The 125,934-nt window shown below is 35.9% G+C and overlaps 12 protein-coding genes across 19 annotated transcripts; 8 read left to right on the top strand and 4 right to left on the bottom strand.

The window, feature by feature from the left end:
- The first annotated feature begins 4,322 nt into the window (after positions 1 to 4,322).
- On the top strand, positions 4,323 to 5,584 carry Pop4 (ribonuclease P/MRP subunit POP4). Its single transcript, XM_076375814.1, has 4 exons — positions 4,323 to 4,573; positions 4,656 to 4,795; positions 4,883 to 5,270; positions 5,348 to 5,584. Exons 1-4 carry the CDS (start codon positions 4,552 to 4,554, stop codon positions 5,482 to 5,484), a joined length of 687 nt encoding a protein of 228 aa, XP_076231929.1. The 5' UTR covers positions 4,323 to 4,551; the 3' UTR covers positions 5,485 to 5,584.
- Positions 5,522 to 15,758, bottom strand: Chc (clathrin heavy chain). The gene is made up of 15 exons (XM_076375813.1): positions 15,289 to 15,758; positions 13,928 to 14,135; positions 12,883 to 13,841; positions 12,373 to 12,807; positions 11,845 to 12,298; positions 11,451 to 11,770; positions 11,104 to 11,369; positions 10,797 to 11,031; positions 10,313 to 10,695; positions 9,925 to 10,222; positions 9,402 to 9,842; positions 8,767 to 9,329; positions 8,465 to 8,687; positions 8,306 to 8,381; positions 5,522 to 8,226 (listed from the first exon to the last, which is right to left on the bottom strand). The coding sequence occupies exons 1-15, from the start codon at positions 15,328 to 15,330 to the stop codon at positions 8,084 to 8,086; spliced, it is 5,046 nt and encodes a 1,681-aa protein (XP_076231928.1). The 5' UTR covers positions 15,331 to 15,758; the 3' UTR covers positions 5,522 to 8,083.
- Positions 15,759 to 16,470: 712 nt separating this feature from the next.
- On the bottom strand, positions 16,471 to 18,136 carry Rplp2 (ribosomal protein LP2). Its single transcript, XM_076393198.1, has 4 exons — positions 17,996 to 18,136; positions 17,129 to 17,301; positions 16,741 to 16,842; positions 16,471 to 16,624 (listed from the first exon to the last, which is right to left on the bottom strand). Exons 2-4 carry the CDS (start codon positions 17,298 to 17,300, stop codon positions 16,554 to 16,556), a joined length of 345 nt encoding a protein of 114 aa, XP_076249313.1. The 5' UTR covers position 17,301; positions 17,996 to 18,136; the 3' UTR covers positions 16,471 to 16,553.
- A 1,003-nt stretch (positions 18,137 to 19,139) lies between these two features.
- On the top strand, positions 19,140 to 21,717 carry Egh (beta-1,4-mannosyltransferase egh). Its single transcript, XM_076393604.1, has 3 exons — positions 19,140 to 19,438; positions 19,977 to 20,782; positions 20,839 to 21,717. The coding sequence occupies exons 2-3, from the start codon at positions 19,982 to 19,984 to the stop codon at positions 21,403 to 21,405; spliced, it is 1,368 nt and encodes a 455-aa protein (XP_076249719.1). The 5' UTR covers positions 19,140 to 19,438; positions 19,977 to 19,981; the 3' UTR covers positions 21,406 to 21,717.
- A 3,293-nt stretch (positions 21,718 to 25,010) lies between these two features.
- On the top strand, positions 25,011 to 28,046 carry Fkbp59 (FK506-binding protein 59kD). 5 transcript variants are annotated; one of them, XM_076393365.1, is made up of 6 exons: positions 25,011 to 25,147; positions 25,746 to 26,082; positions 26,159 to 26,279; positions 26,354 to 26,601; positions 26,676 to 27,185; positions 27,440 to 28,046. In XM_076393365.1, the coding sequence occupies exons 2-6, from the start codon at positions 25,747 to 25,749 to the stop codon at positions 27,602 to 27,604; spliced, it is 1,380 nt and encodes a 459-aa protein (XP_076249480.1). In that variant the 5' UTR covers positions 25,011 to 25,147; position 25,746; the 3' UTR covers positions 27,605 to 28,046. The 5 variants fall into 5 exon arrangements, with proteins under 5 accessions (XP_076249480.1, XP_076249485.1, XP_076249484.1 ...); XM_076393370.1 differs by having other exon boundaries at positions 27,429 to 27,651; XM_076393369.1 differs by lacking the exon at positions 27,440 to 28,046 and adding an exon at positions 27,290 to 27,438.
- Positions 28,047 to 28,244: 198 nt separating this feature from the next.
- On the top strand, positions 28,245 to 30,953 carry LOC143188873 (GMP reductase 1). Its single transcript, XM_076393371.1, has 7 exons — positions 28,245 to 28,428; positions 28,724 to 28,962; positions 29,344 to 29,463; positions 29,623 to 29,880; positions 29,999 to 30,187; positions 30,262 to 30,464; positions 30,546 to 30,953. Exons 2-7 carry the CDS (start codon positions 28,876 to 28,878, stop codon positions 30,739 to 30,741), a joined length of 1,053 nt encoding a protein of 350 aa, XP_076249486.1. The 5' UTR covers positions 28,245 to 28,428; positions 28,724 to 28,875; the 3' UTR covers positions 30,742 to 30,953.
- A 2,056-nt stretch (positions 30,954 to 33,009) lies between these two features.
- Positions 33,010 to 40,295, bottom strand: Psi (P-element somatic inhibitor). 3 transcript variants are annotated; one of them, XM_076375023.1, is made up of 14 exons: positions 40,048 to 40,295; positions 39,505 to 39,583; positions 38,988 to 39,188; positions 38,475 to 38,604; positions 37,103 to 37,357; positions 36,848 to 37,019; positions 36,527 to 36,733; positions 36,261 to 36,444; positions 36,021 to 36,178; positions 35,828 to 35,942; positions 35,573 to 35,734; positions 35,213 to 35,421; positions 34,838 to 35,120; positions 33,010 to 33,146 (listed from the first exon to the last, which is right to left on the bottom strand). In XM_076375023.1, exons 1-13 carry the CDS (start codon positions 40,129 to 40,131, stop codon positions 34,860 to 34,862), a joined length of 2,217 nt encoding a protein of 738 aa, XP_076231138.1. In that variant the 5' UTR covers positions 40,132 to 40,295; the 3' UTR covers positions 33,010 to 33,146; positions 34,838 to 34,859. The 3 variants fall into 3 exon arrangements, with proteins under 3 accessions (XP_076231138.1, XP_076231135.1, XP_076231134.1); XM_076375020.1 differs by lacking the exon at positions 33,010 to 33,146 and adding an exon at positions 33,189 to 33,907; XM_076375019.1 differs by lacking the exon at positions 33,010 to 33,146 and adding an exon at positions 33,189 to 33,911 and having other exon boundaries at positions 40,048 to 40,294.
- A 1,356-nt stretch (positions 40,296 to 41,651) lies between these two features.
- LOC143188976 (glutathione synthetase) lies at positions 41,652 to 44,349 on the top strand. 2 transcript variants are annotated; one of them, XM_076393550.1, is made up of 11 exons: positions 41,652 to 41,983; positions 42,110 to 42,293; positions 42,362 to 42,437; positions 42,518 to 42,642; positions 42,719 to 42,761; positions 42,834 to 42,907; positions 42,977 to 43,141; positions 43,251 to 43,404; positions 43,480 to 43,587; positions 43,705 to 43,988; positions 44,076 to 44,349. In XM_076393550.1, the coding sequence occupies exons 1-11, from the start codon at positions 41,884 to 41,886 to the stop codon at positions 44,200 to 44,202; spliced, it is 1,440 nt and encodes a 479-aa protein (XP_076249665.1). In that variant the 5' UTR covers positions 41,652 to 41,883; the 3' UTR covers positions 44,203 to 44,349. The 2 variants fall into 2 exon arrangements, with proteins under 2 accessions (XP_076249665.1, XP_076249666.1); XM_076393551.1 differs by having other exon boundaries at positions 41,846 to 42,019.
- A 275-nt stretch (positions 44,350 to 44,624) lies between these two features.
- Yl (Putative vitellogenin receptor yl) lies at positions 44,625 to 54,032 on the bottom strand. Its single transcript, XM_076375225.1, has 31 exons — positions 54,003 to 54,032; positions 53,759 to 53,968; positions 53,256 to 53,393; positions 52,854 to 52,959; positions 52,613 to 52,762; positions 52,394 to 52,510; positions 52,184 to 52,309; positions 51,892 to 52,107; positions 51,644 to 51,815; positions 51,238 to 51,439; positions 50,959 to 51,150; positions 50,758 to 50,878; positions 50,535 to 50,675; positions 50,175 to 50,427; positions 49,873 to 50,075; positions 49,648 to 49,800; positions 49,432 to 49,559; positions 49,125 to 49,249; positions 48,663 to 48,865; positions 47,848 to 48,023; positions 47,490 to 47,734; positions 47,057 to 47,364; positions 46,611 to 46,850; positions 46,332 to 46,484; positions 46,107 to 46,252; positions 45,942 to 46,033; positions 45,632 to 45,869; positions 45,391 to 45,568; positions 45,000 to 45,297; positions 44,799 to 44,919; positions 44,625 to 44,735 (listed from the first exon to the last, which is right to left on the bottom strand). The coding sequence occupies exons 1-31, from the start codon at positions 54,030 to 54,032 to the stop codon at positions 44,625 to 44,627; spliced, it is 5,292 nt and encodes a 1,763-aa protein (XP_076231340.1).
- Positions 54,033 to 55,679: 1,647 nt separating this feature from the next.
- Positions 55,680 to 58,139, top strand: LOC143188657 (uncharacterized). Its single transcript, XM_076393043.1, has 3 exons — positions 55,680 to 55,740; positions 56,642 to 57,299; positions 57,974 to 58,139. Exons 1-3 carry the CDS (start codon positions 55,680 to 55,682, stop codon positions 58,137 to 58,139), a joined length of 885 nt encoding a protein of 294 aa, XP_076249158.1.
- A 657-nt stretch (positions 58,140 to 58,796) lies between these two features.
- Positions 58,797 to 62,066, top strand: Me31b (ATP-dependent RNA helicase me31b). The gene is made up of 8 exons (XM_076393558.1): positions 58,797 to 59,034; positions 60,151 to 60,319; positions 60,421 to 60,627; positions 60,713 to 60,884; positions 60,970 to 61,120; positions 61,206 to 61,401; positions 61,500 to 61,670; positions 61,767 to 62,066. The coding sequence occupies exons 2-8, from the start codon at positions 60,179 to 60,181 to the stop codon at positions 62,061 to 62,063; spliced, it is 1,335 nt and encodes a 444-aa protein (XP_076249673.1). The 5' UTR covers positions 58,797 to 59,034; positions 60,151 to 60,178; the 3' UTR covers positions 62,064 to 62,066.
- Positions 62,067 to 72,206: 10,140 nt separating this feature from the next.
- LOC143177087 (uncharacterized) lies at positions 72,207 to 74,442 on the top strand. Its single transcript, XM_076374866.1, has one exon. The coding sequence runs from the start codon at positions 72,263 to 72,265 to the stop codon at positions 74,228 to 74,230; it is 1,968 nt and encodes a 655-aa protein (XP_076230981.1). The 5' UTR covers positions 72,207 to 72,262; the 3' UTR covers positions 74,231 to 74,442.
- Positions 74,443 to 125,934: the final 51,492 nt, after the last annotated feature.

Here is a 125,934-nt window from a genome sequence, read left to right as displayed (position 1 = left end):
AAAATTGAGGAAAATAATTTTCTTTTAAATTTCCCCCTAAAATTGAACAGCTTTTGCAGAGACGATTTCTTCATCCTCTGAAGAGTTAAAAAAATAATTGAGAGTATACCTACATTTAGACTGGAGATACTGTACACGAGTATGACACTTTTCTGTGGAGAAGAAAAGACGTCCCACAGAGGGTGAAGAATAAAACTGTTCCGTCTGGAGTTCTCTTGTGTCATGTGAATTGAATGCTACAGTCAACTCAGTTCACCTTGGAAAAGTTTGATCAACCGCCCCCATCGGCATTCTTTGTTCATGGTAGACTATCTCGAACGCTACAGGCGGAATAAAATCAAGTGGCCCACTATAAATCGTGCTCCCTGTACTTCACTATCGTTTCACACTTCTTAATTTTGCAAATGGCTGTGCTGCGCAGAAAACGAGGGTTTTCGTTAAGTCACCCCTTCGTGCACAAACTGCTGGATGAAATTTAGGTTCCATTACTGTTTTATATAGAAAAACTATTTTTTTAATAAGAGAAACATTTTTTCTTCTCACAAAAAAATAGTCAAGCTCAGAAATATTGATTCTTGCAAAGTTTTGTGTAAAGATTACACCAGAGGACAATAAAAATAATTTCCCTCTTTGAGGGGGAATTATTCTAAAAGGATGATATGAACCATCAAGGAAACTAAAAGATTAATCTTTTACTCATTGACAGATTGTATTTCCACTCAAAAAGAGAAATATATTTCTATACCTCATACTCTAGATTTATCTACACAAGATTGGATAAGAATTAGAGTATTCAGATTCAGCAACTTTCTTCCTTGATGCCGCTTGATTTTAGTCCAACAGTATTCGAACAGATTTATCGATCATCAAAGCATATGGATCAACAAAAGGATAATGAGCCTCATAGCATGTTTCAAATCACAAAGAGAATTGTAATTTTATCGCATCCAGCAAAGATGATGATTCATTCACACGCATCAAACTGAAAAATCAAAATGACGAATGATCCATCCACGACAAGAAGCCACAGTTGAACGCTAATCGCTAAACAAACGTTAATCCCTGGATCACGGGACTGCCTATGAACTAGGGCTTGAAACGGTTCCAAAAATAACTGTTTCAGACTGTTATAATGAAGATTCTTATCAGTAAAACAATGATGAAGATTTTAGTTTGAAGAACTGTTAAGAGGAACCGAAATTTTAGAGTGCAGCTGTTTCGGTTGAGGTTTCTAATTTGGGCTCCATATCTGTTTCGAAATGGTCCTAGATTTTAAAGCAAGGAAAATCACCAGATATAACTACAACATACTACAGTACTATAATATACGTAGTGACCACGATTTCGCCATCCATGAGAAATCCATGAACTAATAATTAAAATCACCCTAAGACCTTTATGAGACATTTGATAATTTCACTAAATATTACAAAACCACTTAATAAAAGAAAAAAATAGAAATAGAACCCTATAAACCCAAAATAGAAACCCTCAGAAATCGGATACCTATAGCCTAAAATTTCAATTCCACGGAAGAGTTCCTTAGAACAAATATTCTTCAAGCTAACTTCAAGAACCAAAATCGCTATCATAACAGTTCCCAAGTCCTGCAAAACTTTAAACTACCCAGCTGGAACACCTTCGCTCGTAAACACATTCCAAACCGATACGATTGCCCCCTTGGTCCTCCCCGTTTAATTGACTAGCCGCGCGTGAGCCACGTAAACGAATAGAATAACTCGTTAGGAATCCCCGTGTTGTTCAGCGTTGATGTTCTCCGATCGTAGGGTATCGTGTCTGATAAGAATGGTTGTACCCAAGCCTGAAGGGGTTCAGGCGGTCGTGTTATCGCGCCCGATCTTTTTATCGGCGCCGATAGATTCACGAGTGGAAGAACAAAGAAGAAGTGTACAAAGCGAACTATAATTTTATACGCAAATCGGAATGTATAATTTACTTGGAATCCGCGAACGTAACGCTATCCTCCCTTTTTCTCGCGTAGAAAAGCCGAAACCAGATCGTTGTATAAAATTCTAATCACCTCTGTCCTCGAGCAATCTCCGGGTCCCCTCTTTGTTTCAGCCAAACGCGTTCGTTTGAAATTCAAAATGACTTCAATGCAAAGGCACGCCACTTTCCCCGTCGACTGTAATTTGCTCCTCGAGGAAACGGTATCGAGTTAAAAGCGACGTCTTTGGGATCCCCCGACGATAAGGGAGGGATTATGTAAAAAGTTTCTTCAACTGGCCGTCCTACATAGAATATGGCGAATGTTAAAAAAAGAATCGTTCGGAAGCTACCATACTTATTGCCCCCGATCTGGACGATCACGGGTGAAATTGTAACGATCCAAACGTGAGTTAACAAAATGCGACGATGTAACGGAATGTAACGCGCAATAAGTTTTGTAGAGCCTTGTGTTAATAAAATCGATGTATATTGAATTTCTTCCATATTTGATTGGACATATGTAAAATAGAACACGTTCGCTGCCGATCACGCGATGACGCTTGACGAGACATGTTTTCGTAAGGTGCCGCTCACGCGACATCGCGTGACGTATCTGCGTTAAGTCAACGAGGAGCTGCGCAGCTGGCAGTTTAAACAGGGTGCAGCGCTTTCGAGCGGCAGCGAAGGTGTTGATGGGAAACGATAGGAGTCGAGGTGGCGAATCTGGCGAAGAATGTTGTAGCTAGATTGTTCTGGATTATTTTTCTGAGTGGTAATTGAAGAGGTCTGCGTGTTGGTTCAGCCGAATGTGATTGGGGTTGAAATTTGAAACAGTGGCGAGCAACACTAGTCGAACGTCTCATGGATCCCCCCAACCCTCCCGCTTTTGCGTTCCCTGTTCGCCATACGGAATTTTACTTTCTGCCAAAACGTGTCTATGTGAAACCGTATCGTTTTAAACGCAACCACGTATCTTATCGTACATGTAACATAGAAAATAAGGAGCGTATCATGCCATAAGAGCGACAATGGTTAAACGTTTCTAAACGAGAATCATATAGCGATAACCACCCATGTTCATACATACGAGGGGAGTATCTCTTTATCATATTAACTGTGTACATGACAACGTTCGTTTCTCATTTTTCTCTTAACAATCATCCCGCCGTTCGATTACAAGAATGTATTTAAACGAAATCCTTTTTCTCTGCTTTCTCTGAGACTCATAAACGTTTCATTTTTAAGGGTCTATTACATCGTAATTAATTCTAAATAGAATAGACGGTTATATATTTTATCGCTACTTTTAGGTAAAAATGAACAAAAAAAAAATGAAGGAGAACCATTCACATTGTAAATAGTGTGACGGACAATTAAAATCGAGTAAACAATGGTCTTAGCGTTTTTTCAAGGGTTTCTTGAACAGATAACATATAATTTTGTTATTCATTGCGCAGAGGACAAACCCAATTTCTTACAATAGGGCACAGCATTTAACAGTGTTGCAGCGTGGCAGGGATATTTCTATAAACAAGTGAAAAGTGATTTCTACGATATAGAGTTGGTGCGCGCTGAGAGGAGCCGTCTCGTAATTGTTGATAATTTTTAATGAGTGGACGTAAGGTGTATCCGCATACTGTGCCGTCTTGTAATGAACTTGTCGATATATATATCAAACTTTTGAGAACTTATTGTTAAGCTTGCGTTACACGCCTCATTTGTAAATATTAGATCATATTTTTGTCTGTAGCATAATGAGGATTTTAACTGCAATTTATTTAGTTCATAGTATAAAATAATAAAGCTGGAAAATATAATGGGATTAAAAAACGTGTCGTTCCTACCTCTTTATTATTATTTAGGGTCCAACTCTGTTTATTATTATTTAGGGTTTCATTATACGTACAATTAATTGAAGATAATTGAAACGAATGAGGTCACATTAAGTTCACACTGTAACAAATTATTCATCGTAAATATAAGTTGTACATTTAAATTTGATTTGATTTTGAGTAAAAATCATTTGTTGGAAATAATAAGGACATTATTCTATTAACTCGTCTTAAATTTAAAGAATTTAGAGCCTCGTCCAAGAACATCTTTAGAAAATAGTCATAAGTATTAAAATTGGCTCAGACTTCAAATATGCGAATTACACCTTGTCTACAATTTGAACCACACTACACCTTGTTCAAATTTTCCCGGAAATATTTAATTTTAATTCTTTCCTCTCGTGGCGCTGTAACCTGCTTCCAGACTGAGTCGGTAAGATAGAGCGTGACAAGAAAATGGTAAGAAGATTTACGTAACAAAAGTATACATCGGATACCTGATCTATTTTATATTTCGTCAACGATGTAATTTATGGTGCAAATCAAACACGTGTTTAGACACTGCTCTGCCGGTAATTATTTAACAAAACAAAATATGACACTTTGAGGTTGATTATTTTGATACGTTAAAAAATGGACATATACGAGGCGTGAGAATCAAAACACAAGCAGCTAATAGAAAATACTAGTAATAGAAATATTAATAATAAAAGTAAATACCAATAATAAATCTCATTACCATTTTTTACCCTTTTTATTATAACTATCTATGGCAATGGCAGCATCGAACCGTACGTATTAACAAAATAGTATAAATTATTAACCACGACAAATCTATACTCTCATTTAAATAAATACTTAATTAACTTTTAGGAAACATATGCATACCATTACCTGGACATATAACAAAACAAATTAATACATGTAAAAATAGTCAACAGTATATTACAAATTTTTTACAAAATACATTGCCAACTACTGACACTGATTCTATAGGAAATGAATTACGAAAGGTATGAAAAAATTGAATTATAGCAAAAAATAATAATGTACTTCATTTCTATAATAATATAAAATTTTAATGTATTTCTATTTTATAGTCATTCATACTGAGTAAACACAAAAGTAAATGGAACAGAAAAAAGAGATGTAGGGGGAAATTATTAACTAGTAAAAAACGAATGCAACTTGGTTTACGTAAAATTGGTTGTAAGGATATGAAATACATTGACTTGTTACCGCTAAATCAATTGTGGCTAGATTATATGCAACAAATGCTTGGTAGCACATTTTTTACTGATACACCAACAGATCCAACAAATACAAATTGGGAAACTGTTAATCAACAGTTAATTAAAGCTGATTTTCATGGTGCTGAAATTTCAATTATTGGCTCTAAATGTCCTAGCTTAGTTGGCCTAAATGGAATAGTCATTCAAGATACTAAAAATACTTTCAGAATTTGTGGAAAGGATAACACTATCCGAAGTATTCATCATTTTATACTTTTTCCTATTTTATATAAATGCTACCTACTGTATTTTAATATTTTTATTTATTTCCAGCAATACCTAAAGATGTTGTTGTCATAAACATTTACTTAAAGGACATAGAATTGAAATTATTTGGTAAAGATATCTCCATAAAACCTACTGAAAGAACTATAAAAAAATTCAAGGGTGGACGTGTATATGAATTGTAATACAACACTGTCTGATAAAATATGAAATGTACATAGATTGAAGTTATCAATTGATAAGTATATATTTTATAAATACAATGAACATATTGTACAGCATCAATTATAAGCTCCTCATTAGTCATTGTTCCACTTCCTAATCACATATGTTTCGGTTCTAATTAACAGCTTGTATGTGTATCAAATGTCAAGCTGATATAAGAGAACGTAATCAAAATAAAGAATACTATCTTACTACAGTGAATGTATTTCTAATTTCATTGTAGAATGAAACATAGAAAATCAATATGAAAGAATGTATATGGAAATCATGTCATTGTTTATTGAAATAAAATTTAACAATGACAATGACAAAATTCAACATTCTAGAAATGTGACTTTAATCCATATAATATGCATGTTTGTATAGTCAACAACCAATCTGAATATGTTTATCTCCAAATTTACTAATATTTTATTATAATTCATAATATCCAAACAACGATACAATTACATTACTATTTGTTTCCAAAACAGCATTAGATACACTTTTCGATCTACAATTTTATTCATTATATAATTTCAATGAAAGTGATGCGATTATTAGGAATGTTACAGAATCTTGTTTGTATCATCTAATTTTAATACTTTAATTCAATATTGTGCAGTTATTAAAATAACTGCGATTATTAAGTACCAAACGAAAGTCACGTGTAATAGGCAATATCGTTGTGACACTAAACATTATTCAAAGGTAATTAAAAATGTTTAGCCTCATGAATATTGTCATATAACAATTTTTTAAACTTTCGTTTCATACTTATGAATAATGGAAACAATTTATAATTGTGTTTGCCTCGTTCCGAAACTTGACACAAATAAATGTCACTCAATATGTCTTATGTGATAAGATAGCTCTTTTAGGAACATTGTGTGTAAGATGTGTCAAAAAAATGTTGCATTTTTCCGACATATCTTGTACATTGATCCTGATCTGTTAATAGAGCATTCTATACAGATAATGTAAGTCGTTTAACGAGCAGAAACGTCAACAACACGATTCTGTCATTTTTCTACATTTGCACTGGAATCTGACCACTCAACTTGCATTAATACTTGTATTATAGATCCATTATACATTAATACAATGATGCAACGAACAATACATCCGAATAGGATACTATACATACATTGTATAAACCAAATATGATATGTAAAAAAAGAGAGAACTCCAAATTACATTTCTGGAGACTAAAACACGTTAATGAAGTAAATAAAATTACAGTTAGTTTATATACCTTAACACGAATGAATATTTTTACAGGTGTTACATGCTTCAATTTAATTTAATGTGTACAAAAAAAAGAATATAATATTATAAACCAACATAAACAAATTTTGTACATATATCCATACATCAATATGACGAAATAGTTAATGTATTGTATTTCTTGATGGATTAAATACGTTTCTCTGTCTAATGAGAGTATATTAGAGAGCTACCTTCATTATGAATTTGTTTTTAGTAGAGCGTATAAGTTACTATTCTATATTTCACATTTTGGCTGCCAAATCGAATGCTAAATCTTTATTTATCCATGCCACAGCAACAACACACACAGATACTAAATTGCTACACTGATAGACATACAAACGTATTTTGCATGTTACTATATTTAAATCTCTAAATACATTACATACAATTTAGACTTCGTAACTTCGCTTTTTTTTTCTTTATCGTGTTATACTGATGTACTGATATATGCCGCTTTTCCTTTTTAAATTTATTTTGCTAAGTATTTTGAGGCTCGTACATTTGTCTGCGACAACAACATTGTAATGAATATAAATAAATAGATTTTTTACTACTATAAATCATATATCAATATTTTCATCGTTCTCCATTTTCCATAAATAGATAAAAATGAATGCCAAGCTCGAGTACTTGTATTCTTTTGATAATCCATTTACATACAATTAGCCGAATCTTTTTCTCTTTCACCAAAAAGGAAGCACTTTATAATTTCGTGACATATTTATTAAAATGAAACTTACAACAATTTTCTTTTTAAAATTATTAATTTTATGTTTATCTTAAATTAAACAATTTTCTTCAATACTTAAACAAAGGCACATACGTACACAATGCATTGATATATCTGTAAATCTATACCATAGTTACTTTGCAAAGTAACATGAAAGAATGAAATTCAATTCGAAAATGTTTCAATACAATTATGACTTACTAAAATTAACTACAGCATACTTGCTTAAAGATCCGTACATGATGTGTATTTTCAAAATATTTAAGTATATTTTAATATTGTTTCGCTTTTGCAGCAAATAATGATCCGTGTGTACTTCGATCAGATTAACAGTAAATCAATCGTTTTATAAACATTACTGATAAACTAGAAATTCACGCTTAAATATTTTGTAATTCACTTTGAATTCATTATCTTTATTATATATTACAACTGTTTCGCGGCAATGCTTTTCTCTTTATTGATATTGTTTCAGCATTTAATAATTAAGGACTATTGAAATAATCTTGTTCTACCTAAATATTATAGAAAAGTAGATTCTGTTGATCACTATTGTTTAAAGTGTTGCACATTGTATTTCACATACCATAACCTTGGTATGCTGCTGCTGCAGCAGCAGGAGGTGCATAAACACCTTGTGGAGGTGCACCGTACACTCCTTGGGGTGCATAACCAGGTGCCATCATACCTGGTCCTGCTGTCAGCATCAACTGAGGTTCAGCTGCGAATATATCATACATATAATGTAATAAAATGTTCATTCGAAACATTTCTAGTGTATAAGTTACAGAAATACTTACGCATAATCATAGGCTTGTGTTCTTGATGATCTGTTTCCTCAATGCGCCGACTTTCAGCTTCCTCCAGTTTATCAACCTATAAAAATAGAAAGGAAGTTTATAAAAATATTGCTATAACCCTGCACAATCACTATTAAACTGTATTCTATGGATTTTTACCTTAGTAATATATTCTCGGGCAACTTGTATAAGATATGGCATAGCAAAGTGCAATATACGATTCCTCCATGCAAGTTCCAGAATAACATCTGGATGAAGAAGATCATAACAATGGAACAAACATGCTGCGAAACAATCCTTCGATCCCCTTTCCAAGAACCATTCCAGCAATTCTTCGGCAACTTCGGGGTTTCGAGATTCTGCTGCATATTCCATAGCATCCCTATTTGCAACATTAATAATTATTTAAAAAAATGGTACTACAATTACACAATAGTTTTAAATATAGTTATGTAATTTACCTAAATAATCGGTCTTTCTTACAGAGTTCTACCGATTGTTTCCATCTATTATTTCCTTTATACAAATATGCAGCGATTCTTCTGAATTCAATTAGCTCATGTTTCTCCAATTGTTGTGCTAGTGCAATATTATCAAAATTATCGAACGCATCAATCGATGTTCTGAGACCTTGATAATCTTCCTCATCGATGAGTAGACTGTTTAATGCTTCATTAATTGCTTTATTGTTTAAAGCTTGAACTGATCTCAAGTACGGTTTGACAAGCTGTAAATGTCCTGTTCTTTTGAAATACGCGACTCCTCTTGTGTGATCCATTCGTGGAGCCAGTACGAGTAATATATCGTTTAGAAGTAGGGGTTTGTATTCAACATAAAACTGTATAGCTTTATAATAAAGCTCAACATTTGCCACTTTAGTAATCACATCTTTGAAGTGGCCTTCTCGCCATGCTTCAGTGGGATGCTGCATCATTGCAAGTACTGCGTTATCATACTCTTCATATTTATCATATAAAAATACAAGCTCTGCCCATAAATGTGCTTGTTCTGCTGCTCGAAGTACCTATATGACATCATTTTAAGTAAATAACATATTCAGTTCAACAGATCCTGATCGGCATAATTAACGACGTACCTTTGGTATATTCACGCGAGACCAGAAGAGTTCTAAATGTTCCCTCATTCGCTGAGGCTTATACTTGCTGTAAAGTATAGCTAATTCAGTGAACATTCCCATGTGTGCCCTTTCAAGTCCCAATGCAGCTTCTAAGAGATTAATCAGTTCTTCGAAATGACCTCGATCCTGATAATAATTAATTAGGTCCTCGAGTTCGTCGGCATGTACAACTATGTGTAAGCCACACATTTGTGCTAATCTAAACTCTCCACTATCCACACATGCGAAACAAACTTCTTTCCAAGTGCGAGTCGAGTTCGCTTTGCGAGCACTGTCGACGGCGCCTTGGAATTCTTTCAAGTGAACGAGAGTAATCGCTAATCGTGCAAAGTTCGATACGTTGTTGTACAAAAGTTTAGCAGCATCGTACATCTTGTCGTCGAAACATCTATCACCGATCTAAAACAAATAAAACACTTTTAGTCATATTTGAACAGACAATACTGTGTACTTAAATAATATAAGCGAAAGAATATATAACCTTTTGTATATCGGCATGATTAGGGCCAGAAATGAATTCCTCAAGATCTGCAAGTCTGTTGGTCCTTGCATACGCATATATTAATTCACTTTCGATGAAAGATTCGCGTGCTTTCTTACGAGCCATTTGCAAATAACGGACCAAGTCCTCCCAGTGAGAAGTTCGATGAGCAGTTTCTACAACGTCTACGTATGCTGAAGGATCATCTGCTTTGATAAAGCTATCAATAGCTTCTTTCACTAATCCTTGCTGCAACTGCGCTCTTGCTAATTGAGACCATACTGGTGGTTCATTACACCTACAATGAGCATACATTCATTTTTAGAATAGAACTTAATTGAAACAAAAAGAAACAGTAATACTATGTCTATTATGGATTATAACTCACCTTTCAGCAAATTCATAAGCTCTGTCCAAGTTGTTAACTTGTTCAATTAAAACTTGAATAGCTGATGTGTTCACATCGAATTTCTTAAAGATTGCGAAAGCTTCTTCGTATAACTCATTGTTAATTGCTATGTTAGCAATGTCAGGAGCATCGTAATTATCCAATCGGTTGATATATTCCATGACGCGTGTGCGATCAGCTTTTATCGCCGTTAGAATTAAGAGATTTTGTAAATTACGGTGATCACTAAATACACTGCTGTCGAGTACAATTTTTTCAAGAAGCTCGATTAGTTCGTTGGGCAAATCAGCGGTCATGAACGCTTTCACGGTGACAGATATATCCTCAGGATCTTGAGTTTCTGATAAAGCTGTTTGTACAACCTACGAACACGTATTTCAATAACAGTATATTACTCATATATTAATTGTTAATTAATTGTTAATCAATTCTGCTTTTGTTATTTATTTCCTTGAAAACTAACCTGATCAATTAACTGTCTTTTGTACGGATTGCTTTCAAGAAGGACTTCAGCCCACAAATCAGGATCTCTGCGTCGTACCAAATATCTTGCTTCGCTTTTGAAAAGGCTGTTTTCGTTGCATACGCTTATCAATTCCCGATCACACTGGCCACGCTCATATGCAATACATGCTAAATGTGGATCACGTTTCTCGCAATACTTTCCTACTACTCTACTATCGTAAAACTGATTCTCTCTGAAAAAGAAGGTTGATTAAAAAATAGTTCTAATACATATATATAACTGCGCTTATATTTCATCTACTTACTTAAGAAATCTTTCAGGATTATTGTTGCTGTCAATATATATTTTGGCCAATGCATTATGTGTCGCAGGTTCGACACAACCCTCATGAACACGAGACTCTAACCACGGAAGTAGAAGCTTTAAACGATTTCTTTTCTCGACTTCTTCTACAAGTTCATCAGTAGAAAATTGTCCACGTACCACCAAAATTAAATTCTTTATTATATCCTCTGAACAATCAACATCCAACAAACCGCCTACTACAACCGGCAATCGCGATGGATTTACCTAAACAGAAATTCAGAGTTAAAGTAATAGATGTTTTTTTAAACCTATTAAAATACAATTACGATTTCATTTAATACTTACTTTTTGCACATATATTTCAATGTACTTTTGTAAATTATTTCGGTAAAGATACAATACGAGGTCATGTACAAAATCAAATCGATCGCAAACAATTATCAAAGGTAGCTGATCAGACAATTTTGCTTCCTTGAGGAAGTTTTTAACTCGTTCTGGATTATAACAATTGCTTTCTCTACAAATTCGTTCAACTTCTTTAATTTGTCCAATTTTACAGGCTGCTTGAATGTATTTGAAGTGCACTTCTTGATCTTGACTAAAATTAACAATTGATCCCAAGAAGTAAAATAATCCTTCGTATGATTTGAAGCTTTCAAATAAATCTGAAAATAACAGCATTAATTAATTACTAAGTGTGCATTAAATACATGTAACATTACGTTGATTAGATAAGTACCTATCAATGCTTTTGTGGTCAGTTGTTCGTGATACTTTGTTGCAATCTGAATGCAAATTTGTAAGTTCTGTCTTATATTAGCAGTTAACATTGCTTTTAAGCATTCTAGAGAATCTTCAACAGATAACGTTCCAAAAAATCCAACAAGCCATTCGGGGGATAATAAATGTGTATGAACGACAGCTCTTTTTATATCATACAAATCAGTATAATGTTCTAAAGCCCGTTGTAATAATCCTGCTTTCTCGCATAATTGCGCAATATGAGCCCTGTCGTAATGGGTGAACATTTGGTTTCCTAGAATTGCATCTGCAACTTGTGGAGCAGACATCAAATTCATTTCTAACAAACGTGTTTGTAAAGCTCCTTCACTTGGTCGATTATTTTTTAAAGCATCCAACAAGAATGCTGTACACTGTTGCACCATATTTTGTTCCATGAATATGTCCACGATCTACGAAAATAAGGGCACGTTTGTATTAAAAAATACTCCAAATCGATTTCAATAAACAATACTGCAATGCTTACTTGGTTAATGTCAGCTAATGGCTCATCATCTTGGACTAACATTTGGGCAAATGCTACACCTTGATCAGGATTAATTCTCATGACATTTCTTAACAAAAATATGTAATCAGGGGTATAAGAAACCTTTTTTGCATACAATACAATTTTCTGAAATTGACCAGTTTCTGCAAAACACTGTATGACTTTATTGGGAACATTAGCCCTTAAGTAAACGCTAAGTGCTAAGGTTGGATCAGCTTGTTTCACCAAATCACCCAGTTCTTCACTGCACTCTAACTTATCTTCCTTTAACCATTTTTCAACAAGTTGTTTACGTCCTTGTACCAGCACTGGACGACACAATTCCAAAGATTCATATTTGTTCAATTGCCCCTGATCTAACAGTATTCCAAAATATTGCAATAAAGGTGATGTTTGACCTTGCGTGGTTGGTACCTGACAAACAAATTTATACAATTACTATCTCTGTTCCCAAATAAAAAATAACAGATTAATGGCTATTAAACATACTTGTTGAAATCTCTGAATGGTTGTTGGAGTTCGAAGTATTCCTTTTGGAGCATTTGCTGCAACTTTTGCTGCTTCTGCATACTGACCATTTTGGAAAAGCATGTTAAATTTCCTTACAAACAAATCTTCGGCTCCTGACAAATTATTCCTTACAGCCATTCGCAATGCAAGTTCAGGATTTTGTAATACTCCATTTATGTATGGAATTATGTTTTCTTCGTCAACAGACACGGACAATACTTGACCTTTTCGATTTACACCTATTATGCCTCCAGAAGCTTCGTGTGGAGCAGTGACAAAAATAGTTTCTCCAGATATACGATTCATAAATATACATGTTGCAGATTCAATATCATACATATGTATATAACCATATTTAGTTATTAAATATATAACATCATATTTAGAGCTAACTTGCATTGCAACAGGAAAATCATTTCCAGCTTCAGGTGGGAAAAATACATCTACTGCTTTCTTTGGGAAAGGGTGATTACCAGCAGGTGGTTGACCCACTTCAATAATGTGAAGTTTAGCACCTTGTACTGTTCTAACAGCAAAACAGAACAAGTTACTCGGTTCTGCATTTCCCTCCATTTTAAATTGGGCAAAAGAAGCAGCATGTCCTTCGATAGGTTGAGAACATTTTCTTTCAACAGAATAAAGTTGCATTGCTCCAACCACTCTGTTATGCTGAGCTGAAATACCAATTAATAAGAGCCATGTTTGCTTTGGATCAGTTCTATAATTAATTATTTGACAGCCGTTTAACGAAGAATGTCTGTCAAACATTTTGTTTGGTGTTGACTCTCCTTCCATGGACCAATGATAAACTGCAGTTTCAGTTACTAATGCCAATGTATTTAAAGATATCCACTTCCAAAACACTACATCTTCTGTCATTGTATGAGCTTTCATTTTCGATTTCATCTCGATATTAAAGATTTGAAGGGTCTTCAATGCTGATATAATAAATATTAAATATATATTATTAGAATTTTAATATACTGTCTTGTGACTATTTACACATATATGAAGTGTCTATTACCTTTCAGAGCAATAACTTTACTCGCAGGATTCATTATTGCAGAATCTGCAGAAATTGGTCTTCTGATAGGATTAGCAGAATCATTCATATCAATAATGACTACCTGGGCGGTATCACCAACTTTCTCTCTGACGCAAATAAACTTATCAGATTCCATAGTGAGTGTGTTAAAGCTAACATTGTTAGCATTAATCCCAACAGCTGTGAGCTATAATAATAAAATTCAATTTTGCAAAAACTATATCTTGAACACATAAAACATACCATTATTTTTTAAATACTTGTCTCATTTATTACATTATTGATTGAAACATCTTTAACGTTTGACATTTAACTGTTGACAAATTTTAAACATTCTATTTCTTATTATTCTAATTTTATTAATTTTTTTCAATTCACTATGATTAAATATTACAAATAAAAAATTTATGTTTCATAATCCACAGATAACTGTAACTAGTTACATGAAATACTTCAAGATCAATAAATTATCTTGAAAACAATAAAAAAGTGCAATAACTGATTACTTTAATTGCTGCATACATTGTAATAATATAAATCACAAAATTTCAACCAAGACATCACTAATTACTTCTGTTAAAAGTAAAATCATTGAATCATTACTCACTACCTATAAGTTAATCCAATAAAAGAATATTTATACATTGTATCAATCCAATGAAAAAATATTCACGTATATTCACTCTGCTCTTACCACATTAAGTCTATAAAAATCAATAAAGCCGACATAATATACAGAAAAATGCCTAAATTACATGTATTATCCTCTAAATTTCCAAACAATCAATAAACGATCATTCATCATCGCACGCAACAAACGATCATTCGCGTATGAGAAAAGAAATTTAACGAATCCATCATTCGACTAACAAGATTATTCCATATTGCATAGGGAGCATAGAAAAGCGAGCATTTCAATTAGAAAATTCGTGACACATAAAGACGGAAATAAGGGGCGTATATGCCGAGTAGACGTGGCCCTCGTTGATAAAAAAAATCAATTTATTTTTCTCATCAATTCTCCGATATAGAAGAACCGTCTACGATCGGTTAACCTCTAAATATTCTACGACGAGGGTACTTCAAAAGCAATCTAAATGTACGCGTTCGAAAGAGGCATGGGATCGTATTATATACCTGTCAAAGTAACGTCAATTCGGAGGATTTTAACGGAACTTCCGTTCTACGATCGAGTGTGGCGAGCGACGGTCAGAGAAGCTGAATGGCAGAGCGTTAAAGGCACCGTACGAACATGTAAATATAGGGTGCAAAAACGTAGATCTTTGACGACGTGTCGAAACAATTAAAGGATGAACCGGGCACGAAAGCGGGTCACCTACCTGGAGATGTTCTTGAAACCTTATGGGCAGTAGCTGCGTCATTTTTTCGATGTTTTCCAAAACTTTCCGAGGTTTTCCAGCCGCTGTTCCTCAATCGAAATAATATCGCGGCTGCCTATCGTTCCTATATACAAGCAGTTTCAGCCTAATGGGGCGCTTCACAACCAGAAAACCTCAGTTCGACCATCAGCGCACAAAACCAACTGACGCAAAGCGAATGCCGTCACTACTTGCCGCTGACACCCATCATGGCCGCCAACGACCGCCCCTCTGTCTAAAAATAGTTCCTCCTCGAGTGCGAAAGTTGTTCCTTAATCGATCCTATATACCGATACTGTCGAACGTTTTTAAACGCATCAAAACAATAACGGAACGGGGATTCGCGTGACCAAACGCCGAACGATTACCACCGACGTCACGTCGATCGCGTTCATTTGAATATTGGTTCAGCGTAAGGATACATGCCACTCGATTTTATGGTAAATCTCGAACACCACCCCTTCCTTTCATCAATCCTCACCCCCCACTACCTGCTGTGAATGAAGCCGCAACGGCGCACAAGTGTATACGTGGATCGTCTTCTCGTACTCTCTCGTTTTTCATGCATGCGTACACCTTCAACGTGACTGAGAATCCCCCTAAGAGTTGGAGTTTGTACTATTCGAACGATTTTATTCGAGGACTTATTTAAGAGAAAAACGAAATTTCATGCATATCCAAGGACCGTTATTTTAGAAAATTTTCGTATTTTAAATTACATATGAACGTCATTGGGATTATCGGCAACTTTCATTCAGAAGAGGCATTTAAAAATTTGTATCATATCGATAACTCGATGTGAGATAATTTCGCTCCATTTATGATATACAAAAAAATTGATAGTTTGTAAGGGGTGTGTAGATATCAGAGCTTCGGTTTAAGATTACGGAAATTTGTGACCACATAATGTAATGCTTCTGTAATGTGATCAAATGTAAAAGTTCATAAATGAAGAAAACCTTCATCTATATACGACATTAGAAAAGTATCATATTTATGAGGTTATAAACTTCCGGATCTCGACTGAATTTAACTAATGTCCGACTGGAATTCAGTTCTCGACACCTGAACACTGCAATTTTTTGGAATCCTTACCCGAACCTTTAGCTTGGATACTCATATACCCCTAATAATTAGGTACCATAAAGTAAAAATACAATTTATTTAAAAATCATTTTGTCACAACTGTATAATACATGTGTTTCACTGTATTGGTGTTGTACAATTTAATCGAAGAGACCGAAGCCCATATCGTCGTCATCTGATTCAGATTCTTCCTTTGCTGGCTTCTTCTCTTCTGTAAATGAAAATTTGGTTTAATAACAAATAGTTTTCTTGAGTTTTTCTTCTTTAAAATAATCATAACTACAAAGTAAAACAGTTCAGAAACAGCAATTCAGATAGAAAACTTACCTTTCTTCTCTTCAGCTGCAGGTGCAGCAGCTCCAGCTGGTGCTGCAGCTGCACTGGCAGCCACAGCACCACCAACTGGCATGGATGACAATTTCTCACGTCCTGTAATAATTAAAATGTTTACAAAATATGAATAAATATTTTCAAAGAATGAATTTATATTTTTCTTGTTCTTAATAGTATAGGGTAAACTAATAAGAATTGATTTCAAGTAGAAAATGATTTGGTATAAAAGAAACCCATTGTATGATTAAAAATGATTTTTTTATAGATGATGTTAATTGAAAGATATTAAGATACTTGGCTTCAAAGCAATAATTCTTACTAGCCCACCCTGTATATTTCAAATATCAAACATGTATGATTAAAAATAATTAAGGAAATATACCTTGCGCTATGAGTTCATCAATTGACTTTCCATTCAGTTCAGATATAACTTTCTTGAGTTTTTCACCATCTGCTTCAATTCCAACAGAGGATAAGATTTTTTCAATATCATTTTGACTAGGAGAAGCTTTGCCTCCTAGGGCAGCCAAAAGATAAGCGGCCACGTAACGCATTCTGAAAAATAAACAATATATTGTCAATTTCTATTCTATTCAATGAACTAGGTTTCCATGTTAATAAATTATTTTCAGTACAAAAGGTACCATCACAGGTATCAGTCGAAAGATGGTGAATGTTAAAGTACTCATCATGTGTACAGATCAATTTTTAATATGTAACTTTAGCTATTAAAAGAAACACAAAAGCTATATACTTTATTATATCGAGTACCATTATTACTACTTTGCACAGTACTAACCTCTACCACGTATAAGCTAATGAATAGTGTATTAACATGATATTATGCGGAAAAGTAAAATATAATTTAGTATTAACATTTTTTGTAATACAGAACACTTCTAGGAAAATATTTTATATTAAAAACTACAGCACTTAATACATATGCTAAATATTTGAGAACATAACTAAAGTGGAATCTCCCCGAGTATCAAAAAAATTAAATACAAAAATGTTTCAAACATATATGAATTTACAGTTCCTTTTTTCAATATTGATTCTTTTTTCAATAAAATGTTTTCGTGCACATGAAAAATGTTTAAGGTTCAAACTATACACCGCATCCAAAATCATCCTTTAATACAATACATAACTTTATAAATAAATCATGCAGTTCAATTTCTCAGCGTATGAAATAATAATAACGTGCAATATTATGCGATAAAGATTACGACTTAACAAATATTTTTACCTTTAAGTCTTACGACACGAAACGTGGATCACGCTCAAAGACAAAAGTAAGACCGTTCCGATGCGTTGGTAAACGGTAAAGAACGAATGAACACGAAATAGAAAGAGGGGAAACGTGTTTCTGTGATCTACTACAGCGCCATCTGATGAACTGACTAAACGTAATTGAAAACTTCGCCTTAATATTCAAATCATGTTTATATGAATAACATACTTATTCGTGATGTAAGAAGTATATATGTATGTAATTATTTTTTTAATTAATCAATGCGTTAAGCTTACTCCTATATATTTTTAATCATATTAAAAGACCGACAGGCCACAAAATAAAACTTTATATTTTTATATAGTTCATGCGCTATCCGCTATTTTTAATTTATTCTTTGTTGCGTGTCGTTTGTATTTTGCATTAGCCGATTAATTTAGCGCTCAGCAATTGAATACATTTTTTATGTCTACACATCATACATTATTGATTTATTGTAAGCTGCAAATGTAATCCATTTATGAGAAATATCAATGTGTAAAATAATAGAAAAAACAGTATAATATGCAAGAATATACGAAATACCTAAAGCATACGTTATATAATGATATTCGTAAACATCCGCAGTCTACTGACTTGTAGTAATTGTTTACGTACAGATATGTCAGGTTTACATGCCTCCTGAACTTTAAAACATTTCATTTGGATAAGAATATCAAGATACCCTTATTTTTATAGCGGCACTCGAACAGGAGTCACGATTCTTGCCCGATTAGTAGTCGACTAATCGTACTATTTTTCCCAGTTTTTAAAATCTCTTTCAAAATAATAAAAATAGACGTTCTATAATAGTTTTTTCAAATGCCTCTTATGTGTATTACATACAATATAACTTTAGATTCATGATGTAGTTTCCAGCTGTATGTAAAACTACTTAAAACGCGATATATGTATATACGCGCAGAAATATATGATATAATATTTATCAATAATTAAGTCACTTAAACAAGGTCTATACATTATAATGTTATTTAAAGTAGACGTGCTGACCAATCAGGTATACTGATTTCAGACGCGTTGGTGCATTAAAAAAGTGATTTTTATCAGTTATCAGTTGTATGATTCATTAGGCGGCCAAACTGGGCCAAATTACCGGCACAGAGTGCACGGAGCAGAGTGATCACTGAGAATTCTGAAATCGATTGTGTTCCCTTATCTCAAGTGAACGTTAATCATCGCTTTTGTGAAATGGGATCGAAGTTTATTGGAAAATAAGTCATCTGAGTCAATAAGAATCAAGGGGAGTGAAGTACTGTTGAAGTCATGAGAGTAATTTCAGTCCGTCCCAGACTTTAAACTATTTTCTAGTGTTCACCTGTTGCCACAGGCAATGGGCTGAGAAAAGTATATCGTTAAGTGATATATTTCATTGAGATTTGGCTACATAAAATATTTGAGGTATCTAAGACTATGATAAGACTAATCTAACTTTCTTTGACTTAAAACAAATAATGAATATTTCCTGGAAACCCCAGTATTATTGAATTTTATTAATTAAACATTGCAGTAATATTACAGTAGTAACTCGAACTTATTTAGTGTATTAAATGCATGCTATTATATGATCCGTTATATAAGATTTTGAATAGATATCTTAGATAGGTGTATAAACTAATAAGGTTATGTTAACTCTAGTGTTTTTATTCTTATTAAATGTATAAGTTATTTTATAAAAATTAGTTATCGTTTTGTTATTTATACAATTATGCAAAATATAATGCTACAATGATTTCATTTTTTTTAACATTACCTTGCCAATAATCTCGTAAAATAATGTTTCAATAGTTGTATTATTTTCTTATTGATATTCAATCAGTTGATAGTTCTAGCATTGCTTTATTAATATTTGTTTCATTAAAGAAAAAGAAATCTTATTAGAGTAATCTGTTTAGTCTTATTTATTATGTAATGATTTATTTAATTTTGTATTTTTCAGGAATAATGCTGAGCAGTATAACAAAACACGTTTTGCACTGTTGCCTATTGTTTATTATAATAATTTGTTTCGAATTGATCTGTGGTGGAATTAGATGGAACAGCAAGAAAAAAGAATTAGATCCATGGGTTCAATATGGATTTATTGGCACACTTGCATTATATTTTTTAAGATCATTGACATTTCTGTCTTTTCCTCAAGTGCTATTTAATTTCGTTGGGTTGATAATATATAATGCGTTCCCAGACAAAGTTATTTTGAAAGGTTCACCATTACTTGCACCATTCATTTGTATTAGAGTAGTAACACGTGGAGATTACCCACTGCTCGTAAAGGAGAATGTAAAGAGAAATCTGAGCAAATGTATAGAAACAGGTTTAGAGAATTTTCAAATTGAAGTAGTAAGTGATAAGCCTATTGGATTATCTTCTCACAGAAGAGTTAGAGAAGTTGTTGTACCAGCAAATTATCGAACAAGTAGTGGTGCTTTGTTTAAAGCACGTGCATTGCAATATTGTTTAGAAAATTCAGTAAATGAATTAGATGATCATGATTGGGTTGTGCATCTTGATGAAGAGACTTTATTGACTGAAAATTCTGTTCGTGGAATATTGAATTTTGTATTGGATGGAAAACATACATTTGGACAAGGGCTAATAACATATGCAAATGAAGATGTTATTAACTGGATTACTACTCTGGCTGACAGTTTTAGAGTAGCGGATGATATGGGGAAACTAAGACTACAATTTACTATGTTTCATAAGCCATTTTTTAGTATGAAAGGTTCTTATGTAGTTACTCAGGTAAATATCTGCATATTTAATTATGTTCCAAAGTTACAAAGTGTCTATTATTACAGATGGGTGCAGAAAGAGAAGTATCTTTCAACAATGGATTGGATGGGTCTGTGGCTGAAGATTGTTTCTTTGCAATGAAAGCATTTACCCAAGGGTACACCTTTAATTTTATAGAAGGTGAGATGTGGGAAAAATCACCATTTACATTGTGGGATTTCATACAACAAAGGAAGAGATGGCTGCAAGGTATATTACTTGTCGTACATTCCAAAGCTATTCCATTAAATAAAAAATTGCTATTAGGTATATCTTGTTACTCATGGGTAACAATGCCTCTTTCTACTTCAAATATTGTATTAGCTGGAATTTTTCCTATTACTTGTCCACCAGTGATAGATTTTCTGTGTGCTTTCATTGGTGCAGTAAATATTTATATGTACGTTTTTGGAATAATCAAATCAGTTTCGTTATATCGATTTGGTATTGCACGATTTATTTTGTGCATATGTGGGGCATTATCAACAATTCCATTTAATTTAATCATTGAAAATATTGCTGTCATATGGGGTTTACTTGGGAAAAAACATAAATTTTATGTTGTTAAAAAAGAGTACAAATTAGTAGTGTAATTAAACATTGGGTATCCTTTCCACTTGACAATGTGAACTTACAAAAGAGTGCTGGTACACTACTAGTACCTGTAAGTCTAACGGACAGATTATCTTTATGTCAAGAAAAGATCTAGTTGTAATGTGATTTGCATACAAATCAGTTATTAGGCATTCAAAAAGTACAATATGCATTTGTAGTATTCAAAATTATTTTATTAAATTATTTGCTTAAAATTGGAGTTAGAAAAACAGAAAATAATTTTTCTAAATGTCACAAATTTGTTTTTGTATTATAAGTAAGATAAAAATTGGTATGGTATTCAATAATTGCAATTGTGTTAATTGATACCTTTGTGTATTGTTATATAGGAATATTCTGAGGATATTATGTCAAAAAAGGTAACAGTTCTGTACAAAACATTTCTTAATGATTTCAAGTATGTATTGACCTGAATAATACTTACTTTAAGTATTTGAACATCTTAAATCACAGTTCTGCGTTTGAAAACTATATTATTATTTTTATGCCATATTTTAGATATTTATTAATGTTTGTGCAATTTTGTAGAACAAAAATAAGCAATATAGAAGAAAGTCAAATCTTTTTATTTTGAAATGTAACATCTCATAATTTATAAATTTTACTCAATTTGACACAAATCTTTTAATTATTCTGTTATAGAAATTTTAAGCTAACAGAACTGCCTCAATTTTAAATTATTACTTTTATGCAAATAACGATTTAAAATATTAACATTGCATTTTATGTATACATGAAAAGATCAATATATTTATATAATGATTCTTCAAAACATTGAATGAGCTTTTGAATATTTAATGACAACATAATTATTAGTTATTACATTTGTATAACACATTGCATATAGTTTATTTATATAAATAATTCTTAGAATCTGCCTACTTTTTGGTGTATAAAGATCGGTACACATATTCTTTTATTAGAAATTGTTATAATATAATATAAAACTGAACAATTTGACTGAATTACTAACAAAATAGCAGTATTATAGCAATTAAAAATAATTAAAGTGCAATGCAGAAAGAAGATATTTTATGACCTATACGCAATGTGTTAATAACAATGTTTCTAATTGAATAAAGGATAGTAGTCTTTACCATATCAGTAATGTAGAAATTAGTATTAGTAATTCGTTTACATTTTTCGTAAATTAAACAAATTGTCATTTTTACATTATATAGCTTGCAAAATTTGTTCTTAAAAATTTTCTAAAGTTATGAGTCATAAATTTCATTACATGTACATGCTATTTATCTTGAAATACGTTTCTTACATTTTAATTTGTAAAAAAAAATTTTGATCAGAACATGTATACTAAAACACATACATTAACTATGCTATAATAGCATAATTTTACAAATATTAATAGACATAAATAATATCTTCTTTGAATAATTACTGAGATAGAGTTTACTTAATTTGATATGAAATTCGATGTTGTTAAAGTAAACACAGTAAAGTTTAAATCTCTATTCTCTGTAGTTTTAAAAATTTTGAAACATATTTTTAATTCTACATATTGCATATGAGAATCTGTATGTTACGAGAGTAAAACTTACTGTGATATAAGTCTTTTTTCCATATAGTTATACGTCTGAATAAAATTATAAAATTTTTATTTTGTAATTCTTTGATGATGTAGAGAATACATCGCTAATAATGCATGAGTGCTATATGAATAATACTTTAGCTTTAAGTTATAAAGATTTTAATCTAAAATTCCAAATTAACTGTTTAAATCTAAAAGGCTGTTAAAAATAGAACAAATTTATATTTGAGTTTCTAAATTATCTAATATATGAATTTTTTATAATTCAATAAAAGGAACAATATGCACTACAAAAATAGAATGTATTACGCACAATATTGGCATAGACAGTAGAAACATGTATAACATATATTCATCCATTTAAATATTTTATCTGTAAAACGAATATTTATTAGCGAAAAAGATACTTCAACAAATTCATAGTTTAATAAATTTTGTTCATTTCATAAAACTAATAAACAAATTATATATTCTTTTGAAATATTTATCTCTTCATAAGAGTATTTAGAAATAAATTAAAATTATAATTTTATAATTTGTAACAATACATGATACATGGAATTTATAAGTGCACATAATAAAATAGAAAACATGAACAAGGATTTACATTCTAATATTTATTAAATTGAAGCTACATTTTGGTTTAATTATATATGGCAATAGATTAACAGAAAATTTAATATATGATCAGATTGATTATATAAATGTAACTTGAACAAAACTAAGCAATATGTTAAATAAGATTTATCTTGTCTAGTCAGAAATATGGAAAATATTTTGTGTTTTCAATAAAGTTATTATGTACACAAAAACTTTGTTATATTATTTAATATTAAATTTAACGAATGTAATACATATGTATTTTATATTCGTAAATTTACGTTTAGTATATTTTTATCAACTTTGTGCACAAGCTAAAATATAATAAGGTTTCAAAATAATATAAATAAAAAATGAAAATTACATTGTGTAATTGGTAAATCACTATCAAAGTGACGGTAATTACCCAGATACAATATGCATTCTGTTTAACTAGAAATTGTGGTATTTTTTATATGTACATTATCTATGTTATATTTACAAGTGTCTAGTTCAATGAATAAAACATCAGAACTAGTATATTTGCCAATGCATATCATGTTTTCTTTATAATATATTGGTATCTTTTTAGATAAACTGTAATTTATTAAATATAATATTTTTGTATGTACTTATACGAGCAACAGTATCTGTAATTTTACAGATTAAAATATAGTATGAATTCTACAAACCACCCATTGTCTTCAATTAAGACTTCAATTTTTCCTTCTATAGAAACAATCTTTTATTTGTGTGAAAATGTGTATTTAAAATCTCTTTTGTTAGTATTAAATTATACATATACGTTGGTTTTCAAAGTATATTTAATTAAGAAACAATTTAGTTATTAATATCTCAATATTGTTATTATTGTACACACTGTTGTATGATTTTTTTATTAAAAATATGTAATTGAAAATTATGTATATGTACCTTCATCCAGACCAAAGCAATAAACAGAATTAAAATAAATAATTCGACTAAGAATTAATTCATTTTGCGTAATATACGTTCCTTCTGTTGAAGTACTTGAAGAAACTCAAAAATCGTGTCACAATGAGACTTACAGAGCCATCTATAAGTAATTTTAAATATATCGTACTACAGATAAACAGTTTTCAATTCAATATACAATAAATCTTAATGGTGACAAATAATACAAGGTAAACAAAATACTTACATTAATCTTAGTATCTTGTCTTAATTGCTATGACCGATAATACTATTAAAAATTAATAATTGTATAGTGAAGATACGTATAAAAATGATTTACATAAACTCGTCGAAAGATTTACACTTAAATAAGTAGGTAGTTTCACTTTGAAACCGAACTAATTTTTTTAAATAAATAAAAACATGCGAACGTCGTAAAGTACGGTATCGATATCTACAATCGAGGTATAAAATTAAAAGTCGATAATCGATACGGAAGCGAAGCTTTAGAATTTCTGGTAAGTTCTATTGATTACTTTAAATGTGCTTGGAGGCCAGTGAGTTTCTGGAATAGTCTCTCTAGGTTTGAACCTGTCTTCACGATTCACGCATTAATCACTATTTCATTACTAGAACATTATACATAAAACATAACAAAAGTAAGTACTTCATGATTACGTTTCACTCTGAAAAAGTATACATGTATGTAAATAACATTTGTTTCGATTTTTCGTTGATGATCACATAAATGTTGTTTGTTTGTTTAGTGTATACCGTAAATCACATATTACAGTACTGCTCGCTTAAGCGTCTGCAGTTCAAGATCATATCTGGACGTTTGTCTGACCGGGTAGATGTCCCGAAAATTCGAGTGAGCGAAGGAGAAACAATGAATGTGAGTGTGATTCTGATACCGGATACAAACAGCACTGACTCGGGTCAGTATGACGAGAACGAACATGATTCATGAATTTTTGAAAGATAGTTTAGGATTGTAACATTTTCAAATATATTTCAAGTACTAGATTATTTCTTAGATGTATAAAAAATGGGAATGACGACAAACGATAAAGCGGGCAGTACTGTATGATAACTCTTTTCTTTCATTATCATATCTATGTATCACAAAATATTTTGTATCGTAGCATAATAATTAATTTTCATTTATCTTTTATCTCTTTTGAATTCACTGTTTGAAATGAATGAAAATACAGTGTAAATGCAAAAAATATTTATTTTAATATTTTTTTCATTTAGAATGGCTGCAATAGATATTTCTCCCGAAAAGGATGGAGGCGTCTTGAAAGAAATTATCAAAGAGGGTGTTGGAGATGAAACTCCAGCACCAGGAAGCAATGTAATAGTGCATTACACGGGCACTTTGTTGGATGGAACAAAGTTTGATTCCAGCAGGGATCGCAATGAGCCATTTAAATTTGAGCTTATGAAAGGAAGTGTTATTAAAGCTTGGGACATTGGTGTAGCTACTATGAAAAAAGGTGAAGTTGCAGTATTGACCTGTGCTTCGAAATATGCATATGGGAAAACTGGTAGTCCACCTAAGATTCCTCCAGATGCAACACTTAAGTTTGAAGTAAGCACATAAGTAGAGAATTAAACATTTAGTACATATTAAATTTATTTATGCATTTAACATAATTTCATTTCAGATTGAAATGATCGACTGGAAAGGAGAAGACTTGAGTCCTGACAATGATGGAAGTATTGAGAAGTATCGGATCACTGAAGGAAAAGGCTATACTTTTCCACAAGAAAGTGCCTTAGTAAATAGTAAGTATACATGTGCGAGATTTCAGTTTTTGTTGTTAATAATATACTTAATTTAAAATTTTTCTTTTTCTCAGTACACATAACGGGAATATATGATGGAAAAGAATTCGAAGATAGAGATGTTCAATTTTGTCTTGGTGAAGGAGAAGACTGCGATATTGTAGAGGGTGTAGAAAAAGCTTTAGAAAGCTTTAAAGCTGGAGAGAAATCAAAACTGAAAATTAACAGCAAGTATGCATATAAAAATATAGGAAAACCAGAGTTTAATATACCACCAAACGCCACTGTTGAATACATAGTAGAACTGAAAAGCTTTGAAAAGGTAATTATTTTTTATTAAATATCCCCTAATGTAATTAAATATACTTTATTAATACTAATTCCTCTTTATTTCAGTCTGTTGTGACTTGGAGCTTAAAGGCTCCTGAAAAAATAGAACAGGCTAAGATTTTCAAAGAAAAAGGAACCAATTACTTCAAAGCAAATAAGTACAGTTTAGCTATTAAAATGTATAAAACAGTTGTTTCACTATTGGACTATGCAGAAGACTTCAAAGACGATCTTAAAAAGGAAAGAGACGATCTTATTTTGTCGGCGCATTTAAATCTTGGCTTGTGTTACTTGAAAACAGATCAGAATGTCGAAGCAAAGGATTCGTGTAACAAAGCTCTTGAATTAAGCCCACAAAACGTGAAAGCACTATTTAGAAGAGGACAAGCTTATCTCGGGCTAGCGTCTCCTGAAATTGCGATCAAAGATTTCCAAGAGGTTCTGAAGATAGAACCAAAGAATGCAGCAGCTATAAAACAGCAGGCAGTTTGTTGTAGTATTATGAAGAAGCAATTGGCGAAAGAGAAAAAAGTGTTTGCGAATATGTTTGACAAATTTGCCCAGGAGGATAAACAGGTTTGTGAAAAGTAACAATAAGATTACACGATATGGGCTACATATATTTAAGTTTTTATTATTACACTACTGTTCAATGCTAATTTAATGTGTATTATTAGCAGGTTTTCAGTTTATAATTTATATGACGAATAAATTATGTAGTACACGATATTGTTGATTAAACTTGTGTTTGACTAGTATGTAATTAAAATCAATTTTTTACTCCATATACGTATGATACGTTTCATCATACACTATTAGTAATGTCACAGAAAGAGGAGGAAGAAAAGCGGGATCAACCAGACGTGATGAACGTGACCCTTGGTGAATGGGGGCAAGATGAACGACCCGGCGGCAGGGATGCGACAGAGTTTGAGAAGGAGAATCCTAACATACTGATGCTCAACAATGGTACTGACGAGTTCAAGGATATGTGAAAAATAGACCGTTCTATCTCTAATACAGTTCTACTCTTAACTGCGGACTATCGAAAATTTCGTTAACTCTTGTTTTCCGATGACTTCCAAGCAAGACTATTTTTACGTCCATCGTTAAACTCATTAATATTTTGACGTATGATGCTGCCTAGTCAACAAATTTCATATCTCGTTCAAGTCAAGAATTGTTTCATAAATCAAATTTCATTAGTCATCATTTTGCTCATATTACGCATTAAGTCGATGCCATTTATAATAGCGAAATTATAATAAGGTTCATCTTTACTGTAAGCTTATTTTGTAACTGTGGTTCGTATGATAGGGACAAATTTACGTGCATACATTTATAATGTTTGCATTAGTAATATTACATGTGATCCATTCCATATAATTGTAAATGCTGTGTGATGGAATACAATACATGATTCTTGAACAATTAATATCTTTTATATTCATTCACCTTTGTACATATATTATAACCAGTATTGAATATCAAGAAATAAAATAATCTATTAAATATAATTAGAAATTGTGTATATTTCATTACTCCATATTTCAGGGAACGTTATTTCAGAAAATTTTAATTTTATGTTTTTTCCACGTAATTTTTAAAAATATCTTTTTGTGTTGTGTACGTACTCTACGTACACATATTTACGACTAACGATAAAACAGAAAATGTACATATACAAGATAAATGATGCAAATAGTCAACCGTTTCCTAAACGATTTATCCAACTTGCTTAGTAACATTATGTTGATTCAGCAACTCAGTAGTTTCAACTAGAAAACTGTGCATTTATATCTATTAAAAAGCATAAATCGTAAGTTAAATGCGCTATAAATATATTAATAAATGAATTAAAGTCTTACAATTTTATAAGAGCATTCAATTGAATTCGCCTAATACGAAATATAAAAGCTTATAATTAGACATCTAATCTATCGGATTATATAAAGTAATTTTGATACATCGTTACAATTATTTTATATACATTTCTACAATTGGTTAAGAATCGAGCTATTCAACGGTTACTGAATTTATCTTTCAATCTTATTGGTAATTTTGATGGGATTGAGCTCAATGTGTCGTTTCAATGTGTCTGTATTAACGTATAGATTGCTGACTATTAAGCGCCTTTAAGTAGGAAGTTCGCCGCGAAACTACAAGTCTCAGCTTCAGCTCAGGCAGCCTTCATTCGTCGACAGGATTTGTTCGAAACTGTTTGGTAACGGAGTATTAATTTAAGAGGAAATAACTGCCTGCTAAAATGCCTAATATCATCAACGACATTAAATTAGATTTTAAGGATGTTTTATTACGGCCGAAAAGAAGTACACTGAAAAGCAGGTCTGATGTAAGTAACATTTGAAATATTTAGAATGATTTATCATCATATTTTTTTCTATTACATTTTTTCTCACAAACTTCCTTCAATCTTCATATATAGCCATCGTAATCTAAAATTCTAATAACGATACACACCTATGTTTTTTTGTAAAATCTGATGGAAAGTTTTTCTGAGACGTTTTTCTAGATGGAAATATTCTTAGAAACTGTTCTTTCAAATATAAGATGATATACTTTTTTGTCCCTTAAAAATTGTATTACAACATAAATGACTTACAATGAATATCTTGTATATTGTGTATATATCTTTATATATTACTTTAATTGAAAGATTCAGTGTAGCAATTGGTTATAGTTTTCATGATTCTACTGTTTATTACAATTTTAGGTTGATCTCTATAGAGAAATCACGTTTCGTAATTCGAAAAAAACTTATAAGGGAATACCAGTTATGGCTTCGAACATGGATACTGTAGGAACATTTGAAATGGCAAAAGCATTATCAAAGGTATATTACAATTACTTATATTTATTACTTTGTTTCAGTAAAATTATGAAATGCGTACAAGATATCATTTTATCTCTATTTAATGAAAACATGTGTAACAGTGGTATATCTATTGATAGCAATTATAAAATTGTTATTATCAGTTCTGTTTTATTTTAGCACGGTCTTTTTACCACTGTCCATAAGTATTACACAGCTGAAGACTGGAAAGAGTTTGCCATTCAGAACCATGATTGCCTTAAAAATGTAGCTGCTAGTTCTGGTACAGGGAAAGAGGACTATGAAAGGTTGTCAAGTGTTCTATCTGCTGTGCCAGAGTTATCATTCATTTGTTTAGATGTTGCCAATGGATATTCGCAACATTTTGTTGAGTATGTTAGGAAAGTTAGGTCAGAATATCCCAACCATACAATAATTGTAAGTATAATAATTGCACAGCTTTTGTCATAATTCTTTAGGGATAGTGAAAAAAATATTCAATCCATTTAGTACTAATTCATATTTTACATTTGAAAATAATGATTAATTATTGCAGGCAGGAAATGTGGTAACTGGAGAAATGGTAGAAGAACTAATACTATCTGGAGCTGATGTGATAAAAGTTGGAATTGGTCCTGGCTCTGTATGCACTACAAGAATGAAGACTGGTGTAGGATATCCACAATTAAGTGCTGTAATTGAATGTGCAGACGCTGCTCATGGTTTGAAAGGACATATAATTTCGGTAAATATTTCATATAACGGGTATTTTATTACTTTATTCTATTACATGTATTTTGCTCACACATTTTATTTTAGGACGGAGGTTGTACTTGTCCAGGCGATTTAGCAAAAGCTTTTGGTGCAGGTGCAGATTTTGTAATGGCAGGTGGTATGTTTGCTGGGCATGATGAATGCGGAGGAGATATCATAGAAAAAAATGGGAAGAAATTCAAATTATTCTATGGTATGGCTTCTAGCACAGCAATGAAAAAACATGCTGGAGGTGTTGCTGAATACAGGTTTGTACAGGTGTCATACTATACATGGAAGAGTACTTTATATCTTCAATTTTTAATTTATATATTTTTTTTTTGTTTTAGATCGTCAGAAGGTAAAACGGTAGAAGTGCCTTATAAAGGTCTAGTGGAAAATACTATATTAGACATGCTGGGTGGTCTACGTTCTGCGTGCACGTATACAGGAGCTGCACGATTGCGCGAATTGCCACGTCGTGCTACATTTATACGTTGTACGCAACAATTAAATCCAATGTACGGTCCACCACCAGAAATGTGAAGTTCTAATTACTTAATCAATTGTAGTACATATTTAGAGAAAAGATTTACTTATTTGGTTAATTAATATGTGTTATTTGCTGGCAAATAATATTTATATAAAAATCTGGAGGCTTCTGTTAACATAGGTGTACATACGGTTGAATAGTAGTTTCGAGTAGATCGAATTTAATGAGTTCAAAGAAAAAAATGACTGCTAAATGCACAAACTTACATTTTGTTACTGCATTTATATTTTTTCTACAAATACTGCACGCTTAACTGTACATACATATATACATGTGTATCCTTATAGTACGTATTTAACAAAGTGGACTTATATTAATTAAGCTTTTCAATGTATTCGAAAGTAAATATTTGGATATTATTCTGCAAAATTTAGAAAGGTATACAATATACAGAGCACGCATAATTTTATAACTTGAGTACATATGTACATATGTATAAAGCAAGTTTACATATAAACGTAGTACAAATCGTTTTAAGCATAACAATAGAAAAAATAAATAGGTCATGCAAAATATTAATCTCTGAAAGAAACAAAAAAGTTTAAAACTGTAAAATGATTAATTAATCAGTATTTTACATCTAATAAACATGATGTTATCCAATGTAATTTACAAATCAGTTTTTACATTCTCCTCTTACAAAGAAATAATTTTACAAGTACTTGTTTTTTATACCTACTAATTAACTTCCTTGATTAGAAGTAACAATGAGTTTGTCTCCCTTGTACCTGAAACATTTTCATTATTTTTTATTGTATATCATAATTTCAAATATATAGTAGATATTATTTTGGAAAATATGCTGTACAGAACTCAGTTTGTATTATTCTTTTTAGATTTCTTTATTCAAATGATATAATAATCATTAAAAAAAAATGCAGTATTCAGCTTTACTTACGTTAGTTAAGAATTATAATCAATACATAAAGGAAAACAACTATTAATTTACATACATATTGTATTATATTTATGCTGCAGTGCAGAATAAATAGAAACAACAACTTCTTAACTTAAACATTTAATACCATGTATACGATATTCGTGTTATAAACTTCATAATTATTTTTATTTCAGTTTAAAAAATAATACGTACGAATTTAAATACAGAATAAAACGTTCTTTCAATAAACAAGTATTGTTAACATACGTATAACATAAAATTATATCAAATCATTGCTGTTTTAATTCATGACTGAAACAAAAAAGATAAATGAAAACTTTAATATTTTACGTATTATAATATAATGTTAGATTTAGAAATGGAGCTTTCACTCTTATCGCTCATATATAATTCTGCTAAAAAATATAAAACAACAATACTATTGTAATTTTATTATAAAACGTATGCGTATTAGGTACATATAAGAAAGACTACAATCTGATAAGACAATATTTGCACAAATTTTCGACGAGGGCTTACTACTAATCCTGTATCAAATATATATCTACATTCAAATACTCAAATAAGAAATTATATTTACACATCATACTGTAAGTTATGTAAGTAAAACAAATATTACCTAATATAATAATTAATTAAGCAAAAATTAATTGTATTATATTGAATAACTTGGTATTCAATAACACTCCAAAGATCACTATTATTTATTTAACATTCCTTTATCTTGAGATTGCACACCTTAATACGTTTCCTAAATTTAGTTAACAACACAAAAAATATTCACCTTTCGTTTTTTCTGTTCACTTTATGTCGAATGTATGACATTCAAATTTGAAATAAATTGCTACAGAAAAAGTAATGTTACACAAAAATGCAATATCTTTTTTTTACTTACATTACTCATTCAAATTTCACTTATATATAGAAAATCAGGTTTGTCTTATTTATCGTCAAGAGAAAAACTGTATAAGAACAAATAACAAAAATGCAACAGAAAAACGTTGAATTACTTTCGCAAATGTAGCTTTCCTTAAGAATATAATGTAAATACATAAAAAATATATAAACGTTATAAATGATAAGGATTTATGAATTATATTCCCTAAAATTGAATAGATTGAACATTATAAACGATGCTTTTAATTTTTGTTCTTTGATCTTATAATTTCGATTGATAAGCTAGCAATTTTGTTAGAACTCAGGTATTTTGAAAATCGAAGATTTACATGTGACTAGTAAAATCTAACTATAATTAATACATTCATGTGAAAAACCATTTGGTAAAATGAATAAAGAATATATATATATATATATATTTATAGTTATATGTAACGAACAGTGATTTGATATGCCATCCATAACTCCAGTATTGCAGGTCCTGATTCCTTTGGATATAAACGCACAGTATCCTGAATGAAAGTCTTAAAATAGTAGATCCCCTTGACGAAATATCGAAGAACGGGTAAACACATCTCTACAATTGGCAGCTCCAAAAATCTAAAAATAGTAGTGGTATTTGACAAGAAAAAGCAAAGGAACCAAGGTAAAATTGTATTTAGTATTGTTATAATAGTATATACGTGTATGTAGACCATCATACGTGTGTATCATAATTCTCTTGCATACATAATAGATAAAACAATTGATTGACAATAGAAACAAATCCTAGCTGTTTGTTACAGCTATTTTCATACTATAAAGATTTCCTAATACGCTAAAGACAAAACGTTCCATGAATGAGACAGTGAAACATAAATAATGACATATCGAAATAAGTATCTAAGACGATGTCCTTATCAATACATATTTTTAAGTATAATAATTTTTAGTATTTTTAATGATAAATGGGAAGCATAGTATGGATAATTTGTTGCAGATTCCTCGTTCCTGTTTCTGACCTGCTGCTTCACCTGCCAGTTTCAATTTATATTACAATCAGGCGTTATGGAACAAAAATACATACAATTGTATATAAGTAAAACACAAGTAGACATCATGTTGACATTATATTATAATGTTAAATTTCTGGCATTTTCTCGTTACTTAAAATTAAAACCATGAGTATCCTACAATATGTATATATCTATGTATATAAAAGACATAAAATATTATAGTATAAATAGAACATAATCGGTTCTAGTGGCATTTTTTCAATTTCATGGATTTTGCGAAGCGATCAACTATCGTAATTTATTGTAAAGAGTGTATGAAGTTACAGCAGGCATTTAACCGCATCCCGATGGGAAACTATCTGAAAACTATCTGAAATAAACAAACAATTATAATAAAAGACATGGAGCGTATACAAATATAAATATACTTTCAAAGGTGTAAAATATATCATTGCAATAATCAGATAAAACATTAAAATATCATGATTTTATCATTTTCGTGAATATTTAACTCCCTGAAAGTATCAACATTTATCAGTGCACACATGGCATTCCCTTCTTACACCATTGATTTTCAAAACAAGTAATAAATATCAAGCCAATATAAATATAAGTGATTAAACATAATGGTATATAGTTAATTACATGGTCAATAAATATAAATATTGTGAATATATGTATGAACAAGATCACATAAATTACTTCACATATGATATACTGCAAAAAATTGTGTTATGGTAGAGAATATTCAAAACTATGAAATACAAAATTTCTTGACTTACAAGTCATCCTTAAACTGTAAGAAAAATTAATTAAAATACGATATATTTGTAAATTAAACGATTGATTTTAATTTTCATTATAATAATTATAACTACAATTAATTTTTTATTAATTATTAAATAATTCATCTTGATTTCATAAATATTTCAATATAAAACAAAATTTTTCAATGGTGTTGCACACTCGTATACAACAGTTATTTAGTTAGAAATAATAATGCATTAAGAAACTCTCCTCAGAAATTTCAATGAGAAAATGCATGTTTTTACTGCACTCAATTTTACATTGACTTAATATAAAAAGTAAAAATTTAACAAAATTGTATGATATAAAAAAAAAAAATCGATAAACGCATCTTACCATTACTACCAGACTATTTCATGTATATAATCATAAAGTGGAATTAAAGACGGACTTAAGTTCAATCAAATCATTAAATGAAAATTTACATATCATACAATTTTCTAAGAGTTCATGCACGTACGTTCATAATATATAGAAACGAATACTTACAATTTGTTTCTCCGATGGAAGTTTAACTTTCTGTATTCGTTTGCGTATAAGGATAATTCTGATAGCCTGTTGGGAACGACGGATTCTGTTGACCAGCTTGTGGTTGTGTCGTGGATCCTGCTCCTGCTGCATAATAGCCTGTTGGAGTTGAACCAGGATTAATAGTTGGATAACTGCCATAAGCTTGTGGAAATGCGTTGGGTGCTCCAGCTGCTGGACCCGATTGACCTTGCATGCTCTGTTGCATTTGTTGTTGAGCCATTTGATTGTTTTGCATTCCCAACTGAAAGATTGAACATCTTTATACCGACAATCTCTAAATCATAATTCGCTTTACTATAATAAAGCTAATTTATAATCAGTAATTGATCATACCTTTCCTGCTTTCATTTGAGCCTCTATTGCTTCTGCTTCTTTTATTTTACCAATACTTCTATAATATTCTGCCCATTGTGCACTGTAGTCAGCTTGACCGCCATTTTGGGTGGCACCTGGTTGTTGCTGCTGCTGTTGGGTTTGTTGTTGCTGTTGTTGAGCTGGTCCAGTACCTGCTCCTGCATTGTTAGACTGATTTTGTGCATTTCCTAGAGAAAGGAATGTTTAGAAATAAAAAATTAATACATATCTAATAACACATTTAAAAATTTAGTTTGGAAGGTTGAAGAACTGGTTAGCAAAGGATTAAGAAAAAGGAAACAAGATTTGTAATATTTATATGCAATGCTAATATTTTACCTGACTGTGGATTGTGATCCTGTTTTCCCTGTTTCGCTTGCTGTTCGATCATGTCTGCTTCTCTATGCATACCAAGTGACCTATAGTATTCTGCCCATTGTGCACTGTAATCTGGTTGTCCTGTTTGAGGATTCACTTGAACAGGTGCTTGATTGGCATTATCTATAATAACGCATAGTTATAAGTATAATATATGCTTGATTTTTAAATACTTGTACAACTGTGAAGAACATTTAGAAATTACTATACACATACTTGTGTCAGTAGTTTGGGGTTGACTTGGCCAGGCTTGATAGGCTGTTCCAGCATTCCAAGTTGGATTGTATCCAATTGCTCCTTGTGTACCAGTAAACGATGTGTTAGCTGGAGCCTTTAATTCAATCCAAGGTTAATTAGTGATTTAATGATTAAAAACACTACTTTTATACAAATATTGTTAGTTATTTACCATGCCCAATTTTTCACTAAATATTCTTTTTGCATGCTCCACCTGTTCTGGATTGCCCCGAATGATGAAAATCTTTTCATTTTCATTACTTTGGTTTCTTCTATCTAATTCACAGTGTGCTCCAGTTTGTTGATTTATTTGTTTAATAGTCTCACCGCCTACAATAATTAAATAAATAATGAAACTATATTTATTTCAAATTTTCAATATTGACTTCATATTGATGAATTAGTATCCTACCTTTTCCAATAATAATGCCACATTTTGACGATGGTACAGTAAAGGTTGTTTCTATCTTATCTTGCATGGGTCCTGCTTGGCGTCTGTCCCATCCTCCATATTCATTTGGATTACGATTACCACCAAATCCATTACCTCGTGGACCAGTTCTTGCTCCCATAGTACTTCTACCATCGTCTCTTCTCTATAAAAAAGATTTTTATAAGTACGAAAACTCTCATATTTACAAAACATATTTTAGATGAATTATAATTTACACTGTTTACCATCACACTGTCAATAAGTTCTTGGATACGTTGACGAACTTGTTCCACAGCTTGATGTTTCCCGGATACTATGCATTTTCTATCTCCAGGACCATCTTCCCTTCCTTGCTGGAACTGAACCCTTGCGCCAGTTTCTGCCTGTATTTTCTTTATCATATCTCCTCCTTTACCAATAACAACACCTACTGCTGCTCTTGGTACAAGTACCTAAAAAAGAAATATGTGATTTATTAGTATAACTAGAGATTTGCAAAAGTTATTTTCGAAATATCATCCTATATGAACGTATCACTGATTCATTGCTTAAATAGCATATTATACCTCTACTCCATCAGTGGTTCCAGAACCATGATTAAAACTATTATCATTGGAATAATTTCCACTCCTATCACTACCTCTTGCACCTCTATGAAACATTTGCATTTCTTTCTCAGCTATTAATTCATATACTAATTGCTTGGCATATTCTACTTTTTGTGGATCACCAGTTATCCTATGTGAAAAGAAACATAGCTTTTATTGCTATCTATATTTTTTTAGGCTTTAGATACATATACATATTACTATTATGATTACCTCAAAGGTTTTTCCTGTTCTTGGGAAGGTCCCTCTTGGATAACAACCATCTTTGCTCCAGACTTTTCTTGAAGCTGCTTTATAGTTTCGCCTCCCTTTCCAATAATTAAACCAACTTTAGGTCCAGGAATCATTATTTCAACGAATCCTGGATGCCCCATCATTCCACCACTACCTCCACTCATATTCATATCACCAATTCCTTCGGTTCTGCTTCTTTGATTTACAATTGACAGTACCAATTCTTTAGCCCGACTGAAACACACATAATTTAAATGTGCAATGTAATTTCGAACAAATTCAGTCGAAATATAGTCTATCAATATACAATAATATAATATGTTTGCAACAAATAATGTGATGTCTACTGTGTGCCAAAATACAATAAGTTACGAATATCACATTATCTTTTCGTACAACAGAGTTATTTCATATGTGTATAATAAAATGAAACGTCATGTTAAAAGGTCATAGGCTTAATTATAAGCAGATTTAAATAAATAAAAATTCAATTTTCTTCCAGGTGCGAATAACACGTCCCCATGCATATCCTATCCTCCTTCCTTCCTTCTTTCTCCATATCCTATTGAAAGCAAAAAACTATTAGTAAGTATAAAATTATTAAATTAAAAGCCACAACTTATTGATGGATTCTCAATGAGAAAATATTCTTTGAAGCATATGTAATAGTCAAGTATGAGCCCGCTATTCACATCCAGGAGCTAAATAAAGATTCTGTAAAACATTTGACAAGTTCAATACGCGAAAGCATGTAACCTACATTTAAGAAATGCATGTTAACATGAAGTGATAGCATATGGAGTATACTAGACACACACAAACTATATTTCACCGGTACTATACGTGCTTGAAACACATTTTTCTAATGGATACACTTAGTGTACACGAAGCACTGTAATCATATATTACAACACCATAATGTGATTTTTAAAACCATTTTGTTGAAATAAATAGTTGATACTTTCAGGTGTTTCTAGAAGATTTAAGAGTGAAACTAGGTGGAACAGTTTGTTACTTAAATAAATTAGAACCTAATGAATTTCCTATTATACCAAGTATGAGGAGGATAGCAAGTTTGTTTCCCTGTACATGTGTTTATAAGTGAGCGTATGTACACACATATATGTAATGGCATATTTATATGTGTACAATATGTAAATATATATATTGTACATAAGTATGTATACAGATGTATAACATATATATCAAATTATGTAGTGTAATTAGTAAGTGCCACATGATGTAACACCATAAAATAATCCTTTCTCCTAGGAGAAAGTTTGTAAAATGGAAATTGCATTGCATACAAAATAGTTAAAATTAACAAAATAAAGAGGGAAAAACAAGTTACTTGACAGCTTCTCGTGAGCCAGTTAATGTGCAAACACGTTCAGGTAGCCCACCACTTTCTGGTGCCATCTGTATTTTACATCCTGTTTCACTTTGCAATCTTGTTATTTGTTCCCCGCCTCTGCCAATTACTGTAAACATATCACCATTAATTAATGATGCACAGAACAATATTATAGAAAACTATAATTTAAATGATAATTTACATCAATTACACCAATATCATAATTATGATTATTGATATAATAAATGTAGTTAATTTTCCTTTCAAGCACAAGACAAAATTATTAAGAATCAATGGTCATTTAAGTGAAAAAATGAAGGCATCAATAACACAGATTACTTTTATATAGAAATTTATAGGTAAAATCTTTATATCTGTTTATTATTTCAGATTTATATATAACTAAAAATTTCTGTATTAGAAACATTTAAAACTGTATAAACATATGAGTCTGCATTTAATAATTCAATATTATTTTACAGTAATATATGTAATCTTATTTTTACTTACTTAGACCGACCATTTTATCTGGTACTCTGATATCCTCATTACAAATACCTCCCACATTTCCAATTGGTCCTGATGAAGATCCTGCTTGCCCTCCCCTTCCACTCTGATTACTTGAATCTCCTAGTGAATTACTTCCTGGTGGACCACGAAGTGCTAATAGTGGGTCTGTTACCAATGATGCCATCTTCTTTGCTTCTGGCTCTAAAAGAATGATGAAAACAAAATGAGGTGCGTACAGATTTTTCTAATTATGACAAATATCACTGTGAAATATATTTAAACTTTATAAAATAATTCTATTATGGAATAAAAATGATTAAAGTTAGAGTCATTAAAATACTACTATTATACACATATTTAATATTATACATATATTACTAGAATTACATTATAATAGTAAAAAGTTATAGCATAGATATAATATGCAAAAATATACAAAAAACTAGAAATGAAGCATTTGCACAAAAATCTATAGTTTAATTATCATAATTCACTGAAAAATGATATATTTCTTTACCTGAACCATCCTCAAGAGGACGTTTCAATTTAGCGTCTGGATTACTTTGAGCACCAGCAGGATTGATCTTCGCAGCTATCTGAAAAACAATTAATACACAATTAGTAATCAACCTCAATTTAGTGTCACCAAAAAGTAGTGTTAAAAGTAAATAATTAAAACAACACAATTATTATTTATATTGCTACGTTTATAATGTATTTTTTCACTTATTCTTTTTGCATTTCCTGCATGAAAAATAAGTAATACTATCTATATATACAATTCCTTGAACATTAATAAAGTAAGTAACACAGTACATATTGCAATATTACAATAAAAATTAAAGTGAGGATGAATAAGAACTGAAGAGAAAGTAAACGATAAACCATAATATCATAATTTTTAATATATGAAATTAACAATGCGATTACGACTTGTTTGTTTAATAACAAAATTGCAGCAATACACGGCTTCACGAAGGTATGGAACAGTACATGACTCATCTATATGATACTAATCCAATCATAACCTAAATTATATTACTTTCAGGTGTTCACTTACTTGTTTTGCACGTTGCAAAGCCGCCGCAAATGCGGAGCTTTGGCTAAAATTTTGAGGCGGAGCAACCGCTGAATAGTCACTCATGATGGAACATGAAGCAACAATACGAATTAAAACTATTCCAATATATCCCCTCCCAGATTACAATTAACTATCAATCCCGTCGAATACACTCCACTATGTTACGTTTGAAACGTATTTCACACAAAATATAAAATTTTCGGTACAATGCTTTCAAAGTACACAATGGTACAAAGCAAAGGTTTACGAGTGAAAGAACTGTGCTTTCACGGAAAGAACGGTACAGCGCAAGCGTCGGTCATAGACTGTCGCTTTGAAGAGTGGCGAATATTAGAGAAATAAATAACGCTTAAAATATTTCTGGAACGATTTAAACCAAAATATGGAAAATTTGGAGGTTTTAAAAGCATTTAAAAGAGATTGGGTAAAAAAATATAACATGAAATTGAAACTATGTTATCAAGATTTTACTTTGATGTCCACATTGCACTTTTTGATTGTAACTGTGCGAAATAATAAATGGAATTTAAAAATCACATATGTTTGATAATATTGTCATTAAATTTTCTTAACGTATTTTAATAGTTCACAGAGCAAACATTAAAGAAGATATACGAAATAATTTCATTTACATGTATACGATGATTCATAAATTTCAGTCACCAGAGGGCGTAAAATAACAATGTGTATTACCATTTTTGTTTAACTCTATATTTGGTACCGTATGACTTTTTAAAATTTATATACAACATGCACGGATATAATTTTATTTAACTGCAATATGTGATATTTTTATTTCTTTTACGAGAATTTTTAAACGAGTAAAATTCTTGTAAATCTTCATTTGTTCATTTGGGACAAAATTAAAATTTTTAGTTTTGTTAAAGGTTAGTTTTCAATGAAACATACAAATCTACAGGGTGAACAAAAATGAAGCGAATGTCCAGAAATGTCGAGCTTTAGTTATGCCATTTTATTACTTTCTTTAAAAAAATAGATATTTCTTTTTTTAACTCAAATACATAACAAATTTTTTGAATTTAAAATGTTTATAATGTTCGGTTTATTTTTATCACCTTATATTAAAAAACAGTATTATTGACTCCATCCAGGTGGCGCATTGGTTCATTTACAAAGATGGCGCAACTGAAGTAGTCACAAGAAGTGGATCATGCCGTATCTAGTATATGCAAATCAATGACAGCTTATGAAAAGCCAACTTCTTTTCCAATTATTAATATTTACATGTTGTATTATTATTACATATATTTATTTTACACTATTTACATCCTTTCATTCACTAATACAGCAAAAAAATACAATTATTTGCCAGAATTAAGTATTTACCTATTCCTAACATAGAACAAAAATAAATATGAAAAAGTATATTAAAGTCAATGAATAGTTCTGCTGCAAACATAAATGCAATGAACTGAGTTAATAGCTGAAAAATGAACTGTTTTATTCTATTCTAATGTGGTTGTATAATAGTATATTCAAATTTATTGATTCATAATTCATGCTTAAATGAAATATGTTTCGAAATGAATTTTAAATTTCAACTTGTAATAGGAGTTTTTAAAAATAGATGAATGAAGTTTGTAAAGATTAAATCTACTTTGGTGTGCATAGACACGTGCACATATATATACATGTGGTTTTATTTATGTATGTGATAATTATCGCAGGCATCACAAGATAAAGTAATGACTTGTCAGTATTACGTTAAAATTGCCTTAACAATTGATAGTTGATACCAGTTGATACGTGAGGTAAATTCATTTCTTATCCCGTGGAAAATCGGTACATGCAATCATGGAAATATCGTATTTACAACCTTGCATTCAACTACAACTTTCAAATGAAGAATTACAAAATGTTATAGAGAAAGCTAAGGATTGGGCGCTCATGCATGGTATTAATTTATAAAAATATTTTAAATCGTGCGAATGTTAGTGATTCATAGATTTGGCATGTTAAGAACAAATAACAACAATTTACATAATATATGTCAGTGTAATATTATTTTTTTTCTTTATAGGTATTAGTATGCGTCCAAAAGATCATTTTAATAAAAATCAAATGCAAGTTTTACCATTCACGTTATTACCATCGAGTTTCCCCAAGAAATATTTTCAGAAAGTGAAAAGCATTCAAGTATTGTTAAATGAGCTTATGCACAAAACAGCACATAATAATAGCTTTATCACAAAGAGTTTAAAAAGGTATGTAAAATTTCAAGAAATTTTTCATTTTCATATTTATTTTATAGAATTGTTTTTCTTATTTTTAGTACAATTGATGTGGATCCGTTTACAGGAAAATTATTTGAAATATATGAAACAGTATATAAGGAGGGATTTACTCAAGTAAAATAATAAATAATAATTCATAAATATATTATATATATAAATACTTGAGATGTAATAGAAATTCTTTTTTTTAACAGACTTTGAGTCTTGGTTTGCTCCGATCAGATTACATGTTACACGAGAATGAGATTAAACAAGTAGAATTAAATACTATTGCAAGCAGCTTTGGAGGAATAGCTACAATGACATCTCAATATCATAAGTAAATTTTTAACATGGATATTTTGTTGAAGTTTAAAAATATTCAAATATCTTCTAAATTGTCAAGAATTTTTTAGGTATATCTTATCAGAGTTGAATCATGGGGACAAAATACAGAATGTAGGTTTGTTTTACTCACTTGTGTTTACATTCCATTAAAGACCAAATTTTTATTAATTTGATATTGCTTAGATACCAGAAAATAATCCTATTACGGGTCTTAGTAAAGGATTAGTTTATGCATGGGAATTATATGATGATAAAGAGTAAGTAATTTCTATCGTATATTGAAAAATAATCATTAATTGTTGTTTAATCAGCATTTTAAATTGTAGAGCTGTGATATTGTTTGTTGTTGAAAGTATTACTTATAATATATGTGATCAGAGATTTCATGAATTTGAAATTCGTAAATTAAATTCTGACATTAAAGTAATCAGAAGGAGCTTAAGACAATTAGTATCCGAAGCAAAACTGGGGCCCAATAAGGAATTAATAGTGTATGTATTTCTTCTCCTTTTCTTGATTAATCCAAATTTAGCATTTTAGAATTCTATTAGTTATATTTAGATAAGAAACTTCTTAGTAATTGTATAACATATTTCAAAGTGGAAATCAAGTGGTCTCTGTAGTCTACTTTCGATCTGGTTATGAAGTTGAAGCTTATCCTACAGAACAAGAATGGGCAGTGAGATTGTTGATAGAACGTTCCCGAGCCATAAAATGTCCATCAATACACTATCACTTAGCTGGTACTAAAAAGGTACGTCTATAAATTATGTATCACTGTTAATGTTTTTCTGTTCAATAATAAGATAGAAACATTATTTCTTATCAGGTGCAACAATCTTTGGCATACCCTAATGCGTTAAATACTCTGTTAGAAGATGATGGTACAGTGAAACAAATTCAAGATGTATTTGCTGGGCTTTATTCTCTGGAATTTGTAAGTAGAAAAAATAATAGATTTTACGATAGAAACAGAATGAGTTTACTGATATATTTTATGTGCATTCTTGAAGAATGGTATTTAATGATTTAAAAATATTATTTGGAAAAACAGAATAATGAGGGAGAGACAATAATTGAAAAGGCAATGTCTGAACCAAAAAAATATGTTCTGAAGCCACAAAGGGAAGGAGGTGGAAATAATGTTTACAACGAGGATGTAAAACAGCACTTAGAATCCATGAGAAATTCTAATGATCGAACAGCTTGGATATTAATGGATCGTCTCTATCCTCCTGTACAAAAAAATTACATCATACGCGCACAAAATGAGCCATTTGAAAATCTCTGTTTCTCTGATGTTGTATCAGAGCTTGGTATTTATGGCGTTGTGATCGGGTAATTAATCTAATATCTGAATTCTCGTCTTCTAAACTTCACTTGTTAAAATCTGTTGTCTAACAATAAATTTCCTTTCTTTCACAGAGATCATGAGAAAATTTTATACAATAAAGAAGTGGGCCATGTTTTGCGAACTAAACTATCAAATGAAGACGAAGGTGGAATAGCAGCAGGAATTGGTGCTATTGATAGTCCTTATCTTGTTAGTTAATGCAAAAGATATTTATGTAATTGTAGAAATAGCACAAAATTTTATTTTAAATAATGTGAACATTTAAAAAATTTATTTTAATTTATTTTCAAAATAAAATATATTGTTATAATACAGTTGTAATATTGCTTTCATTACCATTATGATATCGCGATGAAGAATAACTATTAAAATGTTTATAAAGAAGAAAGTAATGACTATTTCGGAGTATGTCCATCCTGTGGTATATATTTTATTTTCATTTATCTTTTGTAAACAAATATTATGTGCGACTCTTTTCAGTACATAGTATATGTATATAATAATAAATATACATACTTTAAATACATATAAATAATAGAAAAGAACTACTATATACAATTACATTCGTGTTCCCCCTTTTTTATAAATACAGTATTTTTTCGGCAATATAAATTATTCTCTTATATTAAACGCGTATTTTGTTTATCCGAGTTTTCATACTCATAATTCGATTGATCGGCGTGTAAAATTTCTATTATTTGTTTTCCATTTTTTTCCGATACTTTTTTATCCTGATAGAAAGAAAGAAAATTAAATCAGCATACATTTTCGACAATTTGGTGAGTTTAACTTACCTTTGGTATATCCGTCACTGGATTCGTGTACTCATGCTCTCCTGGAGGTAAACTGGCTATATAGGTGAGTGACGCTGCAACTTCATTTTGTCTGTCATACGATGGGTTTTGAAAATGAATACTGCAAGAATAAAAATATATTTTTTGCAAGAGTTAAGAAAAGTAACTTTATGAAATAATAAGATTGTTTTAACAATTTACCTGAGACTATATTTATTTGAAAAGGTCGGTCTGACTCTTTGATAGTAAAAGTAGCCCACCATAACTAGACCGAGAATTACTATTGTAATAATTACTCCAATCACTGCACCATTTGAGCGGTGAACATGTTCGCCTTTCCGATGTTCTATGCTTGAATCAAATTTAAGATTTGGATTCATATCCTCTATACAAACACCTTTAGAATTCTTCGGATGTCCATTTTGGCAAATACAGACGGGATTATTATTTTCCAGGACACACATGTGTTTACATTTATGATTCTCACAAGTATTTTTCACTGTTGAAGAAAAATAAGAACCATAAATCAATTTACTTACAATAATATACCTCAATGCATTTATAAAATAGTTTTAATGTTTTATATATTTACCGATTGGTTGCCTAAAGGAGTGTAGGATCGTAAAATACTTGTCAATATTGGAGTTACCAATGGATATCGTGGTACACGATTTATCTCCGTATAGTTTGCATTTTTTTAAGGTGCCAGTTGTACCCATTAACCAATACAAATTGTCTTCATGTATGTTCATACTCATAGCATGATAAATCTAATTATATACAAAGATATTAAGAAGATATTTTAGTTATGCATAGTGTGTGCCATTACTCACATCTGTTTTCAAAAATATTGCTCGATCAGAACCATCGAAATTTGAAGATTCGATAGTTTTAAGGAAAGTGTCTGTCCAATATAGTCTAGATCTCGCGTAATCAATCGCTAATGCACTAACAATACCAACATTTCGATTAACGATTGCTGTCACATTGGAACCCGTTGTAGTAGATCGATAGATTGCGGTAATGTGTTCATCGTACAATACCCAATGGGTTTGACTCCAAAACAGCCACCTACATCATGATTTTATATTATTTTAGAGCACATTTGCAAATAAAATATAAAAAATAATAGTTATATCGTACCCCTCTTTTGGCTCAACAATAATAGACATTGCCTTATTTCGCGCTCCAATTGAAACCACTGTAGCACACTTTTGTTGTTCTAGATTACATATCTATAAAAAAATAGATTCTTTCAGAAAATGTTTGAATGCAAGTATTGCATAAAGCGATAAAAAAATATAATACTCCAATACTGCTCGCATGATCATTGTCATTAAAGTACACATTATCTGTTATCCAATCAACCGCAAGAGCTTCTGGTCTCCCGAGACCACTGACTGTTTTTCGTTTCTTATTCTTTAGATGTATTTTGCTTATCATACCTAACATATCTAAGAAATAATAATAAGATTAATATGCATATATTGTCTTTTTCTACTTATTATACAAGTTATTTTAATGTGGACTTACCATTACTCCAATAAATAGTTTCTTCTTTTGTATTTACATCTATACCACTTATATCAGAATTTAATTCTTCATAAACAACTTCAATAGAACTTAAACTTGGTGATAACTTTCTAATGTCACTTCCAGCCACCGTAATTATTTCCATTTGTGGTCCTATTATTATAATTCATAATAAAAATTAATCAAATCATTAATTATCTTATTTTACAATCATCAGAATAAGTTCAAAGACAGCACTATCGAGAAGAAATAAATTACTAAGGAACACATGTCTCATACCAGCTGCTTTACAAGAGATTTTATCGTTTCTGAGGACGTAGCCGTCGTAACAGGAACAGATAAAAGAGCCATCGGTGTTATAACAATTTTGCGCACAAACGCTGTGTTCGCATTCATTGATATCCACGCACGATTTTTGATCGCTACTCAATTGATATCCGGTTCGACAACTACACACAGGACCTGAGGGAGTCTTATGGCATACGTTCTCGCAAGGATTGTCTTTAATACATGATATTGCTGCAAAGATATGTACATTAAAAATATCGTTAATGAAAATTCACAAAATATTTCTAACATCAGGAAAGTAATTTATGTTACTAATTCGAGCGTTCTACTAGCTTATAATTATCTTTTAAGGTGAGTTCGAGTAACAGAACTCTTCCTAAAGAACTTAAATTAAAGTCTTCTTAGAATGTTATAATTCTTACAGCAAAAAAACTTACAGCACTGTCCTAATTCGTCGCTTCGATCTACGCAATCTGCTTTTCCGTCGCATACTTTCTCAAAGGGAAGGCAAACTCCATTAGAACATTTAAATTCTTTGCAATGAGAAGTGGTGCTGATGCTGATCCTCTTCGAATTACCACCGTCGCAATCTCTTTCATCTGATCCGTCGCCACAATCATTGGTCCTATCGCAAAGCCAACTTTCATCGATGCAATTCTGATTGTCACAAAGATACTCTCCACTTTGACATCGACCACAATTACGTTCGTCATCATTCTTGGGACAGTCCTGTACACCATTACACCTAGGGCATAAAATTGATTACAACTATAGGAATCAAAAAAAAAAAATAGACTGCCTGATATCTCTACTTAAAAGTAGATAATAAAATGAATGCAGTGAGAACAAAAATTGTCAAAAACATTTTACCTTACTTCTTTAGGAAGACACATATCTGTGTTGTAGCATTTATATTCATTCACAGTACAATTGACAAAATTACCGCGACTCTTTTCTGTGCAGTATCGCTCGTCGCTGTTATCATCGCAATCATTAACTGTGTTGCACTTCAGTGAAATGTCTATGCAACGACCATTGTGACATGTGAACATTTCAGAGGAACAAGTATTCCTTTGGCATGTCTCGCTCTCATCAGAGCCGTCTGGACAGTCAATCTTCATTGAAACACGAAATTAATAGATCGTATCACGTACTTGATAGTTTAAATAGAATTTATGAATGAAAAGACGGATAAAAAATGCTATATTAATAGAAATTGTTAGCTCACCTCACCGTCGCATTTCCACATCTTAGGAATACATTTTCCGCTTTCGCACGTAAAGCTATCGGCGTCGCATATGTGCTTACCACAATTCATTTCATCGGAAAAATCGGAACAGTCATTTTGTCCATTGCATACGAGGTATTTGGATATACAAGCTCCTTCATGACATTGGAACTCATCTGAAAGATATTAGAGGTACAGTGAATGATCGTTGGATTCTGTAGTATCGCGAGAGATTTATTCGGCTCAGTACGATATCGAATATCGTTTTCCGATGTAAATGTTGGCCACAACAGTATCTATTCGTTCAGTTATGTGAATTCAAGTTTCCGTATCGCCAGAAATAAATTAGGTGTAAAAACAGAATACAGATTTTACGATAGTCTAAATAAGACACTCTAGTGCATTTATTATTTGAAAACAGATAAGTCAAAAATAGTATTCAGATAATTACGAAATAGTTGAATAGTTTTCTACTTTAGTTGAGAAGAAACATGTGTATATATAAATATATAGTTTATATATACATGTGTAATTTTTAAACTATTATATACTTCGAGTCGCAATTATTCAAGCACAACAACACTGTAGTTTTAAACAACGTTAATTTATTGAATCAAATGGCATTCAAGTTAGTATTCGTTCGTATAATACGAGCATGGCTATTAAATAGTAATTTTATCCTTGATCGGATCTACATTATCGCTTATATACACAGTATATAATCTCTCATACAACTTTCCGTTAAACTTAAACGGTCTTGTTGTTATAAACAACAAGAACATTATAAATAATATTTAGTAAATGGTTTGATTTACTAGAGTTGCATTCTTTCTTATTACAGTCCTCTTCATCTGACCGATCTGGACAGTCGTAGTGAGAATTACAACGTTTCGTCTTGCTTATGCATTCTCCACTTTTACACTGGAATTGGTCAGCCTTTTCACACCGTGACCAGCGCAATTCCTCGCACATAGCTGATTCATCTTCTCCGTTAGGACAGTCTTGAACGCCATCGCATCTAAAATTGTTAAAAAATTGTAATACTCAATTTAATTGACCTTTATCACTTTATCATAACGTTGTGAAATATGTGCACTGATGAAAATTATAGAACAACTTTTTTTATCGAAATTGTACATTTTCTATAAAATTTTTAAAATAGAACGTGTTTCAATAAGTTTTTCATACGTTATATAAGCAACTCGTTATTTCCTGTTACGTGTGTATTAAGAATTGAATAATAAACTGACTAATTTATGAAAATTTTGATACGATACCTTTGAGTCAATTTGATGCATTTATCATGCTCTCCGCATTTTATTTCTCCCGGGTTGCACGCAGTTTGAGCACTACACGTTCGATTATCAACATTTAGCATCATATCGGGAGGACATGCACAGATCTGAAAATTTTAACGAAATATAAGAATGTAAGATTAATTTTAGAGTTAGATCTGTTTTATTGGTTGAGATTACTATTTTATAATACAGTTAGAATAAATGATTTTCAATATAACTCAATGTCAACTTCCAACAAAATTTTTTTAAGGACTTCGTATTAAAAAAAAAACAATTTTAAACTTACATGTGACTGAAGACTGGATACAAGACATACATGAGAGCAATTCCCATTATTTTTACGGCATTCGTGTTCGTTTGCGTATGCTCCATGCATACCTACTAGCTGCAATTTATCTAGATGTCTTGGCGTATCTGTCAGAGAAAAATTTCTTTTTTACAAACCACCAAGAATCATTTTTACTTTTCTGTTATTTTGCATCTTTCATTTTGTTATACTCACGTAACGCAATGCGCTTGATATATTCTTCTGTGGTACTTTTACTAGTCCAGAACAACTGATTCGAGTTGTACTGAGTCCAAAAGACATGGTCCCCAAGGACACTAAGGCTCACAGGTGCCGATAATCCCGTGCGGAAGATATAGGTGTTTAATCCTTAGAAAACATTATTGTTGATAATTTAATCAACCACTTTACATTATATTTCATTGTATTATGAATACAAACCTTTAAACGTAGTAATTCCGATACGCCCAGTGCCTTGATCACTCCAAAACAGTTGTTTTAGGCTCCTATCATAAGACAATGATATCTTTGGTCCAAACAAGGGGATTTTATGTCCTTCAACTGGTGCTCGGATGCCGATTCCACTCATTCTCAATAAATCTATGTGGAACTTATCATTTGTACGGAAAACAACAAACATTACGCTGCAACATAATCGTTATTGCAATATTGAATTTTGTATAGAACTGTAGGTTTCAGAATAATTTATTAATTTATTTGAAATTCATTATAAAAAGTATTACCCTTCCTCTGGTACTAGTGCAATATCGTGGGGTTCTTCATTGAAGTAAAATATGGTTTTTTCGTTGGTATTTAAACTATAAACTTCGATAGTTTTGTGCTTCACATCTGATATGTATAAATTGTTCCCGATATAATCGAAATCCATTCCTCCTAGTACTTCATTCTCGATGGACATTATACTTTTCAAGTCTCCAGTATTTATGTCAAATTGGAAAATGTTATCCGATAAATGATCACTCGCAAATAGACCACCTGTACCGATTTTTATACAGGGATATTAAAAATATTTCACGCAATCGATTAAGAACATATTTAACACGCATTTGTTTATTAATAATAATTGAATATTAAAATTATACCTGTTAGAGGATTGTAAGCAACTGCAGTAATGTGTTTTAACGTAACAATAGGTGTCATTTTTGGCTTCCCCAATAGTTCATGATAGTAATCTATGAATGTATTGCCCGCTGCGATTATAAGGTGAGTTCTTTTTTTAGTTGCTGAAATTTTTAATATGTTTAAGTAATATATTTCTATCTTTTGAGAATAAAATGATAAAATTAATGAAGTATAATATATTACCGCGACACGTATGTTGATCAGTACTTAGTTCCTCGTCTACTGTGCAAGCACAGGTATATCCATTCTCCGAATTTAACAAACACAATTGTGAACAAGGATCTGAATTACATGGATTAGGAATCTATAATTTGTTTATATTCATTTTAATTTTCAATCATGATTAATGTAATATAAAGCTTACTAATTGGATATAGAATCTACCTTGGGTTTTAACACAGAGTGATATATATGTAGTCCATAAACGGTGTTATTTGCCTGTACCAATCTTTTCCAGTCTTTGCCATTGAATTTATCACAAGATTCTATAGTATTTGATGCCCAATCACTCCAATATATTTTATTTTCAAAAACTGCCAATGAAAAAGGTTCCTTTACTATTCCATGTAATACAGTCTGAAAAAAATACAAAACAAGACGTCTTTTGGAAATCTTTTGGAAATGAAATCAATGTTTAAATAATTATTATAGAAAAATACATACCCTACGGTCTGAACCATCTAGTCGTATTGATTCAATTATTTTTAATTTAGCATCTACCCAATATAATCTGTTGTTTGCATAATCAATAGATAAACTATTTGGCCATTCGATATTTTCTGTGATCAGTGCACTATTATTTTTTCCATCCATGCTTCCCATGAATATATGTGAATTTGCACCCCACTCTGTCCAATACATTATGCTAAAAATACGTAAATATGCAGAAATAATTATGCATTTACAATCAACTATATAATTTATTTTCTAACAATAGTGTACCTGTATCTTATAAAATACTAAATGACCTAAAAGTACTAATACATAAGAATACACTATAGTTATTTATGTAATATACATAAAATTGTGTAAGGGTTCAATAGTTATTTGTCATACTAAAAGTACTCACCCACTTGATGGCAATAAGGCAATACCTCTTGGTTTTTCATTTCGATCTTTAATTATAATGGTGCAGTAAGTCCCATCATTACTACAAACCCCAATATTCATGAAACCACTATCAGTGAAGTAAATATTGCCTGTCACCCAATCTACTGCTATGTCATCAGGGCTACTTAAACCTTAAATATATAAAACATGAATAAATATTTATGTAAGGAGCTTAATTATAGTATTTGAACAATCTGTATAATTTACCTGTTGTAACAATAATTTCCCGTTTAGAACCATCTTCCAGACTCCTAATTATTGCTTCATTTCCATTTTCAATGTCAGACCAATATACATAATTTGCATCTGAAACCACAGCTGTAGCATGTTGCAAATTTTGAGTTACTCGATAATATACTTCAGAATCAAGGTATAAACCATGAATTTCTGACTTTATTGAAAATATCATTAAAGCTTCACCACCTGCAATTAATTAGAAAGTATTAATTTAAGTGAAAACATAAAAATTTTGAGTATATAAAAGAAAGCACTTAATTACCTTCAGCTTTACAAGTTTTTTTATCAGAATTTAAGGTATAACCAGGTTGACAGGAACATACATAAGATCCAGCAGTATTTACACACCGTTGATCGCATGTACCATAAATTTCGCATTCATTCACATCTACAAACACATTTTTCATTTGCTATAGATTTTACTATAATGATTGATAATTACGTTAAGCTACTCTTTCACTTCTTAATTTACCTGTACAAGTTTGATTGTTCAACAATTTATAGCCCAATCGGCAGGAACACTGAGCACCCATAGGTGTTTTTCTACAATAGTGCTCGCATTTTGCTGTCTGCTTACACGATAAATCAGCTGTAATTTGACATGATTGTTTTACTATTTCGTTCATTACATAAATTACGATGTAGAGAAATTTTACTATCGACATGTACCGTATAATAGACACGCATTTACCTTTGTTACATTCAGTAATATTCTCATCCGATCCATCGCCGCAGTCATTTATTTCATTACACGTTGCGTTCAAAAAGATACATCTTTGATTTTTGCACAGGTACCGATCGATTTCATTGTTGCATTCTTCAGTCGGAATAGTTTCATTCCCTGTGAAACATCAATCGAAATATCGATCGCGAGATTGATTTTCGCTAAATGTCGTTAAATAATTTAAAAATAACGTTTAACAAGAAATTACCGCATTTTGCCTCATCGCTGTTATCGGGACAATCTGATACACCATCGCAAACCCATTCATTTCTCACGCAATGACCATCTTTGCATCGAAAAGCGTCGCATTTTAACTGTTACGAGTAACGATAATATAAATCACGTGAAATTGTTACACGAATAAAAATATAAGGTGGAGAATAGTGTCTTAAAAGTGCTCTTAGAATATTAACACGTAAGACTTGTGATTGTAAAAGAAAAAAGACGTAGATCACATATTTCTATTTTCGAGATACTGGTGTTTGAAGCTTTGAATGTTAGTACTCAAAAATTAATATAATTTGTATAAATCAAACGAAATATTTTATGAAGCAAATTAAAATTGTATTGGGAATAAAGGAGGATGAATTTGAATAAGGTAAGAACTTACATCTTTCACGCAACCATCGTATTCATCGCTTTTGTCGGAACAATCGAATTTGGCATCGCAGAATCTTTCGATTGGTATACAGGAATGATCGGAACATTGAAATTCATCCGTGGCACATCGAATCGTGGACAGGGCAATCTAAAGTGAACGAAAAAAATATATATACACATGATTAAGGACATTATACAGAGCTTCAGGAAATCAGAGATCTAATCGACAAGAAGAGGGAGTTGTGCTACCTCTCCTGAAACCATAAATCGAAAATTTATATATAAAATATATTATAATTTGTTTCTCAGTATGATTTCAACCTTAAAAGTCACTTTTCCACAAATACAATTCTATAGTAAGAAAAAGTATTTATCATTATCAATATTTAGCTTTATATAAAGTAACCCCTCTTTAGATCGCATTATTCGTTCGCTGATACTTTATTTTTTTTACGCTTCAACATAGTTTCGAATATTTATATCTATTAAGTTTGAATTTTTTCTAATACTTACTTTAAAGGTTTGACAATTTTCCTCATCAGAACTGTCTCCACAGTCGTTATCACCGTCGCATTGGAAAATGGATGAAATACACTTTTTATTCGCGCATGAGAACCATTCTGGTTCTGTGCAGCTACCTTCGAGTATAGCTTCAAATTCAGAATAACTGATTAAAATTCGCTGTTTGAGCAATAAGATTGTAAATATATAAATTACAAATACCTGAACAATCAATGTGTAGATAAAAGATATTTACAAAGAGGAACACGAATAAGTAGTGGCGCATAATCTATAACAAATTTATTTCGTTTAATTAACAAAGATTCCGTTCCTTCTACTGCTTGAAAGAAAAAATGTTTGTTTAATATAATAATACTTTTGTTAGTACCTTATTATTTTATATTAAAGCTATGAAAGCTAAATTCGATTTAGTTTACTGTCTTTCCTTCATAGAAAAGGGATTGTAAATTTGCATCAATTGAAATTGTTAAATTAAATGTTAACTTACGGAGGTTTTTCACAGCATATGTGAAGCGAGAAATGGATTTAGTTCTTCTATCGAAGTTTATAGAGTACCAGAGTTGAAATTGTATTGTCAGGTCCTTGTTACCACTACGACTGTTATCAGGATACTAAAGGTCGACACAGAGCGGGTACTGATATTATAGGAGAGGTCTTCGTTGTAAATACTAACACAGGTTACCCTTATTAATATCTGAACAGGACAATACTTAACATTCGCAACTATTTCTACTAATGGAAATATTCGATCGTTTATGGAATATAATGTCGTTGAACGATTTGTTTTCTACGATTGTGTTTTAGATCCTTTTTAATTTTCTTAATAAAAAATTTAAATTAATTCATCGCGCAGCTTACATTAAGTTACTTAAAATTATAATATCGCTAAGGTGAACAGACTTCGAATGAATAATGAATAAAATATCTATCTTACTTAAAACAAAATAATTTTTGAAAAACAGGCATAATAAATATCAGAGCAACAAATAACGTGAAATTACTATAAATATTGTGTATTAATAGGAATAAGTTCGTACTTGTTAAAATATAATAAACATTAAAAATTAATAAGTTAATATTTTCTTCAATTATAGTGCCACTTTCGTATTCTTATTCAATATTATATTAACGCTCATCAGAAGGGGAAAAATTCTAATTTCAGCTCATCGTGTATAGAAACCAGTTAATTACCCTCCCGCGGGCACAAACAATGCTGTACAAGCGTATTAGAAAAAATGTATACAAATCGTATATTATTCGACCCTGTATCAAGTCATCCTCTCATACGTTACTCTTGAATTCGAATTTACGAGGCCTGTACAAAATTAAACCGAATTAAATAAGAATTAAGACAAGCCTATAACTCTTTCACTGTATACGTTATTTAATTTATTTACGATGCTATATGGTATACATGTTAGTATACGTAATATATCAAACATGAATGGAATCATATTCATTCTCTAAAAAAAGTTTTCTTCACTCTTTCCACATTAAAATTTCTAGAAAAAATTACTGTGATCATTTTTACAGATTTCCAATTTATTTCTACAATTTTCTATAATTATTACCCGTAACTCCTATAGACATCTTATTTTTTCTTAATTCGGTTAATAATATATACTTAACAATCTCCAACAAGAAAATCCATTAATATTTCAAAATCCATTCAGTAAATACTAGAATCTGCGTGGTTACGAAAAAGAGAACATACGACTGACATAAAGAACATTGCATTTCTTATCTCCTCCATGGGTGACCCTTTTAATATTACAGTACTGGTAAAGAAGATGACAAATGCCTGTCGACTGTATGACAGTGGTTTGCTCCATCGCTGTTACAACGAACTGCTAACACTTTATCGTATACCGTTCACTCTGCGAAACTGAGCTCGTCCCTGTCCATCAGAAATATGCCCCGTTGTCTAATTAAATCGATGACAAGGTACAAAAAGACCAATAACTCCACGGAAGGTAAGGCATCCATCTTCTTCTCCGCCGCTATCGAACGTAAAGGTACAGTGTACCAAACAACGACAGTGATACCTTCGCGTGGTTATGACAAAAGTATCGGTCATGTACGAATTTCATCGCTTTGTCATTTTAAATTTTGAACCGTATTCGCATCGACGATACATATTCTCGACAGAATAAGAATTTCGATGAGAATTAGCCCCTGTGCATGGTTAAGGCTGAAGCTTAGAGGATCAGGGGTTTCTAGAAATTCCTGACATCACTGCTTGATGCATGTTCAAGTAGAAAATTCATAGAGGAGTAACAAAGAGATGAGCGTGTAGAAATTTACAGCTTTCTTAAGTCCAGATGCATACGCTAATTAGCTTATTTGTAATCTCCTGCAGATACAGCCGTGAATTGCTTCAGAGTACATCGAAATCAATTACGATATGTAGCTTTGTATTTAAGATATCGCGAAAGGAAACAATGGATCGCGATAAGAAATTAAGTAGTAAAGCAGGAACGTATTCACTCATTGAAAGTATATACGATAGATTGAATTGACATTTTTAAAGTTAATTAATGGAATGATTAATGGAAGCTTTAGTGCAGAAATATAAGAATACTTATATATGAAAAAATTGTTCAGGGTTACATAAATTTGTAGTGGAGTAAATAGTAGAATTTCTGATAAACACATTAGAGTACACATACCAATACATGCACTTATATCGAAAGAAATAAAACATTGTGATTCTATCAGTTATCAGTGAATTAGAATTTTTATTCTACATTATAAATGTTACTCCAAAATATTCAGCCTAGCTTTAGCCATTCACAGGATCGTCCCTAAACGCCACGATTCCCCCTTTGGGTGGTCTTTAGAGCCCACACGAAAAGAAACCCTCTTTTTACGCAGAGACCGAATTGCAATGGACCCCACCGTCGTCGATCGATGCAAAACGAAAGAACCAAGCCAAAGACAACCCCACAAAATGCAATAACATCTGGACCTCGTCGAAACTGCCGATCGTGACGCGGTATTGCTTCAATAAAGAGAACAACATGCTATGGGGCAAGGAATCGAATAGTTCAGAGTTGGACATCGCGAATTTCTCGAAAATCGGCAGCCCCTTATCGTCCACCGCTGATAACGTCTTCCTGAATACCAGCCAGAGAATCGTGAACGTGAATGGAGAGCAGAAACTCGAGAAGCTGCAAATACCGCTGCCATCGAACGCGAAAAAGTTGAGTTACCCATTGAACATGACCACCGACGAGATTAAGGTTGCAGTAAACTTGAACAGAACGTACGAAGGTGTCGAGGGACAGGCGACGTCGCAGACGATCTACTTAGCCCCGAAACCGATCAAAGCTCAGGATCAATATTTCAGCGGCAACGTGAAAACGTCGGGAGTGGAGAACACTCAGAACTGGAAACGAAACAAAACCATGCATTATTGCCCTTATTGCCACAAAAGCTTCGATCGACCGTGGGTACTCAAGGGCCACTTGCGTCTTCACACCGGCGAACGACCCTTCGAGTGCCCTGTTTGCCACAAGTCCTTCGCTGATCGGTACATGTCCCTTTTCGATTTCACTGAGATTATTGCTTTGCTAGTACAGTAGAATTTTGACTCACCAGTATATGAGTGAAAAATAATTTTGCTATTGCAGAGGAGAATCCCAGGGATTCAAGATCTTGTTTAAATTTTTTTTTAATAAGTACAGTTTTGTATAGGAAAACTGAAAAAGGATGTACTTATGGGTTCCTTAAACCCCAGCTGTGCACTGGAGTTAACCTGGTCTTAATTATTTTTAGTTTTTTTTATTTAGAATTACGTCCATGTATTCGGTATAATGACAATAAGAGAGCAGTAGAATATTATTTATTTATGGACGATATTAATATTAATTAATATTAAGACTTGAATGACTTAATAGTATATGTAGTCAGAGAATTCTTCTATTCTGAAATATAAACATTTCTAGTAGAGTATTTTAGGAATGCTACACGTATGAGAAACGAGCATAAAGCAGTCCAAATAATTACAGAAATTATAGAACTAGATTAAAATAACTGGTTTTATGTTACTTTTTTCTTTCCTGTAAAATTTCATTTTTTGTGACATACATGGTAGAATGAGGATTTCGATATAGGTTTACTTATATTTCTCAATGTTACGTAATATTTACACGGTTATTATCCTGTCGAGAACGAGTTATGTGATGTAACGTATGTATTTTATAGATCGAATTTACGTGCTCATCAGAGAACACGGAATCATCATCAGTGGCAATGGCGATGTGGGGAGTGTTTCAAAGCGTTCTCCCAAAGGCGATACCTAGAACGACACTGTCCAGAAGCTTGTAGGAAATATCGAATATCTCAGAGAAGGGAGCAGAATTGTACTTAGACTCTGGCCTTTATTCCTTTAATATATACATACACATATTGTTATCTATACATAGAAGTGTGTAGTATAATATAGTAAATGACTTTGTTTTCTCATACTTTGTGAAATTTTAAATCAAACCGTCATCACCTTCACCTACGAATAATCAGTCACCTGTGACACGTCAATATAAAGTATTCTTACTCTGTAGCACATTCTACATCAAATTATTGATCTATGGAAAACGTTAATTCAAAGATTCTGCTATTCGACTTGGTTCTCAAAAAATCGCTATCAAACGTTTAAATCGCGGAACAGGTAAAACCACTAAGATAAGCTTCGGATAACCGTTAAATTTTCCTTAAATTCTTCATCACACATTCGAGCTATTTCCATGAACCAGAGAGAAGAAAATTCAATAATTTCAATCTACTCATTCTTTCATTCTTCCTTTCTACCCAAATTTAAACAATTCGGTTATAAACCTCGCTTAACGATAGGATGAAACATCCACGAGCGACCAATGACAGAACGAGTTGAAAACGCGCCTCAAGATTACGCCACGCAATTAGACGCCATCTTCTCATACGGCGGTTCGCGACAACGCGACGGTTTCTCATCTGAGCGTTTTTATTCTTTCATGGCGCATGTCGTGTACGTTCAACGAGGAATAATTATCGCTCGCATTTGACGCAGTGCGTTAGTCTCATATTACAAACGGAAAAGAACATAATATACGAGTGCCGCGTATTACGCGATACGCTTTCCGAGCAAGTAATCCGTGTTAAGTGCTCCGGCAAAGAAAGAACGCGGCGGTTAAGCACTGCAAAGAAAACTTGACATTGGAACGGCCATTTTGGCGTGTTGTTTCCTAATCGAGTGCTCAGCTTCAGCATCGATATCCATCCATTTCAAGGTAAGTAGCCCCGTCGTTGGGGCCACCACCGCGGACGAACGATTGAACGTTCGTGGCGTTTCTGCTTTTCGTTCTATCGCGTGAGTTTCTCCTCGCGAGGATTTCCCTGCCGTTCGGAACCGAGGAGGGAAGAATTGACTTTGCGCAGATGGTTTTGCCCTGTTTTTCGTTCTGTCCCATCGGTGACTGTAGGACCGCGGCGTATCGAGAATTGACCACTGTGGCGGGGCTTTGTTAGGACATTGAAAACGTACCGCGAATTTTTTGCAGGATATCAGTTTGAAATCGAGAGCTTCTGTTGGATCGATATTCGTACGTATAGGTGATAAATCGAAAACGTTGTCAACGCTCGGTGCCGACTTTCCGAATAAGCGAGTTGTCTCTGTGCTCTCGCTGCGAATGTGGCACGGCTGCTTCGAGTTCGCAAGTGTTGTTTATTGTAACGATCATCGGCGTTGCGGGCTTCTGTTTCGATTAAAAATTACGTAAAGGTTACGAAAGAGATCGAAACTGTTCGAATATATGGTGTAATTATTCGATTTCTTTGAGGGTATGTTGGTTACAATTATTTTAACGGTTATTTGGGATTGGTCAATTTGAATTCTTTGACTGGATTTAGTTGTACGGTTTTCGATTGGTGTTAGTTTAGAGTTTCTGTGTGTGTTTGAGTATCCATGTCCTCAAGGGAATGTAACGTGTTCGGAATTCAAATTTTTTTAGGACAATGTCGGTAACCAATAACGGCGATTCTTGTATTTCCTTGAGAGACTGAAGTGTATAAAAACTAGTACTGTACTGATGAAAGTATACATAATGTTTACATTCTATTGTGGTCTTTCCAATAGGTCGTTCTTACTGTTTGCCTTTTGTTCCATAGGTAGTTCACTCATATAAGATACTGACTGATATAAGTAATTTCAGTTAGAGTGGTTAACAGATGTGCTTCTAATTTCTTTTGAATAGTAATTAGTGGTTCAAATGGATATTTTATGAAATCATTTTTTTTTTTTAAATTAACCAATATCAACAAAATTATTTAATATTATTCAGCATAATTGTTTATTAAAAATTTGATGCTATTTATTATTTATTCATAATTGAATATTTTTTCCTCAGGAAATAGATATATTTCATCATTTCCAAAATGATGACAGAAACACACATAAATTCCAATCACGTCTTAAATTCTGGTTTGAATACCAAATCGGAAATAGACAAAATGGACGATGTAGGTTGGAAAGCTAAATTAAAAATTCCACCAAAGGACAAACGAATTAAAACTAGTGTAAGTTTACATGTGTTAATTATTTTGAATTTCTATTCATAATTTTCTTCTATTTAAATTTTATTCAAACTCTGTGTATTTATAATTGGTAAAATTTGTAGGATGTTACTGATACTCGGGGCAATGAGTTTGAGGAGTTTTGCCTAAAACGAGAATTATTGATGGGAATCTTCGAGAAAGGCTGGGAAAAGCCTTCTCCAATTCAGGAAGCCAGCATTCCCATTGCACTGTCCGGTAAAGATATCTTAGCTCGTGCAAAGAATGGGACTGGCAAAACTGGGGCCTACTCAATTCCAGTGTTAGAACAAGTACATATTTTAACAATATTTTACATTTATACTATCTATGTATGTAGAAGTTTACAATTTCAGTACTATATTTTTTATAATTTAGGTTGATCCACGAAAAGATGTGATCCAAGCGCTGGTAATTGTACCCACTAGGGAATTAGCTCTTCAGACATCACAAATCTGTATTGAACTCGCAAAACACATGGACATAAAGGTAATGGTAACTACTGGAGGAACAAATTTACGGGATGACATCATGAGGATTTATCAGAAAGGTTTGTATTAACCATATTTACTTATATGAAACATACAAATTTGGACAAGTAGTAAAAACAGTAATTATGGTAATTTCGTTTATAGTGCAAGTTATAATAGCAACACCAGGAAGAATTCTTGACCTCATGGATAAAAACGTTGCAAACATGGATCACTGTAAAATTCTAGTTTTGGATGAAGCAGACAAGCTTCTGTCACAAGATTTTAAAGGAATGTTAGATCATGTCATTTCTAGGTATGTTATATGTATAAGTATATTATGTATATTATATTCTTTAAGCATTGTTCATTTTTTCCCCCTTTTTTTAATACATGTATAGATTACCACATGAACGTCAAATACTGCTGTATTCAGCCACATTTCCCTTAACGGTGAAACAGTTTATGGAAAAGCACTTAAGAGATCCATATGAGATTAATTTAATGGAGGAACTCACATTGAAAGGTGTAACACAATATTATGCCTTTGTACAAGAACGACAGAAAGTTCATTGCCTTAATACGCTGTTCTCCAAGGTAGATCCCATCTTATACACAGAAATATCTACTGTACATTAAAATCATTTTCTAAATTGTTTTTGTCTAATTATGGAATTCATTTCTCGTTTCTTTAGTTGCAAATAACACAAAGTATAATATTCTGCAATTCGACGCAACGCGTTGAATTACTGGCAAAGAAAATAACAGATCTTGGATACTGCTGTTATTATATACACGCGAAAATGGCGCAGGCACACCGAAATCGCGTGTTTCATGATTTCCGAGCAGGACTTTGTAGAAACCTGGTAAGTGATCGTATATGCTTTACAGTGAAAAACACAATATGGAAAAATTGAATTTAAAAGTGAAATATTAACATTTGAATCGTGATGTATTTCCAGGTGAGCAGCGACCTGTTTACTCGTGGTATTGATGTGCAAGCAGTGAACGTCGTGATCAATTTTGACTTTCCAAAAATGGCAGAGACATACTTGCATCGTATTGGACGATCAGGACGATTCGGCCATTTAGGTATAGCAATTAACCTAATCACATACGAGGACCGTTTCAATTTGCATCGTATCGAACAAGAGCTTGGAACAGAAATTAAGCCTATTCCAAAGGTAATAGATCCAAGTTTGTACGTAGCAAGACCAGAAGACAATAACAGTATGGAAGAGGGTAATGTGTCCAAGTAGTTTCGATGCATGGTCATCAATGAAGTTTTACATGCGCTCAAAGAGTTTAAAGTGTAAAAAAATGGTGATTGTGTGACTCGTACATGTAAGGCATATATTGATATGCTTTGAACTCGCAGAGTGAAATGTTACTTCAGTCTGAAAAAAGAATTGTCTGGAGTGTTGAGACAGTGTATAAAGACGAAACAGTGCTATGAACATTTAGATAAAAAAAGTGGTCTATATAGAAAAAAAATTGAAAATTTCAATTAACATCATAGTAAGCAACGGAAACATGAATTACTTGTAAATATAAGGCATACTGAGCGTGAAACAGTGGACTCAGTGAATGAAATGATGCGAACGCCGGTGCGAGTCATTCTTTGTACATAAATACATATAAATGTACATAATCTAAAGTGCGTCAGAGTCAAGCCATTATCAAGAGCACAATATGTAAACGAGTAACATAATAATCATTACATTTTACCACAACTGTAAATATTACATGAAGATTACCCATCATTTTAATAGTAAATCTTTATACAATGGCTTCATACTTCCAAGATCTTTTTTTTCTTTTTGTTCTTTAACGGAAAACGTGATGGCATGTGCGATTTAAAAGGAGAAACAGCAGTACGAAAGCAAATTGTCACTTGAGTGCTGTTTACGAGTATCCGAACATTGTATATTAATCCATATGTCCATTACTTTTGCATCAGCATACCTGCGTATAAAATTCTCCTTAAATATACAATCACAAATTCTAAATATCGTATTGATCTTAAATGTTTGATCATGGCTTGATTTTGCTACCTGTCAATGCTGTCATACAACTCTGAAATTCAAATCACTTTTCAAAAAGCAAAAGATTATTCTTTTTTTTTTCTGTAAAGCGGATATTAGGATCTTTTTTTTAACTTAATCTGATTTTTTTTTTATGAAACTGTGATTGAGCGTCAGAGGTTGTAAAATTGACTAGTTTTATATAATTATTTTTTATAAATAACTGGCTGGTGGCGTATGGCAACGTTAGGGATTCAATGTATGATTTCTATTGAACATTTACGTGTCTATTGTACTTTGAAATTGATATATCAGCCAATGTACGAGTAATAAAATTACCAAACAGGGATTCTTTATTACTCTTCATGCATTTTAGGTGAACAACGTGATAAAGAAATAACGAAAAATGTGTGTAACGTAGCATAATACAGTATCTTCTGTGACAGATAAAACAACTGCCAAAAATATAATAGAACATCATCATGGAATCCCTTTTTATCCTTGGGTTTTCTCTTTAATATTCGTGTACATGTTGATCGTACGAAAAGCAAAAAAACAGAGACGTGTATAAGAAATAATTTTCGATGAAATTTCTATTATATTGTTAATATTTCCTGTGAACCAAAAGTGTACCACCAGCCAAGACGACCTAGGTTTATGGAACGAAATGCGTATACATTAAAAATAGGCAATAGTAGAATATTTCATATTTGAGGCAGAAAATTTCAGTGAGAGATATTAATGAAAGCGATAAAAAGCGGTTTGGAATGCCTTTGGACTTATAATACCAGTTTTGACGGATATTTTGCTTTCTCGATAGAGACAACAGGAGAGATAATCTTATGACGATAAAGATTGACAGCTGGAACAAGAAGTATAATCATTTGAAATTTCTTTACGAAGTAAACACGACAGATAACGAATGTCCATCGAATAAAAAAGTGATCGTTTTTACACGTTTACATTCGCAAAGAAAAATATTACGCTTTTAAATTAAATGTAGTTCCATGCAAATCTTTAATATAAATTTCAGTTACTTTAGGTAAAATTATTGACATCTAATTTATTATTCGATATGGCAATGTATTTAAAATACACTCGCAAAGTATGGTATTAAAAGTAACAAATATTTGATATGAAACTTCTATATATATTGACCTGTATGCATATTGGGGATGAAACGAAAATATTCTATTGCTCTTTTATTTCGTTGTCCATCGTAAATTATGAATGTATTTATGCTACACGGAACAATGTAATGCATTTTTTGCACATACATTTTAATGATCCTATTGTAGGAATGATATGCTTAATCAGTTATTTATTACTGACGTACAGAAGATCTCTCTTGTGTCGCTATCTAAGCATTAATGCTGTGATTTAGTATTATGGTGTTAAAAGCATTAGAAACCGTTTTTCGTACCGAACACAAATTATAATTTGATACGTACGACATTTCACATATTGGGAATACGCCTGTAGCACAGGTAGCTGTGTTGTAAAAGGCATTGTCAATCGATTTACACTTTTTTGCCAGTTCGAGAAAAATGTGATTTGAGAGCTCGTTAAATGTAGGAAATCTCAATGATTGATTGTAACACAAGCACGCATCGCATTGTTGCAAGAAGTCCGGCATCGTGATGCTTGGGATGATAGAAGAAAGCCAATTAATAATAAAGGGTCAGTGTGTGAAACATCCCGTCCCGCATTGGGATGCATATTCGAAAGTGAAAAAAGAAAATAGTTGCAAAAAATTGGCAATGATCTATCTAAATAATTACATAAGAGTTGTATTTATAACAGTTTAGAGAGAAAACACTACTTAGTGTTTTTTTCTTTTGTGGCTCTATCTTTTATCGATTACGTTTTTCTTTTTGTCATATGCGATGTTACCGATCACTCGAATTTTCACCAGTCAGATATATTTGAGATAAAGTAAAATCGCATATGATTCTGTTCCAATGTAACTTGTAATCTTTTTTTTCTTTCTCTTTCTCTCTCACTCTATCTCTCTTCCTCTCTCACACTTTCATATTTTTATTATTTCCTCGAAATGGGAACACGTAATTCAATAAGTCGAACAGTATTTCGGATGTATCGGTTCCAAAAACAATACTCCTACATATTCATTGCAAAATTTTGCTTTTGTGTTGTATGTTTGTGAAGGTTCTTATGATTCTTTCTGGCGAACTTGTGCAGACTAGGGAAGTAATACTCTTGGTCTTACTGAATTATAATTTGGAACACCATTAGATCCGATATGGAATCTATTTTGTGAGGTATATTTTAATCAGTCTTTAAAAGAGTCAAGAATGTGCCAATGAAGTGAGAAGTCATGAAATTTCGATGGATTTATCCACAGGCTGCATGGAATTGTTCCTAGTGATTCAAAGTACGTTTCGATCACTTCACGAAACATTATACATACATACACATTTGTTTATTTACCAGTTTTACAAGGTATTAGATATTCAATCGAGACGAGTAGTACTCATCGCTAGAGATACTTTTCAAATCTTGCGTTCACACGACATAACGAACGGTCATTATCATATTCATCTTGACTCTTTTTAAAGAATGGTATTTGCGCGAGATAAAATGATAAATCTCTTATAGAAGCTGGGTGATAAAAACAATTGCTGAATGCAATGCAATGCTATGCGTATAGACTGAAGGAATATAGAAATGTGTATGTGTCTGTTTTGTTCTGCCGTTGAAATTTGATGAGTGAATCGATGAAGTTTTAATCTCAGAGTTATTGCAGAGGATCCATGTTGTACGTGGAATAGGAATTTTTGTGAGATCTTAGGATACGTATGTACTGTTTTCAAGCGTTGAAGGTTGCTTATACAAAAACGATCGAGTTAATTTTGTTCTTGGAAATCTTGTGAGCGATCCCTCATGTCTGTCGCATAGACGTGTATCCAAGTGAAGTTCCTACACCTCACCTTGGAGAAGAAGATTATTCTTGATGTGGAAATCATTTGTGGGGGGGAGCACCTTTATGATATAAAAGTGCAATGTTGGAAGAGATGAGTTAACATCTGGATTTAAGATTACTAAGGGAGACCCTGACGACCATCGCGAAGGGTTCAGTTCATTATTGAACATATACGATTCAATTCGTACGATTGAAGGAAACAACACCTTTCCACGAGATGGAAGACCATCATCGATCTCGTACCTTCAATATAATATGCATTGGTTCAATCCGATGCAACGAGCTGCATATTACAAACGGAGTACACAGTTTTGTTATATAAGAAACAATTATTGGTCTCGAATCAACACTATGAAAAGTCTTCAATAGTTTGAGCAGCTCGTTTATGGTATTGGAACAAAATCTCCAATAAATTATGAAGAATCAATTTAAAAATAAAATATAAGAAAAAATACAAAAAAAAAAAGAGAAGAAATTCGTTTAAGTACAAAATGCACCGTCACGTTAAATCTGTAACAATTATTGTACTTCTTTTTACAGTTTCATTTTTTAATTCCACCTAATGATGTATCATGTTAAAATGCTTCAGAGTGACGGTGCATGGGAAAAATGTTTACAAGCGTACACCTTTTGGTACTAACGAATAATACAAAAAATTCTTGATGACATGCCAATCAAAATTTGTTTATATCCTGACAACAAAATGCGATTACCAATTGTAAATGCAAGTCGTACATTACTGTGACTCTATTTTTCCCAACGTTTTATATTCAGGTGTACTGGGTGTACATGCTTTACAGATTTTGTGTTTTCAACACAAATATAAGATTATCTTATACATCACAAGAAATATAAAAAAGAAGACATTTATGCGGTACTGGCCGACTTGCATAAAAAGAAATTTAAAAGACAGAATGCACTATATGATCCTTGCAGGATTGTATGTGTGTTGGTTCAAAATCATTTTTATGTTCGAGAAACGTTGCGAAATTTTGACCGCGTATCAGAACACAGAAATTTTGAAAAATCGTCCATTACTCTGAAAATGTAACTATGTTTATTTGTTGATTGTGAAGATAGGTTTGTGCCCCGCTTACGAAACAATCTTTTTTATTTGTTTTTTTGATTTTCTCCGTGCACAGACCCGATCTGGTGGAAAAACGCATGTCAGTGTATTTGTTTTCAAAAGGAACAAAATAGCAAAGAAAATTTGGTCCTTAAATAAAATTTCCGGTTCAGCATAATTATGTGTATCCTCTTTTCTTCCACGATACCTTTTCACTGTCGATCTTCGAAACCATAGGATCCGTGTTAAGCTAAAATATTGAATTTCTGAACATTTCATCGGTTGAAACAGTAATTGGAGTTTCTAGAACTGAGGTTGAATAAATATACTCAATCGATAGTTATTCAGGATTATCATCAAAGTGCAATTCCATTATTGTATTCCATGAATTTTATACTTTCGGCGTATCTTTCAAATATTAAACGCAATATTGATTAGACAACGTTTATTTAAAACCTGTTATTTATGAACTAATTAAAATTCTAGATAATACAATGATTTTATATGCCATTTTTCATGCTTGTTTAAAGACATCAATTTGTGAAAATAATTTTAACGTATTCCCTATTATCGTCACTGATTTTTATTTCTTTTGCATTAATTTCTATACTGCACGTGTGACAGTAATCATTTTTTATATCAATATAGGGATAAACGAAGACCATCTTTTACATTTCTAATTTTATTTCCCAACTCGAAGTTTAATTTCCTTTTCCAGAAACAAAAATTAAAATCATTTTATCCCAATGCACGTTCGTGGTAGGGAACCTGTTAAGGGATTAGAAGACGCGAGAAATTCCTTTAATGAAACTTGAATCAAAGTCCCCGGCACTAATCGCATCAAAATTAATTAGACGCGGCTTTACATTTTGACAGGCAGTACTTATTATTTAATTCGACGAACAGATCGAGTTTAGGATATGATTAATTTCGTGAAGGGAAAACAGAATTCATGATGCGTCGAAAATTTCCAATAACCATTGCTTTACGGTTCTTTGATCAGTATTATCGTCGAACGGGAGTACATGTGAGAAATATAATTTCTCCACGCAAATTACAAATATTGAAACGACCGTGCAAACAGAATCCCACTCCTGTAATTACATTCATCCATCCATACAGTATAATCGCAAACTTCAGCCGCCGGATGATCGATACAGAACACAGATGCAACGAGTTACAAAATTATTACCAGACTCAGAAACTTAATAGAGTCTGAAATGAAAGAGTAACGTTTAATATTTTAGCTGCTGGAATAACACCAGGGAGAAATATTTCTGCTGACACAAATGCATTCGTTTTCATGAGGCTGTTCGTTATATCTCTCTTAATTTTGCTTACAAAAAATAATGTACGTTAATAAAACGAATAGTGCGATTAGAGATTTTTATTTTGAATTTTCGGTGCTATGCAAATCTTATTTTCTTACAGCAGCGTTAGACTTTTATCACTTTAACTCATAATAATGTGTCTATAAACGTAACTAAATTAGATCTACTGGATTTATTTTATCGAGATAGAACAGCGAATTTCTTTACACTTCACTGAATTTTATGGTCGATTCGTGGAAGCTGGAGGGTGTATCGAGAGTAAACGAGAAAGACCGAGGGATTGCTGGCGAGTGACACCTCGAACCGATAAGGTCGATGCTCGAAATGAGTCATCCCCAATACAGGAAATTTGTACAAGTTCTTCATTTTCCGCTAAATCTTGTTCAAAACGGTATTAATAGTTTCTGTTTAAAGTAGTATGAGATGCAATGCTTTCTAAGGGACTCCTCATGGGACACGTACAGTATTCTACATAGTGGGATCGAAACATCAAAACGTGGCTTTTGAACTAGTGCTGCTCTTCAATTTAATCCTTACATCAATAACCAAAAAAGGGAAAAGGGTACTTGGGTACCCAGTTATCGACACAAGAGTTAAGGCAATTAAAATAGAAACTCAAGAAGAGGGTAGTGCAACATGGTAACATTTTAATACAACTACTTACTCTTCTAAACTATCATCAAGATACAGCTTCAAATAATTTCAAGCTTCACCACTCTCACCAAACAAATCCACAGAAATATAACACCGTATCCACACCTCCCCACACCAAATCCCAAACCCCTCTCCTCAAAACAACTCCCTTCAAAACCACGAACCAACCCCACCCCAAAAAAATCCATCATCACCCTTAATCCCACGAGCAATTAATTTCTAATGGACCGGCGAACACCCCGCGCTACGTCCAAAGAATTCATTTCCTCTAACTCCGCAGTAACAAGCGTCTCGCGCGGCGTGATATATCGTCCCTGGCGTCGCGGCGCGACACGCGTGTAGCGGGCAATTAATGACCCGAGCAATTAGTGATAAGTTTTAAGTCCTCGATCATACATGTCCACGCTGTAAATCTGCGAAACAATCGCGTACGCGGTTGTACTGCACGCGTGTCGCTCGCGTTAACATCCCTGGCTGGTTGATAAAACGCGGCTGGGCCTAGCCAAATCCTGATAGAGCCTCGCGTGGCAATTCTATAAACTCCTCGGCAAAAACCCAGTCGTCGGCTACGCGGTCCCCGTCGATGTTCCTTTTTCGTCTTCGCTTTCACCCTTTCGGCTTTGATCAGAGAGTGCCCACTCTCCGCAGAGAATAGACGGTGGCGGAAGGCGGACGGGGCGAGGAGGACAGCGGCTCGAGTGCGGGGCAGGCTGGGGAAAAAAGGCGGAAGAAGAGTTTGGGATAAGAATTATACTATCGGGCTGTTGGCGCGGCATGAACGAGCGCTATTGATTTTAAGTAATCGTTTAAATAGCGTCAGTGGCCTGTGCAATGGGGGGGTGCCATCGACGGTGTGCAACCGACAGAGACGCGTGAACCCCGATGGAACTTTAAGCCAGGGAAACCGTCGCGGTTCTTGCCCCCCATCGTCTCCCCTCCTTCCCAGTTACTTCGTATCTTCCGTCCTTTCAACTTTCTTCGCGGCATAGTCCCTCTCTCGGTGCCCCGTAATTCCTCTCTACTGTAAATCGATAAGTGCTCGAAAGCAGATCGCGGGGACCGCTGGAAATGGGGATTCACGAGGTTTCGGTCGGCCCGATGCGTCCTGCCCTCGGTGGTCGCGGATGGAACGCTGGCGGAATATTGCGCGAACAACGATCCAACGCGGGCCAACGTTCTTATCGAGAGGTTCTTTGATCGCGCGGTCAAAGGCTCGCGTCCATTAAGGGTGCATTACGCGGGGCGTAATAGATAGAGGCACGTGTATCGGCGGGATCAATTATTTCGATGGGATCGTTCGAGAGGATCTGCAACGCGTGCCACGCCGTAGTCGCAATGTCATCTTTACCCTCGGCTTGTAGGCAGATTCGATACCCCCTCCCCTTGTGCAAGGCTTCTGGAGCGAACCTAACTTTCCCCCACGGAAAGAATACCCCCATTTTCCGTATAATTTCCACGAGAGATGACAGAACCAGAGGGGCGAGGGGGAGGGAGGGATGATGATGGTAGGTGGCAGGGAGAGACAGGGAGGGTTGAAAAGGACGCGGCGACTACTCGAGAACGTAAACGCGAGAGCCGAGGACCGTGTCTTAAAGAAGGCTGCAGGGGGCGTGGGGAGAGAGAGAAAGAGAGAGAGAGAGAAGGGAAGGGGGAGAGGGTTGAGGAGCAGAAGAAGAAGAGGAAAAAAACGAGAAGAAAAGGGAAGAGTGACTGTTCCAGGCCTGATCGTAGCCAGAAACGACGAGAGTCTCCCGGCAGTTGACGGTGGCGGATAGACGACGATATCGTAACCGCCGTTGCCTGTCGTTGGCGGCCTTTTCTCTTTCTCCCTCGCCCCCACACCCCCTGCCCCGTAATCTGGCAGTGCATTTAACCACTTTGTGAAATAGCCGTATATCTCGCCGCTGTGACGTAGCATTCGATACGTCGAAAAACGGAGGTTGGAGGGCTGAAGGTGGCAAGAGGAAGGAGCCAGGGGCGAGAGGTAGGGGGTGGCTTCAGGGGAGGGTGGTGGCGGTGCGAGGTCGGCCGACTCCGTAGGAAAACGCGGGGGAATAGGTTGTGGGAGGAGGACAGAGAGAGAGGAGAGCCCCCACGAGGGGGGTGTAGAAGGAGCAAGGGAGAACGAGCGAAGCGAGTACTAGTGAATGTTGTGCGCGCGCCCGTCCGTCGTGTACCCCATTTAGAGGGGTGGAAAGCGCCGGCACGAAGGTGGGGTTGCCTCGTTCCGTGAGTAGGGAGTGGAAACGATCCCTACTGCTCCGCGTTGTGTGGAAAGCGCACGAGCTGTCTGGCTGGGAGTGGCGGGGGGTGTCACGGGGGTGATCACGGGGGGATCTGCAGGGGACAGGCAGGCAAGGCAGGCAGGCAAGGCAGGCAGGCAGACCCGCGAGGAGGGTAAAAGGATGCTGGTGGATGAGGCTGACGGGGGAGCGGGGTGGGGGCGTTCGAGAATCACGGGTGGTGGTGTGTATACTCCCTGTGTATAGTCTGGCGAGAGTGGAAGAAGGGTGCGCCCTACTTCGCGTCGGCGTTTTCCCTCCTGCTGGTGTGCAACGGCACACCGTGGGATAGATAGAGACAGAGAGCAGGGGAGAGGGTATCTCTCCGGTTCAGTGCCGGGCTTTTCGTAGTCTCTCATTTCACGACGAGCGTCCGCGACCATCGGCTCCCGTGTGTTGTGCCCGCGCGTTCCACGGAAGTACAGGGTGCGAGAGAAGCAGGGGGGGGAATGGTCGGAAAAGTGTTGCCTGGCGTCGTCGGACAACGCCATGAGCTGGGCCGGTGAGAAAACGGGAGAAACGAGCTCTCTCGCCGGATAGAGAGGGCCAGGGGTTGAGTTTCGGGTGTTCGTGCGAGGTGTTCCGCTGGTGCGACGTTCGAGGGTGGTGTTACTTCGCCGACGTCCACGTCCTAAAAGTGCATCTCCGCCCGGAGGGTACACACACGCTGGCCGCGACGCGTTTACGTAAGAACGGACGCTCGCTGTGTACTCGCTCGTATGTATCCCAATGTGCGCGCGCGCGTGTGACAAGTACCGAGAAACACGGGATAGCCACCTGGGAAAGAAGGCGACGGTGGTTTTCGTCGATCCGCGAGTTCGCCGGGAGTGCAGGAGGTACCGTGGCGAGGAGTCGCTCTCAGCCAGCGAGTCAGGAGGATTCACGAATGGACGGGCTGAGACCACTTAATCCCGACCCTCGCGTTTGCATAATTAGCCGTAGTATGCTGGAAGGACCGCACGGGGAGAAGGGTTCGCGTAAACTTTGGTACAAAGGGTGAGGTGACGGGTCGCGCTGACTACGCGTGGGAAGCCGATCGTGACGCGGAAGCGAAGGAGGAGGAAGAGGTGAACGACTGGGAGACGGTTCGCTCGAGTTGGAAAAATGGGCGCGAGCTCGGCCGTCGAGGATCTCGATGAGAAAACACTCGCTAAGAATTGATGCGTCTTGCGGCCTCCTCGAGCGAGACTGTTCGGGCGGTTAGCGTTCACCGAGACCAGGACCACCAAGCGACAATAATAAACGCGTTCGTCATGGGGATCTCGATGTTTCTGGTTTACGTGACGTTGCTCGGCATCGCGACCAGTGACAAGTGTGCCGACGAGTGTTCCTGCAAGTGGAAGAGCGGGAAGCGAACGGTCGAGTGTGTGAATCGCGCCCTGACCAGTATACCCGAGTGGGTCGATCCCGAGACGCAGGTGTTGGACACCAGCGGGAACGACATTCGTACCCTGCCGAGCAACATCTTCGTACGCGTCAGGTTGACGAATCTACAGCGTCTCTACCTACGCGAGTGCCGTATCGACCGAATCGATAACTCGGCACTGGCGGGCCTTACGAATCTTGTAGAGCTCGATCTGAGCCACAACCTACTGACTGTGGTGCCCAGTGCCAGTTTCTCGGACACCCCGTTCCTCAGAGACCTCGTGCTCGCCAGTAACCCTCTGAAGAGGATCCAGTCGCTGGCCTTCAAGAGCACGCCGCACTTGGTCAAGCTAGACCTGTCCTACACGCAGCTGCTGGAGATCGAGGCGAATGGCTTTAGGGGGCTAGAAGTGTTAGAGAGTCTGAAACTAAACAATAATCAACTATCGACTCTTCATCCAGGCACCTTCGAGCCTCTCAACAAGCTCACTAGTATAGAGCTTCACGACAATCCTTGGATCTGCGATTGTCACCTGCGGGAGATGAAGATGTGGCTGGTGAAGCATAATCTGCCGACTCTACAGGCGCCTATTTGCCACGGACCCAAACAGTTACTAAATCGCACGTTCACCGACCTTGGAATAGACGATTTTGCTTGTCGACCGATACTGCTGATAGCCAGCCGCTATGCCGAAGCAACGATAGGGGAGAATGCCAGTATCGTGTGTCGTGTGAGCGCGATACCACCGGCCAAGGTGAAGTGGTATTGGAATGGAAGGTTGCTGACCAACCACTCGGCCTTCAGTAGCCATCAGAAGATCCTGATCTTCGAGGAGGGTCAATTCAGAAAACGAAGTACACTAGTCCTGACCAACGCTCAAGAAGCAGACTCCAGCGAGTTCTACTGCGTGGCGGAGAACCGAGCCGGCAGCGTCGAGGCAAACTTCACTCTCCACGTCTCCCTGAGAACCGCTGGCATGTCCACCCTTGGCTCAGGCCAGATCGCGGGGATATCCGCCGCGTTGGTGGTGCTAATCCTCCTCATCCTACTCATCATCCTAGTCTTATTCATCCGGCTGAGAAGAATGCCTCTAAAGGACGTAAAATCCGCCGTGCCTGGTGAAGGTGCATCCGGCGATGGCAGCGCAGGGAACACCGAAAACCCATCATCAACGACATCCACGAATCGCAGGAAGCAGGAGGAAATCGAGACCACGTCGTTCGGAGTCGAATCCAAGCCACCTGTGTCCTTAAGCCTGAGCTATGTCCAGAGGCCCCAGGCCACAGCCTTGCAGGAGAACGAGTATGGCTCGATCAGTCGGTTCGACGATCAGAGCCAGCCATCGGTGATGGTCGCGCCAGGCGCCTGTTTCTCGTCCACCACCTCGCTGATGCCCATCGACAACCCAGACCTCATCAGGGACACTCGTCGAGGTTCGGCGGAGGACATCACGCCTTACGGTGGCGCGGACTATAGTCGCATGGAGGTGGTGGACGATGCGAAAATCCTGTACTCTAGCTGCCTCTGGGAGGCGAGGGACGCGTGTAGGACATCGATGCCTGTCAGTTCGTATCCTTCGAAGGAGTCCCTGGCCGTCGTGGCGCCCATGGTCGAGCAGTTCCCGCCGGGCGCGAAGCAGATACGAGTCTGGCAGAAGGGAGTGCCCGTTTTGCCACCTGTCTCGGCGTTGAAGCGCGTGCTGGGTTCGACGCGCAGCTCCCCCGACGAGGGCTACCAGGAAGGGACTGGGACCGATGTCTAGGTACCGCTGCTTCATTACTGCGACGCCCGGCACCGATACATGGAGCTACGTAGACGTCACCAGGAAGACACCGATTGCTGAGTCCTGTCCAGTGCCAGACGAGCGGTAGTGAACGGTAGCACACGACGTTGAAGGGATACCCGATGGACGTCGACCTGTCACGTGGACTGCGTATACATAAACGTATAATATATATATGCATATACATAAACGGTCATACGTATTCATAGAGAGGTGAAAGATCGATGAGAAACGGTTCGAGATACGGTGCCGCTCGCTGCCCGAGGGTATATGTGGACGCATACATATGCAAGGTAACCGGGAGGAAGTCGACGGAGCTGACTACTGGGAAACGAACGTCCACTTGTCGCGAGATTTACGTACCAGTGGCCGATGAAACAGTTGGATATGTCGGCTCGTGACTAATGCACGGGATACGTGAAACGAAGAATCTGTCGTGGGATCGATCGATGCGACCGAATCCGCCCGCAACGAGGAATAACAGCTCGGCGTGATTACTCGAGGTATTCCGTGTGTACGATGCGCCGAGTAATAACATGGAGGATTTCGGTGTACCGAAACGTGCGACTAGGCGCTGAAAAGGGGAACCACGTCGTCGGTCTGATGGTGGCCACCGACAGAGCACAATAGTGACGGGTAATACTTTCTATAAGGGTGGATCTGGAGCGAATGGGGATAAGGTCGAGAGCAAACGAGAGCACGAGAACCACGGAGGGACATTGAATATTGTTCAACATACGTTTAAACATGTTTCTTATTGATAACGAACACGAAGACTGCAGTGCATGTTCCCAGAAAGATGTGTAGATAGACTGATGCGTGATGAATCATTTCTATCGTCGTACTTGGCTGCCGTAATACTACACGTGGATTTTATAGTCAATTCGAGGATGTTATTAGGCGATGTTAGATTGGGATACTGTTCGTTCGGTCGACGTGAGATTATGTATCGCCCCACGAACGTGATGGTGTCCAACACGGTGACGACGCAGATCTTCGACCGCCAGTTATCGTCGTGTTTTCGACGATTACGCAAGTGTGGTCGAATTTTAATTTGAAATTCCGTGCGAACTATGTACACCGTTCCGACGTCGAGGTAAGATCGAGTAGGAGAGCCGACTTGAACCGGTAGATTCACGATAACGAACGGGCGCGACCCACGAGACCCCGATATTGTCACTTCAATATGCTTACCGACGTTCGTGTTCCAGACGAAAATTCACGAAAACGAGGGAGAGTGATACATGACGTCGGGTACACCTCTGGATCCGTCGTTGTTGCAATCCTCTTCACGGTGAAATTCATTTACTTTGCCATGTGTTTCAGACCGTTCGAGGATACGCTCGCGTACCACGCAACGACACTGCCTTTTTCGATATCGATTCGACGTTGTCGAGGATTTAGGTCCTTTACTTGTGTGTTCTTAATAGACGTATCGTACATGCGTTATACATACATATCGCCACGCAGGGTCTGAGTAGTTGTACCCAGACTTGACACTTCGGGGTGAGTCGAGTTGTGCTTGAAATTTGGGATCTAGTGTTTGGAGTAAACGTAGAGGGTAATTGACAGTAAATGACGCAGGGGTCTGTGGCTCGACAGTGAATATGAAATGATGACTGGTTTAAGGCTTGACACGTTAGTTATCGCTAGACTGCGGCTGTTTATGCGAATTTTTATTTTCACTATGAATGTCTTACCTTTGTGAGACAAGACTTGTCTCACTGTTCAAATACTATGAAGTGTATTTATTTGTTCCTAATTATATGGATTCTATATTTTTTTGAACACTGAAAATTCCCATAAATGTATAAAGATTCGGAGTCTAGTGATCATAGAAAAGTATAATTTTGTTATACTCTATAAAATAGTTTATTTTTGGTATTATAATTGAGGAAATTGCGCTAAGGGTAAATAGAATTGGAAATGTGGTCGATGAATAGGAACTCAGCAAAGTAGTTTTCAGAATTATGTAATGTTCTGAATATATGAGAAGGAACCTGTGGATTACTGTAATTTTAAGGTTCATTAGTTATACTGTAACACTGATTTACAGGGATTCAGAGATTTATTCATATGTATTCAGAATATTCAATTTCAGAAACTATTGTGGAGCACAATAGGATCTCAATTACTCCACATTTAAAACTAAAAAGCTCTATCAAGGGCCAATTTCTTAATCTCTGCAGACAATTATTAAATCAAGGCTTGAGTTTCAGCCAAGATCCTACTGTACACTTATCATTAATATAGCGAATAATTGAGATTCTGGATATCAAAGATCACGGGCAATTATAACTCGGTTAATCAGGGACCTATTGTATCGTTTTGTATTTATCTGATCTCAAGTTTTATATCCAACTCTTATCTAGATTCCTTAATTTTAACATAAGATGAAACTCACGAAACACAGTATTACGAACAATTCTATTAGATATTCCATTTTTTAATCAAATTATAGTGTTTCAATTATGGTTCTTATTCACAAATACAAAAAGTTTCGACAAAATAAAACCTTCTCTACAGAAACAAACTATCAATTTAATCAGTACAATATTGTGTCAAGCATTAAAACAGTACTAAAAATTTGCCACTGAATTTACTACCTACTAATATTTCCGATAAAAAATTACACTTTCATTCGCTCTTCCGTTTCACAAAATAGCTAGACCATCTATTTTCAACAATCCATATTCAGAGGGTTTTACCAATCTATACAGAGGTGCCCGATAATACTGTTTTATTCTCTCCGCTCCCAGTATACCTTGTCCACTATCTTTTTTTACCAAATCCCGAAACAGAATCCCCGGTTTTAGATGTCATCTCCAATACACCCACACAACTTAAATCGATCATCTCTGTAGCGTCACATATCTCGAAAAAAAAAAAAAGAAAAAAAAGAAAAAAGAATGTCAACGTCCGGTACAATTACTCGAGCGACCAGCATATCGTATCGCACGATGCATATCTCCGGTAGTGATAACAGATCAGAAAGGGATGCTCAACGATAGGTAGAAGCTCGCGATCCCAGAACGGTATCCGTCGTCGATCGATCTCTATCATTTGTTTCTTTTGTATTACCCGGAGCCAATAGAATCAATTACATAAGACTGTATAGTAAGCACAGGAAGCCCGTAAGCCAATTGCAAGCGGGAACACATAAACTATATTGCTCAAACACTGAAAACGAGGAGCTTGCGATTGGTTGACCGGCTCATGCCTCGCGTTAGTGTCTTACGTAAGTGAGTCTGTGTGTGTTGATCCTAGACACTTGGCGGTGAGCGGTAAGCCAAAACGCCAATTGCGAATATCGGTCAGTTATCAGCCTGTGTCCGTGTATGTGCCCCCCGTGTGCGTGCCTGTGTGCGTCCGCCCCCCCCGTGACTGTGTGTACATGTATGGACACGCGTGACTGTGTCTGCGTGCATTCGTACGTGCGCGCGTATTTGCCCAAACGGGTCGTACGTGTCTCGAGTGCCTCGTGTGGTTGAATATACGGTATAGAACCGTCGTGTATGATAATATGATTGAAAGGATTGCGTGTCTGTGCATACGCGCGCGCGAGCGTACAAGGGAGAGATCGAGGGTGAGATGATAGCGCGTGCAGCGCAACGCTTGCAATTCCCACCGATTGGTTTATCGCCTATCGTTCGGACCGGCTGTTTTTCTCTGCTCAATGACCTCGCGACCGCTGCGACGTATCTACCGAACACGCGGATAGGGGAAAAAGGGCGAGACACGGGACAGAACTAGAACCACCGTCGGAGTCATATATTGGGTTGATGCATTACCTCGGCCTGGCTCGACTTTCCACTTTGTTTTTCCGATCCAGTTGTTGATATTTCACCATCGGAATGGGTACCTATGTTACTTTATGCCGTCGCGTTCTTCTTATACGCGTAATGCGGTTTTTAGAGATCACAAATTCTTGGGAAGCATCGAGGATAGGGGAAGCAGAATACATAGTCATATTCAGAGTCAGTATTAAACACGTGGGAATTACTCACTGGGGGATATTTTCAGAGAGCCGAGATCCGACTTGCGCTAACTGTAATTTGATGATTATAGCGGAGCAGGTATTTCTGTATTGCTCAGCATGCAAAATTCATCGTGACTAGTTCAAAATTTACTCGCCAGTAAAAGTCAACTTCAATGAGGATAAAATGGACAACCTCATTATGTTCTTATAAGAAACACATCCATTCGGTTGCGAATGATCGAAGTATGCGTGATTTTGAAACTTAAATAAAATAGAGAAAAATTGATATGTTAAATCAAGGAAAATGAGCATTTCCGACATTCGTTTTTGTATGAATTCAAGGAAGGCGTTACTATTACTGGTGCTGTAAGAATATTTGTGCAGTCTATGGGGGGAATTTTATAGCCTAAGGGACGGCCTGGAAATGGTACAAATATTTGATGGTGATTCTCATGGCGTAGAGTGTTCAAACGATCTTCATTAAAGTTCGATGGGCGACCGCTGCGAGCACTGTCATTGAGGTCAAAAATTCCGTCTCTGAAATGGAAAAACCATTTCCGGAGTGTCGTTTGGGTTGTAATATTTTCATCACAGACAGCTGCTGTTTTTAAGAGCGTGGCAGTGACACCGTGGTTGAATTTTCTTTTATCAAATTGGTTGTTGGGGATGTTCCTTTTTCTCAAGCTGACACTCAGTCATTTGTGATCTCTAAGAAACATATTAACTTGATCCTCGAATTTTCCGCAACTGGAATTATGATAGAACATTTAAAATTTTGTTCATTTTTATCTGTGGTGCTATAGAAAAATGATGGCAGAAAATAGAATACGAATGCAATCAGAGATCCTATCTCCTGTTTAAGATAAGGTGTTCAAAGGTTAAAGTAAAGACACCAATTTGCTCACTAGGGTGCATTAGATCGTGTAAGCTCTCAATTCCTTCATATTATAATAGGATCTCGATTACTAGATGACCAATTCTCCTGAATGACTAACTCTAATTTTTGCTACAGACTGTTATTAAGCGTTCATTCGAGTCTTAAAGAAATTATCTACTGCGCTTTCATTGTTATAACATCGAATAATAATAACACTGAATAAAAAAGATTTATAATAATTCAGACTCAGTTGATCGAGGTTCTATTATATATGGTAACTAAAAAATGTCACTTATGGGTTCTAATAGATGGATAAACCATCATAACACATACTGCCAATTCGAGTATCAGCACAAGTAGTACTAATATGCCTGGGTTCACTCAAGCCCAACCCTTCGTCTGCAACCTCATTTCTACTGACGCCATCTGCAAACTGAGTGCACTTTTTTATGCTTCTGTACATTTAAAAAAATTCAAAACAATTTTTAAGTGTCCTATGTTTCTAGAGCACCATCCAACAGTTTCGATTAAAAAAATAATTAAAAAATAAAACTGCTCTGGGTCCTAAACGACCCAGGCTGCAGACGAAGGGTTAATTATCTGCCATCCACGAAATAACATATTCCCTCGCACGAATATCAACAATTCCCCAGAGAGCGAAAGAGAGAGAGGAAAAAAAAGAGGTGTCGCAGCACGAACACATGCATTAACCCAATATTTCGCGCGGGATCGATAATACACGCGTGGTACAGGCCAGAGGACACGAGACGGGACACGTTACCACGGGTCATTTTATTCGCGGACGGAACGAGAGCCGAGGGCTAGTTTATTGGCTGTTTAGCGGGTAGTTATTTCGAGCGAATCACGGTAATCGGCGTACGGACGAGCACGCGACAGCGTAGGACACAGATGAGGTCCGCCGAATGGAATTTCGGTGGGAAAACAGCCCTTCGAACGGGTCCCGGGCGTTGAACCACCTTCGCCCGTACGATTCGTGAGCATCGGTAATTAGACCCTTTTGTTCGTCGACGATAGCCACCAGGCGGTTCCGTGTGACCTAGAAAACCGTGCTCGAACGAGGGAACGCGAAGGAGCCAGGAGGGGATATTTCTTTCCACGTCGCGTTCTTCTCCTCTGTTGCGAGAACTAAATTAACCGCGCGAGAGGTAAATACAGAGGCGGTCGATTTCCTGCTTTCTTCCCTTCCGAGACGCAACGTTAACGCCGGGCCGCGTAATAATTTATGCTCGGTGAATACGGCGAGTCGCGAGAATTGTTGCCACCGGCAGAAGGGCCTCCACAAAGACGCTCGCGGTCGACGGGGTTAATGAAAGTACTGCCGATAACTTTTTTAGTTTTTTTTATTTCGTGTAATTTACGGGTTACGTTGAGAGGGCGATACCACCGAGGAATAATGTTTTGTATAATGTTTAGACGGTAAAGGACTATAACGAAGTATACATTTTCCGGTTGTTTGATCTCACGAAATTAATGACATAGATTGTACATTTTGTAAAAATAAAGAATGTTGGAGATTTTACACGGCTCTTTTATTTTTGAGAGATTTCGACGTTCTTTTTGTTGTTATTCTGTTCTGTTGCGAGTACTTACGTTCCACGTTTCAGGAGGTCATTTAATGTATATTCTTGAGCTTCTTTTATTCTTTCATTAGGAACGGATTTCACTTGGTGTTTCTCATTTAAAGAGTAGGGACGTAGACATTGGAGTTTGAGACATTTTTCAGTGACGGAAATTGGAATTTTGATTCTTAGGGTTTTGAGAGATACTGTTTATGCTTGTTTAGCTATCGTGATAGAATCTATGAAAATTAGAATTGAGAAGATTTGATATGATCTGTCTGATAATATTATGTCTAGACTGCGTATGTTTATGCATTTATGGGAATTTTTTATGTGCAAAAAAATAGGGAATCTAAAGGGGCGATTCTACATATCAAAATAAGACAAAATTCAAGAATAACAAAATAATATTTCAAGCTTTTATTCACTATTATGAGTTGTTAAGGAGATGCCTAAAATAGATGTGAAATTTGTCTGATTTGGGACCATGTGCATTAGCCACGTCAGACACAGCAAAATCGGTAGAGTAAGGCTTCAAGATAGAGATAGAAAAATCAGTAGAATCAGTCTGAAGTTGGACCTAGCGAAATTAGTACTATAAGATCTCAATCAGACACAGTAAGACCAGTAGAAGGCCAGACATACTGCGATCAGTTGAATAAACCTCAAGTCAGACATATTTCTGGCGTATTTTAGATATTATTTCAGCAATTAATAACTCCAAAACAAATCCTTAAACTTATTTATGTCACTCTTGATTTTTACTTTATCTTAGCCAATGGAATCGCCCCTCAAGTTTTCTAACACTTGTTATCGAACACCCTGTATAATATGGAAAACTGTATAAATTATCAAAAGATAAATACACCTTATAAAATTTGAAGGGTAGAAGAAGTCTTTAATTGGACCTCATTACTCTAACTATGCGTATGAAAATAGGAATTTGCATAAACATCTGCAGTCTAGTTATGACCCTCAACACGTCATCGTTCGAATTATGAAAAAAAAAAAGAAACTTCGTCCCTTCGACCTCTACGTGCAAAGTTCCGCACTGGCGCAGCCACTCGCGACCGCATTTTAACAAGTTTTCTATTCCTATCAATCTTCCATGCTCTCGTGACCGCTAAAATCCGCCAATATTTATTTCCCTTTAAAAAAAACTGGCTTCTATTTTTACGCGTCAAGTATGGAAATGCTAATTAAGCTGACCTTGCTAAGTTTTTCGTTCGAGTCACGCCACTGCGGCGCGTAGGCACTTCCGGTGCCGTTTCGAAAGCGGTATTTACCAAGACTTATTTTCACCCAGTCGTTTTTCGTAGGCTGAGCACGAGTGACGTTCTCCCTGTCGGTCGATACTGTTAACAAAAATTTCTTCTTGGTCCGCCTCAACGAAGCGGAAAAGGTACGAGCAGCAAAATGTCTCTCGATACCAGCAATGAATGGCAGTCCATTAAGGGTACGAGCTTCTCGTATTTTATTGAGAGTAAGATTGGAAGCTAAGATTGGAACCGACACAAAAACTGTTGTATCAAACTGAGGGGGCCTGCGTCAATTATAGCGAATAATCAGACCATTCACCGTCAGATCCCGTTCGTCAGATTCTATTCAGACGAAGTAATAATATTGCCAAGCAGCAGAATTTCATAGATCGCGCGGATATTATCAGATATCGATCCATCCCTGTGTATTGAAACATCCTGCCTCCTTTGTTGCCTATTGGCCACGGGAACCCGATACAATCCTAATATTTTCATCCCAGTCGATGCTAATGTTCCTTTTCTGGCGTGTAGTTGTGCGCGCGCGCGCGCGTCTGCAATAACGGTTGCGCAGGCCAACGGCGGGGTTAATTAATTGTAAAATAATGATGTGCGCTGGTCGCGTGATGAATATATACTGGAACGGTAGCTGAATCGAATTTAATCCCGTGTAGGCTGATTAACAAATGTCTGCTGGACAATACAGCTGGATCTCTATTAAACCGAACTAATAGGGAAATATCTGTTTGGATGGCGGTGTTTTCGGTCGGTTGAGTATCCACTTGTGAAGTTGGTTAGCGAGATTGGCCATTCGCAGTTGTTGCCACAATGTCGGTCATATGTGTTTTGGATTCAGAAAAACAAGGGACAAGTTTTCTTATGAGTTTTTGGGTCACTTTTTGAGGCAGTTTGAAGACGTCCAAAGTTTTAGACAGAGATGGTTTTAGCTTCTAACGGTTCAATATCTTCCATTTTCTTTTTTGCATTAGGATGGAGCACTTATGGGAAAATATAGGTAATTGAAAATAGAGTCCATTATTTAGCTCATGAATATCTGTCTTTAGATATTTTTCAATGATAATCACAGGAAGAATCGACAAAATTAATAGCGAATGAAAGATGAATAAGGAAAATTAATTTTCTCAAAATATTGACTGTTGGACTTCTGCTATTTCGAAATTTATGATTCCAATTATATTGAAATAAATATTACCAGGTAATTAATACGCGAATAAACCACGCAGAAAACTGTATATGCAACCCGATCAATATGCAATTGTGTATGATGACATTTTTTTCAATATAATATTAATAATACTAATGGTGGGAGATATAAATGTTTCGTCTCACCCATTTCCTTATTTATCATTTCACATTGAATAGCTATTTGAGAAGGATATTTTTTGACTAATAGGATGTTTGAATAACAAAAAGTTCAAGCATTAGAGCAGACGAATAGCAACGGTTCGAATAATAGAGATCCTGCTGCGTCCTGAAAGGTATCCCGTCACGTGAAAGCGGAGCTGACGCGGTTCACTAATTTCTCAGTGACGATGACGTCACGTTTTTCAAAAATTCGAAAACCGAGCGCACGCGTTCGTCACTGTGATATGTATATTCCACTCCAGATGACGCCGAAAAAAGCTTTCTCTTCCGTTGTTTTTTCTCCCATCCCTTGTTTTTATTTGTGTCCTACTCCGTCGAGGATTTTTAGAATGGAATTATGCGTGCTCTCCGTGTGATCTGCGCTAAACTTTATTCAAATTCAGTGCAGAGAGACGAATCATTATTCAAATTAAAGATAGAGGTCATGCATTCATTATAATACAACCTTTACTTAAATGACACGCTAAAGTAGACGAATGAGGAATCGATCACGACCAATGAGCGATCAAAATGATGACTTTTCTTTGGGAAAAATTAGAAAATAATTTATGAGCCTGAAATACAAAATGCTTGAAAAGTAAATACGTAGAACCTAAATTTGAGATTCTAAGGCCGAGAGATGTGTTGATTATGAAAGTGATCTAAGTAGAAAGTCTAAAAAACTTGAATTTACCACTAATTTATTATTGCCTGAATTTACATTAGAAAATGAGTGATAAATTCAACATTTTTAGATTTTTTACTTAGACCACTTTCGTAACTATCGGCTCAGGTATAAGTCACACTTTGAAGAAATTTGATTTCACGCTTTAAGAAAGGCTCAATTCAAAATCGTACTTGCCAGCGACAAAAGAGTGAATAAAAGAAGCTAGTACCTTGAACCGCAAGAATCTAAGAAGAAACTAGTTCACGCTGCACGCGTGACCTGTATCGTTTTCCTCCGCGACCACAGGAATAATCGAACCACTCATTTCGACCGCTTTGACAGTTCCAGCGTGAACGTGAATGGATTATAGATGTTGAAAGGACAAGAAGCAAACAAACCGCGAAACAGGGGCAGGAGGTTTGCGTTCAAAGAGCCTGTCTGGGAAGAATACACGTTCGGGATTCTTCTTTTTCTTCGTTTGTACCCTACCGCGAATCTCAAACACAATAGCACGTGGTCACAGCAGTAGCTAATGAACATTCACAATACCGACTCTCCCGATGCTACTCTCTACGATATTGCGATCCATATCATTTGAGCGGCACAAAAGCCGAGACAAGCTGGCATGCCTGACAATGAGTCGTACCGGAAAGATACCACGGACAATTACCCGATGCCTTATCCATTCAGAAGGTTAAGAGAAATATTGCCTCTCTTCATGGGCAACTTGAGAGCGACGCCGTTTGAATGTTTTAATCGGTTTTCTTTTCTCGTTAGACACTCGAGGTGTAATGGATATCCCTATTGTTAAGATATAAGCGAAATCTTATTGTATTGTATCATACGATGGCCTGAGGGGAATTATCTGAATGGTTTCCAGACAATGAGGAGTACTCTGGTGAACAGAATAGGTATATCCAATTTTTCGGCTGCACGGACCTGATTCACTTCGTGAATTACGATGGAGTAATAAATTCATGATTTGTCTTCTTTAGCGTAGGAAGAAGTCTAGTCGATCAGTTTAATTTTCGATATTCTCATATGTAGAATTTGGTGGTGAAGATTCTGTGGACATAAGAAGTCTCAGAGTTCTCTGATTAGAATATCATTCGAGTAGAAATAAGAAAAAACATGGGTGTATAAACAGTTTATTAATAAGTTGTAATAAAAATAGGAAAGTATTGCTCTTCTAAGGGAGTGACAGGGGGAAAAAGTAGCCACGGTAGTAGACTATTGAAAAAGAAGAAGAATGAAAATCAAACGCGACTGTGATATTGTACACGTTGGTTATTGTTTTTTAAACTTTTTTACGTTTTCTAAATTCCCAATAACCTATTTTTTCCGCCATTACTGAAGTTCTTATGGAACTGTTAAAAATAATTATAGCAATTTGTCCGTTGCTGCATTACATAACTGATATTAAAGAACTACCTACACGCCGCCTTTCTCCTCTACTTTTTAAATTACTTTTATACAACATTTTTCAGTGGCACGTACTTTACGACTGCTTGTATGCACGTTATCTTCGAATGGGCGTTGCATACGAACGCGGTGGGGTCGAGATAAAAACACGAAGTTTGCTAAAGCTCGTTCGTCTCTGTCGATAAAACATTAAGTCATAATCCACCACCCCGATGCAATTTTTCTTCAGCGGCATGGGCCACTGTAATTAATTCCACGCTGCAGATTTGTAGACAGAGGGGCTTTGCGTTCGAACATATCTTGACATCGACTACTTGTTCCTAGACATCCTTTTTACTGAAACTTTATGTCAACAGTATAGACTAATATGTTTAGCTGCATCGTAAATTTGCATAGCTAGTATAGGAAAGCAATCTATTCTAAAGGAAAAAGGAACACGTATGACCATATCTTGATATCTCTACTGGGATCTCCATTCACTACCTCTGTGTCGCATAAAAGTGACATTCAAATTATTCTCTCCTACAAACAAAACCATCCACGCACGATTTAGTTGTCAATTCTATTGCAATATTTATTTTCCATGACATTGTTGTAAACATGCTAGGCAAACATGTCAAATCGATGGACGTTGATGTTTGTTGAAAAAATTTCGTCAGGCAAAAGTTGTCGAATCCCTCTGAAACGTCAAAAATTCGGTTCCACAAACTATCTGGAAACTGGCTCGATTTTCGAGTTTCCCTCTAGGCTAGGTCTTTTTTTATGATAAATATTTACCGAAGGTAGAACCGATCCAAAAATAGAACATCAGATTCAGAGTTTCCAACCGATAACCAAAGGGGCAAGTTTGCGCACACGTCACAAAACTGTTCCAAGGTCAAAATAGGGGAAAGTAGAACAAGAAAACTATTCGTCCAGCGCATAACGTCTATACAGCTAGGAAATGGATTTCCGCGAGACTTTCGTACACCCGAGTGAACTTCGAAGCAAACGAATCGAGCTAACGCTTAGACGGTAATAGAAAGCAATTAGTCGGAGTAATTAAGCGAATCCCGTGTACATCGAGCAAAGCACAATATAAATCTCGTTAAACATCTGTTTTCGCGCTTCACATGCGTCCTCCTTCGACCAGAGTCCCCGCCACCGCGTTGAAAGTATATTTCGTGCACCGTTTTACCTATCATTTTCCATTTTCATAAAGATTATATGGATATTACATTTTATAATTTTACGAGGTCCACTAAAAATCGCATTAAAAACATTCCAAATAATATTCCGACCGTTGATGGCCCATAGTGGATGTGACGTAACCCAGCAAAATAACCCGAACGAACCATTGACGACGTAACTTGCACTGAACTATGCCAGTTTAGTAGTAAAATTAGCGACAGGTCGGACATGAAGTTAGGATTTAATAGTCGAGCCGCCGCCATCGGCCCGAGTGTCTTCTGCCTGTGCCACACGGTCGAGTCGAAGCTGATCTAGGGTGGGGGTAGCAGGGATGTTCACACGATTTAATACTTTCGAACTATCGAGAAGCAAACACGGCCCTCCTAAAGTTCAACAGTTCGTGAAGTTCCTTTCCGCCGCTTCCTTCGTTTCTTTCTTTTTCCGTTCCTCTTCGCTTCTTCCTCTTCTTTTATTAAAGAACTTAATACTCAGACTTTTATTGCTCCCTACGGAGGGATAAGTAATAGTCCTACCGCTGCGCGGCTTGATCTTCGTTACCAACGCTTTCTGGAAAAGAAACTTCTTCCCACTGCGCCCTCTGCAACCTTTCATATTGTGGCGTTTACTCAGACTCGCGTTACTCGGTACATACACAGACAGTGGCACATAGACAGGGCCGTCTTACCAGCGGAGTATAGAAAGGGAAGAAGGAGACAATGGTTTCTTGTTCGAGCTGTATATCTCTTCGTGACGAGGGCTTTATGTATATACGTACGTGGAGGGACGTATGTGAGCGCGCGTGTAGGCAGTGGGTGTATGTGTGTACATAGGTATACTTGAAACCCTGCCAAAACGATTACAGTGGGGGAAGGAGCTACAAACAATCGCTATAGGGAATAGGGGATGTTTCGATGTTTTCTGCGTCCTTTTTTTTCGCTTCTGTTTCGATCTCTTTCTCTTTTGACCTATTGCTGTTTTTTCTTCGTTTTTGTTTTTTAATTAAAGAACATTGTTCACCGAGAAGAGGTTCTGTTGTCCTGTGATCACGAGGCACGTACCGATTATCCTGTACCTACACAGGTATCGCGAAATTTACGAGCGTTAGAGAACCACCGAACGCCGGCTTTCCCCTCGTTCAGTTACGATTAACGCATTGCCAACCAGTCGGGAGAAATCTCCCTGCTGTCCGCTGCACCGCTGAACGACCGACCGAGGAGATCCCTCGTTTTTTACGCCACGCTGCACTGTGCATAATGTAAACGCTACACGTGTTTTTGAATCCTTTGTTTACGTAGGGGCAAGTAACCTCGGGTCAAAACTAATGTTTATATTCTGGAACTGTGGTCCAGTTTTGAATTTGTTCTTGTGATACATATGTTCAGGATTACCTTTACCATGAAGACTATTGTGGGCAAGCTGGGCCCTGATTCTCTAAGGGGCCATATTTTAAAACCTTACTGCTTGTAAACGACAATACAAAAACACTTCAGTGTAGGAAAATTCCTTAAAGTACACAGCTCATTTTTCACAATAATGACATAACTCAAAAAAGTAACTGCTTCTAAGTTAGTACAAAAAGAAGTTTTTGCATATAATGAAGTTATATCCTCGTTTCTCGAAAAACTGTGCTTTTTTGGTTATATCATCGTTGCGGACGAACGAACGATATCTCGTTGCCCCAGTTTCTTGACACGACAGCTGTTTATTTTAACTGGGCAATTTAGTTATTACTTTTTTCTAATTTAAAGTTGAATTGATTCATTTTTATATCTTTTTTCTTAATGCAAATATATATATTAATGTCGTGTTATTTTTATTTTATTAAAATAAAAGTGACGACTTTTATTTTAAATAAACTGAAAAAAATGTGTATGAATTTAATTAACTGAAATAGTCTTGTTTTTTGCGACCTCATAATTATACTGTATCTAGGGCTTCGAAAAGTATACTTGCAGCCCTGGACATGTTTGTAATGATAAGAGTCTATTTCACGAAATCAAATTCAATTTCAAATGCAAACGTAAACTCAAATTTAGATAATATTTACTCGTTTCAACTTTGCAACTTGGTAGAAGCAACAAGGTTATATAAAACAAATATTGATATTTATGCACCGAGAACTCGGTTCTACTTTGCTAGAAGTGAAAATGAAAGAAATAGCGAAAGTACTTTACCGCGTAAACTCGATAAAATCGAAACGCCCAAACATCATATACAAGAGTGTCATTCCTCTACTTCGTAATCTGTAGCAGGCAGAACTAAAATTGTGGAAAACATCTTCTTCCCTTTCTACGAATTAATAAAACAACGATAATGCATCGATTAATAAGAACAGTGAATTATATCGATTAAATAATGGGTATATAACGATGATTTACGCACAAAAAATTCGTGTTGGTTATCGGTTCCACATTATTAGCGCTACTCCAAGCAATATTTTTTCTTTTCTTAATAACAGTAGGTTCCTCCTCTCGATGTACTTTTTCTTCATTGAACGTCCGTTTTCGCGTCACGATAAACACTCATCACTACTTCTACCGTTTGTTGAATGCACACCGACTCGAAATTTCTTCAACAAGTAACTATTAAACACTCTATCACAGTACATAACCTTTTAAAAAAATCTAGGCATTTGTAACCTCAGCGCATGCGCACTCATTTACTCTAAAATTCGAACTAATCTTTTAAAATAATTCTATCGGTTCAACGATCAGCTATAAGAAACACTATTCGATCCATAACCCACGATTTCAAGCGAACCACGAAATCGACATATATCTTATCGTAGTGTCAAGTGTAGTTCGTTCGATCGACAAAGTATTAATTGCTCAGAGAGGGGTGTATACAGCTTGTTTGCTATCGACGTTTAGTCGTTAAGGTTCACACTCGAGGCGCTACCCTACGCGATGATTGCCAGCAATAATTCCTAGTATCAGCCAGAAGATGTCACTGGACAATAGACTCGAAAGGCGGGAAGAAACGTGTATAAGATGGTGTAGTCGTAGGTGTGTGCAAGTTGCAGGGCAGTTCACTGAACGAGAAAAAGATACTTAGGATATCATTTTGCCATCAGTTCTTTGCTATATTCAGTAGGTATATCTTAATAAATATTCGACTTAATAAATTACTTAAATGACTTAATAAATATTCAGTGGTCGTTAGTGATTGGCTGTGACAGGATGAATTTTCGTCATGCAGTCGAATACGTATTAAAATTAGAGCGAATGTATTCTGTTCATTTATATTTTCTGTCAAGTTTCGATAAAGTCAAAGTGACCTATTAGTATTTCATTTGAATGGATCACAGAAACGTGTTCTTTGCTCATTTTACTGTGACATCTGACGTCATCGACAGTGAGCTATGAACCTATAATAGAGAAGCATTGTATTAAAGCTAGACGTCATTTTTTGGTGTTTCTCGGTAGCCTTTCATGTACAGCGTGCATCGAGTGAGTGTCTGTAGCAGTGGTCGTGTGAAAGGGAAGCGCAGAGGAACGTTAGAGACGACGCCACGGCGAAAATAAGGTATGATCGTTAACGTGTGCGATAACATTGTCACGCAGTCGACGATTCTATAGCTGGTCTTAATGCGTTTCGAAGCTGTTCGTTGAACATGTCCGATAAGGGTGTCACATTAATCTGCTGGGCTTTGTCTTTTCGTTTGACTTCATGCAAACCATTAAGCACTCGTACGTCACGTCCTCTGCGAGAGCATTAGAGAGGGAAAGATAGTCCGCGCCATCTTTTTCGCGAAAAGCTGCGTTACACATGGGGAGTGCGTTAGAGAATGATCTCGTCGATTCGAAGTGAAGTTTAATTTTTCGTTGCACGGAGAACGTCATCGTTAGTGTTAAACAGAATAATATTTCTTGCAGTTGGTTAGGTAGTTGCTTTTAGAGTGATGGGATGGAGATTATGGTGTATGTAGAAAATTACATTTTAGAGGATAGAAGAGAAGTAACATTTTTTGATATACAGATGGCGCCTTAAGAGGCTTTTCAAAGTGAAGCTTCAGTGCCATGTTGGATAAATGTCTTACGTTCGTTTTTGTTCGGTTGCAGTTTAGTGCGATGGTTTAGTTTGGAGTATCAGACAGTGGCAAAGACAGTTGAAGATGTTTCGATTGTTAGATGAAAAGGCTATACATGTATGAGGTAGTTTGTTTAAGTAATGAATAATTTATTTTGATTGGTTTAGCGAACAAAGATATGTTGCACAGATAGGTATCTGTACTATGTTTATTAAACATATCTATACTTTAGGTTATGTAATATTTAGTACACGAGAATTCGGTTTAGAAATCTGTACTTTTCGAATATTTAAATACGCGTGTCTACGTGTCATTTTTAATATTAATAATACTGTTCTATATCACAGCTGTTAACTTGACTTTTTAATGCTACTAAAGAAGTATTAAAAATTCAAGAATTTTAGAAGATTGAATATTTGAGTATTTGAATATTTGAATATTTGAATGTTTGAATATTTGAATATTTGAATATTTGAATATTTGAATATTTGAATATTTGAATATTCGGATATTTGAATATTTGAATATTCGGATATTTGTATATTTGTACATTGGATATTTGAAAATGTTGAGCTTTGTGATATGGTGGGGATGAAATTAATAATCGGGTACCTCACTACCCGAATATCATCAGATATTCCTATTCCCATTTCAGCCCTTGCCCCTGATTAACCAATCACTTTAACAATAACTTTCCTCCTCTGATTAGTAACCGCGAATGATCGCCTCATTTCCCCCGAAAAACCATTCGGGGACTTCTCTTTTTCACGAAAACAATTTCCATCGTTCCACAGTCGACTTTTCCTCGGAGAATTTTTCTATCGAGCGTCTCGGTTCACCAAATATCATTCGTCGGCGGGTTGTATTTGTCACAATATTGTCGAGGACAAAGAGAAAAAGCGTCGCGGTTTCGAATGTTGACTTCATTGAGAGTCACGATCCAGGTCCCGCGATTTGGCATCTTGCATATCGTAGAATCGACTCATCCTCTGTCCCTCCCGCGACGTTCTTCAACTATACATGTACATTTATGCATATCATCGTGACATGCATATCGAATACGGTGTCTGTATGACAGAGGAGTCGGTCCAGAGGATAACTCTCTGAAAAATTATGGGTGCCCAATTAATGAAACGGGTGAGAAACAAAAGGGAGACCTATGTGTGTGTGCGCGCGCAAGTTGAATATGTGTTCAGAGGTGTGCGTGGGCGTGTGTAAACGTTCGTGAGTTTATCTTGTAAGAGGGACTCGGAATATCCTAGTTTGTACATGTTTAAGATGAATTCGAGGAAAGAAACCTGTGAAAATGGAAGAGAGTGGGGTGGGGTGGGGAGAGGGAGTGCGAGAGAAAAAAGCAAGAGAGGCGGAGACCGACTTTTGAGGGATGTTAACGATGTACAAATGTGTAATTTAGTGTCGCAAGAGATCCGTCTATGACGCGGTAACAAGATAGTGGAAGATACTAAACAGAATAAAAAAAAAATATTACTTTTATTTTACGAGAGCCGAGAAGAACGCGCGTACAGGTGAACCTTTTAGAGAACCTAGGCGTACCTATATTTCCATGATTACACATTTTTTGAACGTATACACGACATAGAAAGGACAGTTTACGTACTATGAGCGAGGAAAGAGAGCGTGAAGAAGGTATGGCCCTCTCACACACTCACACGTACGGTAAATCATGTGCTATGACGACAGTTGTCGAAAATAAAATTTTTTTCGATCAAAATACTTGACGCGTGTGTTCTTTATTCAACGTACCTGATTATTCAATGATTTTAGTGTCCCCCTTTTCTGTCCTGTTTTTAGTTACACGTGCATGGGATACAGATAAATGGAATCTTTAATTTTTGGGTTTTGAGGAATTATAGATACTTATATCAGCGTTTGCAGTAGTATTTGAAATATGTTAAAAGTTGTACATTTTTTGTTTTTAGCTGTAAAATAATTCTTAGATATGTTTTTATTCATTTTTTAAACCATTTCTTTTATTTAGAATTTGCTGAGCTTCTAAAGGAGTCTGAAACTACCCAAACGGATTTTAAAGGATTTTAAAGCTAAATCTACATATACTGGGAATGTTGTGCTTGGAAAATATAAGGTAGGACACTTGAAATTTTTATTTTCGTTTCTTTGGAATGTAAATGGAACAAAGTCAAGTGGTTAGTCAGAGCTTAAATTTTGATTGTTAAGCTATATATTGTGCCATATATAAACTAAAACTGAGAAATTAATGTGAGGTTCCCAATTGACTTGGCGCTTCAAATATTTCACACGCAAATTCTTATATCTACGCATTCCTTATCTAACAAACAATGCAACACCAAACAAGCGTTGCAGCATCCTTACTACCCTTGAAATTGGTCCAGTTGACTTTGTTCCAACAAATAGTATTATTTCAATTTCATCGTGTATCCAAAAACAATTCACCAAACTTATCAACGAAACATCCAAGAGCATGTACCATCTAAAAATTAGCCTCAAATTGCTCGTAAAATGTATGAATCGTGCAGAAGTGATAACAATTTCAAGTAGAGCAACACAGACCGTTCGAAATTCTGAAATTTACGTATTCCATCGGCAACCGAAGGATATCGCGATTCCATGCGCGCTAAATCACACAGTAACGATCCCAAAACGCAGGAATTCAATCGTTCGAGCGGAACGTTTGACAGAGAGATTTAATATTCCGTTGGAAGCGATAATCGATGAGAAGCTAAAGCGTGGCGGGCGTTTCGCGAGTCTCGACAGAGAACGACTGATCTACGATGGTGCCGCGTAGATGTGGGGCGCGGAGAAAAGTGACGCGTTTTGAAGGCAGAACCGGACAAACGCGCACTCGTGACACTCGCGGAGAAGGGAAATCCGCCCATCCGTCATTACTGTAAGCGGCCGTTTTATCAGAGGCAGGGAGGGTCGACCGACGTCAGATCGATCAGTCACATTGAGGGCTCTAAGTGAGAAATTACGATGAATCTGAAACGTCTCGCGGCGGGACAGCTGAATAAAAATCCAATTCCCAAGTATCTGTCGAGGTGTCTTGTAGTACTAACGTATAGCCTGCGCTCCGTTATTTTGTTCTGAATATCAAAATACCTGAGTGAAGGGGATGGATAGAGGAGTGGTTTAGTTGTATACATTTGGAGGGATGAAAAAATTCATTTTCGACGTTGGCCACTTTTCCAGAATACGTAGGAAATTCTGAGGGTACATACAATCTAATCCTAGGTATTAGACTGAAATTGTCGTAGTTAGGGGAGTTATTGTGGAATGTAGAACAAGCCAACCCTTCAGAGAACAAGTATGCAGCATCCCTTACTCTCTAGGTCAAGAGACAATAATCCTGGAGAAGTTTTGTAGGATCCTTTTGAGCAGGAACTATTGGTTGTAGAATGATCGTAAGAGTGTTTTTATAAGGACTAATAGGATTCTGCTGGTTTTATTCTACTTTTGTTCATTTTTTATGAGAAGTAGTATGACAATTCAAGACACTCATTTTATCTCACTTCTAACGTAGAAACACTTTACTCTGATACTTACGATTTTAAGCATCACTTTAAAATTTTTCAAGTCGAAATAACGTTCCCAGACTTCAGAAACTCGAACAGAGAAAAAATGTGCTGACTGGACTTCTCACTGACTAAATTTGACCGAGTTCAAAGGGTCAGACGTGATATCGAAAGAGTAAAAAAAATTGACTATTAATTCCTGACTCGCTTTCGTTCTTGTTTGGCGCTTTCATCCTCTCCAAGTTTGCTGAAATTTGACCAAACCGAATGTTACCGATTCTGCTGAATCAGAGAGTTACCAGTTTGAGAGTCGACATACAAACGCGAGCAAGTTCGTCTAATCGAGCGTTTGTTAGCGTATTTTGGAATATCGTGCTTTGCGAAATATGAGAGTGCAGCGATCGACAAAAAGCTTTTCATTAAGGTGGGACTCAATGACTTCTGGTCTGATGATCTGGTAAAAGGAATCTTATATCAGCTGGGTTTTTACTCCAATTTTCAAATATTTCGAAGGATCTTTTATCTAAAAAAATTCAATGTTTCCATTTAGAAAACATCAGGTTTTTTCAAGTTTTTACTACTCATAAAAATTAGATATTGCCAATTTTCCTAAACTTCTTATTTTCATATTTTCCTTAATTTATATTACTCTCACAGTTCCAAATAAAAACATATCTCACTTAAACTTACCATCACTCTCATAAATGAGGAAGCAGGATATTATTTTGACACTATTCCTTACCTTTATTTCAACCGAAATTTCCCTAGCGCGATTTCTCTCTGCGTCAGTGTAATACAGTAAAAGGAAATAGCGTAAACGATCAGAACCAAAGGGAACACGGCTTCTCGGTGGAATCAATATTCGGGTAACCAACGATAGGCGATCCCAGTGATGTTGGAAAGTGGTAGAAACAGCTTGCCAAAAAATCTCGATGGTCGACTCGCGCCAGGGTGTGGGGAAGTAGGTGAAAACGAGTCCCAAAACTTCATAACCGATAATCGCGCTATTGCAACAATACTGTGATTGGTATCATTCTGTTCGTTCTGCTACTTCTCTACGATTCTATTTTCGACAAAAAAGGAGAGAACTGAGAGGGACAGAGAAAAAGGAATGGAATTGATATCCGAATAATGTTACTTTCAATTCTGGTGGATTTTCTATCTTGATCCGAGATGCCGTGTTTATCGTCGCGTTTATTGTCGCGACTCAAAGTGCGTTCTCTGACGCTCAAAAGTGTACCTATTTTATCATCTGTTTTTGCCGAGGAAATTGGTGAGTTTGTCACTCACGACATGGCATTCAGTCGTTTAGATACGGCGGACGATAAAACCTCTACCTGTGGTACATTATTAATTTGAGCCTGCGTCACGAACACGTGAACTGATGTTGATTTCTTGGGAGCGATCCCTTCCCTTTTTAATGACGAAATTATATTTTGGTGGTTCGTGGGGTTTAGTAGTCCAAAATTTATGCTCAGAGTATATTCATCGATATAGGTACTGATTGTGGAAAGTATAGCTTGTAATGGGTGCATATTAGTTTCAATTTTGGGGTCAATGACTCGTTTGCTATTTCAATAGGAATGTAGTGCAACCTCGATCAATTGGGTCTCAGTTATTCCCAGTTTCTTTTATACAGAGTTGCTGTTACTCGGTGTTGTGGTAATAGAAGTACAGTAGAATATCGATTGAAAGTTGGGCTGTGATTTAATAGTAGTCTACCTTAAAATAAAATTGGTTATTAAGGGGAAGCTTCAAGTTTGATACTTGTGTTAAGCTGGGTTATGGAGTTCTTACTGAATTTAATACGAGCGATGTACAAGGTAATACAGAGCTATATGCCTATAAAGTATTGTAGTGTCAAAGTCTAGTTACCAAAAAAATTTAAAAAAAATCAAACAGTGATTATTAAACAAGATAAAATTTCTCATTTTCTACCATCCTCAGTTCACCTGATCTCTACTTTGAATTACCTTGTATTCAAATTATACGAGTATTTACTATATTTCTCCATACAAAACCCTAGAATATTTCATCCTTTTAAAATGAAAAAAAATTTCTCATCAGATGAAAATTGTCCTCTTCACAAAGCCATATATAATACGTTTTTATAAATGAAATTGCATATTCGTTCCACGATTATTTCTTGAAACCGTGTTCCAACTAAGTGATTTATTTTTAATTAAAATCGTACTGTAGAGTGCAGCGACAAGCAAATAATGCTCTGTACTTTTGAGCGGTCGTGTATGTCTATTTCCGCCAACGGAATGTTTGCTGTAACGCGTTCGATTGCGCGACTAGACCAGCATTAGTGTCACATCGATTGTTTGTGTATCGAAAATCCTTTTTCATTGCGGACAACAATCGACAGAGTTTTGATACGGAGCTATTGATTTTACCAGGAGGGTGGATTTACATTTATACATATTTTAAACGCCTGCCATGGACCTGTTATATAAATTTTACATTTCCGACACTTTCTTGGTTGCACGCGTCGGAACGTTCTACCGGCTGTAAACAATTTTTATTAACAAAACAGAGTCTCCTTTCCAATTCTACGCGATTATATCTGCGGACTTCCAGACAGATTTACCATGGATTATTTTCGGGATCCCTACCAAATCTTCGCCGTTCAAAACTGACGTTCTACGAGCAAAAAATACCTTTTACAGAATTGCTCGTCAGCGTTTTCTACTACGGTTCCATCTATATCGAAGAATGAACGTGCACAGTAAACGAACGGTTGCAGCAGAAATTTGTTTCACGAAAAAATGCTGTAACTCTTTCGTCCGACGCATAAATTAGAGTTCTCGTTGACCCAATTAGTTCGATGTAAGATACACGGGAAGCAGATGGAAAAATATTCATGAAACCGATGCGTGGTAAATTATTTTTCGGCGAATCGAGAGTGCCACCACCCTCCCTGTGACTATTAATTATTCGTCAACAAGATTCATTACTTAATTAATTATTTACGCCGGTTAATGAGTCAGTGAGAAGCAGACAGGGCAAAACATTAAAACAACCCCAGCATTGTTGTTCAACAATGAAACAGGAGAAACAAAAGGTGTCAAAATGTAGGTTAGTTATCGGATAGGTAAAACAGGTTGCGCGACGACGGTTCACATGCGCAGAAGAAAAGGAAGAAGAAGAGGAGGCGGTGGTGGAAGAAGGTAAAAATAAAGATGTGGAAATACGAAACCGAATGAAAGCGGTGAAAAATAAACTGCGGGCGTATTGTCCGAAGAAGCATACCATTCGTGAAGAAAAGAGCTATTGTGCGCATGGTAAAAGAAAATTCTTACATAAATGCGCCCGGCTAATGTAACATCAAAGATACAACCGAGTGCTGGAACGATTCGAAAAAAAACCTTTCGGAATGGTAAAAATGTTGGTCGCACGACGAAAGGTGTTTGCAGAGTTCAGTAAAAAGTCCTGGGTAGGAGCGAGAATGGGTTTGCATAAAAATAGAGGGGAAAGGGAAAAACAAGGGAAATATTCACCCAGTGTAGTTCTTGTTACGACACTTGCTGGCGAAGGAAGTGGATAATGTACAAGGTGAAACGTGTTACCGGAACTACTTAACTTCGTAAATTATGATTTTAGGAAAAAGTTCAGTGGAAGGTTGAATGGTTTCAGCGGAAGTTGGATTATGGAGTATTCAATTCCTTTTTTTTATTACCTCAGCTTTCAGAGCCTTAAAGTCACCTGTAATTTCTTATGAGGAAAGTTCTTCTAATGTAACGTTCATTTTTTAAAGAATTTGTCACTTTATAAGACTGGATCACTTTGGAAGTCGAAAACCTTTTTTGCGGACATACAGCTAGCAGTTTATGAAATACTAACAAGGGGAGTTATTATGTAGATTCGCTTTTTTGGCAGAATTTGTAATTGAAAAATTTGCATATTTGAAAACTGAAAAGATTTGAAAATTTGAAAATTGGAACAATTCAAAATTTTGAATATTTGTAAGTTTAATACATATAAATTTAAAAATTCAAGAATTTGAAAGTTCAAATAATGGAAACTTTGGAAGTTTGAGAATTTGAAAATTTGGAAGTGCTCTTCGATTGGCTACCGTGTATCGTAATGCTACGTATTCTAGCACAAGCAACGAACATAATCTTTTTCTTTTCATTGTATATGAGTTCATAATTGGATAGTACAGAGTTAGGGGTTCTTGATTTGCATATTACCCATAGAAAGAATCGTAAATCAGCGAAGAGAAGCAAAGTTTGAAGGAAATTAAAAGATAATTCAAATCCAGTCCCTCCAAAACTCGACTTTCGAGATAATTTGATACTCCAGTGGGACAGCGATTTAAAATGTGAGGCAAGTTGGAGCAGGAACGTAACACGTGAAAATGTCTGAAAAGGTTGCCCCACTTTCTTCATGTTACTTTAATAGAACATTTATGGGAATGTATGAAGTGCGAATCGCAAAAAATTCAAATTTGGAGCGTCCTCGCTTAATTAAATATTTAGACGAAGAATGGACCTTTAGAGTGTGCGCATCTACCTGGTCCTAATTTTTATTAAGAAAGTAAGCTATGTGCATTACAAGATCTTAAAAATATTATTCCTCTTTAAATTTATTTGGCAAAAAATTCTTCGTACAGATATTTATCCTAGTGTGACCTGTTTCAAAGTTAGAGACAGTTTGGTATTTCAGTCATTCTTGCGCTGTATAATGAAAGCAAAACAGAAATTCCGTTGAATTTTATTTATAAACTAAAGGAAAATGGTAAGATAATACAATTTAATTGAAGATTGACTAAAGCAAGAAGATTGTGTTAATGTTAGAGTAAATTTCATTCGTAACAGAAATTGAAATGCTATCCTAATTGTACTTTTAAAATTCTGTATGCTAAGAATCTATTCGCGCTGTGGTGATAACGTTAAAGATAACAGCTTCACTTGGAAGGGTACCAAGAGCAACTGTTAAATATAGCCGCGTAGCAGTGTTCAAAAACCGTAACCATACAATTTCTAACCTGAAACATAAGTTCCTAGACTGTTTGCAACAATATGTAAGCTGCTCGAGTACAGTGTTAAGCAACAATGTTCTGAAGTATATGTTCGACTTAGGGTACTCGCAGAAAATGTTTCTGGATGGTTTATAACTAATGGTGTAAGCGTATAACTGTACGTGGCTGTTGTACAATGTTACAGAACAATGTTACCTCGCGTTTAATGAGCTTTATAAGGGCACAGAGTAGTCAGGAATTAGGTAATCTTGGAATTATAGTAGATTACAGATACGTGTTCTACGAGTTTTGTAGTGTACTTTAAACGAAACTGGGTTAACTGATATTCAGATTTCTTAATCGTTAGATTTTTAAATGTTCAGAGGTGAAGGGATTCAAATATTCAAATATTCAAACACTTAAGTGCTACTCAAATATTGAAATGTTCAAATTGAAAATTTTTCTACTAATTACCTTCCACTAAACCATTGTGTACTTTGACTATCTGAAAATATTAAAACATAGGACTTGGGTATACTGTTTCCCTCATGATATCAACAGCACACAACGTCAGCGTTCTTCAAAGTTGACTTTAGATCGACACAATCATGGAATGATTTTTACCTTGGAATCACCCCCCTTGATATCCCAAAGTACATCAGAGCCACTCAGTACACCTTATCTCCCGCTTAAGCAATATATGTACATCTTGCTTCGTTACGCGCCATACGTTATTCGTATCAAGTTAAACTATCAGGCAAATTGCTCCCCAGGTTACGCTCCCGTCGACGTCACAAGACACGTCAATGAACGTGATACAACGATCACACACTGCCATACGAGCCACGTAGCCCCGAAAGCAGCCAAGCGACAATTAAGGCTCCCCCTCCCCCTCCCACCGAATATATACCCCCACACCACCCCGCCATTATTATTCATTCGGTCTCCTTCGGCATCAAAAGGAAGGAAAATCTCGGCTTTTTCCTCCCTCGGAAAATCTCCAGGAAAAATGGGGGCTGCTTAAGGCTCCTAAAGCTTCAGCCGTCTTCTCCGCCCACGTCCTCGCGGTTATATCTCCGATCCAATCCTGAGCTACCTAAGCTGAAACACGACTTGACCGTCACGACTCCGTCCTCTCTTTTCCTCCCCTCGAGGCCTGTCCTTCCAATTCTTCTTTTTTTTCTTCTCCTCGCTCGACCTTCCAATCTTTTTCCAACCACTATGCCCTTGCCTCCGTTAATGAAGCAGGCGCGAATGGACTTCCTACTTGTTCTCTCTCGCTGTCGCCCTCCCCTTTCCTCCTCCTATTCTTCTTGGCCGTCTCTCTGATTTTTCCGCGAGCTCGGGGTGCGGTCTCCTCAGCCTCCCCCTCCTCCCTCGTTCTCTTCTCCTCTCCCTCTCTTTCTCTGTTTCCTTGCCAGCCCTCAGGGCTCGCAGTTGACGCGCTCCTCTCGCCTCCTAGTAATTCCTGTCTCATATACCGTCGTCGATGGACTCTCGAGCGCGTTCGTGCTCGAACGAAAAGTCACCCCCCAACCCCTCGCTAGCGCGTGCACTCGCGCACGCAGCCTTCGACGGGGGTCTGCGTGGACCCACACGCGCGGGCCGAGATGCTGGCAAACACACCTGCGCCAGCGTGGATGCCACGCACACTCGAGCCGCGTAAATACCCGATGCACACGCCGTGGAACAGAACAAACAGATATGGAGTCGCGGGGGCCTCGACGTGCTGTGTTAGGCTGGTTGCATCCGCATCAGGATGCGACGCATCATTTTTCAGCTGGAAAATGCGAATTCAGCCACGGCCTGAAAATTCACATCGGGGCTTCATAATGCATCCGACTGCTATCACCGACGAGCTGACGACTATCTCGATTTCCATCGCGGCCTCCCCCACCTGCACGCCTCTCCTCTTGGTTTTTCTTTTCCACTCCCCGTCGGCCGTCTCTCTCCTGCGTTCTCTGCTCTGTCCTCTTTCCGTCAGGCTGCTTGCTTTTCGGTTTTTCTCTGTCTGACGCCGTGAATTTATTCTATCGCCGAAGCTGCACGGGCTGTTTCATAATTGACGCTCCAAATTGGCCTTGGCTATTGCAGTTAGAGAGTGGATGCGCTGGATACGCTGCCTTCTTTCTTTTACGAATTGCTAACATACCTCGCGACGAATGGGTTTACCCTGGCTGCAGCCTTTGTGAGGGGCTCTTTTTCTTTCTTTTTTCTGGTATGTAGCTGCTTTGAGCATCGAAATTGGGATTCTGGTTTGGACGATTGCTGGGAATTTGTTTTGGGAATTATGTGGTGATTAGTCTTTCACTAGGAACACTCAATTTTTAGTTACAGAGACTTTGATTAAAACCTATTCATATTATAAATATTAAATGTAAAATTAATATGATAGGAATGAGGTATAATATATGTTTGCAAATTTTATTATAAAGTCTTTCATACTTGAGTGAGAGCAATAATAAAAATTATGTTACATGGAATTAGGTTCCATGTCAGTAGTCAAGGATTAGGTATGTATATTGGGGTATTGTTGGCATGGCAAAATAAATGAATAATGAATAATAATGGGAGTTTGTTAATAGTTAATGCCAAGCGTGATTTCACATGTGAAGCTCAAGGTGAGAACAGGGACTATTACAAAACAGTTTTAGTATGGAAATTAATTCTGTAATTGTCCACTAATAGGGAACAGGATTCCGTGAATTCAACTACTTATTTTAAATGAATAAAAATGAGAAATATTTCTTAAAAAACTAAATGAAATATGAAAAATATTGTTAATGCAAAATATTGAAGAAAAATTATGGACTTCTTATTTCCAACAATTCTCCTATATTAACACTAACACCCTAATAACCATGATTACGTTAACAATCCTACTAACAAGCAGCAGTGTTAATATTTGAGGATTTAGGGTTCAAGGGAATATATGCCAGTTTAGCTAACATTGCACCGAGCTTCGTTAAGGGTCAACTGTCACGCCAGTACTGCTCTGCGCATGTTAGTCTTCCACTATTTATTTCAACTGTGTTTACGTCACGGACCATTAGTCACAAACCACAGATTTAAATCGGCCTGCTGAGCAATTAAAAAGTCGGGAGGTTTGCGTTCCAGATAGCATTTAGTTGATGGTACCCCTGTTGACGTTGAGATATTCTATTATTTTCAGTGGATCTCTGTATCTTCTAGAGAAGTACCCTTTTGTGCTGACTATAACCTCGGCCTTGTTATAAAGTATCCTACGGTTTAGAATCCTTTGATGTCCTGCTGTGGTTATATAGAGTCCACTCAGGTGTGCTTCTCATGTTTCTTGAGACTTACAGGTACACATACTCTTCTTTATTTCACCACTATGTGCTTTTCCACTTGAGTAGTATATCTTAGACACTATTACGAATGTAATGTAGGATATCTCGAGTTTTGATCGTTCGATTATTGAACCCTGACTATTCTGGGCACTTGATACTACATGTTTTCATCGATTAATATTTCCACCAACAAGTTTATTTAAAGTCGAGTCGCTGATGGTCAACTCTACGTGACAGTTGCCACTTAAAAGCTTATAACGTTGGTTATTTTTAGAATATTGAAATTTCCCTTCAAGCTATAATACATATTAAAATGCCAGAGAAGTGTAGAATCTAAGAAACCAAAAAATCGAATTGTTAGAAGTTCTACCTGTACCTCTCTGGAACAGAATAACAGTAAAATTATTAAGAATAATGATACCATATTTGAAATCATTTCCTTGGTTGCTGCAACCAACCAGAGTCTCGAATTTCTCTCACCTTCGACTGCGAAATGGTGAAAACCCGCAAGGCGCTACTTTCACACCACAATCCAAATAGGATACCTGTCGTACCCCTTGCTTATATCCTTTCTTCGCAGCGACGTTTTTCTTCGCCCCGCTGAAGGAAGAGAAAGGCAGACAGAAAAAGAAAGAAAGGAAGAAACCGTGCCTGTAGCCCCAGTCCCGAGGACAAAGGAGTCTCATTCGTGTCACATAATAGGCGATCATTGTTTCTACGGGTAAGCAAACACTCGTTTCCGCGACTGCGGTAACTCGACGGCGTTGCGTCGAATTTGTTTCGCTTAATTACCCGCGGGTGTGCTCCCCTGATGCTGTGCCAACCTTTCTGTTTTAATTTCGTCGCGGCGCGTTCTCCTCCGCCGTCGGCAGAGAGAGGGAGAGGAAGAGAGAGAGAGGGAGAGGGGTTGAGAGAGGGAGAGGGAAAGAGAGAAAGAGAGAAAGGAAGGGTCTTTTTATGAAACGCGACTACCATGAAAAAAATTAATCCTTCGGGACCTTATTATTTTCGATTCCGGCACGACGAACGACTTCGTCGCTTTTACGCCGAGCCACCCCCGCCTTCGACTTCATATCGGGTAGGTGTAACGCCTCTGTCGCGTTTTCACGCCGCTCGGTTTGCCGAAGCGGTATGTATTTGCACGGTCGAAAGTCCGTAAAAATGCAAGTAAATTTGATTCCCGTCGACGTCAAAAAGGGAACGTCGGAATATCGCTCCATTTTCGTTCGCCTCTCGAAGCAGTGTCGGTTGACAAAGGATACTGTCTGGCGCGGGGAAAATTCTGCACCCTGTGTCCAGATAGGAGATATATTTATAGTTAATTGGAGGTGTGTATGAAAGTGAGTAGACGTGGAAGTGAGAACAGAGGAGTTTCGATTAGAGTTTCTTATTAATAATAAATAGTATGACTATACGTATTATTATGAAATAGTATATTGTATTAGTATGAATTGAACATAAAAGAAAGTAGTATAAGTAGTACCTATATATAGGGTGTTCTTCAATCTTAAGGGGTGGCTCTACATGTCAGAAAAAGACAAATGTTGAGAATGTTAAAATTAGGTATGAAGCTTCGATTCCGAGTTATTAATTATAGGAGATGCATCTGAAAGGAGCGTAAAATGTGTCTCATTTGGCAACTTATTCTACTGGCGATGAGAGTTAGCCAGGTCAGGCGCAGTGGTGTCAGTAGAACAAGTCAATAATTTGCGTCAGTAAAATAGGGCCAGTCAGAAACACTTCATGTATATTGTAGAGATTTTTTGCAATTAGTCGCTCTGAAATGAAACCTCACACGTAATGTCATAATTATTCATTTTTATCTTATTTTTGTGCTTATGTAGAATCACATTTTCAAACTAATTTTGTTGCCAAACACTTTTTTCTTCTTATACCCTTCTGCTTTGTATAATCAATGTCTGTGTAAAGTGTTTTTCACCTACTGATCGTGATCAGCAACCCACCCTGTATATTGAATTTAATTTCGCCTGTGAGAAATAGGTCTTTTCCTTCAGAAAGGACTATCGCCTACACGTATCTTTTTGAACCAATTTTAGTATTTAATTTTGCTTCACACGGTGATTTATTTTTGTAATACTTGTCCACTCGTTTTTATAATATTCTTCGGATATTTTCCGGTTGAATTTCGTTATTTGGAGTTTTTTACTTCTACGAGTGTCGAGGTGTTTTTCTGGGATTTATTTTAATACTTTGACAGCCACGCGTTTCGGAGTAAAAATATTCAATTTGCTTCTCAATTGGGAGTTTTTGAAATATATATGTTCTTTTACTATTCAGGCAACTTGCAATATTCTTTAGATTATTTGCTCATGCTTTTCTAGTAAAACTTTTGAACTGTGATATTGTATAGCTTTTTTTCACAAGAATTTATCTCAGTGAAGGGAAAACTCTGTTCAGAAGCAGAATTCTATAGAATTTATTAATATTACTATCGATAAATAGGAATCCAAAGAAATGGAAATAAAAGTTTCTGGCTCGTATGAGGATTAAATATGAAAAATCAAATCTGACTAAAAATATATAAAAGAGAACTCTGAGTGGCAAAGAAGGTTTTAATATTACACGAAAATTTTATGATAATTTTAGTGATTCTGGATTACTTAAAACTTCTCCACTAGACTTATTCATTTAATTGTGGAAATATGCAGGATTATATTTTCACTGGAATTATTATATTCTACTATTGAATTTATATTCCTGGTACGAACAATTGCAAGTGACCTTTATTTATAAAAAACTATGCCGTTATTGAATTTTCATTCTGTTTCTACAGTTCACGGCCAATTTATTACCGTTCTCCTTTTACGCTATTTTATCACACCTGTTAACAGTGTTCTCAAACGATTCTACTTTGTTGCGAACATTGAAATAAGAGAAACAAGGTAATTACAAACTTTTCTGCTAACTTCTGCTGCGTTTCCTTTCGCGCTCTAGGAATAAAGAAAGTCGAAGCTCGTTGAGAACGCTGTTATTGTAGGATAAATATTTCTCGATAAGAGTGTGGAACAGAAATGAATTAATGGAATTCCAATCGCCGACGAGTTTATCGATTATTTACTGATATTACGAAGTATGCATAGAGCACTTGTTAATTTACGATAAAGACTGAAAAATAAGTTTACTGCATAGGAAGATAAGTTAAAGTTTCCCAGTAAAATTATTTTCTCATAAAACTGCTTTATTTTTTACGGTAGAACTGCAATTGAATTTAATTCTGCTAATTCATAGAGCGCAACTTTCTTGCGCCCTTTATTCTTTCTCCAGTTCTCCTTTTTCTTTTCTCATTTTGCTTTCAATTTTTTATTCACTCTTTCACACTCGCGGGTTATATTATATGTGCAGTCCCATATTTGCAGTATCTTTTTTTTTTTAAAGTTTTACCTACTAGAAGTCCTAATTTTTCCAAATCTGCGCACGGATATGCAACTGTACGTATGTATGCGTACGCAGTCATTTCAGGAGATTTTACGCCGCTGAACACGTGCTTCTAAGTAAGCTGCCATATTTTTCTAATTTTAGCTCTAGATGCTACGTGTATTTTGTCACACATTTCTTTCGTGGTAAGATTTTTACGACTTCTGTTTTTTAAGGCAGTTTATTTCCTATTTCTACGCATATTTCCTTCCATTTTTCGCGTTTTCAACTGGGAGTTATTCAGGAAGAATATATGAAAACTTGTTTAACAAAATTTTATTCAAAGTTGAATATTGATCACGTAAGTATAGGTGAGTGGCGAATTTGAAATGTTTGATTCTATGAAAGTACTTTAAGTGACTTCAACAATAAAAATGGTAGATCAAGTTAAATCGTTGGAACATACAGGATGTTACAATAAATAGGAAGTATTTTTTGTGGAATTGATCGTAGGAACAAACAACGAAAAAAATTCGTGCACACATGCGCGGAATAACGTTCACTGCTTTAGTTATAAGCTATTTTGTATTCTCTAAAGGTGGGATTTCACTGGGGCAACGCAAGGCAACATGTTGCATGCAATACACCAGGCTTTTAACATGAATGCCGCATGCGACCTTTTTTCCGTTTTCCTTGTCTGATAATTTCATATATCATATATTGCCAAAATGCTGCCTCAGTGACCTTTTACCTTACGCATGCGACAATATTACCTATTATCATGAAATATCCTTCGAGTGGAATTCCTTCGTGAAATATACTGATCTAACACTAAGAGAATAAATTATTAGGAAGAGTCGATGAATTCTTTTGTTTCCCTAGCTGGTTAACAAATTTCTATTTTATGAAGATTTAGAAACTGAAGTTCCATATTTTTTTATTTTAGGAGGGTTTGAAGTTTTAAAAAAGTGGTAGAAGTTTAAGTTTCACTCGATAGATATATGTGTGGCCTTTTTTCATTCTTCTGAACTATGCTACCAATACTGTGAAAATGACCCATATTTTTTGTAGCATCCTGTATAAAAACGCTATAAATTCCATCAATAAAACGGAGGAGAGAGAAGCTTATTGTTCTGGGATTCCAGAATCATCAATATTCTCCTTAACCCCTAGCATACCAAGGTGGGATCACTCAGGGACCCCAATACTACGTTTTTCTGGTGACTATCAATAACTGTTGTAAATACATTGCCACCGATTTTTCTATGTACCTGATACTAATTCCGGTATATAAAGTAAATGCTCTATATCTAAACGCTAAGATGTCAAATGTTCCACTCAGTAAACGCCCTAAAACTGTATGCCTTGATACGTTAATTATGAAGTCCCAGAAACTGGTGATACTATTTTATGATACTAGTTTTTATTTTTAATTAGGTGTGCCTAATGCATTAGAATTTAAGTCTAAAAGGGAATAAAATTAAAGTTAGTATTTAGGTATCGAGGCATGGTGAACTATTGGGACATTTACCTTAAGAAACTGAAGCTTAGTACAAATAATTTCACCCGATTTCCTCCTCCCTTAGAAATTATTAAAATTCATCTAGAACTCGGTAAACCGCCAGACTCCACTAGCAGTATCCACCTTGTGGTGAGAATGATGCCATAGGGTGCAATGATTGTCACAACTACTGTCCAGGTCGAGTGCCATAGTATCCACCGCAGCTATGAGGAGAGTCTCTTTACCTCAGTGCTTATGACAGCCACCTGCTATCTTTAAACACTTATTATTAAAGCAGTACCTCAGATAATCGAGGTTCCACTGTACACGCCTTTCCTTTTCTTTGCCTCTGAAAAATCAGATCTGAAGGGGTTCAAATAAATAAACAAGAACTTTCAAGCACAGCGGTGCTAATTTTCTTTATCCTTCAATAGTTCTTGCTAGCTGTTTTATAATTACCCCAAAGCATTTCTCTACATAGCCATTCCTACGCAGACATCTCGATTATCGTTAAAAACACCCCTCTGTCCTTATTACCTCAGACATTTCAAAACAGATATAAACCCACGAACAATTCCTCCAGTCCCCACTTCTCATATAAAATTCTCCTCCTTTTGACGTCTGTAACCACCCCTGAAATCCCCCACCCATCCTCCAGACCCCAACCTGAATGTAGAACACTGTCCTCTCAGCAAGGGAAATAGTATACATCTCCGTCGCGAAGTTTAAAACTGGTTGAAGGAACTCCGTAAATAGAATGTATAAAGCACCGTCGTGAGTAGGTAACGGAGAAATCGCGCGTAACGGACGCGTATGAAACTTATAAAAACTCGTTCCGACACGGGGGAAGCCATTTCGCGTAGTCGTCGGATGTGTCGCGCGGCCTCTTCCCTCGCTGGCGGTTCTATCCGCGGCGCGCACTTGAACGAGTTTCCGAACCGGGGGCCTGTATAAATTTCGCCTCTTAAATTGGCTCACCGTAGGAAAGTTCACCGTAGATGCGATAGGATATTGCGACTAACTGTCGTATAGAAGATGCTCCCAGATATTCGAACAGCGACGGAGCCGAGGGACGATAAGGAAGGGGGCAAGTTTCCGCCTATAGAAATTTAAGAGCGACACGGTCTCGCCTGCTGACGCGTTATTCCAGGAAATTCATTACCGACCACGGCGATTAAGGCGTTCACTGTGTATCCCTGAATGCTCTTTCACGAAGGAATTTCATGGCCCCTTTTCACCGGGACAGAGGAGTCCGACTTGGGCAGAGCGAACGAATCGCTGGCGTCGATGTTTACGATCTCTCATCTCTCGCTGTGTTTTCTTTGAATTTGTCCCCGTCCGAGAACGGCGCCGTGGCTCTCTGACCGCGTCGTTAACGCCTTAGCGGAGACCAATGGTTGTGGCCGTGCGCGTCAGGTCGTTCGAGGAAAACCGAATGGGGGTTAAATAATAATTAGCAGCTTTGATGGCTTCGCGGAAACATTTGTTGAATGGCAACTAAGAGGTATAATAGGGGATCGATTTTTTCGAGGTATTCTTTGTTTCGTCGTTGGTGTTGAATGGTTGAAATTTTGAATGTTCGAATATTTGAATTTTCGAGGATTTGATGTTTGAGTAACTGAGTATTTGAAAATTTGAATATTTGTATATTTGAATATTTGAATATTTGAATATTTGAATATTTGAATATTTGAATATTTGAATATTTGAATATTTGAATATTTGAATATTTGAATATTTGAATATTTGAAAATCTGAATATCTGAAAATTTGAAAATTTGTATATTTAAATATCTGAATATTAGAATTTTTTGGAGCAGCTTTTATGAGTTTAAAATATCCAAATATCTGAATATTTAAATATTATACATCCGTGAATTAATCTGAGTGATAAAGTTAACCCGATTTCTTTATTACATTTTATTTCACATTTTGCATCGCATTGAATCGGTTTATATTTGATCCTTCAGACCAATGTATTTCGTACTTTTCAATATAACTCCATAACAACTCCACTTATTCAACAGCAATGAAACATTTTCGTCGCAAAATTGAAACACAACTTCCATTCACCCGTGAAAGCCGACAAGTGATTTTACACAGAATTTTTTCGATTGTAGTATTTTAAACGTGAATCAAGGTAGCCTGTCTCGACCTCGCCTTTTCATCTTCTCCCATCGATACATCACAAAATATGGGAAAAACTCTAAAACTTTCAGAAGCAATCTAACACGTTCACATACATGCCCTGTATCTTATTATTTTTCGTCATCGTAAGATTGATCTCCCGAGATATTCATACCCGTCTGTGGTAAAATTGAAAACTCTGATCACCTGACAAATATCTTCCATCGTCGGTTCTCTGAAAATATTGAAATGTTCCAGTGAAATATCAGTAATCCCTAGAATCCTAGGGATTAGTACAGGATATAAATCAGAGAAAGAATCACGTGCCCGGCTCTCTTGCCCATCTACACGGATTTCTTCGTCGCGAGGGTGGAAAGAGGGAGAGGACAGGTTTTAATGCAATCATATCTCCTTCCGTGCAGGTTTAACTTCTCGCGAAGTTAATTTTCCCCTGTTTTACGACGAGTCGAACGAACGAATCAGTGGGAAAAGAATCAAACGCAGTCTCGTGCCGATCTGTGTATCGAATTAATATTTCAACGTTGGATAAACGGCAGTAGAAAAAGGACGATGGAGAAAGGCAAAGATTTCCACGCTTTATGGCTTACAAGCTCGGAAAATCCGTTCTTACGATTTCTTATATGTGGTAGGACTTGGATTAATCGAATTTCCTCTATTTCCATATCAAAGGGAGGCAGAGGCTGGATTCTGGGCCTTGGGAGATTCGCTGCTTAGGGTTTGTTCGATCTCGATAGTAAACTCGTGTTCTCTTGTAATTACTTATTTTGTCACTGTGTTTAGATTTCAGAAAATTTAAGTTACGAATGTGTAAGTTGTTCTCAGAAACCAATTTCTCCTTCTCTAAGCTTCTAATTAATATACAGGTCCAAAATTAGCCATGTTCAAATAATCTTGACACCGTATCTAGACCCCAGAGCCAGTGTATTAAGTCACATAGAACATAGTGGACTTAATACAATCTGGCTCTGGGCTCCACATAGGTAAAGTGCAGAGAACTACTCATTGGGATTAGATATCCCAAAATGTAGTTTTTAGACTTATACTACTCTTCGCCTCACCGATCCAATTAATTCCAAGCTTTCAACTTACGTCCAAGTAACATGGTAATACGTATATTCATCTCTTTAACATTTCCTAAATATACAAATTCTCATAAACAGGCTGCAGATTTGTATGTATTTATAGATAACATAAATATGTAGAGAAGTATAAAACGCACACTACATACATAAATATATAGACTATCAAAAGTATCTTTTTTGCACTTCATTTTTTAAAGATACACTTAATGTCTAGCATTAGGTGTCCAGTATTAGGCACACTTACTTTCCAGCCAGGTTACATAACATCTCACTGAGGAATGTTTAGCCCTTATATAATAATAACAAAGAAGCATGGCACAGGGTGCTCAGCGAGTCCCTTTAAAAATGTTTGAATTTTCTGCGGCGGCGTTGCGATGGTACACGATTTAAAACGCGATTCGTCGATCTGAAATATTGATAACGCTTTCCTGTTCGCTGGTAAAGGTCGAGGCGAGGGATATTACGAATGTGGCGAATCCGTGACACTTGTAGACGTCGCGTCGTGCCGCGTAGTCCGGCAGCGGAGGATGATAAGTGGGTGCGAAAGAGGTTGACGTCGCGGAAAGGATGAAAAATTTCATTTTAAAGTGCGCCAGGACGAAGCCATTCCTGTAAATTAAACTTTAATCAAAAATTCCCTTGAGTGAGGGCCGCGCCCGAGCGAGTTTACGCTCTTGCGGTGAACCATGGTTCCTCTGAATCCGCCGCGCGGAAAAAACCATCGCTTCCGCGCGTTTCTAAAACAATGTTATATTAAAACGAATTCTATTTATTCACGGCCGTCCGCGATTAATCTAACCGAGGGAGTCGATCGATATCGGAAGGCTACCCGAAGGGAGTTTATTTAGAGTTTTCAGCCGGGGTTGTTGACCACTCGAACTCTTCCCTAGGGAGCATGGAAATTCGTGTATTCTAAAGATTCTGATACAGTGCAGACCACAGTATTCAAACTAATGGGGAGAAAACAAAGTTCGGCTGAAAGAATGTTCAGCTAATAGAACAATCATTTTTTTTATATTGACTTCTTGAGAGAGGAATCTTCTTTAAAGCTAAGTAATTTAATAGTATTTTAGTTTGTATATGTATTCAGTTAAGATATATGTGTGGTAGTAAGGCAAAAAGGTGTAAGTTACATGTTCCTGTTTTCGAGATATTGGCATTTCAATTTTTCAGCTTTAGTTATGGACTTGTGTCTTCTTGAACTCTTATTTTTAGGTGAAAATATTTTTGATACCCTTTTTTCTTTCTGAAAATATAGATTCTGTATTTTATTAAATATTAAGTTATAGGAAGAGTCCCAGATTTATTTAGAACTTGAGGGCTTAGTAAGAGGGACGAATTAGCTGGAAATAATTTTTCTTCTCTGATGTTAACTATTATACATTCTTAACCAATTTTGTAGAACAGTGTACAGAATTGCTACGTTCAGTATTAAACCCTCTCTGAGGTAAGGTTTGCGGATGAAAGTTCAAGGAAGAGTCAGCTAGCAAATCTCGAATGAAATATCAATTTCCATTGAATTTTTATCGCGAAGATTTGGTTTTCAGGACAAGCTTAATTCTCTTCATCGAATACTTTAATTTTCCATTCTGTAGGGCCTTTAAAGTGCAAGGAAGCTTATGTTGATACAAAATACACTAAAATCTGAATTATCTTGATATGAAGTTTTTCTTTGAACTGTATTCTTCTCATATGTAGTTGTTATGTCTCTTTATTTTACATACTGAAGCTCAAATCCTGGAAAAATGAATTTGAACTTTGTTGAATTTCCCTCGTATAATCTGTAATTAATTTTTTTATATCCATTGTTCGGAACGTTGAAAATTTCAAACCCAAACCTTTGATACAGATAAACACATACGTATAATGTGCACATACACATATTCATGCCTTTTCATAGTACCCACAAGGATAGAAGAGAAATAATCGAGGAAACGGTTAAATACTGTGATAAGCTACACTATGACGTTACATTTTTCACAAACGCAGCGATGCACCCATAAATTGCAGTTAACTTCTTCCTTTTTTACATATGGTACACGTTTTTAATTAGGTAGACAAAGAACGTGGAAAAAAGACCACGTCGCTTTTCTGAATTTCCCATGCCCATGGACTACACGATTCCAATATTTTAGAGGAATCCTCCTTTGTTTCGCCAACGTAAAATGTAAAATTATCCATGTCACGTAATTTTAATCTGTCAGGTGAAATTGGGACATCGGAAATATTTGACGCGTGTTGGTGAATGTGCTAATGGTTCCCAGAATAGTATTTATTATTTTCTATTAAACTGAGGTATTTCGAGTGGGATATATCGCTGATGTTGCAATCGATTCTTTTCTATTAATAGTGTGTACATTTACGCATATGCATATACTGAACGTTGAAAAGTATTAATAGTGTTTGGATTCTGCTTTCATATTTCTGTGGAAATACGACCGAATGTCAAATACTAGCAGCAAAATGCTGTACCAGCGTGCGCACTGTACACGTTGCAAATTATCTGACACGAACCCACCACGAAAAATGGTTCGGTACGCGTACTCCGACACCTTAGCCGTCACGTTCGCCTGATTTACATACTCTCGATTGTTTCTTGTTGGGTTATCACGAGGGTGAAATGTACCTATTTGTTCTTATTTCTTACCATGAAAGGCTGAAAGTAATCTGAGAAGAAGATCGATTAAGAGTGAAGATCACTTTAATTAATAAAAGAAACAAAACAAGAATTAGAAAACACAAGTAAAAAGTGACAAATTTAGAAAGTCATCTGTTTTTTCAAACATGTTGTATTTGATAGATCTTTCGAGCACTGTTTTTAGCATTTTAAGTGGGCAGAATGACGAGAGCAGTAAATTTTTAGTTTTATGTAGAAAACACTGTGTTTATACTGAGAAATTTTGTTTCTGGTGAATACTAAACAAGGCCTCTAAGTGTCTTAATCCACAAAGCGATACAGATTTTAATTGGACAACGTACAGTATAGGAATGATAGATATAAAATGTAAAATTCTGGACTGTACAAAGGAACGTAACAAATAGATCAAAGGCTGAATAAAATAGGTTTAATCCGATTACGTTAAGCGTGGAGGAGAATCGAGATTAGAATGTATCGATATTCAATAATTTGGCGCATTGGGACAACAATGATTCGCGTCGTTCAAAGAGTATGCGTTCGCGTGCCTCCATTTCTGTTGCTTGAATCCTCTGGAGTGATACACGGCGATACAATTCTAGAACTGTATCAACTAAAATAATTGGTTTCACGTGTACACATAAAACGTCAGTATTGCAACCGTCGGCCCGGTCTGCATGGTTGTTCAATTTGAGTTATTAATTTCCCAGTGGTTTTATTTGCAGACACTTGATTTTCTGTGATCGGCTCGCGTTTTCCAAGGCAAGCACGGAAATAATTACGAGCACTCACGGGTTCGGTGTAATTATTTCTTGATTTATTGTATGAAATTCATTGTCTACATTAATACTGTACCGTCGCTTGCAGAAGAGGACATTTTGTGTGACAAGCTTTGTAAATATTGTAGAATTTACAATTAACCGTGTTACACCAATTACGAACAATTTCAATCTTGGTTATATTTAACGACACGAGGGGATGCGCTCCAGGGTAAACTATTTTTGTTTCGTGAGAATAAATGACAAAAAAAAAGGAAGAATATTTTTCGAAGATTTGAAATGAAACAGGCAAATATTTAGAATGCAAACAGGTCAAGATCGATTCGGAATAAATCAACTGTGATAGCGTAGATTAATATTTCAGATGGTTTCCGTAATTAATGGCTAACTCGATCTTCTTTAGCTTTGAAAATTTTATATTCGCTTTTCCATCGCCGTAACCAATTTCCTAGTGATTCAATATTATTTCACTCTGATAATAATATTTCAGATTATAAGTTCTCTTTGCTTCGTATATAATACTTTTTCGGTCGTCGTTTTGCTTCGTCCCATAGATGTTTCATAAGGTTCATAAGTTCATATCCGTCTACTGCGGGGGCGTATATACTATATCTATATACATGTACATGTAGGTACTAAGGCACATTACGTAGCAACTATTCCTTCACTTTCTTTGCTGTATGCTTCGGGTCATTGTCCAGGTGAAAGATGAACGACTCCCAGATCCAATATTGTCATACATTACGACACGAACTTGTTATTTAATTTTACTTCGCGGGGCGGTTTATTTATTAAATATAAAGTGTAACAGAATATTCAAATTTTCGAAATTTCACACATTCAAATTTTCAGTTGTAAAGAACTTTCAGATTTTCAAATATTCATATATTCAAATATTCACATATTCAAGTTTTTAAATTTTTATATTTAAAATCTCCAAACTGTCGAATATTTGAATATTTAAATTTTCACATTTTCAAATATTTAAATTTGCAAAATTTACGAAGTCTTCATTTACTTTAATTTTCAAATTTTCATATTTTATATCTCCAAACTGTCGAATATTTGAATATTTAAATTTTCACATTTTCAAATATTTAAATTTGCAAAATTTACGAAGTCTTCATTTACCTCAATTTTCAAATTTTAATTCAACACACACAGTGACCCGCTTACATCGTGCTGAATACTTTTCACTGCAGTATCGACAATCAGAAACCCTCTGGTAATAATTTTTATACGATTCACCATTATATAATATATAATTACCATCATTTAGTTTCCGAACTCGTTAACATCAGCAATTACTCGAATCCCCGTTTTAATATCCACATTGAACGTAAATCGTAATAATTGACATTTTCGCAAGGGAAACCGTTCCTTTGCTGCAAACCTGTGCACGACGCTCTCCTGTGTATTCATTCAAGCACGACAACATATTAAAAATTCCGCTGTTTATATGGGTCATGGATTTAAACGCGGTTTTAATTTCAGACTGTGACTGCTTTAAGGTAGCGGTGTCAGACGCGTGGTCATACTTTCTTAAAAATATGTTCGTTTCAGCGCTATGTGCACACGGCTTCGAGGGACGCTGTGGAAAAGGTAAGCGAGGCTGCAAAAAGCTTGCAAGCTTGAAAGATTAGAATAACTGAAAAAAACTGAGAATTCCTTTTATCTCAGTTTCGCTGGCAATATTTCTGTGGCTGTAAAGCAAATCGACCTATGTCACATTTTCGAAAAATTCGAGTTAAAGTCTTAATTGACATCTGAAATATAGAATAAAAAATTCTATATTACATATAGAGTCTATAAATATAGTCTATATATTTATAAATAAGTCTATATAAATATAGAATCAAAAAATCTATATTTCCAAAAAGAAAAAACGGTGTTATAAGAGTTTTCACCTAAAAACAGGGGTTGAAGAAGACACAAGCTCATAAGGTATAATACTAAAGCTGAAAGCTTTAAACGCGAATATCTCGAAAACAGATACATGAGATTTCAGTCTTTCTGCCTTACAGCCACAGATTTATTTTCACAGCTTCCTTTCACGGCCCTTTCCATAGTATTTTATTAATAATTTCGGGACAGAATACCGTGGCACGATTCTAGCGGAACTTCTGCGCTGTAAATAGCCTGTGTTGTCAATCGCGCATGTCACGTCGGTCCTTTGCCGTTCAAAATTGAATCACCCCCTGTTGAGCCCGGCAGTCAATCTCGCTCGTCAATTTCTAAGTGACTGAATTTCGGTATGCTGGATTAGTCGGCTGAAATTCCGCCGACAGTTGTATCGGAATCCCTTGAATCGATGGAAGAAAAACGTGAAATCCCGTTACGTCCTGGGAAACTAGACTCGCGGAATGAATGGCGGAGAATGCTTTGTTTATTTGAAGACAGAAATGCAGGGATTCGCGAATTGGGTCACGAAGGATTATTAAATCCACGTGCTCAGATTCTGAACATATTTCACCTTTTCGGATGAAATCGGGAAAACTGGACAAGAGTTAAACGGAGGAACTGGAAATGGGATAGGTAAATACAGGAAGAAATACAACATAGTTGGTTCCGTGGTTAACAAATGTTTTAGGAACATGGGAATGGATCTCTGAATCGCTGTATTTATAATAGGGTTTCGATTAATTTGGCCTTGCTTGTTTTTATTTTCTATTATTCAGGGTGTTAACGATAAGAATATAGTATGATTAAATGTACAATGTAAGTTATAATTTGTTTCCAATTGAATCGTACGTATAGGTATTCGATGAATTTTAGTTGAACAGTTTAAGTTCAATTTTTTTTAAAGTTTATCGTATGCGTAGGTGAATATTTTTGTCATTGTAAATTCAGTTTGTGTGTATCATGACAAAAATTTTGCCAAAGTGGAAACTATAGTACGAGGAAGTAGTTTACACGAGAACTGTGTGCTTTTTAAACAATTTGATATACAGGTGTTCCGAAAATACAAGAAAATCTATTTCCCAATAGACTTTACATAATTTATGGTAAAGAACGGTGTGGGTAATGGTTCTTCTGTTTGAAACAATTATACGGTTAAAGTATTCGCAAATAGAGCAGAATGATTTGCATTGCCCCCGAGGTACTTCGGTATCGAGTGCTGCTTAACGCACTTTATTAGCATTAAGTAATAATGCCAATTGAAAACCTCTCCGTTGTTTATATTCCTGCTGTAGTAGACTGGATCAATGAACGTTTGGTTATCGTAGTCGGGCACCTGTTGATTTTTAATAACAAAAAGTTTATTCTGCCTTGGAATCACGATGCTCGATGGCCTTCGATTGAAAACTAGACTTATACTTTATTCGAACTTGCGAATCTTTAGCTGTAGAAAAATATCAAATATACTAGTTATTACTAACTCTAATTTTATACAATTTTAGGCTTAAATTCTAATGTATTAGGTACCCTAATTAAATAAAATAGTATCCTCAGTTGCTGGGGAATTTGACACCTTAAACGTTTAGATATTGAAACATTTATCTTATAGCGTCCAAAATATATTACCCGATTATTAGATTACACATAAACCTTTCAGTTCCCCTCTAGAATCCTCAATAAAAGATACCAAACTACAGAGCAACAGCTCAAAAAAAACGATCCCCTCGCAAGAGCAAAAAGCGTTCCCCAAAAAGGTTCCCTTCTAAAACTCGCAACTATTCTTCTCCACCCCGAACACTCGAGATGACTCATTCTTCGGAACTATCAAGAAACACCATTCTCGGAATTGCCTTGAAAAGTACAGTTCCCAGTGGGGAAGGAATTACACGAGGCGTGGAAGGGTAGCGGTGCTCTCCATCGACAAAGATTTATTCAGTCTCCCCAAAATAATAAATTACGAAACAGCTGTACTCGCTCGAGAGCCGTCGACTTCCTCGAAAACTCACATTCTCGGGCAAAAGAATCGGTCCAATTATTTTTCCCTCCTCCAGCGGGGGAGGGGAGGCGGCAGGACGGAGACGCGCTGAAAACTGGCGCGACCGACTTTCCCTTTCGCGACACGCGAGCCTCCGTTGAAAGACGAAGAGGAAGAAAAGACGGGCGCGCCCCGCGGTGAAAGAATTAGAATTACTTGGCGAGGGGTGGCGCGCGCCCTCAGACCCTATGCGCGCCTCGTCGAGGCATAAGGGGGTGCCGGCGCGTAGGTTAATGCAGACGTATGAATTACTGTCACGTAGCGGGAAGGTTTTCTGAACGGGATGCGTAATTTGTACTGCTGCCTGCAGCGCCGTGAGATGAATAAATCATCCGGCACTTATCACGGGGAAAACTTTGAAACGCACGAGGGCCGCTGTGAATCCCCGACACCCCTGGAACACCTTGTCGCCGCTCATATGCAACGTGTTTCTCGCTGGCTGCGATGGGACCAATCCGATGCCGTATTCATTAGCTCTGATACTTATCAATCCTCAGGCGGCTTATTATATTGTTCACCGTTTTAATACCCGCGAGTCGGTGTTATTAGTCTCTCTGAATTTGTCAGAGGATTCTGGGGTTATTGTGCTCTACTTTCACGGCGTGGGGATGGTTTTTGGAGTGGAGGAACAGTGACACATCGAATAGAATGGCATTCTTTTTTGCATGGTGTGTTTAGACCGAGAGAGAGAATAGCTCTTTCGTTCTTTTTCTGCTTTAGAAAAATTCAAATGATACGAGTTTTCTTTCATCGTTTGTCGATTGATTGAGAGAGTCGAACATCTGGGGATACTCTATGAATGCTCTAAGTATGCTTGTTCGATGTAGAAAAAGTGAACGAGCAGTTTCGTGAGGCATAGCTATTGTTGGGAGCTCAGAAGATATCAGTGAGTCTGATTGGCTCTATGGAGAACTCGTAAAGACGACACGTATGTACGTCCCGTATTGGCTGAATTAGTCACACCTATTGCTGCTACAGTAAGTTTTCGTTATATGTTCATCGTTAGAGATCGATCAGATTTAAAGTAATTCTTGCATTTTGGTAGCACATGGGGTAGTGCTGATATATGGCAAAAATGCAAGGGTTACTTTGAAGTGCTGTAGCTTTGCGACAAAAAATCGCAGTAACACGATCTTTTTTTTAAATTACAGAGGAAGGTTCTAGTTTTATGCTCCTGCAAATGGGATCTCCAAAAAAAATTTTGCCAAGTCTCTGCATTCTGTCAAAGTTGGCAATTTTCCATACGACAAATTGCAAAATTTAGCAAAAAGTGAAGATTCGCTAAAATTTTTTTCAGAGATTTCGTTTGCAGGAACATAAAATTAGAACCTTTTTCTGTAATTTAAAAAAAAGATCGTGTCGCTGCGATTTTTTTTCGCAAAGTTATAGCACCTCAAAGTAACCCTTGCATTTTTGCCACATATCAGTGTTATTCGTTCTGCTGTAAAAATGCATGGATTACTTTAAAATGCTGTAACTTTGCGAAAAAAAATCGTAGCGACTTGAATTTTTTTTTTAAATTAAAGGGGGAGGATCATATTTTATGCTCCTGCTAACGGCATCCCCGAAAAAAATTTTGGAAAGTCCTCACATCCTGTCAAACTTTGCAGTTTTCAATAGGATCAACATGCTCTCATATGTAAGGTTCTACAGTAGTACAGATGCTTTAAACTTATAATTCAGACATAGTATCTTAAATTTAAGACTACAAACTTTAATTAAAAAAAAAGATCCTGGTATAAAAATGATTTTTCGCAGAGTTATCATCAGTCAAAGTTGGCCAATTTTTAGCCAAAATTTGTCTATGCCATAATTTTTTAATTAGTATAATCTCGTCAAATATTCACTAGTGTTCGCCATGAGGAAGCTTTTCCGATGTAACCGAGTTTACGAACAGAACTCTATAAAAGTACATTTTTGCTCCTTTGGTCCAAACGCTTCCTTATGTTCTATGATACAGTATTATAGATTTCAGGTTTCTTCTCTTTTTTAATGGAACATAGACACAATTTCACACATAAACAGTATAACATTTTTAACACTACAAACTACAACAGTGTAATATTACATTGTATATTAGGGTAATGTCGCAGAAAACAAATAGTAGATTTTATAGTAAATACAAATGCTAGAGGTGAACGTACCGATGGTATCAAGATAGATGGCAGTCCCTCGAGTAGCGTTTGGCTTCTGCCGCTCTGTCCCGGAAGTGTTCTTTTTGTTCCGCGTTCCGTCGCGGCTGAACACGTCGAAGACGATTTATTCGCGTCAGGGAGACCGCGACGGAATCCCGTCCCTGAATTATTGGTTGTTTGACGTTCTGATCTTCTCCGCGCGATCTTGTTAAACGGAAAAACCACCCCGAAGAATGAATATTTATCAGCCTTTGGGCGGGATTAGCCGCGGTAATTCGTACGTATCTCTGCCTCTTCCGGTGGATTAAATAAATTTCGGGCGAAATCCATCTCCTCTATCCCTCGCCCTCTCTTTTCACCCGCTGGGTTATTGTACACCGATTCTTGGGAGTTTCACATTTGCGGACTGAAGTACCGTATTTAACGCTGGGGGCATTTTTCTCTTTATAAAAGCATCCTTCTCATTGAACAACAGTGTACGCTTGAACACTTCTGTTGCGTCGGAACTTACTGAAAAATTTAGCAGGACACAGGTTACGATTTTCAAGCTTTGCTGTTCGGTCAGTTTGATTGAAGTTTTAGTGCATTGTTAGTAAGAATTCAATTTGTTAAGTTCGTCGATTTTTAGCTATGATATTTAACGTCAGTTTTAAGCAGTTTTTCTAGGTTTTTCGTATTCCTTCATTTTTGCAAATATTGTGCGGTCTTTTTTGGCAACAGGTGGCGGAAATTTCGAGGGGCGATTCTACATGCCAGAATAAGGAGAAAATGAGGAAAGAGAAAATTGTATTTGGGGTCTCGTTTTTGAGTTATTAGTTATTAAAAAAATGACTATGACACGTGTGGAACGTGTCTGGCTTGGCTTATTCTAGGGACTTGCTCTACTGCGCCTGACCTGGTTGATACGCGGCGGCAGTAGAGTAAGTCTCCTAAGTCAGGCACGTTTCACTCGCAAATGAATGCATCTTTAATAATTAATAACTCAGAAACGAGGTCATTCTTCATTTTCATCTGACACAATTTCCTGTGAACTCTAATTAAAGATTTGTTTCACCCTACAAAGAATACAATGTGGATTTAACCTTAGATATTAATGTATATATAAAGCTGGGTCTACACTAAATGTCATATAACAAAGTTATGTAACTTTTTAGAAAACAGAAAAGAGACACATGCATAACATTTCTCTTTCCTGTTTTCTAAAAAGTTACATAACTTCGTTATGACATGTAGCGTAGACTTAGCTTAAGTACATTCATACATGAAAATACATTTCAAGCTATTTTAGAAAATAATAGAAATTAATTCAGCTACACATGCATATAATTTAACATGTAATAGAGCAGTTCACAAAAATTACAAGAGAAAATACATCGATTCCAATTTTTTCAGAGCTACGATCTCCCTTCTATTTAACAGTTTTCTAATCTATAAACCGTAAAAGCCTGCAAATAGAGCTAAATCTCGAGACAACTTGTATCTCGGGCGTCTCTCTGAAATCTCGCGTCTTTCCTCCAACTTTCGTTCTCTCTCCAGCACTTTTGACTGTTCACATGGAAAGCGGCCGAAACAGCGAAACGAACGTGCATATATCTCGCGGGGCTTTGTGACTGTCGAGCCTTTCAAGTTCCTCCTGCGCGTTCTTGCGCCGCGTCTTGTCCTGATTCGCGGCCATTAGTCGGCCAATTCTCATTACAACTAATAACGATAAAAGCAGGAACACTGTGCTACTTAAGGCGGAACTGTGTAATACTGGCGGATAGCTCAGTTTGACGACAGAAATAACTAAAGCTTCGCGGCTCATTTTCATTTCGCCGGAGGAACGACGGAGACGGGGAGATGAAGTTTTTGCGAGATCCAGCGTAAAACAACTTCCAGTTCTTTCGCGAGTTGTACGCTGTATTTTAAGAGGACAGTCCGTGACTGACTTAGCTGCTATTACGCCAGGACTTTCTTTCTCGCAATTAGTGCGGTCGCGTTACCACGAATTCTTTATATAATCGAATCGTGTTTGCCTCTGCGATTGCGTTATCCTTCGCGAATGCTTGCTTCGGGAAGGCTGACGCTTAACGTAATTTCTTTTAGGGGGATTTAACATAAAGATGAGGCGAGAAGTTACTTCTGCGATTCTGAATATTTTCATAAATTTCTGACTCCTATGGTCGCGTGATCTTGTTAGAGAAACGTTGTAAACTCAATGGCACATTTACTAAATATTGAAAAGGAGGATTTGTAGATCTCGGGGTGTGAGACAGGTGACAAGAAACGAAAGGGGAAATCCTTGAACAAGACGGGAAGGAAATGGGGTTGAGGAAAGGGTAGTGAGAGGGGGAAGGTGTAATTTGTGAATCAGGAATAGCTGATTACACTTAGCAGTAGTTCCGTTCTAGAAAATTTTGCAATGCAACTTTAAAACTGTCTTTCTCGACGCGACTTTTGTATGAGTTAGTGCTCTAGATTCTGATTGTGGGTCATGAGGAGACTTAAATTTAATAAGATTTTATGCATGACATATAAATGATTACCAAGTCCAGTTATTATTTAGAGAAATAAATTAAGTCTTGGAGAATATTAGGTTTTATATCAGTTTATCAGTGATTTTCAATTATAGTTAATATTTAAGAAAAATTGGGATTAGTTTAAACCCTGACTTAGGAGTGTCTTTTCTTCATTTCTTCTTCAACTTGAACGAAACGAGTAGCTTTTATTATTAAAAGCAGTGGATCAGCATGTTCATTCAAGATATTCGAAATATTGATGCAGGTTCCCTGTTATTGAATATTTTAGACTACTTTATATTTTATCGGGTACTGCAATATGTATTTACCTTTATTTTGATATTTTACCCAGTGCCAATCCCAACAACGTCAGAAGATACAATTCAGTGTACTGTAATATTAAAGTAGAACGCTGAGTTTCGACCCAACAGAAAAATAGTAGGAACAAACAGTGGGCATAGCGTCGATAGACATATATATTCGTAAACATGTTTGCTTCGACGAGGAAGTTTCAGGAGAGGGAAAACAAATAATTTAGAAACATCGATAATGGTAATAACATAGTAATGAAGGACGCCTTGTAACAGATAACTTTCTTGTGTAACCTGTTCAACGAGTTTTCTTCCTTAACATTCTTTAACGAAAGGGGGTAAATAAATTTTCTTTTTTAAAAACACTTGAGCCTTCTTTTTTCTTGGAGGAATAAAAGTGACGAAGTTTCATGATAAAATTTTCCACGAGAACTTCGAAACCGGAAGTTTATGAATCACTCTCTTAAGTGAATGATAATGATTTCGTTAGAAACGGTAGACACTTCTTTGTAGTTTATTCATTAGCACAGAAGTGAGAATTGTGTTATAGAGAGTAGAAACTATTTTATACAATTGTGTGACACAATTCTTACGTGTTCTTCTTCATTCCCTGGCAAGATACTTGGAGTGGTATGAAACTAGAGGTAAGCTTGGATAAGCCTAGGGAGTAACCAGTGAAAAGGGGGTGGAAAAGTGAAAAAAGAATTAGATGGAGAGGATTAGAAGGACAAACGAATGGATTAGGAAACCATTGTGTCTTAAATTTCACATTCTGATAGTATAATTCTTCTAGGAGTCTTCAGAAATTAAAAACACTTGAATTCCATTCACTTTCGTAATGCTCCCAGGCTTGATATCACATCCCTGAACCTTGATTTATAGACTGACGATCTGAGACGTACTTTAAAATTGTGTCAAAACTAACAAATTTCAAAGCAGTTATTGTTGATTGATTCCAAATAAAAAAAATGTCCAGGTAGCACAAGGCAGAACTAGGCACTAGACACCAGACACAAATATTAAATATTAATCAAGTACAAGTATTAATTGCAAGTAGTAGATTAATAATGAGCACGGACAGTCAGACTCGAGGCTCTAAATTTAGACAGTAGCAGGAAGTAGAGTAGGCACTAGGCAGACACTGGAGTGAGCACAAGACACCATGTACTAAGTACTATACTAGTATATTAAGTATTAAAATATAGAGAGATAGAGGTCTTAGAAGCCTTGTCCACTCACCCCCTCCCCTTCTCCCTCTCTAGGGAACTGTTACCCTGACGACTGAGGGTAAGAGACTCCTATAGTGGAAGAGGGGGGTGGAGGGTGGGGGTGGGTGTACAAGACCCCGAAGACCCTCTGAGGTCAAAGGTACCTATCCACCGAAGGCCCCTCGGGAAGATCCGTCCCCGTCGGAGTCACGAAGATGACTGAGAAATTAGAGGTCTGCAAGGCGTATTTATACTCTTTCATGACAACGAAGTAAACAAATACTCAAAAGCTATTGGATCATTGATGTCACAGGATCGAACTTTCGATATGTATTATATAAAGGTTATTTGATATTAATGAAAAATTGATATTTTTAATATACTAATGTTTCTAGCAGTAGTCACTACATACAGGCTGCTTCAAAAGATGTTAACTTTTCGTTTTTATACTATCTGATTACACTTATAATATGTTATGTGCTAACTAACTACACTCATGATTATGGTTCAATATTGGAACAATCATTGGTAGATCATTTATTAATTAAGCGTATACTTTATACATTTTTTAGTTTTTGTAGATACTTCATACAATTTTCTTCAATTTTTCGTAACTGAACTTTAACGCGTGTAATTTATAAAAAATCATAAAACAAGGGGTCAACTCTTAACTGTTCTCTATTTCCCCTCACTTTCTCCATCTATCCAAAATTCTTTTCCACCCCCGCGAAAGCTCAACACACACCACGAACCCCACACAAATGAAAAATCACATGTCTCTCAGATTCTCGTGATCGACAACGCACTTCAACAAGAAAAATATCGGCGCTCGAATGTGTCCCTTATAAGAAAAGGGAACGATTAATGGTCCGAAAGGTTAAAAAACAAAAAAAAAAAGAACTGAACTGTTCAAAAAGTGCCGAAAAGTATCCTCGAACTCTGATTAACAACCCCCTGCCAATTACTCAACCCATCTCGCTCCACAACGAAACTATAGAAGCTGCAACTTTAAATAAAACATCCATCAAAACTGCCTGCGAAGTAAGAATGCATTCGCGAGTGAATGATGGACGTTGGTCAGCCATAACTCACCCTCAAAGCTCGAGCATTACGCGATCTCGCGGAAGTGCCAGGCGACCCCCAAGGAACCCGAGAGCCTCGTGGATCCCCTCGATCCCCCGCGATCTGTTCGATCCTCGGATCACCTAGCGCTCGAAAGAAAGCATCGCTCCTCGGTTTCGTTTCCGCGAGAATCATTGTTAGTTTACGAGCGTTCGGGGGCGGGCACGCTGTGCTCCCGGCGGGCGTTACTCTTCGGAGAGGCGAGCGATTTCGAACTTCTTTTCCTCCGAGCCGATGAGAAAGTGAAACGGCGAACGTCCACCGCACGTGGCGTACGATGCTCCGTGACACGCGTAAATCACGCCGCTGGGGGAGTTCCGCAAGTTCGACTGTCTTGCGAGCCTGAAATCGCCGATATAGGGGGTGCGAGCGGTGGCGAGGACTTTGGGGGCTGGAAGGGGTGGAAGGAGGGTAGGCCAGCGTGTGGCGTGTTACGTGGGCGTTGAGCGAGGAAGGAAGAGCGGAAGGAAGGAAGGAAAAGGGGAGAAGCGAGAGAGGGACAGAAAAAGCAGGGGTGGAGGGAAGAAAAAAAAAAAACGAGAATGTGCTGCACACGTGTGGCCCATTCGTTCCGAATACTCTCCCCCTCTGCCGACGAGGGAGAGGCGTGCGAGTGGCGGTGAACACGGGGAAAAAAGAAACGTTGCCACGGAGGGTAGTCACGCTTTAGGGGCATTTTTCAGGAGCTGCTTGTCGGCCAGCGTGTCCTGGCATCCCTTCGTCTCTTCGCCACCCTTTTTCCCATCTCGACGTCTCCCCCGGAAAGCTCGATGGCTGCGTAGATGCCGAGTGTCGCAGCGCTCTCGCGCCACCACCCCCC

Source organism: Calliopsis andreniformis, chromosome 3 (genome assembly GCF_051401765.1).
Source record: "Calliopsis andreniformis isolate RMS-2024a chromosome 3, iyCalAndr_principal, whole genome shotgun sequence".
NCBI lineage: Eukaryota > Metazoa > Arthropoda > Insecta > Hymenoptera > Andrenidae > Calliopsis > Calliopsis andreniformis.
The sequence above is the reverse complement of the archived record's forward strand: the minus strand, read 5'-3'. Positions and strand labels throughout refer to the sequence as shown.

Excerpts from the sequence above, each read along its gene's own strand:
- LOC143188873 (XM_076393371.1), top strand. The coding sequence starts at position 28,876 with ATGCCTAATATCATCAACGACATTAAATTAGATTTTAAGGATGTTTTA. Across the intron at positions 29,881-29,998 it reads ATCCCAACCATACAATAATT|GCAGGAAATGTGGTAACTGG; the intron begins GTAAGTATAATA and ends TAATTATTGCAG. Across the intron at positions 30,188-30,261 it reads TGAAAGGACATATAATTTCG|GACGGAGGTTGTACTTGTCC; the intron begins GTAAATATTTCA and ends ATTTTATTTTAG.
- Chc (XM_076375813.1), bottom strand. The coding sequence starts at position 15,330 with ATGACGCAGCTACTGCCCATAAGGTTTCAAGAACATCTCCAG. Across the intron at positions 8,688-8,766 it reads AAGAAAGACCGATTATTTAG|GGATGCTATGGAATATGCAG; the intron begins GTAAATTACATA and ends TGTTGCAAATAG. Across the intron at positions 8,382-8,464 it reads CCCGAGAATATATTACTAAG|GTTGATAAACTGGAGGAAGC; the intron begins GTAAAAATCCAT and ends CTATTTTTATAG.
- LOC143188976 (XM_076393550.1), top strand. The coding sequence starts at position 41,884 with ATGGAAATATCGTATTTACAACCTTGCATTCAACTACAACTTTCAAAT. Across the intron at positions 42,294-42,361 it reads ATCACAAAGAGTTTAAAAAG|TACAATTGATGTGGATCCGT; the intron begins GTATGTAAAATT and ends TCTTATTTTTAG. Across the intron at positions 42,762-42,833 it reads ATGGGGACAAAATACAGAAT|ATACCAGAAAATAATCCTAT; the intron begins GTAGGTTTGTTT and ends GATATTGCTTAG.
- Yl (XM_076375225.1), bottom strand. The coding sequence starts at position 54,032 with ATGCGCCACTACTTATTCGTGTTCCTCTTT. Across the intron at positions 51,440-51,643 it reads GCCTTATTGCCATCAAGTGG|CATAATGTATTGGACAGAGT; the intron begins GTGAGTACTTTT and ends ACGTATTTTTAG. Across the intron at positions 49,801-49,872 it reads CGGAATTACTACGTTTAAAG|GATTAAACACCTATATCTTC; the intron begins GTTTGTATTCAT and ends ATGTTTTCTAAG.
- Psi (XM_076375023.1), bottom strand. The coding sequence starts at position 40,131 with ATGAGTGACTATTCAGCGGTTGCTCCGCCTCAAAATTTTAGCCAAAGC. Across the intron at positions 39,189-39,504 it reads TCCTCTTGAGGATGGTTCAG|AGCCAGAAGCAAAGAAGATG; the intron begins GTAAAGAAATAT and ends TCATTCTTTTAG. Across the intron at positions 36,734-36,847 it reads GAACCACTGATGGAGTAGAG|GTACTTGTACCAAGAGCAGC; the intron begins GTATAATATGCT and ends TTTCTTTTTTAG.
- Me31b (XM_076393558.1), top strand. The coding sequence starts at position 60,179 with ATGATGACAGAAACACACATAAATTCCAATCACGTCTTAAATTCTGGT. Across the intron at positions 60,628-60,712 it reads CAATTCCAGTGTTAGAACAA|GTTGATCCACGAAAAGATGT; the intron begins GTACATATTTTA and ends TTTATAATTTAG. Across the intron at positions 61,402-61,499 it reads TTAATACGCTGTTCTCCAAG|TTGCAAATAACACAAAGTAT; the intron begins GTAGATCCCATC and ends TCGTTTCTTTAG.
- Egh (XM_076393604.1), top strand. The coding sequence starts at position 19,982 with ATGCTGAGCAGTATAACAAAACACGTTTTGCACTGTTGCCTATTGTTT. Across the intron at positions 20,783-20,838 it reads GTTCTTATGTAGTTACTCAG|ATGGGTGCAGAAAGAGAAGT; the intron begins GTAAATATCTGC and ends CTATTATTACAG.
- LOC143188657 (XM_076393043.1), top strand. The coding sequence starts at position 55,680 with ATGCCCCGTTGTCTAATTAAATCGATGACAAGGTACAAAAAGACCAAT. Across the intron at positions 55,741-56,641 it reads GACCAATAACTCCACGGAAG|AGACCGAATTGCAATGGACC; the intron begins GTAAGGCATCCA and ends CTTTTTACGCAG. Across the intron at positions 57,300-57,973 it reads CACAAGTCCTTCGCTGATCG|ATCGAATTTACGTGCTCATC; the intron begins GTACATGTCCCT and ends TGTATTTTATAG.
- LOC143177087 (XM_076374866.1), top strand. The coding sequence starts at position 72,263 with ATGCGTCTTGCGGCCTCCTCGAGCGAGACTGTTCGGGCGGTTAGCGTT.
- Fkbp59 (XM_076393365.1), top strand. The coding sequence starts at position 25,747 with ATGGCTGCAATAGATATTTCTCCCGAAAAGGATGGAGGCGTCTTGAAA. Across the intron at positions 26,083-26,158 it reads ATGCAACACTTAAGTTTGAA|ATTGAAATGATCGACTGGAA; the intron begins GTAAGCACATAA and ends ATTTCATTTCAG. Across the intron at positions 26,280-26,353 it reads AGAAAGTGCCTTAGTAAATA|TACACATAACGGGAATATAT; the intron begins GTAAGTATACAT and ends TCTTTTTCTCAG.
- Pop4 (XM_076375814.1), top strand. The coding sequence starts at position 4,552 with ATGGCAATGGCAGCATCGAACC. Across the intron at positions 4,796-4,882 it reads TAGGAAATGAATTACGAAAG|TCATTCATACTGAGTAAACA; the intron begins GTATGAAAAAAT and ends TCTATTTTATAG. Across the intron at positions 5,271-5,347 it reads AAAGGATAACACTATCCGAA|CAATACCTAAAGATGTTGTT; the intron begins GTATTCATCATT and ends ATTTATTTCCAG.
- Rplp2 (XM_076393198.1), bottom strand. The coding sequence starts at position 17,300 with ATGCGTTACGTGGCCGCTTATCTTTTGGCTGCCCTAGGAGGCAAAGCT. Across the intron at positions 16,843-17,128 it reads TGATGAACTCATAGCGCAAG|GACGTGAGAAATTGTCATCC; the intron begins GTATATTTCCTT and ends TAATTATTACAG. Across the intron at positions 16,625-16,740 it reads TGCAGCTGAAGAGAAGAAAG|AAGAGAAGAAGCCAGCAAAG; the intron begins GTAAGTTTTCTA and ends TTTCATTTACAG.